At 44.9% G+C, this 106,795-nt stretch overlaps 1 protein-coding gene across 1 annotated transcript; it reads right to left on the reverse strand.

The window, feature by feature from the left end:
* Positions 1–11,816: 11,816 nt before the first annotated feature.
* Positions 11,817–77,022, reverse strand: LOC311197002 (nesprin-2-like; the record flags this gene model as incomplete). Its single annotated transcript, XM_084270690.1, has 49 exons — positions 11,817–12,219; positions 12,677–12,723; positions 12,934–13,023; positions 13,841–14,029; positions 14,538–14,666; positions 14,968–15,168; positions 17,228–17,439; positions 17,575–17,704; positions 18,579–18,706; positions 19,485–19,553; positions 19,853–20,135; positions 20,476–20,670; positions 21,536–21,673; positions 22,679–22,861; positions 23,353–23,503; positions 23,660–23,847; positions 28,386–28,548; positions 36,594–36,760; positions 37,726–37,884; positions 40,019–40,174; positions 42,377–42,502; positions 43,257–43,451; positions 44,830–45,064; positions 46,030–46,124; positions 46,972–47,119; positions 47,486–47,640; positions 51,098–51,107; positions 51,408–51,541; positions 53,186–53,356; positions 55,637–55,780; positions 57,986–58,141; positions 59,165–59,341; positions 60,652–60,798; positions 61,228–61,410; positions 62,286–62,418; positions 63,495–63,691; positions 65,686–65,817; positions 66,392–66,565; positions 68,089–68,289; positions 68,454–68,573; positions 69,492–69,593; positions 70,642–70,851; positions 71,083–71,235; positions 71,801–71,932; positions 72,867–73,008; positions 73,617–73,729; positions 74,633–74,755; positions 75,709–75,876; positions 76,939–77,022. 49 exons carry the CDS (start codon positions 77,020–77,022, stop codon positions 11,997–11,999), a joined length of 7,461 nt encoding a protein of 2,486 aa, XP_084126816.1. The 3' UTR covers positions 11,817–11,996.
* Between the last annotated feature and the right edge of the window lie 29,773 nt (positions 77,023–106,795).

Consider the following 106,795-nt stretch of genomic DNA (forward strand, 5'->3'; position numbering starts at 1 on the left):
TCTTGTACCTTAAAACCACTACCCCTATCCTATCACAACAGGCCCTGACAAAATGTTTTCCCCTTGTCTTTCTTTTAAGCCCCCTTCAGGTACTGGAAGGCCAGTATAAGGTCTCCCCAGAGCCTTTTCTTCTCCAGGCTGAACAAGCCCAACTCTCCCAGCCTGTCTTCATGGGAGAGGTGCTCCAGCCCTCTGATCATCTTCATGGAGCTCATTGCAGGGGAATGGATTAAAGCAAAAGGAGGAAAGGTTTAGATGAGATATCAAGGGGCAGAATTATACTGGTTTGTGGCAGCACCACTGTAAAATCTTATTGTGGTTATGCCATGTGTGCCGAGGTGCGCCAGGAGCGGGGAGGGGGGTGGGGAGAACTGGTGGTACAAGGGGAGTCCTTGTCCTCTGCACACTGTGCCCATTCCCAGTGTCTGCCTGCCACGCTGGGAGGGTTATTTCCCTGTTTTCTTAAACCAATTTGACATGGGTTTTTGAACCTCCCTGGACGGTGCTCAGGTTAAACTGTCAGAGTGGCTGAGCATGATTTACATGTGCCAATGCCTGAAGCTCTCTCACGGTGTGCAGTGACCGCCCAGGCACTTTTTATCCTGCCATATGCTGCATGTGAGCCATTGGCAAGCCAATACAGGTCTGCAGAAGATTACCTGAACGCTGCAACACCTGAACACCTTTGATTTCAGAACTCATTCTGTGCATTTTTGGTGGGATTATAGTAACTTCTTCACTTTTTTCCCTGATATTGCCGGGGTGGGGAGTGACTTTTTACCCAAGGTTCTCCAATTTCCGCTTTTTTTCCCCCACCCCATGATCTCTGGCAGTCAGAACACACAAATCATGGCAGCGTGTTTTTCCACTAACGAACGAGATCACAAGTGAAGATCAGGGGTTATTTTCCTCTCCAGTGTAACAGGCCGCTTGCACTGGAGGCCTTCTGCCTGCACTGGAAGGTTAAAGAGAGGACAGGTTAGTGTGTGGGAGATTTAATTCCTCCTTAAAGACCTGGGATGTAATGGTAAAGGCAAGAAAGAATTACCAGTGGCAGTAAGGATACATCTCTGGGTGCGATGCCTGCGCGCGGATATAGGTTGTCTCGGTTGGTTTGGGTTTGCTTCAAATTGCCTCTGCTGCAAATCATCCGGGTGCGAGGCTGTGATCTCTCTTCCGCACAAGAAACGAGCACCACATCTCCCTTTTTTGGTGCTGAACCCTCCAGCCTGCAGCCTTTCTGCTGCCAGCCGCAGGCAGCCGCTCGGCGTGCGCTTCTCGGCGTGCTAATGCTCTCGTCAGAATAAAGCTCCCGTGGTTTTGTTCTGAGGAGGGATGCGGCCGTTTGCCAGGTAAAATCCCCACCTAAAACGCAGGGTGGACTCATAATCTGTGGTCCAAAGTCTCGTTTTCAATACTACAGCTGTAAATCCAGTGTAATTTAATGAATTCAGAAGAGACTCTCCAGGTACCAGTAGTGGGTAGAGCCTGCTCTCAGGCACTGGTGATTCTTGCTTAGGAAGCATCTGAGTCCTTAATGAGCTGTCAAAAGTTATGTTGGTTCTGGCAGTCTCTCACCTGTGTAAAGATTGTGGCTTCTAAGCACCTTAAAGGTGTATGTTACCACAAATCCCACAAGGCAAATTTTGGCTGCTTTTGGCTCAGCCCTTTCAGATACCCACGTAACACCACTGAAGGCTGCCAGTGGGTGATACTCGGGTCCTTGCAGCAGCATGTTGACTACTGAGACCTTCCTTCAACTCTTTTGTATTTACTACAGGCTGCGTCTGTTTGGTTCTTGTTTCAGTTTTGTAAGTCTACAGCAAAACCAATTCTGCTTTATGAATTCACTGAAGCCAGTTCACGAGGCCAGCTTGTGTTCATATAGTCAGCAAAGCACATGAACTGTGCCACGAGTTCTCTGTCAAGTCTTAAGGAGTGATGAGCTGATAGGAGACACTGTCAAAATTAAGTATGTGTGTCCTGGTTTTGGCCAGGCCAGAGTTTCTCTCCCCAAGCAGTTAGCTGAGGTGAGCTGAGTTAACCCAGCTGAGCTGTTTCCACACCACCTGACATCACTCCCCCATAAAAGGGGCTTGTTGGAGGAGTGGTGCTCCTGGGTGCTGCTCAGGTATCTTGCTGATTTATTTGTCTCCAGGTTTTTTTTAATGTGGAGACTCTAGTGCTTTGAACTGACAGGATGCTGCAAGTAAGTTAAAGATTTGATTTTTATAGGCAGGAGACCTTTGTGGGTTGTATTTAGTGTTTCTTTTCTTTCCTTTTCCTAATGAGTTAAGTCTGAGCAGGCTATTTAAAATCTAAGTCCTTCTCCAGGCTTAATTTTGGAAGTTTAAGTGTAGTATGCAGTTTTTAAAGGGTGAGCATCTTGATGTATGCTATCATGCTTCCTCTTACTGGCAAGGGGACTAAGTTCCTGGGTGTGCCTTGCAGGCATTCCAGAGGCAAATTCATGAGCGGCTCACTCAGTTGGAGCTGATCAATAAGCAGTACAGGCGCCTCGCCCGCGAGAACCGCACGGACTCAGCCAGCAAGTTGAAGCAGATGGTACACGAAGGCAACCAGCGCTGGGATAACCTCCAGAAGCGAGTCGCTGCCATTCTGAGGAGACTCAAGGTGATTGCGTGGTGGGGGGAGAGCGTGAGGAACACTGGCAAGTTTCTGCCAACTTGTGGAACCCCAGGTCTGTTGAAGTTCAGTAAAACACTCCTTCAGCAGGCAGTTGGTTATGGTAAAGATAGCAATGAGTGTATCTTCCAGCATCTTAATATCGTATCTCTTCACCAGATAACTGAAATCTGTGCAAGTGTTCTCCAGAGCAAAGAGTTCCTGCATACTGTTTTCATGGTTGTCTTTTAATTTTATTTTAAGGTAAAAAAGGAACCCCGCTATCTGGTGTTTGAGTAACATGTGCATTTGGCTGTGGAGTGCCTCAGTCTTGTCCACCAAAGATCTTGGTGGCTCTGCAGCAGGCTCTGTATGAGGTAACTGTCCTAAAGCACCCAGGGAAGGGTGTAAAACAGAATATACATGGCCTGATGTTTCACCTGTTTTGCTGGTATTATTCAGGAGTAATACCACCAGATTATTTGGTATTGCACAGATTTGAGCCTCTTGCTTTTACCATCAATTATCAGCTTGAGTCCTGCTGCCTTTTACAGGCAAGAGTCCTTGGACAGAGACCGTTTTCACTCGTGTTTCTTTCAACCTTTTAGACTCTTTCTGTTGAGCTGCAAAAACTTCACGCTGATCTGAGTGATAGAAAAGATGATCTTCTAAAGTCTATTAGCTGTGCTGATGGGAGCACAGATGTGTTCTGCAAGTGCTTTCACAACTTGCAGGAGCATCTGGAACGAACTCAAGCTGCCACTGCTTCAAGGAGCAGCTCCATGAAAGCTGGACTGGATCATAATACCAATTATCAGGTACTCCACAGCCAAATGCACATCTTGTTTCGCAGCATCTGTTAGACTTGTCAGTGTTAATGCATTCGGGTTACAGATGAGCAATCTACAGTGGGCTTGGGGGTTTTTTTTGGTACTACACAAACTTGTCTTGGGCTCTCAAGAAACAAATTAATTTTGCTGTTTACAGTGCTGTTTGCAATGGTGACTGCCTTAGGTCTTGATCACAGTAGAGAAATTGCACCCAGAAAGGGTGGAAGTAACCTGGGATCCCAGGCATGCTGAGCTACAGGCTCAAGCAAGTTTCTGTGTGCAGGGATAAGGTCAAGGGGTGGATTCAGGAGAGGCAGGCTTCTTCCCTTTGGTGCTGTGCCTGGTTACTTTTAGCTATCTGTTGGAGGTTGATTTCACTCTATCCTTTAGATTTTGTGTGACAGTATTAGAAGCCCTAGTTTTGCAGATTTGCATTTTAATTGTGTTTTTGAAAGGCAGATAGAAACTTTTCTATGCTGGGGTAAATCTACTACCCATTGCTGGAAAAAATTCAGGTCAGGTGCTTAGGCTGAAGTAAGGGAAGAGAAGGCTGGTCTTTGAAATTCAGTTTCTACTGTCCAGCAAAACTCCAGCGTGCTCATGTGCAAGTCAGCCGAGCTCTTTACTGCTGAATAAAAACCCAGGTCCTTTGAAGAGCACTGGGAAGTTGTCTCCAAACAGTAGCAAGACTAATCTTGCAATGTTTACTTATGCGGAATCCACAGAGCTCCATCAGTTGCCAGTAATGGGCTCATTTTCTCATTTTCAGAAGAGAAGAATTTGTTTCTTTGTAAATTTCTCAGATTTTTATGTTGTGACAGAGTAATCTGCTTTCTTACACTACACAGACTACAGAATTTCCATCTCTAAATTACTGCTTAAAGCCCATAAGGCATGTGCTTTATTTTGCTTTTTTAAAGAGGAAAAAAGGGGCTTTTTTGGATATTTATGGGTTTTTTAACTTCCAGAATCGCACACTGGAGCTTGCTGCGCTTTCTCCAAGCATAGAGAGTTTGAATGAAGTGAGCTTGAAGCTGCCAATTGATGACTTCACCCTGAAGAAAGTGCAGAGCCTGACACGGCAGTGGAGTCAGAAAACAGCAACTGCTCTGGAATGCTGCAGGTCTGAAGTGCAACCAGAACCCCACTGCCAACCATTTCCTTTTCTGTGAGGAAGATGAAAACCAAATTAAACCAGAGGAAGTCTTACAATTTGTTTTCAGCTTTCTCTCAGCCCCTTTCTTAGGGGCTTTCCAAGATGGATTCCTGACCTTTTAACAAAACTACATCCAGATTATTCAGTGGTTATTTGTATTCCAAGTTACTCGAAGCAAAAATTTGGATGGTCGCAGGTGAAGGAGGTAGCGAAGTGCCAAGCAAAACCTGAGTATGTTAGTATTGCTAACCACGATGCTGTACTGTATGCAAACATTGCCAGGAAAACCATGACTACCACAACAGTTTCTAATGATTTTTTTGGTTTGTTTTACAGTGTGCTTGAGGGAACACAAAACAATGCAGAGAAATTCTTTCAGAAATGCGAGAAAAAATGGATGAGGCCTTGAAATCAAATATCCCAGGACGGTTTGAAGAGCTGCAGGAGCAACAGAAAGTATGAGGTAAAGCTGACTCTGAAAATAGAAGCATCTTCTTGAATGGTGAAGGTGGGGGGAAACCACTAGGAAATACTGTGCCTTTTGAAGTTACATCTGGGCATTTCAGTCTTAAAGTGTGGCCTTGTACTTATTCAGAGGAAAGCTTCTGAAATAAGAAAATCCTTTTCCAAAATGGATGGCTTCCTTTTTTGTAGGGACCAGACCTTTAGGAGTTGGTGCCTAAGTGTTGCTGGAACATGGAAGTCCTAGATTTCTCCAACCCCAGGCTACTTGCCTGTCTCCCTGTCTCGGGGCACTGAGGCTTGCGGCCTAGGACAACCAGCGAGGCAGTTGGCTGGCAATCTGGCAGGAACCTTCCTGGTTTCTGGAAGAGCTGCATTTAAAACAGTTTCTGCAGCATCTTTCTGTTTCGACTGGTTCTTAGATTTTGGTGGAAATCTGTTTCACGGGCATTTTCCCAAACACTTGCTGTTTGTCACAGAGACATGGTGCTTCACACATGTGTGCCGGTATCCGTTGGGGGGAGAAGGTGCACTGCATGCTACCAGTAGCATGTGGGTACAGTTCTAAGCAGTGTCTGTCTATTGGCTTTGCCCTAGTGGTGGGAGGATGGAAGGACAACTAAAATACTGGGAAAAAAACCCAAGTGGCAGACGCTAAACATCTCTTAGGGTGAGCTCCGTGCTGCCTCAGTGCACCAGAGCTTCACGCTGCCTGACTTACTGCTGCTTCACACCACCGGGTGGTGAGTCTCTGCACCTTTCGGTCCAAGACAAGTTATTTTCTCTCGTTTACTTAGAAGTCTTCTCTTCGTCCAGTGCAATGAAATTATTTATAGAATGAACTTTTGCTCTTTGTGATAAAGAATAAGTGCACCCTTATGTGTAGCCTTTTTATACCTTTTCCATGGGTTTCTTTCCACGTTGCATTTTTTGTGAACGAGTCCAGCAAAATTTAGGCTTCAGGTTACCTGTAACAGGGCTTTCAGTATTTAACAAGTGCTGTCACTCTAGAGGAGCAGAACCAGCTTTCATAGCAAAGGTTGTGCAGTAAATAGTAAAAAATGTGCTTCTCATGGGATTTTCAGATGCTGCAAGCTGAGGTTTCCAGAAATCAGCAGACATTTAATTCTATCATTTCAGAAGTTCTACTATCCTTTTGAATCTGGAGAAGCAGAGGAAAGGTAGTCTATGTGATATTTGTCCATCTGATTCGTGTTAATATGGAATAACGTTGGGACCGCATAATGAGACCTGGCACTGACCCCTTTGTATGGCCGGCGGCGACGTAAACGGTTTCTGGCGGGAAGGGGGGGTTGAGCTCCAGGGGAGCAGTCCGGCGCATGCGCAAGCCTCGTTGCCTAACGGAACAGCGTTACCCGCAGAACACCGACCAACCACCGAAAGACGTTTCTGCTCTTCAACGGCATCTGAGCATGAAACTGGAGCCGTGCAGCATGCGTCTCGGTGGAGCAAAGACTATCAGGGCACCTGGCGCTGTCTGTGCACCCCAGCGCCGTTTGCTTGCCTTTATTCTTTTACTAAATTGTCCATTTTGATGATAATCCTGCTTGGGACTGAGTGATTTATCACGATCTTTGTGTTTTTCTCCTTAAGTCTCTTCCATGACGTTGGTACTGAATCTTTGCTCTAAGAACATTCTTGACTGGGTTCACCTTTTAAATAACTCCCTGGCACATCTGCAGAAGTGTGAGGAGGTACAGTGACAAACACAGGCACCCCGGCCAGACTGCATTTTGGTTTGCAGCTGGATGTTCTGCCTAGCAAAAAAAATTGCTCCTGAACAGGAAGCTTCCATGTCTACTGCTACCCTGCAGTTGCTGCAAGTGGTGTAACTGGCTGAGAAGCCACCTTCTTCCAGAGAGCATGTGCAGAGGTGTGAGACTATCCATGTTGCCCCTGGAACACCTGATGAAACATTGAGTCACCAGCCATGCAACTCGAAACAGGTGGTAGCCAAACCTGTTTTTTATCAGTACCATTTTGCACTTTTCTCTTAATCGTGAGTGGGAAGCAGCCAGTAATATTTGTGAGCAGAGGTTCAGCTCCTTCAGGCATGCTGTTAATACGTTACCCCTTTGTGCCAGAGCTTGCTGCTTCCCCAGAGTTACCAGGACAGTGTGTGTGTGTGCTCCCCTCTGCTGCTTCAGGATAAAGTCCGTAGCTTGGCTTAAACCTGCAAGGGAAAGCAGGGCTACACTAAGCAAAGCTGTGCTGGATTTTTGAGCTGAAGCGAGCCCCTTGTCCCCAGAAAGGGCAGGAAAGAGGGTTGTTTAGAGATGTAAATTTGTGCGTCCTTTAGCGGGGTGGCCTCACGGTGTACTTTGTCATGGTAAGGAAGGTGCAGACGGGAAGACTCCCGCACAGCAGGAATCCCCACAAGGTGGGACAAGCTTTTGGAGAGAAATGTTGTGGTTCTTGTATTAACGGCAATTCCTGAAACGTGACTCGAGGCTGCTGCGTCAGCCACCCAGAGGGTATAGAAGTGTGCTCAGTTATTAAAGTTGTCTTCGATCCGCCGCAGTCGGAGGCCGTGCCTTGCAATACGCCACAAATGGCGCCTAACGTGGGGCATCGAAACGACTTGCTGTCGATCCGGTGGCATAGCTCAGCTGAACTCAGGGAAGAACGCTGAAAGGCAGCGTTAGCGGTGCGCTCCATTTCCTTTCGCGGGACGAAGGTAAGCAGCTGAGAACTACGAGGATGAATCTAATCAATAAGATACCGAAGGAACAAGGGAAGAAAGTGGATTGCGGAGAGTTACAACGACTTTTTCTGTGGACTTTTAAAAGTGCTCCTTCCACGAACAGTCGGAGTATTTATCATCCAGCGATCTGGGATGAAGGTGGGCTCAGACTTCGGGACTGCGCCGCTAAAATGGCGGCTGGTTTGTTAACCTTTTGGCGGGTCATTTTTGAGACCTTAAAGACGCATGTTGTTTCTCGGGTGGGTGAGGGGCAAAAGAAGTCCACTCTGCCGTCAGCCAAGACATAACATAATACAATCTTTAAACTCGAATTGTCAGGAGTAGACCTGACAATTGGGGCAGGGGGGCTTAGCCACTCCAGCTAAATCTGCTGGATCATCTAACGATGTTGTAGGAGAGCCCAAAAAAGCTACCTGGGTGGGTTTAATAGCAACAAGGAGCTTTTTCACTTTGCAGTTAGGTCCTGCTGCCATAGGATATGATGATGGTTGAATTCCCACTTCAGCCTGGTAAAAGCAAAGATCAGTTGTGCAGAGTATTCACAGATCTTGTCTCACTTGCATTGACCTTCCTCAGAGAAATGTTTAGCACGTACTGTTTCTGGGATTGCTGTACTACATGTTTTCTGTACTGTAGTATCTTGCGTTATCCATCCTTGTATCATGTAAATTTTTTTTGGATTTTTTGGGATTACTTAGAAGATGGAATAGCGAGAGCGGGGTTAACTAAGTGTTATTACAAGAGTCACCCTTCCCCTCTCCGTGATGTCGGAGCAGTGATGTTAGCTTTGTTTGTTCAGGCAGCATCAGACGTAATTTCTCTGTCTGGACAATTTGTCTGTCCATCCTGCTAGATGTAATTTTGAGGAAAAAATACCCATAGTCTTCAACAAAAAGTGTAGATACTAGATGCTGACTTTTTTCTTTTAGTTCTCCAAGAACTGATAAGGAAATGGAAAGAAAAGAGGGAGGCTTTTATAGAGAGAAAAGAATTGCATAATAGTTGCAGAGTTTCTCTTACAGTTGCAGAGAAACAAGCACTCACTTGGACTCATAGAATGGTCTGGGTTGGAAGGGACCCCAAGGATCATAGAGCTCCAACCCCCCTGCCACAGGCAGGGCCACCAACCTCAAGGCCTGGAGCTACACAAGGTTGCCCAGGGCCCCATCCAACCTGGCCTTGAACACCTCCCGGGATGGGGCACCCACCCCTTCTGTGGGCAGTGGATGTGTGTTATGTCTCTTGTGTTATATATGATACTTAGTAATGATATATTTTATAGTGCTGCTTTGTTTGCCATTTTCAGGTTTTAACTAAGTAATATTTTCTTAGTAAATATTACTTAGTTAAATAGAGATATTTGATAACTGCTCCTGCAAAATGGAATATGATCAAATGCAGCCTAGAAATTAGGTGGCTTGTAATTGCCAGTTTTCCTTCCTGAGAAAGATGTTGCCAGCAGTTAATCACAGAATCCCAAAATGTTGGGGGTTGGAAGGGGCCTCAAAAGATCATCTAGTCCAACCCCAATGTGTGTGCTTATCCATAGGTGTCTCTGCATAAGCAGGAGATCGAGGACAGACTCAATGCCTGGGTTGTGTTCAATGAAAAGAATAAGGAGTTGTGCTCCTGGCTGGTACAAATGGAAAGCAAAGTGTTGCAGACCGCAGATGTTAGCATTGAAGACATGATAGACAAATTGGAGAAGGTAAGCAGTAATGCCCCTGTTCTCCATTGCAGCCTGATAACTCGTTGTAAAGACACCCTTCCTCAGTTCTCCCTCGCCTCTGGGAAGTGATACGGGATATAAAACCAGCATGTGCAGGCTCTTGTGAGAAGATGAGCTCTCTTAGCCTCAGCTCTTTCCTCCTTCATGTGCAGACTTGGAGCATAATGCAGAACAGAAAAGCCACCTGGCTGTGTCTGCAGTTAGGCACGGGGTGTGCTATATGTGAGTTGGGGCGGGAGGGTCTGGATGGCTGGGCACGCACTGCAATGCCCAGAGCTGTCCCTGCTGGGGGTCACAGGTGTCCTGGGAGCACTTGCCACCTCCACCTCTCAGTGGTTATCAAGCTGGTAGCCTGAGGGCAAACAAAAGGTCCTCTTGTGCCAGACCAACAAGAAGTTACCATGACCAAAAGTAAAACCGAATTCTGCCCCCTCTCCTGGGCAGTCAGTGCAGTTAGTGCTGCTTTCTAATGCTGGTGTATTAGCTTGATTTTGAACAAGACCATTATTTTGCTGCTGTGGTCCTCCCCATGCCTTAAAGGTCTCGATATCTAATCCCAGGTCTCCTCTGGATAAGAACACCAGCAAAATGCAGCCACCTCAGAGTTGAATTGGTGTTCTTTTGAGGTAGCTTGATTGAAAAATTATGTTAAATCAGGAATGCAGAGGCAACATTAGAACATCACTCCTGTTTTTCAGGGTACTTACTCCTGGCACTTGCAAGTCTTCAAGCAGCTTATTTTTTCATTGTGGCTTTATTGTAAGAGTGCTTTTCCATTGAGGGTTATTTTTAAGTGAGAGAGCACTACATGCTGTTGTAGAAACCTCAGCCTTTGCTAGCCATACCTGACTTCACATGGCACAGGTGGGAAAAGAAACAGTTTTGTTGTGGTTTTGTTGTTTTGTTTTGAATTAAGCAATGTTTGCCTGTATTTATCAGGATTGCATGGAGGAAATAAACCTGTTCAGTGAAAATAAGCTTCAGTTGAAACAAATGAGCGATCAGCTAATCAAGGCTAGCAACAGGAGCTGAGTTTTTATATAGTTTTATATAATGTCAGCGTTCCTGTTGTACATTCAAAAGCATATAAACATTTCATTTTTAGCATTAGTGCCATTCCTTTGCTCAGGGTGATTGCTAAAAGCATCTGTATAGGACCAAACCACAGCAGTTCTACCTATTGCAGATGTGACGCAGGTTGGGCCTCCTCATGGGATAGTGGAGCTGAGCAGGGGACCTAAGGCTGGAGGAAGCCTGTGAGCATGGGTTGACATGCTCCATGATGTTAGACCGTCTCCTTTTCAGTTTGCTTTTGCAAAACTAAAAATACATCGTATTGAAGCTGTGCTGAAAGAGCACGTGACAGTAAGAGTGGTGGTAAAGTGTGTGTTGCCCTTACTGTAGTGTAGCCTCAGCTGGCAGCTGAGCCCTCCCTTCCAGTGGGATGGGGAGCAGAATTGGAAGAAAAAGGTAAAAGTCATGGGTTGGGATAAGGACCATTTACTGGGACAGCAAAGGGAGAGGAAAATAACAGCACCAGTCCTTGGGTTAGATGAAGCAGGAGCTACACAGTGCAGTTTGCTCACCTGCCCTGATGCCCGGCCAGCCCCCTTTATTATATACTGAGCATGAGTCCTATGGTATGGAATAGCCCCTGGGTCAGCTGTCCTGGCTGTGTCCCCTCCCAGCCTCTGGTGAACATTAACTCTATCCCAGCTGAAAAATGGGACAGCACTGTTGAGGGAAGCCATTGTCATCCAGCCATCTTCACAGGATCTCAAACATCCACCATCACCAGTTTCATTCAGTGGGTAGGATGGGTTTGCTCCAGGGAGGTTGGAGCCTACAGGTCAAGGTACAGGGTCTGTCCCCACTGCTGCCCCATGGAAGAGAGACCATAGGGCCGTGCTACCGCTGCCTTGGCTGCTGACCCAGCTGAAGCCAGTTTTATTGGGTACAGCTTCATTTCTTGGGGAAGATAAAAGGAAGGAAGTGTTTCAGGGCTGAACTGCCAGAGGGCCTTAGAAGCACGCAAAGAAGTTGACTTACACAGGGATGGAAGGGTCAGTGCTGTGGGAACATCTGAATGGTCACTCCCCACCAGACACACCCCAGTGTTTCTTCAAGGGCTTGTTCGCTGTGCTAACCTGAGACAGACTGCTGTGTTTAAGATTGCTGTCGTGTAGGATCCACATCCAATCACTCAGTATTCAATCCCCCTGCCAGCTCAAGAGATCTGCACCTATAAAAATGTATCTATTGCAGCATCAAAGTAGAAAGTGTGTCGCTTATGGTTTAAAAATCGATAGAAAAAGGTTGTTTTCTGTACAAAAATGCTGGAATTCCATCAAGATATACATTTTGTGCTGTGAAAGTCAACTCACACCCTGGGACAAGAAAAGAGGCTGTACACACGAGGCATTATTTAGATTAATATTTTGGTTTAACTGAAGAGAAACAGACTGCTTCCTAAAATGGCGGAGGCCCGTTGGTGTAGTGCAGCATGGGATGGAAAGAACGGGCAAAGTTGTTGGCCTTGGTGCCGCTGTAGGCTTCCTCACAGAAGGGAACCATGCACGCCAGAAGTAGGAGCAGTAGAATGAACTGGAAAGGTAAAGCTGCTCGTAGGACACGGCAGAAGAAGGAAGGCGGGCGGGAAACTGCTTGAACAGGTTGAAGATGGCTTTCATCTCTGAAAATTTAAAGAAAAAACAGAAAAGGCACTTTAGAATTTAAATTAAACAAGCTGTTTAACTCCCTCTCCCCCTTCCAAAGTTCTCCCTTTGTCCTTGGTCTGTCTGTAACACGTGGCTTCAAGTTGCAACTTTCTTTCTCCAGGTATGCCAGTGGAATGGAAGGAAGATTTAAAACTAAACTGTTCCCCTGCTCGGCACAAGAAAATATCTTCTCAAGAGTGAAGACAAGCCAGGGTTGCACAAGGTGAAGAGGTCTAGGAGCAGGACTGTGCAAGGAAACCATTCACCAAGGTGCAGCCCGGAGCTGGTAGGTGGAGGAGACACTACAGGTGGGCAGAAATCCCCTCCACTAGTATGCCAACCTAGGAGGAACAGCCACCCAGGTTTCTGCTGGCACTCTGCTCGTCTCTGCTGTTTTCACTATCCTTCAAGAGATCAAACATAAAGTAATACCTTGAGCTGCTGCTGGTCCTGCCAACTGAAGTTCTCTTCATGCGCCTCTGTTGAGAGAAACAGTTTTTAGTGTTTCAGAAACTACAAGGAATTTCTCTGTCAAAAAAAACAGCTGTAGACTTTAAACTCCTGTTGTAAATTCTGTAATAAGGCACATGCATCTAAAAGGAAAAATGACTACATTTGAGGAACTTGCAGGCTAAATGTGTCCAAATATGCGGTATACTGACAGTAAGAGGTGAGAAACAAATACTTGCCTTCTTCACAGCAGGGCTGGGTTGGGTTGTGGCAGGATTATAGACTTGGGAGCCCAAGTCACCTGGAACCAGGCGACATTCTCTGGTATCCTAAAAGAGAACCACACCTTCCTCTTAAAAATGCAGAAGGAAAACTCACAACACACGAGCCTTTGGCTGGGACAGAGGTAATTTTCTCACAGCAGCTCTTATGGGGCTGTGTTTGCATTTGTCTGGGAAGAGTGCTGGTATCCCAGGGAAGTTTTTGTTACTGCTTTACCTATTAAACTGTCTTGGTGTTAACCCACGAGTTTCTCACTTTTACTCTTCTGATTCTCTCCCCCATCCCACGGGGGGCAATGAGTGAGCGGCCACATGGGGCTTAGCTGCCGGCTGGAGTTAAACACCACTATGCACAGCCTGAAGGAAGGATGATGGAACTGGTGTGTACAGGTGTTCACTTGAAAATACCTGACAGCTCTCAGGATAGCCTCTGTACTGCTATGAACTGCAACTCCTCTGTGTTCCTTACACACTCCTACCCTTGCACGTGGTATGGGGCTCACAGGGCAATTCAGAGTGGGAGAGACTTCAGCGAGTTCATCTGGCCTAGCCTCCTGCTCAAAGCAAGGTCAGCTAGGAGACCAGACCAGAGGCCTTACTCAAAGTTTTATCCTGCCTGTTCTTCAAACCCCTCGAGGGTGGAGGCCACACAGCTTCTCTGGGAAATCCCTTTCAATACTTTACAAGCCTCACAGTGCTGAATTTTTTCCTATAGCAAATTAATTGTTTGGTTGGGGGTTTTTTTCAGCTTGTGAAGGCGGAAGTACTTCAGTGTTAAGTCAGTCTCTAATATATACCTTTACTCCTAGTATGTTACTACTTTTCAGTAAGAAAACCCCACAAACAAGTATTTAAACTGACTCACCAGATTCCCTTGTATTGCTTTTAAGTCATCTGAGACTTGTTCAATAAGGTGTCTCAGTTTTCTTCCAATTACATGGACCTTCTCATCGGCTTCAATGTATTCACCATCGGATTTAATCAGCAGATAAGCAGTGAGTTCCTCCAGTGAGTTTACTTTCAGCTGTTGTTCCATCAGCTCTTTCTCCAGTTGCTTGGAACAAACAAACAAAAAACAGTGCAACAGTCTGTTACTCTCAACTTCAGGGATGTCCTCACAAAAGGAGGAACACTGGAAGGTGTTAAAGAACAACTCAACCTGCCTGAGAATCTGCAATACATAGGAATGCCTACTACAGCTACACACAAAATGAAGTTCTCTTGAAAAGACTGGTTGTACCTGCTTACATGAGCTAACATTTAGAAATAGACCTAGCAGTAATTAATCCATCTAGAAAAGACATGAAATCTTGGAAATTGGAAGTCTCATTCCAGCATACAAGCTGCCATAAGGAACTCAATTATGATGCATAATTACAGGAAAAAATCGCCTCTTACAGGCAATCTTAGTCCAGTTCAGAAGCCAGCCAGGTGCCTGAATAGAGCCGGTTCAAGGACAGGCTGCAGCCATCTTGAGAAAGAAACTTACTGGTTTTAATTTTGTGGTGAGAGCTACTGACTCAGTGTTAGAGCTGAGGTGCTGAAGATAAGAGTACACTCACCATTAGTGCCCTTTGGCATTCCAGTACTGTACTGAGGTCAGCATTGGGATCTGTGATTTGTGCCTTATTACGCTGGCTCTCGGCACGCGCCAACCACAGGATTAGGTTTTGGGTCTGGGCATGGAAGGCCTGGAGAAACAAAAAGATTTGCACATAAGAGAGAAAACACTTTTGCAGTGCTTTCACCTGCCTTTGTCTACAGACAAAATGAACAGCTGAGAATACACAAAGCCAACAAAGATGTTACCTAGTTCAATGTTAGTTTTACTGAATTCTTTAAACCCAACAGAGTCAAGTTAATAAAGAAATTAAGTCTTGTATTCTGCTTACTGTTCCACTGATGTGCAGGAATTGCCCCTCTACCCTTATTTACCCCACAGTAGCACCCTAAAGAGGAGCTTTCCTGTATAAGCCAGCATGTGGCACGCACCTTGCAATGCAGTAGGGCTTCTTGTAAACCTTTCCTCAAGTTGTCCAATGCACGAGTTTCTTTCTCCCAATGCAAGTTCACCTTCCGCAGCTTGTTCTGAAGCTCTTTGAACTCTCTGCTATCTGCTTTCTGGAATTCTTTGCTGCTCAGGTTAATGGAAAGCAGCACTGTCTTGTAATTATCAAATGCTTTAAGCATGTCCTGGAAGAAACAGAGGATTAGGAGCCTCCATGGATGATGAAAATCTTGTTGGTTATTTACAAGAAAACAAGACCCTCAAAAGCATCACAGGTATTGGGGAAAGCTGTTGCAATCTGGTGGCTCTTTCGATCCTGATAAGGAATAATTAAAAAGAGGTGGCCTTTATGTTATTTCTTTCAAAGTAAAATACTTCATTTTGAAGAAGTCTTGTCTGTTCTGTATATATCCCTAAATCACAGGCATTATGGCTTAACCCACATCTGCCCTTCATTATTCTGAGCTGTCTCTCTTCCTGACATTTGGAGAAATATTCCCATAGGTTGTAACATTACACTTCCTCTTGATTTATAAAGGTTTTGCTGCCTCAGAATCCTACAGTTATGCTGAAAGGGACAGCCAGAGATCTTTACTCCCATCCTCCTCCAAGTAGGGCCAACTTCAAACTATGAGCTGGTTCCTTAGGGCCCCATCCCGTCAAATTTTGAGTATCTAGCTGGATGGAGATTCCCTATCACCTCTGGGCTCCTGGTCCCACATCAGGTCACCCTGTGATGACAAATTCTTCTGCTTCTCTCTAGTCAGAGTTTATCAGCCCCTATTTCTGACTCATGAAGTTCCCTCCAAATGCGCCCACCCCCCCGACCCCGTCCTCTCCCTTAACATTGCAGGGGGAAATAACATGCAATTTGTGAAGTCAGGTTGTATTCCCCAACCACCTGCATGTGAAGGTAGAGCCTTTTCTTTCTTTTCTTTTAAAGTTTTGGGTGTTTTTTTTAAATCATTGCCAAACAACGCCTCCTACCCTCAAGAAGTTTACAGTTTCAATCAAGGGTACTCAGTCTTTTTCAAGGGTACCTTTCTCTTGCAGTAGAAAGGGAACAGCTGCAGGATGAGTCCTGCAATCAACACAGCTCAGGTTGCTTTTCTTAGCAGCCTTTGTAACTAGGAGTGTCAGCCTGTATGTTCTCAAGAACCACGTCCCACTTGTCGAAAACTGCTGGTGTAAATTACATTTAACCCAACAAAGAACCCTCTCTCCCTCCTTCAAGCAACAAACTTTCTTTCAGTATCAGACAATACAAAGGGTCCAGTCCAGACTCCTCAACGCCAGTAAGCCAGTCTGCAGCCAGACTGGCCTTATCCTAATCCAAGGCAATTGTGATACCATGACATCTCTTGTAATTCATGTCTTAGAACGTGCTGGCTCTTTTAGACACCCACAGAAAGCCAGGCTGTCTGAAAAGGGGATTTACAGCCAGCTGGACTCCTCTTAAGAAATGCCTAGGACAGAAGTAGTAAAGCTCTGCTCCTTGAAGTCTGACAGCCAGCTCCAGGCTGAAGGGAAGCACCTCCCTCCAGTCACAAGGCATCACCAAACCTTCCCTAGGGTTTGGTGCCTAAGCCAGGTTGGCTACTTCAGGACGTGTAACTTTAAGCACTCTCTGAACTTGCCTCAGAAATCCCTCCTCTGTCCTACAGCACGTTCCTTATGAGCATCATCCCAAGTGTGATACCAAAGTGACCAATAGCCTCAGCATTTAAGTGGCTCCCTATAAGGTCACTGGCAGAAGGGAGAGCATGCAGGGATTTTCTATTCCCATGAGTGTTAGGAGGAACACTTGCTGTCTCAGAGTGCAACCCAAGTCCTAAGTCCTAGGGACCCAGCACTTGCCTGTAGCCTGGGAACCTACTGGTTCAAACTGTAGACCTGACTTCGTCCTAATTTATGGAAGCTGAGTCATGCAGGCAACATGGCCACACATGATGACAAACGTTGTAGGGGTTCTATTGTGTGGCAGTAGACTAGCAGACTGCATCATTAATGAATACATTCTATTCAATGAAAGCTTTTTTTGGGGGGGGGGTGTTGTTTTTTTTTTTTTTTAAATTTGGGTTTTTTTTTTCTTAAATGATTGCCAAGTTGAAATGAGCTCAGCTCCTCTGTGGCACACACACACTGTATTAGCACTCACGTTCCACACAGATCCCAGAAGCACAAAGACACTGATCAGGAGCATCAGCATCCTGAAATCCCACACCTCAGTATGCCATAACTTACTTTCAGGTTCTTGACTGTTTGTCCCAACGCCTTCATGCTGGTTGGAGGTTTTACTTCTTGCAGCTCTTTCAGCTCTTGCTCAGTTTTATCAAGCCAAGCAGAGATGTCGCTGAGATCTGAGTTCAGCTGCTGCCACTGCTGCAATTTCTGTTTCATCCTAAATTTGGTTCTGAGGTCCTGAGCTTGGATGAGTTCCCACCCCTCAATAATGCCTGCAAATGATAGAACAACAGACATCTTATGCCAGGTGAAGAATTTGTAAAACAGAGGGAATCTACCCATGGCCACATAATTGCTGCCATGTACTGCTGCTGTCCAAACACCTTCTGTCTTCAGATGCTCCATACCTGGCTGCTTGTCCGCAGCTCCTGCAGTCACAAGGTCTCGCTCATCTCGGGGTTCTTCATCGCTCATGTCAGCAGGCATGTCTTTCTCCTTGTTGATGCTGGTGTCGCTGGCAGAGCTGAGCTGCTTCACCTGCAATGGCATTTTGGTGGGTGAGCCCTGCAGGTTAAGTTGTCAGAGGTCAAATTTGTGTTACTGGGGTGGCTGGGCTGCCGCTGAGCCCTTGCAAGTCAGGTTTAGCCCTGGGCTTCTGAAGCTTTGCTGAGTGTACACTGGCTCTCTGCACCTTCTCATTAACACACAGAGACCACAGCAGTGCTAATTGTTGCAAGACTGGACGTGGCAGATCAACTGCTTTTGCACTACATGGACCAGACAGTGGACACTTGCTCTTTGCTGGATTCTGGGTCTTGGCAATATCGACTCGAAGGCTCTAAGCCTGGATTAATGATGACAAAACCAGCCAGAGAACAGGACCTGAGAGAGTGCTGACAACTGGTCCAGATCCAGCCAGCCTGGCAGCTGCTGGCAAAGCCACCAAGACTGAGGTACCAATGAACAATAGCCATTTTGGTACGGTTTTAGCACCCAGGAGCAGATTCAATATTGGGATGCATGCTAAAAAGCCCCCTTGAAGTCAGTCTGCTTAGGAAAGGTAGACATGTCAGTAACTATCAAGGGACAATATTGACACTGGGGGAAGGCTGTTAAATTCTCCTCAATTTGTCCTATGACAATAGAGGAAGTAAGTTCCTCCAGACACTGACTCTGATTAGGAGCCTAACACCATTGCTTGGAATGGCTTTAAAGAAGCTTTTCTAGTGAGTGGATAGAGACTCCCAGTGGTGACCTGAGCCACCAGAAATCACGTCTGAGATGATTGCATAAAGTGAACATTCTCCTGCCACTACTATTTTTTCTTGATACTGGAAGAGGATGGGAGTTACACAGGAACAACAAACAGACTCTGTAATACAGTTCAGTGCCCACAGAGCCTCCAACTCACATAGTCTTGCTTATAGGGAGTGCTTGTCTCTGGACCAGACAGCACATTTCCAACCATCTCTGCCTGATTGTATCGGTGTTTCCTGAAGACTGGGCTATCTGGAGAACACCAAGGATGAGCTTCTGAAACTGAAAACAGAAACCATAAACCATGAGTGCAAAATCCCACCTCCACAAGGAACATGTTGCTTTGTATTAAGTTAGAAAGCGCTATGAATAAAATGGCATCAAGTTATGGCATAAAAATGACAGTTTTGCAGCTTTCCTTGCAAATCATGCACATTTGCAAAACATCAATAGTGTTTCAAAGGGAATGAGATGAGAGCCATGCAGTTATTATGGGGCATTCTGTGTTCTTCTGGAAAATGCCTGAATGCAGGTAGGAGTATTCAAAAAATACAAAGGCTGCACTGTGTTTTTGGAGAGTTTGCATCCCAACAAAACTATGACACATCTACAGTGCGTTTCAGTGGGGTCAAGTAAAGACGTGTCCTGATTTACGTAACGTTTGTTCTGGAGTTAATAGACAGGACACAAGTGGTTCTATCATGCCCAAACCCCCAAAAATACTTGTGGAATTTCCTTCAGGAATTACACAACATCAGCACAACAGAAAAAGTGATACTACCCAGAGCAAATCACCAAGAAAGTACCAAAAGTATTTGGATCTAGACAATGAAATGCACCTTAACCACCTTGGCACTGACTAGGCAAAATCTAAATGGTATGTTCTCGACTGCTTTGTAATGTACATGTGAACACTGCAGCATAAGAACACCATGACAGGATGAGACATGGTGTCCACACAAGGCAGAAGTCAGACGTTACGTATGAGAGAGGTTGAGGAATATAGCGTGCAGCACAGGGAGATTGCCATGTTCAGACACATGCATTAGCAGGTGCCTACCAGAAGATGCTTTCAAAGTATTTGTGGTCATTTTAAGATAAGCCTCAGGATTTTCAGTGATTTCTACATCTGAAAAAAGAATAACGACATTTTCCTCACTAGTCAGTATTTTCCAACTATTAAAACCAACTGAAACAATGAGGGACAGCAAAGACAAACAACAAAAATTGTCGGTGCTCTTTTCCTCAAAAATTCTTAAGAAGTAGACAATACCATTCTGTTCATCAAGACATCTACGAGATAAGACTCTATTAAGATGACTTGGAAACCAACAACACGGAAGCAAGACCTCAATCCCCCTCCCTCCCCACACAGGAACAGCCTGCAGTTGTCCATGTCAAAACAAACAGGTGGCAATTGGTTCTCACCTGACAGAGCACTGTAGTATTTTCCTTCTTCTTCATCTTCATGAGAGGAAGAACCTCCCACATCACCTGTGTGATCCCACTCGAGTGGGATGGAGTCAACACTGACGGGGGTTTCACAGCCTGATCTTTCATGGCCTTGAGTAGGGGGCACAAGGTGGCTAAGAGACTGTGCTGAAGAAGGCCCGTCACAAATGGCATTCTTATGCCTGGGGTCAATCTGGATTTCTCTGGAGTCTTGCAGATCTGTCTCATTTCCAGAGGTCTCTTTTTCATCATCCAATCCCTAAAAAGAAATAATTTTGCATATCAGTAAGATCTACAATAGATCTACACCACTTCATGAGCTAATGATTGAGCCACACAGCCCTCCAGCCACTACTATCTCAGTATTAACCATGTGAATTACTTCCATGCTATTATCCAGACTGTGCAGATGGAAACCAAGTATGAGAGGCTTGAGGAGACAAGACTGGTGACAAAGACTTAGCAAAGCTGGCACAATTATGAAGGAGCTCCAGACCCTTTTGAGCTCAAACCACTCAGTCAAGCTTCTAGGGATAAGCAATGAATATTGCAGTTTAAATATCAAAATCTTGCCAAAGATCTAAACTGTTGCTTCTTACAGGATGCCTTGAAGTCAGTCTTTGATGGAACCGGGCAACTCGCCCAAACACTTCCTGACAGTATCTGTGAAGTTCTTCCAATTCGTCTTCAATCAGGGTAGCATCCAAAGGCTCACTCTTCTGAATCAACTGCTCCCCAAAAACAATTAGCTGATCAATCTTATTTGTGTTTAGTGTTATTTCCTGCTGGAACCCCTATTTGAAACATAAGAGAAAACAATTACTTCTGCCGCCTTTGTGTAGCCTGAGGTTTGTCCTTTTCCCGCCAACCGTAGTGAAAGAAAAGCAACAACTGACGTTGTCTCATTTCATTTGGCAAATATCTTTTTTCCCAAGCGGTCCAGAGGTTTGTTTTATGAGCAGTATTACAGTTCCAATGAAGTGGCATTTTCCACCTGTGTGCACATCAGTATCATTGCAGTGTCCTGAGCCCGCAGGGGATCACGATACCACAGTTCAGCTAATCAGTTCATTTTTCGCTTGGATACACTCAATCTTTGTCTCAGCAACAAAGACACCTGCCTGGTTGGGCCTCCAGCCTAAAACCAGTAAATCTACATCCCAAACCAATTGACAGTGCAGTGGGAAAGGAGAAACAAGTGTATGAGTAGGTAAGAAAAAACTAGTTTGGTATTCAGATTCATATGCATCCTGTCTTATTTCTGTTTGGAAGTCCCAGCTACAAAGAACGCACCTGGAGGAGAGATCCTACCCTAATGCCAATTCAAAAAGTTCTCATCAACAAACATCTGAAGTAAGGAATGCAGCTTCTACTGTTAACCTCCACGTGCTCCTTTCCAGGCCTGGTATCACTGTTGCTGACATTTGGTATAAGGAGCAAATGGTAGACTAGAACTGAGCTTGAACAGTGAATCTGAATTTAAATACTGTGCAGTTTAATTGTGATTCTGGCTTCAAGACTTAACAATTTACTGGTCCTTAAAACAAATCCAGCCCTACAGAGATCTGTTAGCTATTGTGAAGCTCCAAAAAAATAGACGATCCTGTCAAGAGAGAGGAGACCAATTGCATTAGACAACTGTTTCATAAGGATACGTACATTTAACTGGCGCATTTTGTCATCGAAGTTGCTTTTTGAGAAGTGCTCCACATTTGTCAGCTGGAGGTCCATTTCTGTGAGCCAAACCAGGATGCTTTCCCTCGTCCCCTCAAACTCATCCCTCCGATTGGTGAAGTGCTGAATAGGAAGAAGGGAGCCAGTGTTACAAGACTTCAGCTACTAAAAAAAGATGGTCACAGGAGCCCTCAGAAAACAGTGTCTTGTTTCAAAACTGCTGTTCACCTTCATGGCACAAATGCCAGCATGCCTTGTACAAAACCCATCCCCTTCCTGTAGTGATGCTGAAACAAAGCGTCCTACGATAGTTCACTAATCATATGGGACAGGGAATAAAACTTCAGCAAGGCAAGATGCTTCTCTAAAATTATATTCCTGCTTCCACACTGTATACCTTTTCCTACATCGTTATACCAGTGTAACAGTTGTTCAGACTCAGTTTTAACATCTAATTCGTTCTAAATTTAGAAGGCAGACAAAGGAAGTTAATTAAACTTCTAATCTCTAAAGTAACTATGACATTAAAACCAGTGAAATAATAGAGAAGCTGGATCATGGGTGACCACGCCAGTGTAATTAATGCACCATTTGGCTTGGAAGCCAGGGGGAGCTCCCTCTGCTGCCATCTCCCATCGCAGCTATCACACAGACAGCTGCAGTGCCCCCGTTCTCCTGGCTGGATTTACTGTTGGGGAAGGGGATTATACAACACAACACACCCCTTCCCAACTGCACAGATCAAACCCCACCAGCGCTCTCACAGCCTCCCCACTGACTTTTGGGATCTAATAGTTTTCCCTGTCAACTGCTTGCAGTACTGCTGCATTTAAAAACCAGGTAGTGACAAGCTTCCCCCATGGCACAGCACAGAGTATTGGCCCAGAGATCACCCCTTCCAGAATTTGTACCCGTGCTTTCCTTACGCTTCCTGAAGTACCAAGGACCCATCTCTAAGGGCGTATTTATGCCACATATTTGGTGGCCTCTCCAGCGCTGCTCTCCTGCACTGGTGACACAAGACACCAACCAACACAAGAGGGTTGCTCTGGTAGATGTTTTGCCCTTGAGTAATTCATACAGAAACTTGCCAGTGTTCCTCACGCTCTCCCCCCACCACGCAATCACCTTGAGTCTCCTCAGAATGGCAGCGACTCGCTTCTGGAGGTTATCCCAGCGCTGGTTGCCTTCGTGTACCATCTGCTTCAACTTGCTGGCTGAGTCCGTGCGGTTCTCGCGGGCGAGGCGCCTGTACTGCTTATTGATCAGCTCCAACTGAGTGAGCCGCTCATGAATTTGCCTCTGGAATGCCTGCAAGGCACACCCAGGAACTTAGTCCCCTTGCCAGTAAGAGGAAGCATGATAGCATACATCAAGATGCTCACCCTTTAAAAACTGCAAACTACACTTAAACTTCCAAAATTAAGCCTGGAGAAGGACTTCGATTTTAAATAGCCTGCTCAGACTTAGCTCATTAGGAAATGGAAAGAAAAAAAACACTAAATACAACCCACAAAGGTCTCCTGCCTATAAAAATCAAATCTTTTAACTTATTTCCAGCATCTTGTCAGTTCAGAGCATTGGAGTCTCCACATTAAAAATAACCTGGAGACAAATAAATCAGCAAGATACCTGAGCAGCCACACACAGGCCAAATAATTTATGTTCTCTGAAACTCTACTGGTAGGTTGGTGTCTTCCAGGTACCCGGGCATTTCACACACACAATAACATTTCACAGTCTGACCATTCAACCTACTGCTGAGCATAAAAAAAAAAAAAAAGCAAAGCTGAAAAATTCACCTCAAATTTCTTCAGCTCCTCCTTTGCATGTGTGTACAAAACCTCTGAAGAATTAGGCTTAGCTGCAGTCATTTCAGATTTACTCAGCCAGTCTTCAAAGCGAGAATAGTCTTCCAGAAACCTCTGCCATAGGCGCCAGGTTTCCTCAATTCTGAGAGGGAGATGCCAAAATGGAAAGGGTTCAGCACAAGGTAACTATTCATTTAGGATTATTTGTTTTCCTTTTCAAAATTCAGGTTGTGGCAAAAGCTCCACTGTTTCTTCTGAATGCTGCCAGAGGCTGCTTTAGGAAGGGCAAGGGACTTACTTCATTCGTCTTTCCATAGACATGGCGCAGATATTTCTCCAACGTCTGTCCAGACTCCTGCTCGTCTGCTGGATGGAATCACACTCCGTCTCATTAGCACACGCATCTGAATCGCGTAGCAGGACTTCACAGATATTAAAGACAGATTCCACTCCCGCAGTGTGTTGCTCTATGTCTCGTTGCAGATCCTGCCAATGGCAAGAGAATAGCTTGAGCACAAGGAAAGACGCGTGGCTAGACTTTGGACATACCCTTTCAAAATGCTGCAGAGGATGGGGAAAGAGCAATTTGTGTGTCAGGAAAAGCTTAACTTTAGAACACAGACTTGCAGGATGGGTTGTGCTGATGACAGGCTGACAGGTCAGGACAGAACTGCCATGCAAAAATGACTGTCCAGCTTTGTTTTTTTAGTGAAAGCTCAATCTTCTCATTAACAGTCTGGACAGTTTTGACGTGCTATCAAAACACAAACCTTACACATAACAAACACTTTGTGGTGGTTCAGCCCCAACCAGTGTCTGAGCACCACACCCTGCTCCCTCACTCCCAGAGGAGAAAGAAACAGTCTCCATGGGCTAGGACAAGGACAGCTTACTGACAAAAGCACCGTGAAAGTAGAACAGTAACAGCCAGTTACACTCACACCCGGTGATGACATTAGAGGGTGCTGCTTGACACAAGGACCAACACAATTCCTGGGCCACACTCACACTCGGGGTAGCTCTGGAGGCAAGGCACCCAGGAGCATCCCTCCCCAAACAAGCCCCTTTTATGGGGGAGTGATGTCAGGTGGTGTGGAAACAGCTCAGCTGGGTTAACTCAGCTCACCTCAGCTAACTGCTTGGGGAGATAACTCTGGCCTGGCCAGAACCAGGACACACATACTTAATTTTGACAGTGCCTCCTATCAGCTCATCACTCCTTAAGACTTCACAGAGAACTCGTGGCACAGTTCATGTGCTTTGCTGACTATATGAACACAAGCTGGCCTCATGAAACACAGGAACACAGCACACAGGTAGCTCTGTTACTTTCCTTGTTCCCTCTTGTAGAGCTCCTATTTTGACAGACTGTTTTAAAGACCTTTTGTCTATGACAATAATACAGGTTTCTTCTCCAAAGCCTGCATCTCCATCACAGTCTGGGTTCATTCTCTACCTGTAACTACTCCTAAAATCAACATTATGGAGTAACAGAAAAAGAAAATGTTTCTTACTGAAAAGGCAGCTCTGTACAACACTACCAATTGTAAATATTAATGAAATGACAATGTCCACTACATTTCCATTTTTTCAACCCATTTCTGGCTTCCCTACTGGGGGATATGGAGACTTTTCCTTGAATAACACTAGAACCACCAACGCAAATAAATGTTTAACTGACAGCAATAAACAGTAACTCCCTTTAGATGGTAGAACTGGCTTCAGTGAATTCATAAAGCAGAATTGGTTTTGCTGTAGACTTACAAAACTGAAACAAGAACCAAACAGATGCAGCCTGTAGTAAATACAAAAGAGTTGAAGGAAGATCTCAGTAGTCAACAAGCTGCTGCAAGGACCCGAGTATCACCCACTGGCAGCCTTCAGTGGTGTTACGTGGGTATCTGAAAGGGCTGAGCCAAAAGCAGCCAAAATTTGCCTTGTGGGATTTGTGGTAACATACACCTTTAAGGTGCTTAGAAGCCACAATCTTTACACAGGTGAGAGACTGCCAGAACCAACATAACTTTTGACAGCTCATTAAGGACTCCGATATTTTCTAAGCAAGAAGCACCAGTGCCTTTTTAGCACAGGCTCTGTGCCTGAGAGCAGGCTCTACCCCACTACAGGTACCTGGAGAGTCTCTCCTGAATTCATTAAATTACACTGGATTTACAGCTGTATTATTGAAAACGAGACTTTGGACCACAGATTACGAGTCCACTCATACTATGTAATGTTGCTGACAAGTTCTCATTACTTTTGGTCGTGCCTGGGTTTGCAGAATAACCCGAAGCAGAATCCTTGCTGTTTCCCAAGCTGTTATTCCAAATGACCTGAGTGTATTACAGTGAGACAAACACATCAAACGAAGTCACAGCACTAGGAACATACATCGAGCCCAACTAAGTGCTTTTCCTTCAACTCTGCACAGCATAGCACAGAGCTTAAACAGACTACAGGCTGCCAGACTTCTGCGTTAGCAAAGCAGCTCTGCAATCTTAAAATATTGTTCATGATTCAATCTTCATCCTTTAACTGAACAAGCATGCCATAAAACTTCTCTGTGGATGCACAAGGCTCTTAAAAGTCATTCAAGACTGAACAGGTAAAGTTTTTCCAGCCATGGGTGTCAAATAAAAGAAGCCTGTAGGGCATCTTTCTCACCATCACTCTACTCCTGAAAGAATTGTTCAGATAAACCCAGGAAAGATCTTTTTACTTGTCATTGCACATCAAAAGAGGCTTTTTTTTTTAAACTGTGGTCTTTTTAGTCAGCACAGTCTTCTCACACTCAGCCTGCTAAAAGGTTACAGTAGAAGGAGTCTAGATGCACCCAGAGGTCTGTGTTTGAAACAGAATCAAAACAACAGAAGCAGTAAGGAGCTCTGAGCAGCAAACGATGGCTCTTACAGCAAGCTGAAGATTGAATACTCATAAGAAAAATAAATTAGTTTGGACACAATTCCTTTATGCCCCACGTTCTTCTCTGCCTGGCAATTTAACATAGCCTTTGAGAATGCAAAGGCTTGGGGTGGGGAGAAAATATTTCTGTGCTGTTTACACGACCATTTATGTGACTCGCTGCTTAATGAGGTGGGTGCCTGGTGACTGAGGACACAAAGAAGTCAGAGCTGCTGAATGCTGCCTTTGCTTCAGTCTTTACTTCTAAGGCTGGGCATCAGGAATCCCAGACCCTGGAGGTAAGAGATGAAGTGTGGAGAAAGGAAGACCTTTCCTTGGTTGAGGAGGATTGGGTTAGAGAACATTTAGGAAAACTTGACACCCACAAGTCCATGGGCCCCGATGGGATACACCCATGAGTGCTGAAGGAGCTGGCAGAGGTTACTGCTAAGCCACTGTCCATTGTCTTTGAAAGGTCATGGATAACAGGAGAGATGCTGGAGGACTGGAGAAAAGCCAATGTCACCACAGTCTTCCAAGAGGTTAAGAAGGGGGGACCCAGGAAACTGCAGGCCAGTCAGCCACACATCCATTCCTAGAAAGGCGATGGAGCAGCTTATTCTAGGGGTCATCAGTAAACATGTGGAAGAGAAGACATTTATCAGGAGCAGTCAGCACAGATTCACCAGAGCGTGATCATGCTTGACCAATTCGATAGCCTTCTATGAGGCCATGACTGGATGAGGGGAGGGGACTGGATGAGGGGAGGGTACTGGATGTTGTCTACCTCAACTTCCGCAGGGCTCTTGACAGTGCCTCCCATAGCATCCTTGTAGGCAAGCTTAGGAAGTGTGAGTTAGAAGAGTTGAGAACTGGCTGAATGGCAAAGTTCCAAGGGTTGTGCTAAGTGGCACAGTTTAGCTGGAAGCCTGTAGCTTAGCACTGTGCCCCACGGGTCAGTACTGGGGCTGGTCTTGTTCAGCATATTCATAGTGACATGAATGAAGGGACAGAGTGCACCCTCAGCAAATCTGCTGAAGATACTAAACTTAGAGGAGTGGCTGAATATACCAGAAGGCTTTGCTGCCATTCAGCAAGACCTGGACAGGCTGGAGAACTGGGTGGAGAGGAACCAAATGAAGTTCAACAAAGACAAGTGTAGGCTCCTGCACCTAGGGAGGAAAAACCCCATGCACCAGAACAGGTCAGGGGTTGACGTGATGGGAAGCAGCTTGGCAGAGATGGACCTGGAAGTCCTGGTGGACAATGAGCTATCCATGAGTCAGCAATGTGCCCTTGTGGCCAAGGACAGTGACATCCTGGGGTACATTAATTGTGTGGCCAGCAGGTGGATGGACCTTGCTGTGATGTCTGCTACCTCAGTGGATGGAGAGCCATATCAAACAGCAGCAAACAGAGCCCTCAGGTCTGGGCCACTCAGCGATCTTTGCTTAGATGCAAAAGCAGCAGCTATAAAGAGAGAAGATGAGAAGGATGGGAAGAACACCCCATAAAGAGAGAAGATGAGAAGGATGGGAAGAACAGCCCACAAGGAGAGATGAGAAGGATGAGAAGAACAGCCATACATGAGTGCACATTGCTGGCTCACATTAAGCTTCGCATCAAATGCCTACGTGCACTCAGCCAACACCAAACACCACCAGGTTGTTCATGCTTGTGCCTCAGCAGGATTCACGCACCGTCTCACCCAACCCTGAGGGGATCTTCAGAACCTGCCTACTAGATCAGGCCTCAGTCAAAGGTGTGTTTGCTCAAGTCCACTCTCCAAAGCTAAAACATCCTTCTCTGCTAAGCTTGCTCTGCTGGCCCTTGTGAAGCCTGCTGTACTTAAACTGAGCAAACTATCAAATGTAAAATGGTTTTGTTTGCATTTTGTGTGTTTTCCTTGGATGGAGGGCAGGAGGGAGAAGTGGGGTAAGTCAACACAGTACTGAAATCACAGCAAACAAAATTTTTCCATGTAACATCTTGGCAGGAACATGCCACGAAAAGCAATCAGTTAGGAGGCCTCACTAAAGAAAAGAAACAGGTGATTTTAAAACAGGACCAATTGCAATCAGCAGCATTTTAGCTCATTGACTCTGGCTGCAGCTATTTCCCACCTGCTGTTCTGCCAGTCTCTTCTGAATTTCCTGGTCATCACAGATGTCATAAACAACAGGCTTGGAAAGCTCAGACTCAATCCGGGCCAGCCAGGTGCGAAGGTTACTCATGTTTTTGTCCAGTAGTTGTATAAATGCAAATGTCTCCTTCAGTTTCTTCACCCTAAGCAAACCAGGAAGAACATTTTGTTACAGAGATCCGCAGTCAGTGGAAATGATGTTAGCAGGTGGCAAGGACAGGCATGGCTTTAATGAAGCACTTGCTGGCACATCAAGCTGTTGCCTGTAAATCAGATCCATGTTTTAGTCAAAACCCACCTAACCTGGCTCAGCAGGTCTCTGCTCTACAGCTTCAGGAAGGTCTTGTGTGAATTCCTTAATTAAACTATATCAGATTGAATTTTTGTAGCTTCATTCATCTGCTAGTGGCAGTTGGTACTGTAACGTGCTATAGTTAAACTAAAACGGGATCTTGATTTTTCTGCTGTGAATTATGGCCAGTGTCTTCTCCAGGAACCAGCAGGGCCACCCTAATTAACACAGTATTGCTCCACCTACAGAGGCAGAATTTGCCCAAACCACAGGTCCAGCACCCTGGGCAAACGATTGCTGACAGGAGAGAAGGCCTGAACAATGGCTGCTGTAGAGCTTACAGCACCATGATGACATTAAAAGCTCTTCCAAACACTGACTTGTGCAGAGGTGTGCCACTGCCACTCTTCTGGTGGGTAAAGATGAAAAAAAGACAATCTTGAAGAGGGAGAATTGCCAGCGGTTAGAGAGATGTGCAGGAGACAAGCACCTGAACCACAGAGACCATTTACTTCTCCTACAGCTGTTTGCAGCCCAGTTCTCAAACTACTGACAACCTTTTCTCTATTTCCAGCCTTTACAGCATCTTCCCCTGTCAACCCCCCTGATCAGCCCCGCAAATTATCCAGTAGCATCTTTGTACATTTTGACAAATCTGTCCCCATGCAGCAGAGGAGGATCTGCTAAACTGCCCCACTGCTCTCAGATCTTTCCTTGAAGTTCCCATTTATTGCATAAATGTCTTTATGTCTGCCAGCACATTCAGTAAATCTAAGAAGGAACACTTTTGGAATCCAAGTGAGGTATTTTGCACCAAAACAGCTCCTCAAACTATTATTTTGGTTTAGCAATCTCTCTGAAATCCAAGTTACAGATATTACAACAAATACACAGGGTGTTTATTTGCTGGTGTTACTAGAACCAACAGTCTCAAAGACACCATCACTGTGGTACTGTGAGCTTGGATTTACTTTCTAGAAATTGCCATTACAGACACACCATTGTAATTAAGGAATTTGATTTGTTACATATGCCGGATAGAATATGGTATTTGTCAATCATTCAGCCACCCCTAGTGATCTAAGTCATTCATCTCAAACTCAAACTTAGCAGCCAGGGAAGAATATAAGCCTAACAGAAGTTCACATTAGTGCAGTGTAGAAACAGGAAGGCAGCCTTGTCCAGGCGTCCACATTGCCTGATCTGCTCTTGTTGAAGACACAGAGCCCAGGGTGAAGGGTTCTATACTGAAGCAACAGGTGAAATGATGGAAAATTTGAGCACCCTCATTGGGCACCCTCATCTTCCACCGAAGTCACAGGGAAATGCCATTTCTCTGGCTACAGCTCAAAGAAAAATGACTAATCACATACATGAAAGTCCTACGTTTGCAACAGTCATTCTCAGGTGCATTTCTGCATCTGGTGCATTTCTGCACAATGCAAGTATTCCCAGAAATTATCTGCTCTTTGCATGAAAGGGACCTCATCAACTCTTTTGAGATGCATCCTGAAGGGACTGTTTGTTCCAAAAAGAAAAACACAGAGCAGGGTGGGAGTGCACAGTGCAAGCCACCAAGCCTGGGGGCAAAAGCTCCCCCCACATCCAGGTGACCTATCATCCAATTAATTTGACCCAGTGAATTAACAGCAATAAAAGTTCAAGTGCAGTAGGGGAAATGAGGTCCTCTCAGTTACCCAGAGGGGGGAAGGAGCTGCCACCACCACTGATTGAATTCTTTCTCTGCAAAGTCTAATTCTCAAATTATTTGTTCAAACAGGCAAAACTTACTGTTTACTGAATAAAGGCCAACCTATCCATAGTTCACTTCCTGATGTGAACTCACCTGCCACCATTCAACATGCCCTCAGAAGCAGAAAAACCACTACTAATAAAAAGTAACTCCAACAAATCTCACCACTAATCTAAAAGACCCCAACAACCTCTGACATCTCTTGTACTTTGCAATGGGCCCAGCTTAAAAGATACCCTGATTCAAAACAGTGCTCACACACAGGTGTTGCAGCGTTCAGGTAATCTTCTGCAGACCTGTATTGGCTTGCCAATGGCTCACATGCAGCATATGGCAGGATAAAAAGTGCCTGGGCGGTCACTGCACACCGTGAGAGAGCTTCAGGCGTTGGCACATGTAAATCATGCTCAGCCACTTTGACAGTTTAACCTGAGCACTGTCCAGGGAGGTTCAAAAACCCATGTCAAATGGGTTTAAGAAAACAGGGAAATAACCCTCCCAGCGTGGCAGGCAGACACTGGGAATGGGCACAGTGTGCAGAGGACAAGGACTCCTCTTGTACAACCAGTTCCCCCCACCCCCCTCCTCGCTCCCGGTGCACCTCAGCACACATTGCATATCCAAAATAAGCCCAACCATCCTGCCTGATAGGATAATGAACTCTGTCACAGCTTTTGCACTGAAGAGAAGCGTAATCCCTAAAGGAGAGGGAGCCAGGAGAACAGGGGAGAAGGAATGTCACTTCATGAGTGACATTTCAACTGTCCAGATTGGGTTTTTTGCATCAAAATAATTACACAAATAAGATTTTACAGTGGTGCTGCTACAAACTAGTATAATTCTGCTCAACACGGCTGTATCATTTACCTGGAGGCCTCAAAGCAGTGTGTTTTGGTTCCCTTGCCATGCAATGCTGATCTGTGGAAATTTTTTGAAGAGACCTTTGAGCTCAGAGCACACCCCCACTGACTGCGGGCTGCCCGGCCTCAGCTGTGAGAGGGTAGGACAGGACACCGACACGTGTTTGATCATCTGCCCTGCCACAGGGTAAGCAATGTCATGGAAAATAAAGAGAGGGACCAGCTGAGAGGTGGTATGAACTTGCTCGCTCCCCAAACTTACTGCTGGAGTGGCAATGGGGGGAGCTCAGCCAGGGTGGAAGGGAGGAAAAGGGTGGTTCACTGGAGCTCTCCAGTAGAACCTCCATGCAGTCCCTGGCACAGCCTAAGGTGGTATCACTGGAGAGCTTTGACTCCTTCCCCTTTTGCTGCAACCTGAGCAGCTTCAGGCTGTTTGGGAATTTCAGTGGGGGTATGCAGGAAACCACCTGCAAACACCTTCAGTGTCCCAGGCTCTATGTGGGAAGGAAGGAGCCAACAGTTTAAGATTCCTGAACCTGCACAAAGTGGGCTGTCAGCTTGCAAACACAGGGAGAAGACCTTACTTGCCGAGGATTCACGTTTAACAGAATGAGAAGGCACATTTGGCCTTGTTAACCTTCCCTGTATTTTCACACTTGTGAAAACATGGACCAGACCCACCAAGTAAGACCGTGCCCATGATCAGAGCAGCTGAGAAACAGTGTCCCTTTTCTACAGCTTAACAACAGAGGCAAGAGCTGCAGGATGGCCACGAGGACAGAAATGCAATGTTCCTTACTGTAGGGACTAGTCAGCAGACCCAAAACTGCCACAGGCAGCCCCAATGAAGCTGGTGGCTTTAATGAAGGCTGAAGCACCATCCAAAAGCTTTGCACAGCCCCAGGCAGCACAGACACCCTCCCGTGACACATGGGTGCTCCTCCAGTCTGCCAGCAGGCATAATGCAAACAGCAGTGCAGAAGGCAAACTTGTGCCCACTGGGGCTGGGAAGCGAAGCCTGGTGTTAGGATGGGTGTCAGCAGGGAAACACTAAGGGACACAGCTGTGCACAGCATGGTTCCTTGCAATTCTTGCCAATTAAGCATGGCTGGGGAGAGGTGGTCCAGAGCATACCAGGGATGTAAATCCCACACCACAGGTTTTTGGCTGTCTACCAGTCTACCACCCCTGTGAAGCCTGTGCCCTCCCTCTCCTACTGTTTCAGGCCTTCACTTGGGGGTATGTGCAAGCATGCAGCAGTTTCTTCTGGCAGAGTGCTGCTTGGAGAACAAAAGCAAGAGATTCCATGCATCCATTTTTTACAGTCTGCACAATGCTCCCTTTCTGGCTGTCAGTATGTTTGCATTCCCCCCTCTATCAAGAGAGACTTCAGCGCAAGAACCTCCCCTGGTAAGAGTACCTTTTGAGCTGAACACAAAGTCACCTGTTGTCCTTTCCAGGCAGGCTAATGCCTTGAGCGTTACTTTATCCCGTGAGAATTAACTTTCTGAGACTTTTTGAATTTGCACCAAGCCACCCTCCCAGCTGCAACACATGCAGCAAAGCTTCTGTCACCACACAGGCCAGGCACAGGCATATAATGAAAGTGTTAAGTCCTGCAAGTGCAGCCATATGGCAAATCTGAGCTTGTCACCATAAACTAGGAGAATCACTTCAAGGACTAAATGGAGAGCTCACCTAATTTGCCCATCTGTCCCAGGACCTTTATTGGTTTAAAAAGGTGAAATAAGCTATCAGGAGGAATGCTCTGTATTGATACCATGGCTTGAGTCTTGTTTGGTTTCATGTTGCTATCACACAGACACACACTGTGCTACAAAGATAAAATGTTACTCAGATTGCAAGGTCAACCTCGGAGAGACTAGAAACCACAGAACTGAAACTGCCTACAAACCCTGATTAGACTCCCTTGTGGATATGGGTTATTTTATAGTCTTGATCATAAAGTGCTTGACTGCCAGATTCACCCCCAGGATGAAGGATTCCTATTCAATGTACATTTTCCCCTCCTACTCCACACATAACCTGTAGTTTACTTACTGCCCAAGTCACAGCTGGCCATGAAGACAGCATGAGGTTTGGTCCCTGCCCCTGTGATGGATGGCCAGTGAGCAAGGGAACCAGTGCAGTGGGCTGTGGTGTACCCACAAGCACAAATAAAGGGAGCAGCTCATTAGGTGTTTAACAGAAAGTCCTTATGTCATAATACTTATCAAAAAAGAGTTTCAAGTGGTCAGATTTGGCATCCAACAACTCAGAAAATTTTCACTTCAATTTACTTGCCACAGTTAGGGATCTGAGAAGCCAGGAGCAAAACCCACCTCCTCATTCTGCAGAGGTGCCATGAAAATAAGTTCCTTCAAGTACCTTTCTCAGGAGCAAGACAAGATAATCGCCTTCCTGCCTCAGCTGAAATTCATTTCCCTCCAGGCAGCATATTCCGAGCTCCATCACCAAACTTTCCAAGGCCCTCTGGCAGTTCAGCCCTGAAACACTTCCTTCCTTTTATCTTCCCCAAGAAATGAAGCTGTACCCAATAAAACTGGCTTCAGCTGGGTCAGCAGCCAAGGCAGCGGTAGCACGGCCCTATGGTCTCTCTTCCATGGGGCAGCAGTGGGGACAGACCCTGTACCATGACCTCTAGGCTCCAACCTCCCTGGAGCAAACCCATCCTACCCACTGAATGAAACTGGTGATGGTGGATGTTTGAGATCCTGTGAAGATGGCTGGATGACAATGGCTTCCCTCAACAGTGCTGTCCCAGTTTTCAGCTGGGATAGAGTTAATGTTCACCAGAGGCTGGGAGGGGAAACAGCCAGGACAGCTGACCCAGGGGCTATTCCATACCATAGGACTCATGCTCAGTATATAATAAAGGGGGCTGGCCGGGCATCAGGGCAGGTGAGCAAACTGCACTGTGTAGCTCCTGCTTCATCTAACCCAAGGACTGGTGCTGTTATTTTCCTCTCCCTTTGCTGTCCCAGTAAATGGTCCTTATCCCAACCCATGACTTTTACCTTTTTCTTCCAATTCTGCTCCCCATCCCACTGGAAGGGAGGGCTTAGCTGCCAGCTGAGGCTACACTACAGTAAGGGCAACACAAACTTTACCACCACTCTTACTGTCACGTGCTCTTTCAGCACAGCTTCAATATGATGTATTTTTAGTTTTGCAAAAGCAAACTGAAAAGGAAGGAGACGGTCTAACATCATGGAGCATGGCAACCCATGCTCACAGGCTTCCTCCAGCCTTAGGTCCCCTGCTCTGCTCCACTACCCCATGAGGAGGCCCAACCTGTGTCACATCTACGATTGGTAGAACTGCTGACTCCTCTCCATTGCCTGAGCTTCAAAGAAGATAACCAAAAGCACAGGAGGAGCCTCCTCTTCAGAGCCCAAGGTGTAGCTATGGGTGAGGTGGAAATTGCAGTCAACTGAAATCTGAATTCCTTCAGAATTCAAATCTCATCACCAAGCCACCACTGCAGCATCAATCTTGAAACAGAAAGTCACAAGATTGTAAACAGGGTAAAGTACTCTTAAGCCCATACTCAGAGTCTATTGTGTCCAGCCTGGTGTTATGTATTGCTGAGCAGCCAAGAACAGTCAAGTTCAGAGCCAAGCCCAGACCTGATGGATGAGATGGAAAAAAAGATGTGCTATATCCACGCTGCAACACACTGCAATACGCTGAACCTCAAGTCCAAGAGGACCAACAGAGACCACAGGGCTGCCTAATAATCTTGGGCAACTGAGAGAGCTGCTTAAAACCACATTTTGTTGGGTCCTTTCAAGTTCATTAGCCTCACCCTGAGCACAAAGTTAGTGGAAATCACAAGTAGAAGCTGGCATGTTCCAGACCTTTTGGGATTAAGAACACCGGAATAATCATAAAGCATCACACCAACTCACTAGTAGCTGCAATATCCACTTGGACATCCAATACTGGGAGCTACGCTGATGCTCCAGGCAAATCTGCTTCAATGTACCTCAAAGCACCACCATACACTCCTCTGAAAGTAAAGACTTAAGGCACCCCAGGTAGACAAGTACTCTGTTGCCACAGACTGCTTGAATAAGACTGCCAGATCTCTCTCTAAATATACCATCAATTATTTAACATCTTTTCCTAAATATTCTAGAAACATGCCATGCTTAACTCAGTTTGAATCTGCATTTTAAAATTGCTACAATTCAAAACTAAGAGCAGAACAGAAATGATCATGGAAGTATTTTTAAAGTGGGAGGTTACTGTAAAATGAGAACAGAAGGAGTGCTGTTATAAAAGCAAAGCTTTCTTTCCCCCACACCAGATAAAAAAAAGACACCATGAAACAAACCATTGCAAGACTATCTGCAGAGTGTTAGATCTTAAGAAGGCGGCTTCTGCTTAATCATTCATGGCTCATGTGTCACCATTAATTCAGATCTCATTCCTGATTAAGATCCAACACACTTAGCACAACATTGCCACTGCAGGACTGCCAGCCTTATCTGTCCTAAATGTTAAATGAGCAAGGGAGCAGTGACATGGGGTTGTCCCAGGAAGGCTAATGCTAAAATAATCATGATGTTCTTAACTCTGTCAAGTATCATAAAGATGTCGAATCCTTTAAGAAGAAGTTGTTGCTCAGAGTATACAGGGTTTTGTTTTCATTTCAGCCAACAGTATTTTCATTTCATCATCACACAAAAGATGCTGAATTTAAAAAAAGGAACTTGTTGTTTGGTCCTACAGGTGCTTTTAGCAATCAGCCTGAGCAAAGGAATGGCACTAATGCTAAAAATGAAATGTTTATATGCTTTTGAATGTGAAACAGGAACTCTGTCATTATATAAAACTATATAAAGACACAGGCCAGGAATCTGTTCCCAGACTTGTGCATTCAGACAGAGGGTGAAAGAGAGGCACATCCTAAACCAGGAGGCTCTCCTAAAGAGCTCCAATGAACTCCTACCATATTGCCCTAAAATTAAATTGCAATTCAACTCACACAACAGAGAAACCACTTTGACCCTTCCTTTTACATAGTTCCCATGATTAAAGTGATATTTTATATTAATTCTTACATTCTTATCATTAGATAAATTCAGACATTTGGTGTTATAATACTGCAACGAAAAAGCATGAGCTTCAGGTTCATTTAACTCGCAATAATACATTTCAACAGAACTGAAAAGTCCTGTCAGTATGTTCCTGATGGTCAAGGACAGTAGCCTCTGACTTTTATCTCACATAAAACACTGAAACTCATTTTCTTACCGTGCTCCAATGACATCAAAGAGGTGCTGCCAGCGATCATTGATTTTGCTGAGTTTATCATCTATTTCTGCAACTCGGCTCTTGTTGCTAGCCTTCATTAGCTGATCGCCCATTTGTTTCAATTGAAGCTTATTTTCACTGAAGAGGTTTATTTCCTCCATGCAATCCTGATAAATACAGGCAAACATTGCTTAATTCAAACAAAACAACAGAACTGCAACAAAACTGTTTCTTCTCCCACCTGTGTGATGTGAAGTCAGGTATGGCTAGCAAAGGCTGAGGTTACTACGACAGCATGTAGTGCTCTCTCACTTAAAAGAAAAATAACCCTCAATGGAAAAGCACTCTTACAATAAAGCCACAATGAAAAAACAAGCTGCTTAAAGACTTGCAAGTGCCAGGAGTAAGTACCCCGAAAAACAGGAGTGATGTTCTAATTTTGCCTCTGCTTTCCTGATTTAACATAATTTTTCAATCAAGCTACCTCAAAAGAACACCAATTCAACTCTGAGGTGGCTGCATTTTGTTGGATGTTCTTATCCAGAGGAGACCTGGGATTAGATATCGAGACCTTTAAGGCATGGGGAGGACCACAGCAGCAAAATAATGGTCTTGTTCAAAATCAAGCTAATACACCAGCATTAGAAAGCAGCACTAACTGCACTGACTGCCCAGGAGAGGGGGCAGAATTCGGTTTTACTTTTGGTCATGGTAACTTCTTGTTGGTCTGGCACAAGGGGACCTTTTGGTTGCCCTCAGGCTACCAGCTTGATAACCACTGAGAGGTGGAGGTGGCAAGTGCTCCCAGGACACCTGTGACCCCCAGCAGGGACAGCTCTGGGCATTGCAGTGCGTGCCCAGCCATCCAGACCCTCCCGCCCCAACTCACATATAGCACACCCCGTGCCTAACTGCAGACACAGCCAGGTGGCTTTTCTGTTCTGCATTATGCTCCAAGTCTGCACATGAAGGAGGAAAGAGCTGAGGCTAAGAGAGCTCATCTTCTCACAAGAGCCTGCACATGCTGGTTTTATATCCCGTATCACTTCCCAGAGGCGAGGGAGAACTGAGGAATGGTGTCTTTACAACGAGTTATCAGGCTGCAATGGAGAACAGGGGCATTACTGCTTACCTTCTCCAATTTGTCTATCATGTCTTCAATGCTAACATCTGCGGTCTGCAACACTTTGCTTTCCATGTGTACCAGCCAGGAGCACAACTCCTTATTCTTTTCATTGAACACAACCCAGGCATTGAGTCTGTCCTCGATCTCCTGCTTATGCAGAGACACCTATGGATAAGCACACACATTGGGGTTGGACTAGATGATCTTTTGAGGTCCCTTCCAACCCCCAACATTTTGGGATTCTGTGCTTAACTGCTGGCAACATCTTTCTCAGGAAGGAAAACTGGCAATTATGAGCCACCTAATTTCTAGGCTTTTAGAGACCTAAGCAATACACACTGGGGGTAAAACAGGAACGAGCCAAAAAATCCCAGACAAGCTTCTAGGAACACAAGCCTTCAAGTCAGGCCTTGCTTTGAGCACTTTCTCCTCAGACCAGCTGTGCTGGGATACCAGCTCCAGTTTGGCATCCACAGCATGATACAGGAGCAGTGTGGGTGTTCCCATGGGACACTAAAAGAATATCAAGGCCCAGGCAAGTCAGCCATACACGGGTGTCCATTAGGACAGGATACTCGCTGGTATGAACAGTTAAATGTTTGACCTACATGCACCTTGCAAAGGCTGCCACCTGAACACTAATCCCCAGAGTGCATCTGCTCCCTTGTGTGTCTGTGTCCCTTGCTCAGTCCCGCACAGGCATCTGGCTGCCCGGCTCCGGCGGCCGTGACAGCTGCAGCCGCCTCTCACTCCTAAAGGCTTTCACCTCCCCGCATTTATACTGCAGATTTAGTTGGTTTTTTTACTTCTTCCCCACACAATACATCTCATCCTCTAATCTGTTAGCCAAAACAAAGCGGCTGCGCTAACAGCAGAACGGATGAAATCTGCTTTGCTACCCTCTAGTCCTGCACTGGGCATCAGCACAGACTCTTGGGAGGCTCATTAGTGCTGTGCAAACATTTCCCTATGTCCCTCCTCTGGGCTGCTGAATGGATTCGTCTCACTACAGATTTCTGTGTGCCTAACAGTCACATTCGTGTCACCCCTTCCTTCTCTCCGCCAGACACTGAACTAAATGTTGTTCCCTCAGGAAATTAAAACAGAAATTCTGAATTAAATCTGAACTTAAATTACTACTTGGATAGACTGTAGTGGGGTACCTATCAAGACTGCTTAATTTTCAGGGTTGTTCCTCACAGCTGAAATCAGCAATTCACCAAAAAAGGAAAACCAACAATGGTTCAGGCATTTTGAGTTAAAATAATGCCCTATTTCTACAGGATTTTTTTTGGGGGGGAGGGAGGTTGTCTCTGGAATTATTGTCAGAATGCAGAAACAATAACAGAGACAGTTTGTAGGTCACGCAGTTTAAGGCAGAGATACTGAATTATTCTTATTGCAAGGCAAAAAAATGAACCCAAATAACTATTTCACCACACCAAAGTTTGTGAAGTAAGTACAGCTGTCCATCACCCCAGCAATACTCCCACCAACACTGCTTTACCTTTGCCTGAGTAAGGGTTGGACAGCAAATACTAACTCGCTTCAATAGTCCTTTACAAACTGCAACACGAAAGCGACTGATTCGTGAGTAAAGAGAGGCAAGAGTCGGGCTTGCTGGCATGTACAGCCATCCGGAGTCATTTAAGACCCCGAAGTATTTGACTTCTTCCAATCCGGTTAAGGGGTGAAGTAAACACACTTTCTGGCCTGCGTAACCGCCTCAGGAATCAGCGCGTGGGACTCTGCTGCTAAACGCTCCCCGCCAATTTTGCAGGCAGCACATGGGGTGTAACGCAGCAACCAGCCACAAATGCCTCACAGAAAAAGTCCGTTCTTCGTGTGTTTGAAACCAAGAAATCAGCATTTAAACGCACTCAAGTTAGTTTTATCACCCCCCCTGACGTTTTTTAACCATCGGATTGCAAAGACCTCCCCCTTCCTTTCCCAGCTTCATGCCTTCGGGCAGTTCCTGTCTTTATCCCCGCCCCGCCCGACCTTTGGCAGCCCCGAACAAAGCCACCTATTTCAGCAAACAGCCGCGTTTCAGCTCTGTGCAGTTCTCTAGTTACAAAGACTTTAAAAAAAAAAATTAAAAATTAAAAAATCTCAGCAGTCTGCCTCCAGCAAACGAAGGGCAAACTTCGGCTCAGCTGCACCAGAAGACCCATCCCCACCCGAAACTGCAAATATGAGGCAACCCCAGGAGAAATCCTCGCAGCTACCCCGCCCCCCCTTTTCGGCCAGGCTCTATCAGTACCCGCAATAAAACCCGCAGAGGAGGAGTAAGACTTACACGAAAGCAGAGCTCTTCCCACTGGCTGTGCAGATGTTCCACTTGCTCCTTGAGCACCATCATATCCTCGTCGAGGATGTAATGAGACAGCTCCACCTTCATGGCCCGCAGCTCCTTCATGTCGCGGGCCCAGTCTGCCAGCGACTGCTCCAGCTCCTGCATGGAAACGCACCCAGAACAAGCCTTGGCACTAAGCTCTTCTGGTTTCCAAACCTGCTCGTTAATCCCCTGCCTGCCCTGTGGGGGAGGAGAGGAAGGGAATATGCAGCCACTTGCGCAGCGCTCTCCTGCGGGACCGGATGGGCTCCGCGGGGTCCCGGCTATCTGGCTCCGGGCCCAGCTCGGAGCCCACAGGAGCCCAACTGGAACCCAGGGCTGAGCTGCTGCCGATTCACCGCTGCATCCCCAAGAGCCAAAACGCTGCCTGACCTCAGCAGCTCCCCGTGCTCCAGGGCAGCGGTTGGGGCTTCACACCCAGGCAGGATCGTGCCCAGTTCTCTGGGTTGCCTTTTTAATTATTTTTTTTTAATTATTATTTTCTACCTGCATTTGTTCCAGTTCCAGGGTGCTTATTGGAATGCTAAAAGGCTAAAATTTGTTCCTTTCTGTACTGGATGAGTTCACCAGCACTTGGTCAGATTTGTCAGAAATGGGAAGCTTTTAAACTGCCCATTCTTTGCCCTCCTGGCTCCCCCTTCCCTCTCCGACAAGGTTATGCATTTTCCTTATCAGTGTTAGAACTGTCACCTAAAAAGCCAGGACACCCCGCATGCAGCTGGGAGAGGGGATGCTCTGCACACCAGGTACTAGGTGCCTCTTTGCAAGGCAGCTGCTGGGAAGTGTCACTGGCCCCTCTAACAAAGAAATTTCCTGCAGAACATCCAATCTGTTTCATTTTAAATGGAAAAAAATGCATTTGTATCAGGAGAAGCAGTGGTTCCAGGCCACAGGAGAGCATTTTCACAGGTCTTTTGATCCTGTCATTTACTTAAATCATTTAAAAAAAATATCTGATCTGCTTCAGCACTGGGAGGAAAAAAAAAACAACCGAGCCTGAGACTAAAATTTACCTGAGCTCAGAAGAAAATACTCCCTACAGATGTGTAAATGCAGGTCAAACCCCTGCATTAATGGAGGTAACGATGGAATTTCACAGGACTTTGCAAGTCCCTATTAAGTCCAGGCCTGAGAAAAACAGCTTTATTCTACAGAAGAGTGAAATGCAGGGAGAGGAAAGGAGGTCCCTTCTCCCCCATGCCATTTTGGTCCTTTATTATATTGTACAGTGGCTCCCAAGAGCAGCAACTGTACTGACACTGTCTGACCCTGACACCTCCGCAAATGAATTTCTCTTACTGGAATGAGAAGCAGGAGCTGTGAGCTGCCACCTCACGAATTATTCAGGGCTACAGCAAGACTGCTGCCGTGGGAAAGGCAGCCAGCACTCACAAAGAAGATTTCAGACAGCTGATAATGAGTTCAAAGCCTTGGCTTGTTAATAAGCTTATTTGTTCCCACTACATAGGTCAACAATTCACTTCATAAACGGATGATGAAAGACTGACCAGTCCAGACAAAATGTCTCCTATCCCTTGGAAATGTTTTCCTTGCAATTTAATTTTCACGGTGCACTATGGGCTGCAAGGGCTTTTGCCACTCCCTTACTCTTAATTTTCTTTCTCTTTAATTATGCCTGAATCCCAGAGGTGTGCACGGTGCTTTGCAGACTTACACGGTCTCTGGCCTGAGGAGCTCCCTGTCCAAAATGGATTGGAAAACAAAGAGGGAGATTCAGCCACTAGGATAGCAGCCAAGTGAGGTGAGACCGTGGAGATTTTTCCCTTCTGTTTGAGGAACTGCATATTAAATTCAAGACTGTGAAAGGGGAGCAGAAGCAGGAAAAAAACCCCTCCAAACCCTGTTACTCTTCTTGTAATCTTGGTCAGCTGGACTTTTCTGGGCTGAAGAAGGTTAGGTTTAAATTACATACTATATACAGCATAACTTCTTCCCTGTGAGGGTGGTGACTCCCTTGCACAGGCTGCCCAGAGAAGCTGTGGCTGCCCCTGGATCCCTGGCAGTGTTCAAGGCCAGGTTGGATGGGGCTTTGGGCAGCCTGGGCTAGTGAAGGGTGTCCCTGAACATGGCAGGGAGGTGGAAAGAGATTGGGCTTTGAGGTGCCCTCCAACTCAAACTGTTTTGTGATTTGATGACTTAAGATTGGCAGCAATCAGGATGGCAGCATGGAGAGAAAGTCAGTGTCACTAAAGAGCAGGTAAGGGTGAAAAACTGATTTTACAGAGATCAGGTGTCACACAAAGACAACTTCCATATAAGTGCAACACGGCTATTAAATACCTTAATGTGTTCCTTGGTTTTGTAGAGCTCTTCATGTTCAACTGGAAGTGGATCTTCTACTTGTTTCTTCAGCTCTTCCAGCCTGCTTCTTAACTCCTTGATTTGGTTTTCACAGCAGCCCCAATTCTGCTCAAGGAGACAAGGACATTACAAAAGGTTGAGAGGCTTTATCATGATATACTGAACCATACAGAAATGCTAAAAAATAGCCTCTTCAACCCACTAAAGTAAATAATCATGTGCACTGGCTATTTGGATTTTCTTTTTGATACACAGTACCACCCACAAGAACGTGGTGCAGGGATGTACAGAACTTAAACCCTCTCCTGTACTTTGACTTACAGAGCACTGCTGCTCATTTTGTTTTGCCTTACCCCAGAGGCTTTAAGCACAGCTTTTGGGCTGCTGATCCCATCACTGACAGTATTCAATTTGAAGACTTAGACCTAGGTGCTGTCTAGCCATGAAAGCAAATTCATTACTCTAAGGAATTAAGTATCACCCACCCTTCTGTTTAGAGGGGCAACAACAGGACGAGCAGCGGGTCACGCTAACGCCCTCTAAGCTAAATTTTAGCTCAAGTCACAGCCTGAAGCAGGAGAGAGCTCCAGGCTGCAGGAAGCAGAACAACCAGAGCAGGAAACATCTGCTGTAGCAACAGACAGACACCAAGCCCATTTTCCTTTGGGGAATCAGTGGAGCACAAGGCCTGATGGTGCATGACATGCACTTCGCTCAGAACTCTCCACAGTGATCAGCAGCTCAGCGTCTGCACTGTTGGTACAGAGCTCAGCGCTGGAGATAGTGGAGCAGGGAAGCACCTGCAACCCCAATGCTGGAGAAGCTCGTGTAGCTGCTCCCTGGGGAGGGCATCATCTACCTGAATGGTGCTGTTGATCTGCATCATCTGCTTGTCCAGCTCCACTTGGGTGTCCCCCCAGTTCTGCTGTAACTGGCTGAGCTCCTCCTGGAGAACAGCGCTGGTCTCAGGATCAGACACAGTGCGTAACTTTTCCCCGGCATCAATGATTAAGGAGTAGATGGTTTCCCACCTCTGGAAAGTCATTGTCCTACTCTTTAATAGAAAAAAAACCCAAAAAAGTAAGTATCCCAGCTGTTCATAACAAGCTTTAGAAGCACATTCTTGGCATTTCACTTGGGAATAAGTGAAAACTCAAAGGGAATTACAAGGCACTTGTTTGTTCACTTTCATGAAAGAGTAAAGAATAAATCTTCTCCCATCTGCTTTTTAAATTTGAGAAAAACAAGATTCTTTCTGATCTTCTGATCTATAAAACTCCACAATAGCTTTTCATACAAAGTGCAGCAGTTAACTGAACTTCCATCTTTTTTTATCTGAATTATTCTGAATTTAAAAACCAGTTTAACTTCTGTTTGCACCTCAAGCATCAACAACTAGGATGAATTTTTCACAGATAAGAGCTCTGTAGATCTTGACATACTCCAAGTGAAGTAAGCCATCCATATTTATTTTCCTACAACACAAACTGGCCTGTAACACAAGCAGATCTGATGACTGTTTCTTTCTGTAAAACAGCAGCAGGAGGGAAGGGCAGTTTGGAGTAGGAGCAAGAAGATTTTCTGGCTTTTCCCAGGAAGGAAAAGCATGAGCATTAACTTGTAAAATCTACCAAACATCATCTTTACACAGCAGTTAAAAGTAAAGATGAAATAAATAGGGCAAGCACCAAATGGAATACTGATAATGTGTTAATCCATCAACATTAGGTGTGTGGGAACACAATAAATCTTGGACTGTGCAAATAGCATTCAATAATGTATTTTTGAAAGGTTTTAGATTGCCTTAGGCAACCATCAAGTTCACTGCTTGGTTTTACTTTCTTATAAAACAAAGAGGTGTATAATTAAATGGAAAACCAAGACACCCAGTGTTAACAAAGGAAAATATTTTTTCCACTGCATGTAAAACACAGAAGTTGCTGTCCTGAAGGGCTGCTGCCCAGGTCTGTGCATCCTGGAGCGGTGGCTCCAAGGACAGACCCCCTTGCAAGTGCTTTAACTTCTGCTCTTGGCACCTCCTCCTGCCCATGCCTGCACACACAGGACACACATGGACCATCTTGCCACCCATGTGCCTGCGTCCTTCAGCCACACCGCAAGGCCTGCATTCAGCAGCCGTGTCGACGCGGCACGTACAGACCCAGAGGGCACCGTGTATTACCCTGTCCATGTACTATTTTTACAGCATGCAAGGCTACTAAATGACAGTGCTGACCAGGAAGTTTTCTGGTATAATAAGCCTTACACAATGTCAATGTTTTCTTATCTGTGCTCAGCTTTAAGAAAAAGTGTCAGCAATTGTTTTTATCCAAAAAACATGTGATTTTAAAGCTTTTTTCCTTACTGGACAGAATTTGTTTCAGTCTAAGAAAATACACAGATTTTAGACTAATGAGAAGTAAATATAGTACCTTGAAGTCATGAGTCAGATTACAAAGCTGGTAGAGGTTATAGCAGTCCTGGCTCTTCACTGATAGGAGGAAGCTGTTTGTATCAGCAATAAATCTGCTGAGTCTCTGCAAGCAACACCTGAAGAACAGCCACTGGCTCATGAGTCCATCAATATCTTTCTTCCTCTGCTGAACCATCCGGATAACATTCTGCCACTGCTCTTTCAGCAATGTGAGTTTGGAAATAAACTCAGTTCTGGGGATAGCAAGTGTTTAATGTTAACATATTTTAACCTCAAGGCTGTATTTTACAGTAACTGTGATGGATTTCCATTTGCAATATTGTATTCCAATTACCGTACCCAGCTATGCAAAAAACTCTATGCAGCCCTAAACTCAGCCCTGCTCTCACTATTCCATCTTCTAAGTAATCCAGCAGATTTAGCTGGAGTGGCTAAGCCCCCCTGCCCCAATTGTCAGGTCTACTCCTCTGCAGGAGACCATGGCACCCAGAGCAGCTCTTACACACACCCTTTTTTTTTTTTTTTGTGGGGCTCGCTTCAGCACAAAAATCCAGCAGCTTTGCTTAGTGTAGCCCTGCTTTCCCTTGCAGGTTTAAGCCAAGCTATGGACTTTATCCTGAAGCAGCAGAGGGGAGCACACACACACACTGTCCTGGTAACTCTGGGGAAGCAGCAAGCTCTGGCACAAAGGGGTAATGTGTTAACAGCATGCCTGAAGGAGCTGAACCTCTGCTCACAAATATTACTGGCTGCTTCCCACTCACGATTACGAGAAAAGTGCAAAATGGTACTGATAAAAAACAGGTTTGGCTACCACCTGTTTCGAGTTGCATGGCTGGTGACTCAATGTTTCATCAGGTGTTCCAGGGGCAACATGGATAGTCTCACACCTCTGCACATGCTCTCTGGAAGAAGGTGGCTTCTCAGCCACAGTTACACCACTTGTAACAACTGCAGGGTAGCAGTAGACATGGAAGCTTCCTGTTCAGGAGCAATTTTTTTTGCTAGGCAGAACATCCAGCTGCAAACCAAAATGCAGTCTGGCCGGGGTGCCTGTGTTTGTCACTGTACCTCCTCACACTTCTGCAGATGTGCCAGGGAGTTATTTAAAAGGTGAACCCAGTCAAGAATGTCCTTAGAGCAAAGATTCAGTACCAACGTCATGGAAGAGACTTAAGGAGAAAAACACATAGATTACCTTTTCTCTGCTTCTCCAGATTCTAAGGACAGTAGAACTTTTGAAATGATAGAATTGAGTGTCTGCTGATTTATGGAAATCTCAGCTTGCAGCATCTGAAAATACAATGATAATTTCATTGCACTGGATGAAGAGAAGACTTCTAAGTAAACGAGAGAAAATAACTTGTCTTGGACCGTAAGGTGCAGAGACTCACCACCCGGTGGTGTGAAGCAGCAGTAAGTCAGGCAGCGTGAAGCTCTGGTGCACTGAGGCAGCACGGAGCTCACCCTAAGAGATGTTTAGCGTCTACCACTTGGGTTTTTTTCCCAGTATTTTAGTTGTCCTTCCATCCTCCCACCACTAGGGCAAAGCCAATAGACAGACACTGCTTAGAACTGTACCCACATGCTACTGGTAGCATGCAGTGCACCTTCTCCCCCCAACGGATACCGGCACACATGTGTGAAGCACCATGTCTCTGTGACAAACAGCAAGTGTTTGGGAAAATGCCCGTGAAACAGATTTCCACCAAAATCTAAGAACCAGTCGAAACAGAAAGATGCTGCAGAAACTTTCTGTTTTAAATGCAGCTCTTCCAGAAACCAGGAAGGTTCCTGCCAGATTGCCAGCCAACTGCCTCGCTGGTTGTCCTAGGCCGCAAGCCTCAGTGCCCTGAGACAGGGAGACAGGCAAGTAGCCTGGGGTTGGAGAAATCCAGGACTTCCATGTTCCAGCACCACTTAGGCACCAACTCCTAAAGGTCTGGTCCCTACAAAAAAGGGAGCCATCCATTTTGGAAAAGGATTTTCTTATTTCAGAAGCTTTCCTCTGAATAAGTACAAGGCCACACTTCAAGACTGAAATGCCCAGATGTAACTTCAAAAGGCACAGTATTTCCTAGTGGTTTCTCCCCACCTTCACCATTCAAGAAGATGCTTCTATTTTCAGAGTCAACTTTACCTCATATACTTTCTGTTGCTCCTGCAGTTCTTCAAACCGTCCTGGGATATTTGATTTCAAGGCCTCATCCATTTTTTCTAGGAATTTAATCCAGTTCTCGCATTTCTGAAAGAATTTCTCTGCATTTTTTTGTGTTCCCTCAAGCACACTGTAAAACAAACAAAAAATCATTAGAAACTGTTGTGGTAGTCATGGTTTTCCTGGCAATGTTTGCATACAGTACAGCATCGTGGTTAGCAATACTAACATACTCAGGTTTTGCTTGGCACTTTGCTACCTCTTTCACTTATGACCATCCAGATTTTTGCTTCAAGTAGCTTGGAATACAAATAACCACTGAATAATCTGGATGTAGTTTTGTTAAAAGGTCAGGAATCCATTTGGAAAGCCCCTAAGAAAGGGGCTGAGAGAAAGCTGAAAACAAATTGTAAGACTTCCTCTGGTTTGATTTGGTTTTCATCTTCCTCACAGAAAAGGAAATGGTTGGCAGTGGGGTTCTGGTTGCACTTCAGACCTGCAGCGTTCCAGAGCAGTTGCTGTTTTCTGACTCCACTGCCGTGTCAGGCTCTGCACTTTCTTCAGGGTGAAGTCATCAATTGGCAGCTTCAAGCTCACTTCGTTCAAACTCTCTATGCTTGGAGAAAGTGCAGCAAGCTCCAGTGTGCGATTCTGGAAGTTAAAAAACCCATGAATTGCCAAAAACACTGCCTTTCTTTGATTTTAAAGTATATAGAAGCTTCTTCTGTATGCATCCAAAATACTAACCCACCCCCCTAACATTTCTGTGTTAACTTCAAAGAACATAGGAAACAAAAAAAGTCACAATTCCCTCACACAGTGTCCTCCCTTTCCAACAGTACTGAACACATATTCAAGAGCTGATACTTTCAGATTCACTTTCTACCTTACACTGAGGGCAATGGGGTAGCTCCAGAGCAGAGCTGGGGGAAAAGATCTCCCATCAATCCCAAATCTATGTGATTTTTCTCTCCTCCATGCAGGCATCTGGCCTGCAATGTGTATATTGAGGTTTCATGAACTTAAATTATTGGTGGTTTTTCTGTTTTGGATGACATTACAGTTACTCTGACAGAAGCAGTAGAAGTACAACACTTAGGGCACAAAATGTTCCTTGAAGTATGCAAGAGCTGGTGTCTTACGGACACTAAAATCCTCAGTATGTGTCTTTTTGTACTTGGGAATCAAACATACCAGGAGCAATTCTGAGTTGTCTGTTTCGTCCTGTTGACAGAGTCTGTTGAAGGACTCTGTGCAATTTGTGAGCTGACCCTCCAGCGTTTCAAAGCATTTCTTGAAATCCTCCAGTTGTGAAAGATTGAACTAGGATAAATATTGTATATTCACATTAATTATGGTTTAATATACTTATTCAGTATACAAAGAGGAGCAAAGAGCAGTATTATCAGGAAAACAAAGAGATGTTCAATTCAAATTCCAACGTATTTATAACCCACCTAATGAACTTTCTTAGTTTTTCTCTGGTTTCTAGCTGTGGAACTATGCTGGTAGATGGAGTCATAAATAGACCTGGCTGAAAATTTCTTGGTGAATTTGGGTTTACTTTAGAACAGCACAATTCATTGAAACCAGACTTCTTCACAGGAACAGAATAGGTTTTCATCAATAGATGTACAGCAGGATATTTGCTTGGAAGTTTTCTCAGGAATACTTGTGCAGAGTGGTAGTCAATCCCACAGCACTCTTGTGATCACAGCATCATATGGAGAAACCTGGATCCAGGTCCCTCCCTATGCTACCTGAGCAGGGATGTGAATCTGGTTTTCCTAATGACCAGAGTTTTCTGCTTGTGTTAGATATATTGTGTGAACTCATATCAAAGCAAAAATAAGTTTTTTCCAAAGCACAGCTGAGAAAGTTTACAGCTTATTTCAAAGTTCATAGCATATAAATACATTTCTGAACCTGTAATCATCTGAGGGTCTCATACTGCTTGACTGTAATAGGCTCTTAAAAAGCTTTGTTAGAGCAACACAAACAGGTAAGCAGCATGAAACCCTTCATCTGCCCCTCTGGCTTCATGTATTATTTCTTTACATCATCCTGAAAATCTTTATTTTACTAAAATTTCATTTCATTTCAAGAACTACAGGGCTCTGGTGTAGAAGGTAGCCCACACAGGACTCTAGTGAAGACGTTACCTCACACTGACAGCTAATCTAATATTGAAAAAAGTACCTCAAATTCCTCTAACTTCCTCTGCAATATCTTCTCCAAATAGGATGCTCTCTGGAGCGGCTGCATCTTCTGCAACAGAGAGGCTTCTGCAGCTGTCCCAGTCTGCTGCTTTATCTGATCAGCCAGTGCAGAAATCTGGGCATGGCATGCTGCTACGTTTTGAAGGTCGTGCTGTAAATCCTGATGAGGGAAGGGGAAAGGAAAAAAAAAAGTCAGCAAATGAATCAGATCATCATTCATGTGCCACTTTCATTTAGTATCTTTTGTTGCTGTAACTAAGCTCTTTTTGTTTATCTCCTCTGGGAGCCAAATTCAGCTATGGTGAAAGCTTTGGTCTTTTAGTCAGAGGATAAAGGGAATTGCTTCCATTGACTCTAGTGCTGGGAAAGGCACAGTTCAGAGTTCAATGGAACACCAGTGACTTCAGGCAGTGGGATACTACTGCTACAGAGAAGATTAGGGAGAGAAATCAGAGTATGCCTCTCCACAGAATGGATTTACACTAGCAGACGGAGAAACTGGCCCATGCTGCAGATGAGAAATGCTATTATGTTACAAACAACAGTGCTTTGGATCCCTTAATGACCAAGGACCCTGGGTTTGGTTTTATTTGTTCCCCTTTACTACAGAAATGATGCTATAAAATTAAAGCTTTACATGCAACTCATGTGCCATATCAGTGATCCTGTTCTTCTAAGTCACCACTTTCCAAAACCAGTTAGCTTCATGTGTCCCACCACACACACCAGACAGGACCTGCAGTGCTGATGGCACTCCAGCAGTCATGCCTGCCTTCGTGGGTGCAAAACTCTTCCAAAAAAGTTTCCAGAAAATATGGTGCCTTTTTGCTGACAAACTGATGAATTTATGTCACAGTCATTAATGGATCAGAAGGGAGTGAAAATGTTTTGCTCTGAGTTTTGCTGCTGTCTATTTTTTCTGACACAGGAAGAAGTATACGACTTCTCTTTCCCACAATGTAAAGTTTCTTAACTGGCCATATGCAAAGTGGAGTACTTTGAACTTCTTCCAATATGTGGCTAGAGGATCATAAAGCATGATGAATCATTGCTCTGTCCTGAAACAAGGATTATCATTTTTCTTTATTGAAGTCTAAAGAAACCAAGAATGTCAGGACCTAACGACAGCTTTGCTGCATGAGAGAATCAAATGTACCCTGCGGTCTCAGCATGAGATCTCATTTGCCTAAAGTCAAAAGCATTTAGAATAATCTAATGAGCTCAGAATTCTGTGAACTTATCAGACCAGGTCAAAAAAAGTACCAAGCCCAAATAAAACCAATTTGAAGGCTGCAGAAGACCTCAAGATGGTTCTGTGTACTGGAGAACTGGTCTCTTTTCTGCAGTTATTGTTCTAGTAGATATTATCTCTCCTCCCAAGCAGTGTCCCATAATGTAAATAACTCTTTAATGATTCCTTCCAACACGGGCCTGATTCTTTGTATATGGCACAATGGAATATAATTGCTCTCTTTGATATCTTCTCATCCTATGCTAACTCCAGTTTGGTTTGGTCTCAGGATATGGTCAAAATATTTAAATAAAATAGTGTATGCTATTAGGGAAAACCCCCACAGATTTTGTCTATCCACTAGCTGGATTTGGGGGAGGAAAGTGGAACGAGGTATTCAATTAATTTGTTGCTCAGATATAAATCCTGCTTTGTATCAGGCAGCAGAAGCATATTCATGTACCTTTATATCCTGTATTTTCTGTATCAGGGTTTCTATCATATTATCCTTGGGCACTTGAGCATCCAACAGCTTAGTACACTGCTCTTCATGCTTCTGTAACTTGGCTGTTGTCTCAGTGCATAACGTATCAAAGGGCTTCCAAAGCTGCAGAGTCGCTTGCGCTGCCCGCAGTTGATTTGCAATGTCTTCATTTACTGAGTTCCACCTGTCAACACATTAAAGGATAAGAGAATTTTCCTAGAACATTCTCCTCCAGAATATGATTAGTATAGGATTCCTGTGGGAGTTTCTTTGCATTCATATCCATGTTACTGAACACTGACACAGGACCATTTTGTGCTCCGTCAAAAAAGATATCAGCTACCCCTCACACGTGTGCCCTTAGACAGAGTATGCTACAGTAATAGATTTAAAAATACGACAGACTTTCAAATCCTACTTCAGCAACTCATTTGTTTTGATTCTTTAAAATCCTAATAACTGTGTGTCTTTTTTGCAAGCTTACCTTGCGTGTGCATCTACACACTTCTTTGCAATAATCTTTGCAAAGGTGGGGGAAGAGTTGTTCTTCAGGTTACTGGCAGCAGCATGGAGCTTGGCCCAAATTTCCTCACTGTTCTCTGATTCATCCTGAAGAGACTGCAAAATGTATTATGGAAATGAGTTGTGGAGATGAACAGCCTAAGTGTAGTTTCCCCTACAGATTGGTAGGTGTAGGACAGCAATAACAGAGTCACAGAATAGAATCGTAGAATGGGTGAGGTTGGAAGGGACCTCTAAAGGCCATCTAGTCCAACCCCCATGCAGGAAGCAGGGACACCTTCACTAGATCAGGCTGCTCAGAGCTCCATCAAGCCTGACCTGGAGTATCTCTAGGGATGGGGCTTCCACTCTGTCTCTAGGCAACCTGTGCCAGTGATCCACCACCCTCATACTGAAGACTTTTTTCCTAATAACCAACCTAAATCTGCCCTTTTCTAGTTTAAAACCATTACCCCTCACCCTAGTGCTACTTGCCCCGGTGAACAGTTCTTCCACAGCTTTCTCATAGGCACCTTTCAGGTATTAAAAGGCCACTCTAAGGTCTATATATGGAAAAGCTATATAGAATGGACAGCTATAATGCAGCAACACATTTGCAGCACAGACTAAAATGTTTGTGAAAGATGTTACACTGGATCCTAAAAATTAGGAAGCTAAGAGAGAGGTGAAATGGTCCTTGTTAAAAAAAAAACATTCAAGAGGTGTATTCTAAACTGAGGTAATTGAATTGCTTTTAAAGAAACAGCTCATTTCACAAACACACAGCCTTGAACTGATTAAATTTGTTCACTAGAAACAAAAAAAATGTTTTTGTTTTAAGCCACTTTCAGGGAAATTTCTGTTTGCATGACAGCTCCTGTCTCTGGCCACATGCTGCCCTCCTGATACAGGCAATTGCAGACCCCTGCCATGGATCGTATCTGTGAACTTACTCTGATTAAAAATAAAGAGGGTGATGGAAGGAAGGGGTAAGAAAGTGCCCAGTTCCTTCCAGTTATTACCTGTCCCCAGATGAGGATGGAAATCACTTATGCAGGCTTTATTGTCGAGACACACATGCCCAGGATTCACAGCCTCAGTCTGGCCTGCACCACTTCTGATATAATTTTAAAATATACCAAAACAGGCCTTATTTTTACTGAAATGGAGAGTGTTTACACAGCCTTTCAACACTCATTTCAAGCCAGGTGAGGGGCTTTAGCCGTATCTGTAGAACATTTCGATGCAGGGCCAGCCTGCCTGCCTACACTAGATGCCCCAGTTAGACTCTGCCATAGCCAAGCAGAGCAGCAGGATGATTCAGGACATTTCCACTCGGCATTTATGCCCAGCCTCATTCAGAGGCTGTGCAGGTTATTCCAGGTCTGGAGAGAGACTTTGCACTGGATCAATCAGAAACACCAGGCTCAGGGTTCCTCTTGCTCTGACCCAGGGCTGCTGCACCCACCCCATGTCAGCCCACTGGCAGGCAGACATGGTGGCCGCTCACCCATACTTCTCTCTTGAACCTCAGTAACTAAATTGCACTAAAGCTGAACTTAGGTGCTAAATAAAGCAAGAAGTTTAACAACAGACCTTAGTGCCTCTGGAGGTTAACAAAAAAAATACTACTCACTTCAGTAGCACTATATTAAAGAGGAACTTGCTCAAATACATTTTTCTGTCTTTTTTGTCAGTGGAGTTTGTTTCTTCGAATGCACAGAAGGATGTACAGAAGTAAAACAACTTCAGGAGATTTACCTGGAGAGTTCTGACTTGGTTTTTCAGTGTTTCCAATGACACCACAAAAGGTTTGCACTGCTGTAGGCAGTACGAAGATCTTGTCGTCATCAGGTGGACTTTTTCATAAATTTCATGATAAGCTTTCCAATGCCCCAGTACTGACTGCATTGAGGTCTTTAACTGTGCAACCTGCAAGTGAACCAATGTTGTTATTATTTCTTGGGTAGAAGTCATGAAACATAAATCACATTTAAACTGACTTAAAAATCTAAGCTCAATACTCAGTCCATGACAATCCATAAGGTGGAGTATCTTCCTACTTGGGAAGGAACTCTGCAGACTTCAAACCAAGCAGTAGGCAGTATTTAGAGTGAAGTGTAAGAATTTGTTGCAAATAAAAATTTAACCAGACTTCAAGGTAGCACTATTCTGTCAGCCACAATTCCAGAACCTCCCAAAAAGTATTGAAATAATGAATTGCTTCCTGCCAAAAATCAACCTGAAATGGGAAGAAGTTGAAAGCCTTAATCTTCTTTGGTAGCAGATTGATTGATCCAGAGATCAAGTTTTCTTTTAATGAAAATTTGAATAGAAATTGTTTTGTACGGAAGAAGACGCTTCTACAATACTCTGGAGAGGTATCATTCCTCTTATGCCACTGTGCTCCTATAATACAGGCCCACCTGAATTGCTATTAAGAACTTTAGGGTTCTCCTAACATTAAATGATGGATATCCTCTTTGTTTGCTATGTCTCTTTCATGACTAAAGTCAATTAATCTATACTGGGGCAAGCATGCTTGCCATTTGCCACATACTCCTAGACATCGCAACCCCCAAACTACAGCACTCCTTCAGCATGATTTTTACCCTTCTGTATCAGGTAAATACATAAGGTGTGTCCTGGGTTAGACAAAACATTAATCTAAATGAATATCTATTTTCAGTCGTGCCAGTACCAGATGCTTTGAGAAGAGCATGAAAGCCAGGCAAGCAAACAGGCAGGTCTTCATGGGCCCAGATTTCAGTTCTGATTACACATCCACACAGTGGAAGATGAAGACTTTTCAGCACCACAGTGCATGCCAGATACACTGCATAGTTCATTGTATCCTAGTATCCTAGTTCCAGGCACGCAGGAGTAGATGGATTAATCGTGCCTTTTCTCATTTGAATCATGGTGTAGGTGGGAGGAGCCTGCAGCTAATTACTGCCCATACAAGCAGGATAGAAAGACATTGTATTCGTGAAATGTCTCTGGGCCACAGTCTTGAGATCAACCTACGGACAATACAATCAAGGTGCCACATCTCCTTACACCTATATTTGAAATCACAGCCTGGCTCTTCTGAGAGTGGTCACCCCCAGGAAGAAAGCTTTACTCGGTGCTTCACTGCACACACAGACAACTAGGCTGCAAGAACATTCTGCAGTTTGTAAGTTTAATACTTAAAGTCACAAAAATACTAAAATGATTGTGAGCCATGGTGACTGCAAGAAGAAAAAAGCACTAGGCTGTCAATCCTGCCAATTTCAATCACCAGCTCTATAGCAGAAGGAAGAACTTTCATCATGGATACAGACAAAACCACCTCTGCTTTCTTGGTAAGAAACAGCCACATTGTTCCTGCTGAAACTAAACTAAGAAGCAGCAGACCCATCCTGGACCAACCCCTCATATGGAAAAGTTCAAGTGAAAGGGTTCAGGTTTCCAAAGTTTTGAGGAACAAAACTAAGGCATTTAGAAACGGTAAGTGACCCACTATAAACACCATCACCACATCGTGTATAATCCTCGATGCTAGATGATTATTATCACAAATTTAAATCCATAAATGCAGTCTTAAGTGTGTCTTCTGTGCCTATCAATTGCATCTAAATTTAAAGAAAAGAACAGTTCTGAGCATAAAGATAACTATAAATGCAAACTGCTGGGTAGTCAGTTTGCATGGGAAATTAGCCTGTCTGACTCTCCTTGAAGCAGTTGGAAGCTACATAGGATTTGAAGACAGCAAAAGCCATCCAGGTGTGTGGAAGAAAGAGTAACTGGGAGGTGGAAAAGCTACAGTGAGAATGGGGCAGGGCCAGGCAGCTTCCACCAGCGTACTACAGGGCACAAAGAAGAGGGTATGAAAGAGAAGCAATCAAATAAGAAAGCTTAAGGTTTCAGTTTGCAACTCAACAGAAAAACAGCAGTGCTATTTCTTTGTTTTCTTAAACTGCAGATGGGGGTCTGTCACTTCTCCCCCTGTATTCAAATTACCTTGAGATCAGACTTGGTTTTGTCTCTCAAACTTGGAAATACATTAATTTACATTATGGTACAGATTTAGAAGGAAGTTCCTAGGAAGGTTAAGATTAAGAGTAAGGAATACTTTGCATCTTTTTTGTATCAGTTCCTGCCAGCCCATGAAGATTAATAACAGAGAATAGGTACCAGAGGAAATCAGAATGCAAACAAAGCTTTTACCTGGCTTCCATTTCTGTGCTCCATTTCAGAGAGCTCAGTTATCCTGGAAGATTCTGGGGTTTGTTCTGCATTTCTATTCAAAGCCAAACTCTGTTTGACCCGATCAAGAATTTTGGATTTAGTTGTGAGTTGATTTTCTAGATCCTAAATGACAAAAGAGGAAAAAAATAAAAGAGAGATAGGGTAAGGTCTTTTGATAAAACTGTAGGAAAAAAATCTGTGTGAGGAGCTTAGATAAACATTCCTTCTTTGAAAACAGTTCCATGTAATTCTTCAACCATGCAACACCATTTCGATTCTGATACAGCACAACTGCTTTACAGGAGTTCAAAATGACAGCAGCTGCATTAGACAGTCTCCTGCAGGTAGAGCTAGATCGAATCCATGAAGTATCAGTATGAGCACTGGACATCCATCAGGACCTAATTCCTCAGCCATCACAGAGGCCTCTCTGTCCCTCTCCAGATGCAGAAAAGTTTTTCTATTGGTGTAGCTGAGCTTTTCCTTGAGCAGGTTAGCACTTGGGTCCTCCTCTGCTCCAGCTCACTGATTTAGATTTTAGACTGAATAGGAACTTGATTTTGCACTGAAGAGTCCCTGATGTCCCAACACCACCTAGAAAGTCATTTTCATTTTGTCCTCTGTCCTGGTTTTGGCTAGGATGGAGTTAATTTCTTTTCTAGCAGCGGGTGGAATGCTGTGTCTGGGAGTCAGGATGGGAGCAGTGCTGATAGCACCCTGATGTTTCTAGTTGTTGCCAAGCAGGCAAGGACTTTTTCAGCTGTTCATATTTCCCTACTAAGGAGAAGAGAGGGGCTGCAGACAGGATAGGTGACCTGAACTGGCCAAAGGGGGTATTCCATGCCAATTACATCATGCTCAGCATAAAGGGGGGCTGGTGGGAGGAGGAGCTGGTGGCTCCAGGATGAGCAGTGTTGGGGACGGTCCAGTTTCTCGGGACGGCCTTTGGCTGCACAGCCTGGGCTGTGTGGTTCAGTGAGAAACTGCATTGTCTGTCACCAGTCTCATACATTTTTTGCTCTGAAGTCCTCTTATCATTGTTAAATCTATCTTTCTGCTATTCTAGTAAACTATCCTTATCCCAACCCGTGAGGTTTTGGTTTGGGCTTTTTTCCCCCTTCCCTTTCCTCCCCATACTGCCTTTTAAAGAACAAGTGACTGCGTGGTACCTGGCTCTCAGCTGGGGCAAAACCACGACATCCTCTTAGGCAGAGGCTTTCCTGCATGGGGCAAACCCCACTGAAATCAGTCTGGGAGATTAACTTCCCGCCAGCACAATCAGCAAGATTATCAGCTAGTCTTGACATGCTGGGGAAGGCTCACAACATGAGTAAATATCCACACACTCAGTTTTCCCACAGCATTTTCCTACAACACTACACTTGAGCCATGACCTACTGCCCCTGCCCTTACTGTCCCCAAAATGTTTTTCAAATTTGGACATGGATTTTATGGAGGAAATTCATTTTAACAAAATTTAAATTTAATTTTAACAAAACATTTTAGCCACCTACATCCTAGCACTGTGCCTTGCTGTGGGCAGGATAATGTTTTAGTCAAAGATAACCTGTGTCTTTCTTCAATTCTGGCCCCTCGAATCATTTCTGAGTGCTTCAGAGAGACAAGTTACTTGCTGTGTAACAGCACTCTAGGCAATAAAAGCAGCCTACTATGAGAGAGACATGTAACCATAGCAATGAATGAAAAAATATTCCATGTTAAAAAATGGAGAGGGAACACTGTACTGAATGAAACCAGTAGACTGCAGAGTAATAGGAGCCAACTATGACCTGGCTGCAGCCGTACTAATTTTAAGGAAGCTGATGCCCAGAAAAGCACAGCAAAACCAAAGGACACCCAGATTCCTGAGCCTGGTGCAGACACTACATTCTAGGGCAGGAGCAGAGAGAGTTGCTGTTTTCTAAATGGGACCATGTAGTTTCCACGACACTTCCACCTCAGAGCTCTTAGATTAATGGAACTGACAGCTTTTGCCATGCCTGTGCTGAACTGAGAACTACTTCTTTTAAAGGCATCTCAGAGTAAGATCTACAATAGTGCTGCACACCACTCCAAATACTGTGGAACTACAACAAATGCATCTTCAACTGGAGGGAAAAACCATAAAACAGCAATTCATGTTTAAAGTGGATCTGGCTCTTCATCACTCCAACCTACTGTGCTTTAATTAACATTACACAGTAGTATTCCTCTAGGAAATGGTAACTTTATATTGTTTCCTGTTAAAATCTTTGTAGTTCTTTATTCTGGATTCAGCAAAATGCTAAATATGTTTTTTGCAATAATATCACACATATAATGCCTTACCTTGCAATCATCTAGTGTGTTCTGGGCAGAGACCAGACTTGCTGGGGTCTGTAAAGATTTCAGTCGACCACTCTGAGCCTCCATCCAACTGCGCAAGGTCTGTACTTGGTTCTCATTTTCTGAAATAGCCTCTAAAGTTTGTTCCATGTCTTGTATCTGAAAGTTAGAGAAGTCTTTTAACTTGCTTAAAGCTAGGGATGGACAGAAATAGGGCTCCCCCCTTCCATAACAAAAATGAGATTACAATAGTCACATTGAAAATGCTATTTAAAGAAAATGTTTTGAAAGGAAAAGATTAAAAGTTTTACTGGCTCCTTAGGATCTGACTTTTTTCTTCCCTCGTGTCCATTGTCCCAGGGGTGGAAACACTGCCCCACCATCTGCCATGGACTGATCCAGACTGCATTAGGAAAGGGTGAAGCCCCAGGGAAGGAGAAAGGGAATAATCCATATTCTGCTAAAAGCTGGTTTTACTCTCAGACTACATCAAGTCAAAGGACCTGCACAAGAAATCCAGTTTTTAGGAATCAAATGGCAGGATGGATGTCATCAGATTCCCATCAACACTATCAATTAAACAGCAGCTATGTCTTCACTGACCAACAAAAAGGGGACACAAGCTTTCCTAGGCACTGTGGGTTTCTGGCAAATGTATATCCCCAAACTACAGTCTAATTGTGAACCGTCTCTACCATGTTATCCAGAAGAATGAAGAGGACTTCCAACGGGGCCACCGTCAGCAAGAATCCTTGCGACAGATCAAACCGTTGAGAGTCCATCTTAGTAGATCTTAGAGTCGTCCAGATAGGGCCTGATATTAAAAATGTCCTCTACACCACAGCTGGGAGGAACGGCCCTACGGAGTCTCTATCAGAAAAGCACCCGAAGATACTCTAAGCCAAACTCTGGAGTTCTGGATCGTCAGACCCTTACACTCCAAATGCCATGAGACAGCACAACGCTGTTCTTATGGGACATCAGAACGCTGTTGTCATGGGACATCACAATGCTGTTGCCATGGGACATCACAACGCTGTTGCCATGGGACAGCACAACACTGTTGCCATGGGACAGCACAACACTGTTGCCATGGGACAGCACAACACTATTGCCATGGGACAACAGAAAGCACAGGCAGGGTGCGAGTGGTGAGCCAAAGCACTAAGAACTCAATCAAACCTTTCTCTTCAGAGATGCCTGCAGCCGGTGCCACTGCAGGTTCAGCTCCCCAAGACACTCAGCAAATTCTGTCCTTTCATGCCGCTTGCTTTCCACATCACAAGTGCTCATGTGCAAGAGCGACTGGTTAACAAAATCTACCATCCACTGTTTGAAGTTCATTTCCATCATATGTTCCTGGAGGGGAAAGACAAAACAGAAAGTAAAAAAATTAGTTGGCCAGTTTTGATCTCAGCAGTTCAAACGATGCTTCAAGACAGTTACGGGACATTCATGGCTTATTCTGAACCACAGCTTTTCTGAAAGCAACCTGGCTGTAGTAAGCATTCCCAATTTTTACCATTCTTGATTTGTGTAGCTCTTTCCATCCATTGTAACTTTTGTGGAAAATCATTTTTATTATGTGGGTAGCTCAAGGTAATAACAGGCTAGTGCTGGAGCAGGGAATAAAACCTAGAGGTATGTGGTGGTTCAGCCACTCACTCACTTGGGAAGCAGAAACAGACAGAGCCTTGGGGGTGGAACGATGTTATTTTTAAGGTCCCTTCCAACCCCAACTGTTCTATGATTCTACAAATACCCTTTTATTTCAGAAAGTCTTAGGAGGAGAGGGGAGGAAAGGGCTCTTCATTACATTTAGTAGTATCCAGTAAAAGGCCACCAGGGAATACCGCAACAGAGGCACTGAAGTCACAGCTTCTTCCCTGTAGGAAATTATGACCTTGATCCCAGCTTTTTTCTCAGCATATGCATCCTGACATTGCTGACAAGTGGAGAAGGCACATATACAAAAAACACCTTCCAACTTCCAAACCCAACTGATATAGACCACAGTGTTATGTATCTCCTATACTAAGACACAAAGGGCAAAATATGACTTTGCAGGGATTCATGTTCTGAGGTTGGGGTCCATGGCATCTATGGAGGTACACGCATGGCTTGAATTCCTCCTGTGGCCAGGGCAATCAGCCTCCATCACTGATGCTTTGGCATCTGAACAGAGCAAAGAGTTTGCTGAAGCCTCTCCCTCAGCAGGGATGTTCATCTTGTTTCTCTTTCCTAGCAGGTTCTCTCTTCTGATGGAACATAATACTGAAAACCCCGATTCTAGTTAAATGGATCCTGGCTATGGAGCTACATTACGAGCTATTCCTTGTTGAAAGGGCAGGCTAAAACAGCACAAACACAATCTTCCTAAGGAAGCAAAGCTTTCCTCCTCAGTGCATTTTATAATCTAAATGTAAGAGAGAGAACAAGCAGAACAGATGGGACAGCATGAGGAAAAGGAGATTAAAGCACAGCAGGCAGTAGCTGTGTAGCAGGGCAGGCAGTGTGTTGTGTGGCATGGAAGCAAAAGGTTTTTATAAAGGAAGATGTAAGACTGCTTTAGGAACTCTCCTGAGAGTAAGGGAAAGAGATGACAGTGCCTGTAGGCTGATTCCATCAAACACCTTGCAGAAGGCCTGGACATACAGCTTCCCATTTACCTTGTACTTCTGAAGGAGGCTTCTCACTTGGGCAGCGCTACATTGTGAATTTATTGGCTCCTCATGTCCCTGCTGTTGTTCCACATGGTCCAGCCAGGTCATCAGCTCAGCAATAGCTTCCCGTGATGGAAGTTTTTCCATCTGAAGCTGGGAGTAAAGCACATAATGAATCCTCTCCAGTCTGCTCATAGAAATATCAAGGATGATGACATCTGTATTTTTAGAAGGGCTCAGGCACTGTAATTGCAGTTACCAGGGTATGAACTTGAAAGAGAGCCCTGTGCTCCAGAGGGGCATATGACTTAAACTAAGAAAAGTTGGTGAATTCAGTAATTTGAAATCAAGTTCTTTCTCACTGTAACAGACTGTCACGTAAAACTGTAAAGATGATAGTTATGTGCAACACAGCCCAGGAAGAACACTGCAGGAATTAAACTGCAGGACAATACTGAGGATATTCTGAAAGCAAGACAGACAGCTAATTAGGCAAGAGGTGCTTCAGGGGCCTTATGGAGTAGCCAACTGAATCCCACTGTATAGTACTTATTTAGCTCAAACTGAGCAGTTTCTCCTCACCTGGTGAAGCTTTTCTTGGATGGCTGGGAGCTCTATAATCAGTTCTCCCCACTTCTGCTCAAACTTTGCCAAAGATGACCTAAGCGCTGCAGTATCAGCTTGTTTCACGTGAAAGAGCTGGTTGGCAGTGCTCACCACAGATGACTTCAGGGAAGATTTTTCATCAACTTCCTTAGAGAATGTCTGAGGAGCATGAGAGAAATTGAAGAGAGGGTAAATATATATCTATTTAAATAAAGAACATATACCAGGTTTTCAGTCACTGGATGAACTGCCTCAACAAACAGATTTTAGCAAGTTTGTAAATTTCAGAAAACCTAAACTCAACATGTTCTGTCAGCAAAGGCAGCCTTCTGCCCATCTTAGCCAAAATGCTGAATGCCACCTTTTCCTGCACAAGGATTGGGAATATCCTATCCCCACTTCACACTGTGGTCCAGGAAGCAATGCCAGTCGGTGAGTGTCTGGCCAACTAACACCTATCAGTGCAACACTCATGGTGCTTTGTTTTCCCACTGTGCAGGACTCTCTCTGTCATTGGGGCTGAACTGCCCAGCTAGTCATACAAGAGGAGCACAGCATTGAGGGGCAGGCAAAGACAGGAAATGCAATTCAGCATGTTTCTTTTCCCTGACTTGGGCTTGCCATCTTCACAACCCCTGTCTTTGCCCCTGCTCCCAGAGCCCACGCTCCAGGTTCAGTTGGTAAGTGGTCCATCAGCTTGGCTCAACTGCTGTATCTGGTATTCAGCATGAGGAGCAAGAGAGAAACCATACTATTACACTGCAGGTGCACAAGAAATTCTGGCTGGGCTGTGATGTGTGGCAGCTTGGAGTTTATCATTAGATGATTCCATTCCGATTTATGCATTTGGGCTGGCATCACAATCTGAAGGAAGGTCTGTGGTGGCCTCCCATCGTCATGGCTCCTCACACAGATAATGAGGTGGCTTTGGGGTACAAAGTAATTCAGTACTATATTATGTGGGCAGCTTCTGCATCATGACAAATATAAAACCCACTCAAAAGTGTCTAAACCTGGCAGGAGAACTGACTTACCAACAAGCTGTTGATGTTATCCCTGATGGTGGGAAGATCCTGTGACACATTCAGAGACTGCTCCTTCCAAAAATTCATTCTCTGCTGAGCAGAATCCAGCCATTTGTTTAATTCCTCTGAGTCTCTCTTGTAGCTACAAGGAGAGAACAAAACACACAAACATACATCTCTTAGCTGAGTCTAGGATACATTTCTCACCCTCCAAGTTGTCTTCCTCTTTGTGAGGAGGCACGTGCTATTCTGGCACTTATCCTGCTATGTAATGCTGCAGAACCATGAATACAGCATGGATTGATGAGCAACACAGCTGGAGGTGCACAGGAGACTGTTCCTATCAGCTCTTTTCATCTGGTCTGCTCTCCCTGAAAATGGCCTATTTCTGTATCCAACCAGCATCACCAAGCCAAGTTCACACAGATTAACACAGCTTTGTTGGAGGTCAAAACCACCAAGGGAGATTGTGCAGGCTCCAAGACACAGTGCATAATACACAGCAGGAGTGGAAACCAACAAAAACTGACAAGATCTGTCCATACTCTGGGTCTAGCCAGACTGGGATCAGAACATGAAGACGAAGGGGAGGGAGAGCTGAGCTTGTTATATCAGCTGTTGGACTGGGCTGTAGACCCCCAAACTGCCTCCACCTGAGTGCCAGGACTGCACCAGTAGTTGACTTGGGCCATGTGAAAGCATTCAGCATGCTTGAGTGTTCCCCTCTTGGATAACTTCAAAACACAAGTGGAAGCAGTATGCCAGCCAGGTCTTGAATGTTTGTAAAGTGGACAGTGTAGATGCACAGACAGGTGTGTTATGCCTTTGCGTGGGAATCAAGGCCAACTTGCATTTGTAGCAGGTCAAAATGCTTAGGGCAGCATGATCAGGGCGTCTGTTAACACCTCTGGTGCACAAACTGGAGCCCAGTACAGCTAACTCTCACCTAGATGCACTGACTTGGCAATAGCAGCAATTAACCTATTGTTCCTATAAAAATAAGCAGGAAGTGAAGCACTTGTCTACACTGAGGACAGCTGTGTAATAAAGGGCCACTTTTTCTAACTACCACTGTGGGTTTTTTTCTTTTTCTCATTTTTTAAGTTAAAGCAGCAATGAAATGTATTAATCCCTATTGTATTTCACCAAATACATCTATAGAAGGTCAGTAACGAACTTATAGCTGGTATCTCTAATTGCTTCCTGAATTATACCCACCTGACCGAGAGTTTGAGTAATGTCTGAAGCCGTTGTAGTTCCTGCCCAACTTTTTTGGTTAAAGACAACCACTGCTCTTCCAGCTTCCCAATCTGGCTTCCTATTTCTGGACAGTTGACAGCAGTCAGCAATTTCTTTCCTTCTTTCACCGTCTGGTCCACCCTGGCATGCTTTTCATCAACACTGCTTTTGATTTGCTATCAGAACATGGAAAGTTTGAAAAAAAAAATAAAAAATGTATCTTTTCTTCTAAATTCTTATTCTCATATCTCCTCTGTCATTTATTTTATTTTCCAAACAGAAGGTATCTGCACTTCATTACATGTAAAAAGGACACAGTTGTTTGGGTTTTTTTCATCTTCTCTGGATAGATCAAGACTGATCTCAATATCATTTTATATATTATCAGAATCTGGCTGTATTGTCCACATGTATGACTGTCCCCAGCAGAAAGTTATTGCCCTCCTGTTCTGAGAGGGCTTTCTGGCTCTAGCCTATATAAAAAATTCACAGAATGGCACAGGTTGGAAGGGACCTCTAAAGGTCATCTAGTCCAACAGCCCTGCAGTAAGCAGGGACACCTTTACCTAGATCAGAGCTTCATCAAGCCTGACCCTGACTCCAGGGATGAGGGTTCCACCACCAGAAGGTGCTGGAATAATTGTTGAATAAAGGTGGCAAGGAGGAATGAATAATAATCAGTGAGGACATTAAGTGAAAGACATAGGAGCAGTTTGGTTTGCTTTGTCAGCTGAATGAAAACAAAGCATCATTTTTATCATTGCTACACTGTACTGGAAGATGACAAAAGGGAAAAAAAGAAAAAAACCTCAGGACATAGATCAGTCCTAGGGAGAAGGAAGGATGGAACAATTTTGTGATGCATGATCTCCAAGCAGAAGGGATTTGTCCAATATTTATTATTAATAGGGCTATTTCTCTGTCAGAAATTAAGCCCCAGGGAATTTTATCATTTTCTGTCCTTGAAAATGTGAAGCTTCAGTGCAAGGATGCACCCCAGAAGCATCCTCTAAAGCCCTACTGCTTTGCTTTTCATGTCTTTAAAGACAAATAAAGACTTGAAAGCAAAGAACCAGTTCAGAACTTAAAAGCACAAAGGAAATAAGGCAACATCACAATCAATGGTTATGCAAAATTTGAGTGTCTCCCATCTCAGTGTGACAGGCATCAAACAGGCCAAAGGGCCACTGTGTATGCAATGATCTACTGTTCATTTGTTTCAAAAGCTTTACTGTGGCTCAGAATTTTCTGGGCATGTCCAGTGATCTCTTTCATACAGTCACCTAGACAAAATCACAGCAGTCCTTTTTGCCTGTACAGGCAGTGAATCTGAATATCACACTGGACTCAATGCAGACCCAAAGACACATTAGTTCAAAAATTTCTAATAGAGTGGGTCCTCAAAATCAAGGAAGGTCAGACCTGTGAGGAACGCTGAGCACTCTGAGGATACATCATGAAGTTTATTGAATGCTAGTTCTTAATTTATATTAAACAACCATAAAGGCTGCTTTCATATCCTTATACTTAAATGTATTTAAATGGGAGATAAAATGTTTTCAACTGGACTTGATGCTCTAAATAAAGGTGTAGCTCTGCCATCAGAGATGCAGTTGGTATCAAACCAGGAACCTACTTGCCATTCTACACAAAAGAAATTTTATTCTCTTTGGTCAGACAGAAAGCAGGGCATCTCATTTTGAATTCTCAGGATTTTAAAAGGAGCTGGGAAACCTGGCAGTCTTCTATTGCAAATAGGGGTTCAGGTTGATTCTTCTCTTCCATTTGGTTTACACCACGGCACGAAAATTGTTCCTGAATTACAGAGAAGTGGCTCTCTGTTCACCCCAAAGCTCTGTACTGTCCTTGGGTTCCATATAGCCTGCACATGATCTTCTCCCAAATATTTGCATTTGAAGACCATATTCTATAGTCATAAATGAACCTCTCCTGAGGGTTTTTTTTTTCCTTTTTTTTTTTTTTCAGCCTCTGGCTGAAATCAGCAGCCCAATCTGCCACTTTTAAGAGTAAGTTCCTGGTTTGCAGCCACACACAGACAGGGACACAAAGGAAACAGTGCCTTGCAAACCATCTTCTCATATTCTAATTATTTTTTTCCCAACTCTACAGATTCACAAAGAAAACCAGGCAGAGAGACAGACACAAATACCTGTAGAAGTGCAATCCTTTCCACTAATCTTTCTTCTGTTTCTTCAACCAAATTCACAGAAGGCAATGTAGAGGCAAGTGTCTCTAACTCCTTATTGATAACTAGGTATTCATCATCAAATTCCACCCATTCCTAAAAAATACAGCACATCATTAATATAGCACACATCAGTCTGAGGCCTTAACACTTATTCTAGCATCAGCAGCTCTTCAATGAAACAGAACACAAAACCAGGTGAATATGGAAATGTTACAGATATTAAAGTAAGATGTTATTTCACCACAGGTGAATTAATTAATTGTCTAATATCTTCCAAGGTTTCTTAATTTGAAGTGGTATACTTAATCTTTTTATTCTCTAGGGGTGTTTTAAGAAAAATGTTTAGGTTTTATTTTAAAGTGGTACTGGTATTTTTGTGCCTTGAAGGGCTCTCCTGTCAGTCCATGAACTCAAAACCTCCTGCAAGAAGTCTAAAAGTCCCACCCATGTCAGAGGAATGGGTTGAAATGTACATTTCTACAGGCTTTCAAGGAAAAAAAAGCCAGCTTATTGACACACACAGAACAAGTAATAGACTGTTGCTGTCCAGTGGAGACAGGAAAGGACAACTGCTAGCCAAAGAATCTCTCTTGTGGAAACGGTTCCTCTAGATGAAACTCTTCTTCTTCCCTTCAGCTTTTACTCTGGGTTCCTTTAGACTCATTACCTGTAACAGGCTCTGTAAGTGTACAGCATGCTCGCAGGCCTTCTGCTCCAGCAACCTGACTTCATTCATCAACTCTCTCCAGAATTCCTCTTGCTTTTGTAGGATGGAGGGAGCCACTTTCTCCGAAAATGTTTGTATGGAATTCATGTGAGTCATGAGGTTGTGGAAAAAGTCCTGAAAAAAATCAAGTTAAAGCTGGCTCTTTAAGAGAGAACATACACACATGCCCAGAGCAAGAGTAAGAAGTCAGAGAAGATTCATTCAGAACAGCAGACAATTTCAGGGTCTCTTGTAGCTGGAGACAGGAACCTTTCACCAAAATTCTGCATCACTCCATGATTGGCAGTTACTGATCATTTTATGGTTTGTCAGGAATGAGTCAGGAGTTGCATATGCTATTTTCATTTATAGATCTCTAAAGAAAAAGATCTGTATTTATACCTTCAGTTCATACAAAATATGTTGTTGGAAGATGATGGAAGAAGTGTTTAACTATAAATAAATATTTAGTTTAGTGTGAGGTAGTTATCACAGGAAGCCATTATCCATTCACCTGGATGGGAAGTGACTCCAAGCACCAAGGGTACCAGCAGTTCTAAGGCCTGGCACAATAATACTTTGGGATAACTGTAACGTAACACTTCAATTTAGTTATCACTAGCTGAGCTTTTGGGAAATGTATGAATACCAGAAGAACACGTTCCCCCACAGAAAAGCTTTGATTTAAGATCACAATCTTCAGTCAGGATCTTCACTTAAGAACTAATAACTAGTACAAGAATTCCACTGAAGGCCCATATCACAGGCATAGGCTGTGTGACCATCCTGGTAAGTCTTGATAACCAGGGCAGGGAAAATGGCTTTTGCAGTTTTCTTTTGCTTCTGTAAATCAATGTATGTATATTTAGACTGCAGATACATTGATTTCCTTTATAAATAAATTCATAACATTTTGCTTTGCTAAGGGCAATCTGTGAATGACAAAACCCATTCCTATGACTCTGGAGTAGCAGTAGTGGTTTGCAGCCCTTGGCTTCCTGAAGCAGTTCTTAAGGGAGTTTGAGCTATATGGAGCAGTTAAATGAAGGCATTGCCATGACAGACATCCCTGAGTGACTAGCATTAGCCAGGGCTTCTTGCCAAGAACCAGGACAGTGAGGATGCAGATGCATTCGCAGCCATAGCCCACCAAACATGTAGCATCTGGGTACAGGAGAAACTGTCCTGCCAAAGAGAGGATCTAAACTATCCTTACTCCAGAAATGGAGCTGCTGTGGACAAGATTCCTCCATCAGACCATGAAGCCACATAATACTGAAAGCAAAGGCTGAACTCCCAATTGCTAGATAGTAACTTCAGGAACCTTGTTACCGATTTTTTACCAGCAATTAGAAGGACACGTGTCTCCCTCGCGTATCAGTATGTCCTGAGATAATCCAAAGTAGTATTAGACTGACAATACTGAAACCCTGATTTTAATTTATCACCAAAACTGTAGTTGCAATAACAACCTCTCTGTTATATCTTGGTGGGTTCTCTTTTGGTCTAGTGAAAAAAATATGTTTCATTTTTTGCACGTACTACAGTCCCTCCCCTAAGCTATGAGGAAGCTGTTCTTTTCCATAAACACTGGAGGGACACCAGTCACTGAAAACAGTGCTGCTGATCTGAGCAGTTACATGATAAGCACTTTATACCTTGTGATTTTCCAGGTAAGACTGTAGAGCTTCTCTGCTTCTTGCTAGTTGCTTTGGATCTTGTGCAATCTTCTGTTGTCCAATAGCTACCAGCTCTGCAAAGCCATGAAGTAAGTCTTCATACTGGCTCTCACTGATGGCAGGAGAGTTCAGCTCAAGATACTTTACTCTCAGAATCTCCCACATGTCATCCAAGACATCCTACAATGTAAACACAGTTTACTGACTCGTGAAAGACAGAAATGAATCCTACAAACCTGCACACACATTCCCAGAATACAAAATAACCACCAGCCTTTTGATGCTAAAAATACCTTGCTTAGAAGAATCAAACCTTGCTGAGTAAATGGATACTGTTCTCTTACCTCTAATTTATAAACTTCCTGGATTAAAGTGGTAGGCAACTGAAATCTTTCCCCATGGCCTCTCAATTTTGCTACTTGGTTTTCCAGGTTTTCCAGCTCCAAAGCACAGGCATCAGTTTTCTGAATGAAGGACAAAATAAGTTATTAGGAAGAGTTATGTTCCATTAAAAATTCTATTATCACTAGTAGTCCTGGGGCTGGACCTCTGCTGTACTAGTACTGCATAAATTCACAATGAGACCCCAAGATCCAACAAGCTTGTAAACTAAATAGACAAGCCTGTCCATGACACAGCTTACAGGGTTCATGTGGCACAGCCCGGAAGGAAATTCAGGTCTCATGTCTCACTACAACACGCAATATGCATTTCAGTTCACTAATTCACAGCAGCCAAAGGAACCATACACTCAGAAAATACTGTTTTTTCTTATGAATTAGAAAGACTCAGTCAGGGATGGACCAAGACAGGTTTTCTCTGAAGGAAAGGAAGTTACATACTTTTGCCATTCCTTTTCCAAGAGTGGTTATCTGACAGAATGCATCTAAGGCAGCAGTACCTGCTAGGGGATTCAGCAGTTCTGAGCATAGCTTTCAGCCTGGCAGAAAGTTATGGCTGTAACCAAGGTTATGAGCTCTGGGACAGCCCTCTTTACTTCACCAACAAAAAACCCCAGATGGCCCACAACCATCCTGGGGAGGATATGCATTCTATTTGATTTAAATTCTCTGCTAATCCTTATGAAGGTCAATGCCATAGTGTGGGGTGTATTTGCTCTGAGAGGTTGTGGAGAGACTGGTTCCGCCACTCTCAACTACTGTAAGGACTGGAATTAGGTCTGACTAGAGATTGTGACATATTAAAACCCAACAAACCCCACCAAGAACCTAGGGTGGCAAATACTGAACTCTCTCCTTCCCCATTCTTAAAAACAAAGTGAGAATCAAACTTTATAAAATATGAAACTTAACAGATTGCACAAAACTGGAAAGAATAGAGAATGCTGAGTCTCTCCTCTCCTTTCCTGCAAATGAAATTACCTGAAGCTGTTCAGAAACATCATGTCCACATAGTGCATTCAAGCTTTGCTGTAAACTAGCTTTCTTCTCAATCAACTGATCATAGAGCAGCCTGATTTCATTCTGCAAAAGAAACAAACCTCAGAAGTAGATCACATGTCAGGAATATAATAATGACCAGGCAAAATTACACAGCAAACAAAATGGTTACCTCTTATGGCAAAAGCCCCTTTTTTCCTCTTTAAAAAAGCAAAATAAATCACGTGCCTTATGGGCTTTAAGCAGTAATTTAGAGATGGAAATTCTGTAGTCTGTGTAGTGTAAGAAAGCAGATTACTCTGTCACAACGTAAAAACCTGAGAAACTTACAAAGAAACAAATTCTTCTCTTCTGAAAATGTGAAAATGAGCCCATTACTGGCAACTGATGGAGCTCTGTGGATTCTGCATAAGTAAACATTGCAAGACTAGTCTTGCTACTGTTTGGAGACAACTTCCCAGTGCTCTTCAAAGGACCTGGGTTTTTATTCAGCAGTAAAGAGCTCGGCTGACTTGCACATGAGCACGCTGGAGTTTTGCTGGACAGTAGAAACTGAATTTCAAAGACCAGCCTTCTCTTCCCTTACTTCAGCCTAAGCATCTGACCTGAATTTTTTCCAGCAATGGGTAGTAGGTTTATCCCAGCATAGAAAAGTTTCTATCTGCCTTTCAAAAACACAATTAAAATGCAAATCTGCAAAACTAGGGCTTCTACTACTGTCACACAAAATCTAAAGGATAGAGTGAAATCAACCTCCAACAGATAGCTAACAGTAACCAGGCACAGAACCAAAGGGAAGAAGCCTGCCTCTCCTGAATCCACCCCTTGACCTCATCCCTGCACACAGAAACTTGCTTGAGCCTGTAGCTCAGCATGCCTGGGATCCCAGGTTACTTCCACCCTTTCTGGGTGCAATTTCTCTACTGTGATCAAGACCTAAGGCAGTCACCATTGCAAACAGCACTGTAAACAGCAAAATTAATTTGTTTCTTGAGAGCCCAAGACAAGTTTGTGTAGTACCAAAAAAACCCCCCAAGCCCACTATAGATTGCTCATCTGTAACCCGAATGCATTAACACTGACAAGTCTAACAGATGCTGCGAAACAAGATGTGCATTTGGCTGTGGAGTACCTGATAATTGGTATTATGATCCAGTCCAGCTTTCATGGAGCTGCTCCTTGAAGCAGTGGCAGCTTGAGTTCGTTCCAGATGCTCCTGCAAGTTGTGAAAGCACTCGCAGAACACATCTGTGCTCCCATCAGCACAGCTAATAGACTTTAGAAGATCATCCTTTCTATCACTCAGATCAGCGTGAAGTTTTTGCAGCTCAACAGAAAGAGTCTAAAGGGTTGAAAGAAACACGAGTGAAAACGGTCTCTGTCCAAGGACTCTTGCCTGTAAAAGGCAGCAGGACTCAAGCTGATAATTGATGGTAAAAGCAAGAGGCCCAAATCTGTGCAATACCAAATAATCTGGTGGTATTACTCCTGAATAATACCAGCAAAACAGGTGAAACATCAGGCCATGTATATTCTGTTTTACACCCTTCCCTGGGTGCTTTAGGACAGTTACCTCATACAGAGCCTGCTGCAGAGCCGCCTCTTCGGTGGACAAGACCGAGGTGTTTAACATCTCCTCCATGTTACTCAAACATCGGCTGATTGCCAGAAACAGCTCAAACAATTTCTTCTCCAAATTGTAAGAGACTTCCTCTGCCACATTGTCCTGGGTAAAGGCAAATCAGAAGCTTTCAGTACTCTCACCCAAGGCATAGCTAAGATTTACTCACTTGTACAAGTTCAGAGGTTCAGTCAGATACGAATAAAACGGAATTAATAAAATCCTGAGACAGCAACTTGGATGAGACAGATAAATACACATAATATACTGAGATGCCAAGGCTGTAGCTGAGACAGTGACCCTTTAGGTCCTGGGAGTGGCCGTGGTTTTGCGGGTCTCTAATCTCAGGAATGGGTACAACACCATTTGTTTGTCAGCTCCAGTACTGCAGAGTTACTGAAGTCACTCACAGGCTCCTTGCGATATACAGTCTGAGGAGTTTTACCCAATCTTTGGACTCAGGTAGCAGAAGTATCATAGCTGAAACCAGAAATTTTTCCTCTTGAAATCCTGAGCCCATTTCTCCATTCCAGCCCATACGTGATGCAAAAGCTACACTCAGGGGATGACATCTGCAACATGATCATCAGCTGTGATTCACAGTGACCTAACAGTGCCTTATGTCTGGAATCCCTGGTATTTTTGCAGTGCTAGGACATGCCATTTTTACCTGTGCATGCACCACATTTGCTTCTTGGGTTAGGTCTCCCAGCTGGATTGTGTAATTTTTCAGTTCTTCCACAGTTGGGGTGCTTGCAGTAGCAAATGTGCTGCGGGGCAGCATATTCATCTTTGTTGTAATCTAAAGTTTGGAAAAAAAGAAGGTTGCAAATAGGTGAACAGCTCCAGTGCAGACAGGGCTATGGGCAGCTAGATAACACTCCTCTTAAAAGCATGAAAATAAAAGCTTTGAGGCAGTAATATAAAGCACCTGGATGGCAGGGTTCATTTTTTACTGGCAAAAATTAGTTGGGTAGGCTAAGCCTTGATAGGAGATTGAAAAAGGAGCCTCTGATTCCCAGCTTTAAAGGGCTACAAGTTGCAATTAGTGTCAAGGCAGCCCTGCTGCCCACTGCAGTGAGAGTCTTGCCTGAGAAAGAGCTGTCAGTCATCCTTTTACATGACTGATATTCCTCCATGTAATGCAGTAATTTCAGAGAACAAGGAATTCAGTTGTTCTAATTTAACGTGAACAAAACTGTTAATAACAGCATTTATAGTTTTGTCCAAGCAGTAACATTCTGCAGTCTGTTCAGAATGGATACCTAGCATGCTCTTGTTGCAGTCCAAACTCTGCTTTTGATATGTGAGAGAGAAAACAGTGGTGAAAGCAGAACAAAGTTTAAGCCAGAGATTTGTTTTGACCAAAACATTCTCACTTGCAAGAACTGAGACTTAACCCACATCCACATCAGCTGGGAGGCTTGCTGGCTAATTCTCTTAGTTCTCTTGAAAGAATTAAGCAGATAATATCTGGTCTGAATGTTAACTACAAGGATTTGCCTGTGTGCTTCCACACTATTCTTAGTAGATGTTCTTTACCTCAAAACAAAATTAAAAGACAAAGACAACCATGAAAACAGTATGCAGGAACTATTTGCTCTGGAGAACACTTGCACAGATTTCAGTTATCTGATGAAGAAATATGATATTATGATGCTGGAAGATACACTCATTGCTATCTTTACCATAACCAATTGCCTGCTGAAAGAGTGTTTTACTGAACTTCAACAGACCTGGGGTTCCACAAGTTGGCAGAAGGTCGATTTCATCTTTGCTGACAGCTCTTGTTGCAAATATTGCCATTTATTACCCGGTTGGTCCTTTGTAACTAAGGTGGGATCAGCCTGCTTGCTCTTTGCACCAGATTCTCCATTGCTGTATTGAGAAAACATTGTTAGAATGGCAAATACTGAAGCAGAATAAGCAAAATTATATTTGCAAGACTTGTTGTATAAGATTGGCTTCTATTCCACCGCCCCCAAAACCAAACTGAAATCAAGTGCATGGATGGTGCTTAATCCAAGGGTTGATACATTTCTTTGGGCTTTTCCCTTCCTATGAAACACCCTAAAGGCCTGCTGGCAGCCTCTGCCTCTGAAATGACAATATGGGGACCACAGTCCTGTAGCAGGCCTTGGTTCTGTGCTGGAACATGCACAATCCCAGTGCTCCCTTTTCAGATGCTGCCTTTGAACCTGGCTGGCTACCTGCATGCGTTTGTACAGCAAAGGCTGTGGACAGACAGACCAAACTTGACTCTGGATGGGTCTCCTCTAGTTTACAGCAGATGTCAGTCCTGCCTGATACCAAGGCTGATCTAAACACTGGAATCAGCGGCTGTCACATAGATGAGACTCCATTTCTCTAGACTGTTGATGGCAGAAATCTCCCAGCTTCTGCAATTTTTCTTCTAAAGGCACAGATACCTGCACAGAACAAAGTTCTGCTCCAGTGCAGTCTCAGTAGTTTTATTTATTTGGTACCTTGATTCTGATTTCTGAGTCACACTGTCCTCAAACTGCAGCTGCATTTTTTCCACACACGACTCAATGAAATCAATGAGGTATTTCTGCTCAGCTGCTGTTACATTCTGATCCTGTGTAGAGAGAATGGTGTGAACAGGAAAATCAGCTATGTGCACTGTATTAATCTGAAATTAGGATTGTGCTTTTCCATCACAATTCATGGAGCAAATAAAATAAGAAAATAGAATACATCTATCAGAACAAAATGCAGTTTATGTGTAAACATGAGTTTATCAAACAGTCTGCTGAAAACATGTATTTTCATGGAATCCAATTCCACCTGAGCTGAAGCTTTAAAAGCAAAAACCAGCACTCAGAAACAAATTATGCACATATGGAAATTCAAAAGCCATCAACTGCCACCCATATACAGAGAAAAAGGCAAGAGGAAACAGAGATTTGCTCAAACACGAGGTGAGGTCGAGTTCCACTAGTTAAAAGGAGTGTTGAGTGAAAAGTGAGCAATTTGAGTAGCTCAGGCTGGATCATTTGCTCCACCTCTTTTCTAATAGCATTGAAGGGGTGAAAGCTAGTTTTCAGTGAGGAGAACTGAAAATAGTTTACAGAGCACAGAACATCACAGGATTTTTTAATTCTGATAACAAAAACCTTTAAGTAATGGTGAATTAACCCATGGGAAATTGTTCACATAGCTTTAGCTTCAAATTCATCTTCAACAGCAGTGTCAATATACAGATGCAGGTTTCAGAATACAATACTTCAGTGGTAGGAGGTCAGAGGGATGGGTGATATCACCTGAATCATTACCATACAAAGCATGTGTACCATCCAGCTCTGAAGTATTTCTGAACCTTTTTGAGACGGGATTTTAGGGGTGAGGCCTCTCTCCATCCCAACAAAGGGGATGACTGAAACCTACCCCAACAGCCTTGATCCCACAGTGGAAATCACAGCAGGTTATAAATGCAGCTGTCCCCACCACCTACAGGGGATGTGGAGCAGTAGAGAATTACCTGTGGGTGCTGGAAATCCTGCTGACTGAGCGGCTGTTCATTAAGAGCAAGCTGGGATGTGCTGAAGCCATTTGAGTGTAGGATCTCAAGAGGCTCTTGGTCAATACACTCATTGTCGTCGATCTGTAAAGAGAGACCTGTTGTGGAAAGGCTTCCAGACTTGACAATAGGGCAGAACCCACAGGTGCAGTTTGGGGAAATGGCAAAAGTGGAGCTGTGTCAGACCTAGCAATGCATGAAACACAGTTGATACTTGTGCAAAGATTTCTGTCCAGTTTCATTTACTGAAAGTTTGACTGATTCTTACTTGCTGCTAAAGTCCTCACGTTTTTCTCCCTGACAGCTACAAGGCTTGTTTTGCCTCTCCTGTTAGCAATTTGATACTGAAAGTTTGACCAAATTAGAGAAATGTGCAATTAATGCTTATAAATTTCCTTGTGCACCTGGATTTTCTTCCTGTGTTCACAGATACTTCAACAGAAGCCTTCACCAATGCTAATTCTCTCCTGAGCCATGCAAGCTCTCTTTTACACTGTGCTCCTCCAGCACCAGAGACACTGCAGCTGCTTTTACAGGAACACATCAGGTGGGCTTCTCTGACCCCTTGCACAACACACTGGGAGTTAAGTCTGAAGCTGGGAGTCAGTCTCCCTTGCTGGGAAACTCAGCAAGGAGCATGCAGCTGTGGTGCAGGAGAGCTGGTGGTCACTGCCCTTGCCATTTAGGCACTCTTCACAGAGAAAGTTACTGCTTAAAGGCCTCTCTGCTGTGCCACTCACAGACATGGCATTTGAAACCTCCAAGCCAAGCCTGGACTCACAAAATTTGCCCTCTGTCACTGAGCACTTAAAGCAGAAAAGATGTAGATAGAGAGTCATTCAAAAGTCACTTCTTGCTGCAATCTACCAATAATTATACATCTCTGTAAAGCAGAATAATAGTAAGCCTGGCATTGCCCAGGGACTTTTCTTCCTTCTTTGCCTCAAGTGCTGAGCTCTATCTGTTCTTCTGGAACTACAGCACATTACAGCACCGTGACACTCGCTCTTGCCCCGCATAACATTCCCATGATTTACCTCCTCTTCAAAGGATGTGTCTTCAAGCATCATCTGAACACCTTCCAAATCGAGCTTCACTTCCTCCAGCTTTGAGGAAAGTGCGTCTATCTGTTCTTGGTAGTCTTCAGTATCTTCACAGCTTTCCAGTAAATAGTGAACCTTTTGTTCAATCTCTGATATCATCACCTAGAAGGGACAGCAGTCAGTTATTCATTCTTAGAAGTACAATACTCCTCAGTGTTCTGAAGGCAATACTCACACTTTCCCCTCTGAAAAGAATAGAAAAACACAGTCAAAAAGAGAAATAGCTGCAACACCCTGAGATGTTCTCCTATCTAGTCTCTATTCTGAACTATTCAATAAATTGTATACAGTTAGCCTTAAAAGCAACGGTCTCTGCAGGCAGTGACTTAAGATATTACTCAGAGATGGAATAATAAAAAAGGAGAGCAGAAACGATAAACTCCGTGTGAATGTAACCAAGAGGAAACCTCTCCAGTGGGAGAGGAGGAGGCCGTGCACAGACTGGTCACATCCCCTTTTGGGAGGACTGATGCTGAATTGCCAAAATATGGGAATGTGCCCTCTGTCAGGCAGGCTACTGTTGGGACCTGGCTTTTGATTTATACTGCTTGAAATCAAACTGTGTCTCTGCATTACTTCAAACTCACATTTTTAAGGTGAGTGTGCAGACTGAAGCCTGCTTGGGGTTCCTGGTTGGAACTTCCCTCTTGAAGCCTATACTGACCAAAACCCTGCATGGGATACAGACACACACAGATACTTGGGTGTATTCAGGATCTTAATTCCCACAGGGTTCATCACCCAAGCACTTGGGTGAATCACAGCCTAAATCCAAACGGCCAAGAAAAACCATTCCTTCCTTTCTAGGGGATTTATCATGACTGAGACCAATCAAAAATTGCCTTTTAATAGAGGAGTCAAACTATACTGAGTCCTGTTTCTGAAAATAATCCAAAGAGAAACAAAGCTTTAAAAAGACTCAAGAGTTCTATCTAAATTCCCCAGAGGCACAAAGTTCCCAACTCTAAACATAGGTACTTTAACTAAGCCCTTGGAAAGCTGCACCTGAAGCTGAAACCAAGTGGCTACCTGTCTTCTGCACACTGTAACAAAGCTGATGAAGAGGGGAGAGGAGAAGCAGTAAACACAGCCTAGCTGCAGCTGCACACCCTGGGGAAGGACAATTGTTTGGATGGCAGCAGCAAACTGATCGCTCTGTCTTACCTGGTAATTAGAAAGCTGCAGCTCCAGCATCCGCTGCATTTTGGGGCTCTGGGAGTCTCTCTGGGAGTCTGACTCCAGAGACATTTTTGCTTCTCACTCTGAAGCAAAGAAAATGAAAGAAATACAGTTAACTGCTTTGTTCCTTCCTTCTTTCCTTCTTACTTTCCTTCCTTCCTTCCTTCTTTCCTTCCCTGTCCCCTTACCAGTGGGAAATGTTTAACTTTCACGTGCACAGAGTTCTGAAAACACTCTGCCACCATTCTCCCAGATTAGAAAAGGAGGAAAAAGACAAGGAGAAGGAAGGAATAACTGCTTGAATCAGTACAGGCTGGGGGATGACCTGCTGGAGAGGAGCTCTGCGGAGAAGGACCTGGGGGTCCTGGTGGACGACGGGTTGGCCATGAGCCAGCAGTGTGCCCTGGTAGCTAAGAGAGCCATCAGGAGGAGTGTGGCCAGCAGGTCGAAGGAGGTGATCCTCCCCCTCTACTCTGCCCTGGTCAGGCCCCAGCTGGACTATTGTGTCCAGTTCTAGGCTCCCTGGTATAAAAACTACAGGGATGTCCTGGAAGTAGTCCAGCTGAGGGCTATGGAGATGGTTAAGGGCGCTTCTCTTCAGTGCAAAAGCTGTGACAGAGTTCATTATCCTATCAGGCAGGATGGTTGGGCTTATTGTGGTTATGCCATGTGTGCCACGGTGCGCCAGGAGCGGGGAGGGGGGTGGGGGGAACTGGTGGTACAAGAGGAGTCCTTGTCCTCTGCACACTGTGCCCATTCCCAGTGTCTGCCTGCCACGCTGAGAGGGTTATTTCCCTGTTTTCTTAAACCCATTTGACATGGGTTTTTGAACCTCCCTGGACAGTGCTCAGGTTAAACTGTCAAAGTGGCTGAGCATGATTTACATGTGCCAATGCCTGAAGCTCTCTCACGGTGTGCAGTGACCGCCCAGGCACTTTTTATCCTGCCATATGCTGCATGTGAGCCATTGGCAAGCCAATATAGGTCTGCAGAAGATTACCTGAACGCTGCAACACCTGAACACCTTCGATTTCAGAGCTCATTCCGTGCATTTTTGGTGGGATTATAGTAACTTCTTCACTTTTTTCCCTGATATTGCCGGGGTGGGGAGTGACTTTTTACCCAAGGTTCTCCAATTTCCGCTTTTTTTTCCCCCACCCCATGATCTCTGGCAGTCAGAACACACAAATCATGGCAGCGTGTTTTTCCACTAACGAACGAGATCACAAGTGAAGATCAGGGGTTATTTTCCTCTCCAGCGTAACAGGCTGCTTGCACTGGAGGCCTTCTGCCTGCACTGGAAGGTTAAAGAGAGGACAGGTTAGTGTGTGGGAGATTTAATTCCTCCTTAAAGACCTGGGATGTAATGGTAAAGGCAAGAAAGAATTACCAGTGGCAGTAAGGATACATCTCTGGGTGCGATGCCTGTGCGCGGATATAGGTTGTCTCGGTTGGTTTGGGTTTGCTTCAAATTGCCTCTGCTGCAAATCATCCGGGTGTGAGGCTGTGATCTCTCTTCCGCACAAGAAACGAGCACCACATCTCCCTTTTTTGGTGCCGAAGCCTCCAGCCTGCAGCCTTTCTGCTGCCAGCCGCAGGCAGCCGCTCGGTGTGCGCTTCTCGGCGTGCTAATGCTCTCGTCAGAATAAAGCTCCCGTGGTTTTGTTCTGAGGAGGGATGCGGCCGTTTGCCAGGTAAAATCCCCACCCAAAACGCAGGGTTAGACCTGGGGAGAGCTGCAGTTGCTCCCCAGCTCGGGGGTCGGGAAGGAGGCCGGGCGAGCCTCCCCCCGCGCGGGATGCTAAAGCGGAGAATAAATAGGGCATCTGTGGAGGAGGGGTTTCCTCTTTCATGCCTGCCGTGGTTGCACAGACGATCCCCCGTGCAGTTTGGGCTTTGCACGCTGAGGAATGGTTTTTTCTAGCAAACCGTAAGTGCCGTGTTGGTAACGGGCTGCGGGTTGGTCGGGGTGGGTTTTGTTTGAGCAGCCCTCAGCGGAGCAGCGGGACGGGCCGGCCTTGGGCGGCGGGGGGCGGGGGAAAGGGCACCGCAGTGCCGACGCGCCGGTGGCTCCCTGCAGTTCGCCTTGGTCCAGGCGATGAGTGGGAGACGCGGAGCAGGATAAACAGTGCCCAGGAACCTCTCGCTTAAAATCGGCTGCGTTTGGGGGTTTTGCACCCAGGACAGTGAACATCGGCATCAACAACCTCCGGGACTGGCCGGCAGGGTACCGCACGAAAAGCCGCCTCTGGCGCATCCGCTCTGCTCGCTGTGCTAACGCAGCCCACGGGCACGGGGCCTTCCTGTCCCTGTACCAGGGCCGGGTGCTGTACAGAGAACCGGCCTTGCCTTTCATACATCACCTCTCCAGATCGGGTCCTTTGTCCCTCACATGGCTAAGCTCGCCCTGCAGCTGACTGAACAAAGGTTCCCTGGGTTGTGCATCTCATTTGCCTTGCCGGGCTGTAAACTCTAAGTGCTTCATTAAAGCCATGCCTGTCCTTGCCACCTGCTAACATCATTTCCACTGACTGCAGATCTCTGTAACAAAATGTTCTTCCTGGTTTGCTTAGGGTGAAGAAACTGAAGGAGACATTTGCATTTATACAACTACTGGACAAAAACATGAGTAACCTTCGCACCTGGCTGGCCCGGATTGAGTCTGAGCTTTCCAAGCCTGTTGTTTATGACATCTGTGATGACCAGGAAATTCAGAAGAGACTGGCAGAACAGCAGGTGGGAAATAGCTGCAGCCAGAGTCAATGAGCTAAAATGCTGCTGATTGCAATTGGTCCTGTTTTAAAGTCACCTGTTTCTTTTCTTTAGTGAGGCCTAATTTGTTTGCTGTGATTTCAGTACTGTGTTGACTTACAGTAGGTCCTTTTATGCCAGACAAACAAGAAGTTACCATGACCAAAAGTAAAACCTAATTCTGCCCCTTCTCCTGGGCCGTCAGTGCAGTTAGTGCTGCTTTCTAATGCTGGTGTATTAGCTTGATTTTGAACAAGACCATTATTTTGCTGCTGTGGTCCTCCCCATGGCTTAAAGGTATCTAATCCCAGGTCTCCTCTGGATAAGAACACCAACAAAATGCAGCCACCTCAGAGTTGAATTGGAGTTCTTCTGAGGTAGCTTGACTGAAAAATTATGTTAAATCAGGAAAGCAGAGGCAAAATTAGAACATCAAACTCCTGTTTTTCAGGGTACTTACTCCTGGCACTTGCAAGTCTTCAAGCAGCTTATTTATTCATTGTGACTTTATTGTAAGAGTGCTTTTCCATTGAGGATTATTTTTAAGTGAGAGAGCACTACATGCTGTTGTAGAAACCTCAGCCTTTGCTAGCCATACCTGACTTCACATGGCACAGGTGGGAAAAGAAACAGTTTTGTTGTGGTTTTGTTGTTTTGTTTTGAATTAAGCAATGTTTGCCTGTATTTATCAGGATTGCATGGAGGAAATAAACCTCTTCAGTGAAAATAAGCTTCAGTTGAAACAAATGAGCGATCAGCTAATCAAGGCTAGCAACAGGAGCCGAGTTGCAGAAATAGATGATAAACTCAACAAAATCAATGATCGCTGGCAGCACCTCTTTGATGTCATGGGATCACGGTAAGAAAATGAGTTTCAGTGTTTTATGAGAGATAAGAGTCAGAGGCTACTGTCCTTGACCATTAGGAACATACTGACAGGACTTTTCAGTTCTGTTGAAATGTATAATTGTGGTATAAAATGACAGCACAGCAGTTCTAACCCCTAGAACACGCTATGTAAAACAAATGTGCAGACTGCTATTGAATGTGTTAGGTGATTAAAATACAACCACAAAGATAAAAAAAAAAGAGGCTGTACACGTGAGGCATTATGTAGTTTAATATTTTGGTTTAACTAAAGAGAAACAGACTGCTTCCTAAAATGGCAGAGGCCAGTTGGTGTAGTGCTTGAACAGGTTGAAGATGGCTTTCATCTCTGAAAATTTAAAGAAAAAACAGAAGAGAAAAGGCACTTTAGAATTTTGTTTCACTCCCTCTTCAGGGTTCACTCTTCCAAGAGGCAGGGCTGTGTATCTGCAGGCAAATGCACTCTGCACATTGAACACTGACTACAACTTAAAGCGTGCAAGGCTGCTCGGTGGGGAGCCAGCTGCTGGTTTGGGTTCACCATCCTCACTAGTGAAGAAACAACTATTTGTTTTGTATGTGTATTTACCCTACTCTCAGGTGCAAACTTAACTTTCCCCAGGAGACAAACCAACCACTCCAAATACAGGTTGATGTATACAGGGCAGCCAGCATTCAGAGTCAGGAGGATCTTCTTGGTCTGGGCATTACTGAGCTCTGTCCTCTGAACAGGCCCTAACGTGCTGGGGGGTGAAGTTCTCCCTTTGTCCTTGGTCTGTTTGTAACACGTGGCTTCAAGTTGCAACTTTCTTTCTCCAGGTATGCCAGTGGAATGGAAGGAAGATTTAAAACTAAACTGTTCCCCTGCTCGGCACGAGAAAACATCTTCTCAAGAGTGAAGACAAGCCAGGGTTGCACAAGGTGAAGAGGTCTAGGAGCAGGACTGTGCAAGGAAACCATTCACCAAGGTGCAGCCCGGAGCTGGTAGGTGGAGGAGACACTACAGGTGGGCAGAAATCCCCTCCACTAGTATGCCAACCTAGGAGGAACAGCCACCCAGGTTTCTGCTGGCACTCTGCTCGTCTCTGCTGTTTTCACTATCCTTCAAGAGATCAAACATAAAGTAATACCTTGTGCTGCTGCTGGTCCTGCCAACTGAAGTTCTCTTCATGCGCATCTGTTGAGAGAAACAGTTTTTAGTGTTTCAGAAACATAATTGCTGCCATGTACTGCTGCTGTCCAAACACCTTCTTTCTTGAGATGCCGCAGTCTGTAAGTTTCGTATTACTGGTCAGGTTATCCAGGCAGTAATGCTAGGCAGAATTTTAACCACATTAATTGAAGAGTAATTTCCTATTCATCCCAAGTATGGACTCAACCCTAGTCTAACTGTGAGACCAGAAACTGTAAGTAAGCTGGTGCATCTAGCTGCAGCCTTCTTTTTACCACTTGATTCACTTCTGTGATTGCAGTACAGACATGTTATTACAATCTCAAGCACCTGAAATCAGGAGTGAGGTCCTAAAAGGTTAAGAGAACCAGCTTGATGGCCTCTTTGGAAGAAAGGACCACAGTGAAGACAGTGAAGAACACAATACGTTCCCAGCTTTGACAAAACATCTGTACATGGGAGCTGTCACATCTTGCTCTATGGAGTACAAATAGCTGAGAAAACCAATTACAGCAATCTTATTTTAGACAGAGACACACTTCTGGGGCATTCTGTGTTCTTCTGGAAAATGCCTGAATGCAGGTAGGAGTATTCAAAAAATACAAAGGCTGCATGCACTGTGTTTTTGGAGAGTTTGCATCCCAACAATACTATGACACATCTACAGTGCGTTTCAGTGGGGTCAAGTAAAGACGTGTCCTGACTTACGTAACGTTTGTTCTGGAGTTAATAGACAGGACACAAGTGGTTCTATCATGCCCAAACCCCCAAAAATACTTGTGGAATTTCCTTCAGGAATTACACAATCAACATCAGCACAACAGAAAAAGTGGTACTACCTACCCAGAGCAAATCACCAAGAAAGTACCAAAAGAATTTGGATCTAGACAATGAAATGCACCTTAACCACCTTGGCACTGACTAGGCAAAATCTAAATGGTATGTTCTCGACTGCTTTGTAATGTACATGTGAACACTGCAGCATAAGAACACCATGACAGGATGAGACATGGTGTCCACACAAGGCAGAAGTCAGACGTTACGTATGAGAGAGGTTGAGGAATATAGCGTGCAGCACAGGGAGATTGCCATGTTCAGACACATGCATTAGCAGGTGCCTACCAGAAGATGCTTTCAAAGTATTTGTGGTCATTTTAAGATAAGCCTCAGGATTTTCAGTGATTTCTACATCTGAAAAAAGAATAACGACATTTTCCTCACTAGTCAGTATTTTCCAACTATTAAAACCAACTGAAACAATGAGGGACAGCAAAGACAAACAACAAAAATTGTCGGTGCTCTTTTCCTCAAAAATTCTTAAGAAGTAGACAATACCATTCCGTTCATCAAGACATCTACGAGATAAGACTCTATTAAGATGACTTGGAAACCAACAACACGGAAGCAAGACCTCAGTCCCCCTCCCTCCCCACACAGGAACAGCCTGCAGTTGTCCATGTCAAAACAACAGGTGGCAATTGGTTCTCACCTAAGAGAGCATTGTAGTATTTTCTTTCATCTTCATCTTCGTAATACAAAGCAGCTCCCACATCACCTGAGTGATCCCACTCGAGTGGGATGGAGTCAACACTGACGGGGCTTTCACTGCCTGATCTTTCATGGTCTTCAATAGGGGGCACAAGGTGGTAAAAGGACTGTGCTGAAGAGGGCCCGTCACAAATGGCATTCTTATGCCTGGGGTCAATCTGGATTTCTCTGGAGTCTTGCAGATCTGTCTCATTTCCAGAGGTCTCTTTTTCATCATCCAATCCCTAAAAAGAAATAATTTTGCATATCAGTAAGATCTACAATAGATCTACACCACTTCATGAGCTAATGATTGAGCCACACAGCCCTCCAGCCACTACTATCTCAGTATTAACCATGTGAATTACTTCCATGCTATTATCCAGACTGTGCAGATGGAAACCAAGTATGAGAGGCTTGAGGAGACAAGACTGGTGACAAAGACTTAGCAAAGCTGCCACAATTATGAAGGAGCCCTGGGCTTCTGAATCTTTGCTAAGTGTACACTGGCTCTCTGCACCTTCTCATTAACACACAGAGACCACAGCAGTGCTAATTGTTCCAAGACTGGACGTGGCAGATCAACTGCTTTTGCACTACATGGACCAGACAGCGGACACTTGCTCTTTGCTGGATTCTGGGTCTTGGCAATATTGACTTGAAGGCTTTAAGCCTGGATTAATGATGACAAAACCAGCCAGAGAACAGGACCTGAGAGAGTGCTGACAACTGGTCCAGATCCAGCCAGCCTGGCAGCTGCTGGCAAAGCCACCAAGACTGAGGTACCAATGAACAATAGCCATTTTGGTACGGTTTTAGCACCCAGGAGCAGATTCAATATTGGGATGCATGCCCCCTTGAAGTCAGTCTGCTTAGGAAAGGTAGACATGTCAGTAACCATCAAGGGACAATATTGACACTGGGGGAAGGCTGTTAAATTCTCCTCAATTTGTCCTATGACAATAGAGGAAGTAAGTTCTTCCAGACACTGACTCTGATTAGGAGCCTAACACCATTGCTTGGAATGGCTTTAAAGAAGCTTTTCTAGTGAGTGGATAGAGACTCCCAGTGGTGACCTGAGCCACCAGAAATCACGTCTGAGATGATTGCATAAAGTGAACATTCTCCTGCCACTACTATTTTTTCTTGATACTGGAAGAGGATGGGAGTTACACAGGAACAACAAACAGACTCTGTAATACAGTTCAGTGCCCACAGAGCCTCCAACTCACATAGTCTGGCTTATAGGGAGTGCTTGTCTCTGGACCAGACAGCACATTTCCAGCCATCTCTGCCTGATTGTATCGGTGTTTCCTGAAGACTGGGCTATCTGGAGAACACCAAGGATGAGCTTCTGAAACTGAAAACAGAAACCATAAACCGTGAGTGCAAAATCCCACCTCCACAAGGAACGTGTTCCTTTGTATTAAGTTAGAAAGCGCTATGAATAAAATGGCATCAAGTTATGGCATAAAAATGACAGTTTTGCAGCTTTCCTTGCAAATCATGCACATTTGCAAAACATCAACAGTGTTTCAAAGGGAATGAGATGAGAGCCATGCAGTTATTATGGGGCATTCTGTGTTCTTCTGGAAAATGCCTGAATGCAGGTAGGAGTATTCAAAAAATACAAAGGCTGCACTGTGTTTTTGGAGAGTTTGCATCCCAACAATACTATGACACATCTACAGTGCGTTTCAGTGGGGTCAAGTAAAGACGTGTCCTGATTTATGTAACGTTTGTTCTGGAGTTAATAGACAGGACACAAGTGGTTCTATCATGCCCAAACCCCCAAAAATACTTGTGGAATTTCCTTCAGGAATTACACAATCAACATCAGCACAACAGAAAAAGTCATACTACCTACCCAGAGCAAATCACCAAGAAAGTACCAAAAGAATTTGGATCTAGACAATGAAATGCACCTTAACCACCTTGGCACTGACTAGGCAAAATCTAAATGGTATGTTCTCGACTGCTTTGTAATGTACATGTGAACACTGCAGCATAAGAACACCATGACAGGATGAGACATGGTGTCCACACAAGGCAGAAGTCAGACGTTACGTATGAGAGAGGTTGAGGAATATAGCGTGCAGCACAGGGAGATTGCCATGTTCAGACACATGCATTAGCAGGTGCCTACCAGAAGATGCTTTCAAAGTTTTTGTGGTCATTTTTAAGATAAGCCTCAGGATTTTCAGTGATTTCTACATCTGAAAAAAGAATAACGACATTTTCCTCACTAGTCAGTATTTTCCAACTATTAAAACCAACTGAAACAATGAGGGACAGCAAAGACAAACAACAAAAATTGTCGGTGCTCTTTTCCTCAAAAATTCTTAAGAAGTAGACAATACCATTCCGTTCATCAAGACATCTACGAGATAAGACTCTATTAAGATGACTTGGAAACCAACAACACGGAAGCAAGACCTCAATCCCCCTCCCTCCCCACACAGGAACAGCCTGCAGTTGTCCATGTCAAAACAACAGGTGGCAATTGGTTCTCACCTGACAGAGCACTGTAGTATTTTCTTTCTTCATCATCTTCGTAATACAAAGCAGCTCCCACATCACCTGAGTGATCCCACTCGAGTGGGATGGAGTCAACACTGACGGGGCTTTCACTGCCTGATCTTTCATGGTCTTCAATAGGGGGCACAAGGTGGTAAAAGGACTGTGCTGAAGAGGGCCCGTCACAAATGGCATTCTTATGCCTGGGGTCAATCTGGATTTCTCTGGAGTCTTGCAGATCTGTCTCATTTCCAGAGGTCTCTTTTTCATCATCCAATCCCTAAAAAGAAATAATTTTGCATATCAGTAAGATCTACAATAGATCTACACCACTTCATGAGCTAATGATTGAGCCACACAGCCCTCCAGCCACTACTATCTCAGTATTAACCATGTGAATTACTTCCATGCTATTATCCAGACTGTGCAGATGGAAACCAAGTATGAGAGGCTTGAGGAGACAAGACTGGTGACAAAGACTTAGCAAAGCTGCCACAATTATGAAGGAGCCCTGGGCTTCTGAATCTTTGCTAAGTGTACACTGGCTCTCTGCACCTTCTCATTAACACACAGAGACCACAGCAGTGCTAATTGTTGCAAGACTGGTCGTGGCAGATCAACTGCTTTTGCACTACATGGACCAGACAGTGGACACTTGCTCTTTGCTGGATTCTGGGTCTTGGCAATATTGACTTGAAGGCTTTAAGCCTGGATTAATGATGACAAAACCAGCCAGAGAACAGGACCTGAGAGAGTGCTGACAACTGGTCCAGATCCAGCCAGCCTGGCAGCTGCTGGCAAAGCCACCAAGACTGAGGTACCAATGAACAATAGCCATTTTGGTACGGTTTTAGCACCCAGGAGCAGATTCAATATTGGGATGCATGCTAAAAAGCCCCCAGTTTGACCAAATTAGAGAGATGTGCAATTAATGCTTATAAATTTCCCTGTGCATCTGGATTTTCTTCCTGTGTTCACAGATACTTCAACAGAAGCCTTCACCAATGCTAATTCTCTCCTGAGCCATGCAAGCTCTCTTTTACACTGTGCTCCTCCAGCACCAGAGACACTGCAGCTGCTTTTACAGAAACACATCAGGTGGGCTTCTCTGACCCCTTGCACAACACACTGGGACTTAACTCTGAAGCTGGGAGTCAGTCTCCTTTGCTGGGATACTCAGCAAGCAGCATGCAGCTGTTGTGCAGGAGAGCTGGTGGTCACTGCCCTTGCCATTTAGGCACTCTTCACAGAGAAAGTTACTGCTTAAAGGCCTCTCTGCTGTGCCACTGTCACAGACATGGCATTTGAAACCTCCAAGCCAAGCCTGGACTCACAAAATTTGCCCTCTGTCACTGAGCACTTAAAGCAGAAAAGATGTAGATAGAGAGTCATTCAAAAGTCACTTCTTGCTGCAATCTACCAATAATTATACATCTCTGTAAAGCAGAATAATAGTAAGCCTGGCATTGCCCAGGGACTTTTCTTCCTTCTTTGCTTCACGTGCTGAGCTCTATCTGTTCTTCTGGAACTACAGCACATTACAGCACCGTAACACTCGCTCTTGCCCCGCATAAAATTCCCATGATTTACCTCCTCTTCAAGGGATCTGTCTTCAAGCATCATCTAACATCTTCCAAATCGAGCTTCACTTCCTCCAGCTTTGAGGAAAGTGCGTCTATCTGTTCATGGTAGACTGGTCACATCCCCTTTTGGGAGGACTGATGCTGAATTGCCAAAATATGGGAATGTGCCCTCTGTCAGGCAGGCTACTGTTGGGACCTGGCTTTTGATTTATGCTGCTTGAAATCAAACTGTGTCTCTGCATTACTTCAAACTCACATTTTTAAGGTGAGTGTGCAGACTGAAGCCTGCTTGGGGTTCCTGGTTGGAATTTCCCTCTTGAAGCCTATACTGACCAAAACCCTGCATGGGATCCAGACACACACAGATACTTGGGTGTATTCAGGATCTTAATTCCCACAGGGTTCATCACCCAAGCACTTGGGTGAATCACAGCCTAAATCCAAACGGCCAAGAAAAACCATTCCTTCCTTTCTAGGGGATTTATCATGACTGAGACCAATCAAAAATTGCCTTTTAATAGAGGAGTCAAACTATACCGAGTCCTGTTTCTGAAAATAATCCAAAGAGAAACAAAGCTTTAAAAAGACTCAAGAGTTCTATCTAAATTCCCCAGAGGCACAAAGTTCCCAACTCTAAACATAGGTACTTTAACTAAGCCCTTGGAAAGCTGCACCTGAAGCTGAAGCCAAGTGGCTACCTGTCTTCTGCACACTGTAACGAAGCTGATGAAGAGGGGAGAGGAGAAGCAGTAAACACAGCCTAGCTGCAGCTGCACACCCTGGGGAAGGACAATTGTTTGGATGGCAGCAGCAAACTGATCGCTCTGTCTTACCTGGTAATTAGAAAGCTGCAGCTCCAGCATCTGCTGCATTCTGGGGCTCTGGGAGTCTCTCTGGGAGTCTGACTCCAGAGACATTTTTGCTTCTCACTCTGAAGCAAAGAAAATGAAAGAAATACAGTTAACTGCTTTGCTCCTTCCTTCTTTCCTTCTTCCCTTCCTTCCTTCCTTCCTTCTTTCCTTCCCTGTCCCCTTACCAGTGGGAAATGTTTAACTTTCACGTGCACAGAGTTCTGAAAACACTCTGCCACCATTCTCCCAGATTAGAAAAGGAGGAAAAAGACAAGGAGAAGGAAGGAATAACTGCTTGAATGAGTACAGGCTGGGGGATGACCTGCTGGAGAGGAGCTCTGCGGAGAAGGACCTGGGGGTCCTGGTGGATGATGGGTTGGCCATGAGCCAGCAGTGTGCCCTGGTAGCTAAGAGAGCCATCAGGAGGAGTGTGGCCAGCAGGTCGAAGGAGGTGATCCTCCCCCTCTACTCTGCCCTGGTCAGACCCCACCTGGACTATTGTGTCCAGTTCTGGGCTCCCTGGTATAAAAACTACAGGGATGTCCTGGAAGTAGTCCAGCTGAGGGCTATGGAGATGGTTAAGGGCCTGGAGCACCTCCCCTGTGAGGAAAGGCTGAGTGAGCTGGGACTGTTCAGCCTGGAGAAGACTAAGGGGGGGGACATGTTAATGTTTATAAATATCTTAGGTATGGGATGCAGGGGGAAATGGCCAGCCCCTTTTCAGTGGTGTGTGGAGACAGGACAAGGGGCAATGGCTGCAAGTTGGAGCACAGGAAGTTCCGCACCAACCTAGTCAAGTGTCTCCACAAACACCCAACGCGTACTGTCTGCACGGAAGTCATGCAGGTACTGAGCACTGGGGGCTGAGACTGGTGCCACTGTAGAGTGGACAGTTACCATGGAGCGCTCCGTAAACAGCGTCACAGCTGCTGACTTCATAAAGCTGTTACCATGGAGCACTTCAGAAACTGTGTCACAGAAGACTCTGGCTTCAGAACCTTTAAGGTGTCCCTGCCATGGGGGGGCGACATCTTCAATTACATCAGGTTGTTCAGAACCCTGTCCAGCCTGACCTTGAATGGTGGGGGTTGGACTCGATCTCTTGAGGTCCCTTCCAACCCCTACAATTCTGTGATTCTGTTTCCAGGGATGGGGCATCTACCACCTCTCTGGGACCTCCTCCAGTGCTTCACCACCCTCACAATAAAAATCTCTTCTTTGGATCTGTCTAAATCTACCCTCTTGTACCTTAAAACCACTACCCCTATCCTATCACAACAGGCCCTGACAAAATGTTTTCCCCTTGTCTTTCTTTTAAGCCCCCTTCAGGTACTGGAAGGCCAGTATAAGGTCTCCCCAGAGCCTTTTCTTCTCCAGGCTGAACAAGCCCAACTCTCCCAGCCTGTCTTCATAGGAGAGGTGCTCCAGCCCTCTGATCATCTTCATGGAGCTCATTGCAGGGGAATGGATTAAAGCAAAAGGAGGAAAGGTTTAGATGAGATATCAGGGGGCAGAATTATACTGGTTTGTGGCAGCACCACTGTAAAATCTTACTCGTGTAATTATTTTGGTGCAAGAAACCCAATCTGGCCAGTTGAAATGTCACTCATGAAGTGTCTGCTTCCTTCTCCCCTGTTCTCCTGGCTCCCTCTCCTTTAGGGATTACGCTTCTCTTCAGTGCAAAAGCTGTGACAGAGTTCATTATCCTATCAGGCAGGATGGTTGGGCTTATTTTGGATATGCAATGTGTGCTGAGGTGCACCGGGAGCGAGGAGGGGGGTGGGGGGAACTGGTGGTACAAGAGGAGTCCTTGTCCTCTGCACACTGTGCCCATTCCCAGTGTCTGCCTGCCACGCTGGGAGGGTTATTTCCCTGTTTTCTTAAACCCATTTGACATGGGTTTTTGAACCTCCCTGGACGGTGCTCAGGTTAAACTGTCAAAGTGGCTGAGCATGATTTACATGTGCCAACGCCTGAAGCTCTCTCACGGTGTGCAGTGACCGCCCAGGCACTTTTTATCCTGCCATATGCTGCATGTGAGCCATTGGCAAGCCAATACAGGTCTGCAGAAGATTACCTGAACGCTGCAACACCTGAACACCTTCGATTTCAGAGCTCATTCCGTGCTTTTTTGGTGGGATTATAGTAACTTCTTCACTTTTTTCCCTGATATTGCCGGGGTGGGGAGTGACTTTTTACCCAAGGTTCTCCAATTTCTGCTTTTTTTTTCCCCCACCCCATGATCTCTGGCAGTCAGAACACACAAATCATGGCAGCGTGTTTTTCCACTAACGAACGAGATCACAAGTGAAGATCAGGGGTTATTTTCCTCTCCAGCGTAACAGGCTGCTTGCACTGGAGGCCTTCTGCCTGCACTGGAAGGTTAAAGAGAGGACAGGTTAGTGTGTGGGAGATTTAATTCCTCCTTAAAGACCTGGGATGTAATGGTAAAGGCAAGAAAGAATAACCAGTGGCAGTAAGGATACATCTCTGGGTGCGATGCCTGCGCGCGGATATAGGTTGTCTCGGTTGGTTTGGGTTTGCTTCAAATTGCCTCTGCTGCAAATCATCCGGGTGTGAGGCTGTGATCTCTCTTCCGCACAAGAAACGAGCACCACATCTCCCTTTTTTGGTGCCGAAGCCTCCAGCCTGCAGCCTTTCTGCTGCCAGCCGCAGGCAGCCGCTCGGTGTGCGCTTCTCGGCGTGCTAATGCTCTCGTCAGAATAAAGCTCCCGTGGTTTTGTTCTGAGGAGGGATGCGGCCGTTTGCCAGGTAAAATCCCCACCCAAAACGCAGGGTTAGACCTGGGGAGAGCTGCAGTTGCTCCCCAGCTCGGGGGTCGGGAAGGAGGCCGGGCGAGCCTCCCCCCGCGCGGGATGCTAAAGCGGAGAATAAATAGGGCATCTGTGGAGGAGGGGTTTCCTCTTTCATGCCTGCCGTGGTTGCACAGACGATCCCCCGTGCAGTTTGGGCTTTGCACGCTGAGGAATGGTTTTTTCTAGCAAACCGTAAGTGCCGTGTTGGTAACGGGCTGCGGGTTGGTCGGGGTGGGTTTTGTTTGAGCAGCCCTCAGCGGAGCAGCGGGACGGGCCGGCCTTGGGCGGCGGGGGGCGGGGGAAAGGGCACCGCAGTGCCGACGCGCCGGTGGCTCCCTGCAGTTCGCCTTGGTCCAGGCGATGAGTGGGAGACGCGGAGCAGGATAAACAGTGCCCAGGAACCTCTCGCTTAAAATCGGCTGCGTTTGGGGGTTTTGCACCCAGGACAGTGAACATCGGCATCAACAACCTCCGGGACTGGCCGGCAGGGTACCGCACGAAAAGCCGCCTCTGGCGCATCCGCTCTGCTCGCTGTGCTAACGCAGCCCACGGGCACGGGGCCTTCCTGTCCCTGTACCAGGGCCGGGTGCTGTACAGAGAACCGGCCTTGCCTTTCATACATCACCTCTCCAGATCGGGTCCTTTGTCCCTCACATGGCTAAGCTCGCCCTGCAGCTGACTGAACAAAGGTTCCCTGGGTTGTGCATCTCATTTGCCTTGCCGGGCTGTAAACTCCAAGTGCTTCATTAAAGCCATGCCTGTCCTTGCCACCTGCTAACATCATTTCCACTGACTGCAGATCTCTGTAACAAAATGTTCTTCCTGGTTTGCTTAGGGTGAAGAAACTGAAGGAGACATTTGCATTTATACAACTACTGGACAAAAACATGAGTAACCTTCGCACCTGGCTGGCCCGGATTGAGTCTGAGCTTTCCAAGCCTGTTGTTTATGACATCTGTGATGACCAGGAAATTCAGAAGAGACTGGCAGAACAGCAGGTGGGAAATAGCTGCAGCCAGAGTCAATGAGCTAAAATGCTGCTGATTGCAATTGGTCCTGTTTTAAAGTCACCTGTTTCTTTTCTTTAGTGAGGCCTAATTTGTTTGCTGTGATTTCAGTACTGTGTTGACTTACAGTAGGTCCTTTTATGCCAGACAAACAAGAAGTTACCATGACCAAAAGTAAAACCTAATTCTGCCCCTTCTCCTGGGCAGTCAGTGCAGTTAGTGCTGCTTTCTAATGCTGGTGTATTAGCTTGATTTTGAACAAGACCATTATTTTGCTGCTGTGGTCCTCCCCATGGCTTAAAGGTATCTAATCCCAGGTCTCCTCTGGATAAGAACACCAACAAAATGCAGCCACCTCAGAGTTGAATTGGTGTTCTTTTGAGGTAGCTTGACTGAAAAATTATGTTAAATCAGGAAAGCAGAGGCAAAATTAGAACATCAAACTCCTGTTTTTCAGGGTACTTACTCCTGGCACTTGCAAGTCTTCAAGCAGCTTATTTATTCATTGTGACTTTATTGTAAGAGTGCTTTTCCATTGAGGATTATTTTTAAGTGAGAGAGCACTACATGCTGTCGTAGAAACCTCAGCCTTTGCTAGCCATACCTGACTTCACATGGCACAGGTGGGAAAAGAAACAGTTTTGTTGTGGTTTTGTTGTTTTGTTTTGAATTAAGCAATGTTTGCCTGTATTTATCAGGATTGCATGGAGGAAATAAACCTCTTCAGTGAAAATAAGCTTCAATTGAAACAAATGAGCGATCAGCTAATCAAGGCTAGCAACAAGAGCCGAGTTGCAGAAATAGATGATAAACTCAGCAAAATCAATGATCGCTGGCAGCACCTCTTTGATGTCATGGGATCACGGTAAGAAAATGAGTTTCAGTGTTTTATGAGAGATAAGAGTCAGAGGCTACTGTCCTTGACCATCAGGAACATACTGACAGGACTTTTCAGTTCTGTTGAAATGTATAATTGTGGTATAAAATGACAGCACAGCAGTTCTAACCCCTAGAACACACTATGTAAAACAAATGTGCAGACTGCTATTGAATGTGTTAGGTGATTAAAATACAACCACAAAGATAAAAAAAAAAGAGGCTGTACACGTGAGGCATTATGTAGTTTAATATTTTGGTTTAACTGAAGAGAAACAGACTGCTTCCTAAAATGGCAGAGGCCAGTTGGTGTAGTGCAGCATGGGATGGAAAGAACAGGCGAAGTTGTTGGCCTTGGTGCAGCTGTAGGCTACCACATAGAGAACCATGCAAGCCAGAAGTAGGAGCAGTAGAATGAACATCAGGAAAGGGAAAGCTGCTCGTAGGACACGGCAGAAGAAGGAAGGCGGGCGGGAAACTGCTTGAACAGGTTGAAGATGGCTTTCATCTCTGAAAATTTAAAGAAAAAACAGAAAAGAAAAGGCACTTTAGAATTTAAATTAAACAAGCTGTTTAACTCCCTCTCCCCCTTCCAAAGTTCTCCCTTTGTCCTTGGTCTGTTTGTAACACGTGGCTTCAAGTTGCAACTTTCTTTCTCCAGGTATGCCAGTGGAATGGAAGGAAGATTTAAAACTAAACTGTTCCCCTGCTCGGCACAAGAAAACATCTTCTCAAGAGTGAAGACAAGCCAGGGTTGCACAAGGTGAAGAGGTCTAGGAGCAGGACTGTGCAAGGAAACCATTCACCAAGGTGCAGCCCGGAGCTGGTAGGTGGAGGAGACACTACAGGTGGGCAGAAATCCCCTCCACTAGTATGCCAACCTAGGAGGAACAGCCACCCAGGTTTCTGCTGGCACTCTGCTCGTCTCTGCTTTCACTATCCTTCAAGAGATCAAACATAAAGTAATACCTTGTGCTGCTGCTGGTCCTGCCAACTGAAGTTCTCTTCATGCGCATCTGTTGAGAGAAACAGTTTTTAGTGTTTCAGAAACTACAAGGAATTTCTCTGTCAAAAAAACCAGCTGTAGACTTTAAACTCCTGTTGTAAATTCTGTAATAAGGCACATGCATCTAAAAGGAAAAATGACTACATTTGAGGAACTTGCAGGCTAAATGTGTCCAAATATGCTGTATACTGACAGTAAGAGGTGAGAAACAAATACTTGCCTTCTTCACAGCAGGGCTGGATTGGGTTGTGGCAGGATTACAGACTCGGGAGCCCAAGTCACCTGGAACCAGGTGACATTCTCTGGTATCCTAAAAGAGAACCACACCTTCCTCTTAAAAATGCACAAGGAAAACTCACAACACACGAGTGCAGAGAGCCACCTTGCATTGTCTCTCTGTAGGTGCACAACCCTTTTCCCCTTCAGATGTGCAGGACCAGTGGTAACCAGATGTTACAATTCCCCAGCATAAAGAAATGCTTTGCTGTGGGGCTGCCTTTGGCTGGGACAGAGGTAATTTTCTCACAGCAGCTCTTATGGGGCTGTGTTTGCATTTGTCTGGGAAGAGTGCTGGTATCCCAGGGAAGTTTTTGTTACTGCTTTACCTATTAAACTGTCTTGGTGTTAACCCACGAGTTTCTCACTTTTACTCTTCTGATTCAATCCCCCATCCCACAGGGGGCAATGAGTGAGCGGCCACATGGGGCTTAGCTGCCGGCTGGAGTTAAACACCACTATGCACAGCCTGAAGGAAGGATGATGGAACTGGTGTGTACAGGTGTTCACTTGAAAATACCTGACAGCTCTCAGGATAGCCTCTGTACTGCTATGAACTGCAACTCCTCTGTGTTCCTTACACACTCCTACCCTTGCACGTGGTATGGGGCTCACAGGGCAATTCAGAGTGGGAGGGACTTCAGGGAGTTCATCTGGCCTAGCCTCCTGCTCAAAGCAAGGTCAGCTAGGAGACCAGACCAGAGGCCTTACTCAAAGTTTTATCCTGCCTGTTCTTCAAACCCCTCGAGGGTGGAGGCCACACAGCTTCTCTGGGAAATCCCTTTCAATACTTTACAAGCCTCACGGTGCTGAATTTTTTCCTATAGCAAATTAATTGTTTGGTTGGGGGTTTTTTTCAGCTTGTGAAGGCGGAAGTACTTCAGTGTTAAGTCAGTCTCTAATATATACCTTTACTCCTAGTATGTTATTACTTTTCAGTAAGAAAACCCCACAAACAAGTATTTAAACTGACTCACCAGATTCCCTTGTATTGCTTTTAAGGGCAGGGTTTGGTGCCTAAGCCAGGTTGGCTACTTCAGGACGTGTAACTTTAAGCACTCTCTGAACTTGCCTCAGAAATCCCTCCTCTGTCCTACAGCACGTTCCTTATGAGCATCATCCCAAGTGTGATACCAAAGTGACCAATAGCCTCAGCATTTAAGTGGCTCCCTGTAAGGTTACTGGCAGAAGGGAGAGCATGCAGGGATTTTCTATTCCCATGAGTGTTAGGAGGAACACTTGCTGTCTGAGAGTGAGACAATTCAATGAGAAATCTTCATTTGCCAAGTGAAAAAATGCAACTCCACATTTTGAAAGGATGTATCCTGCAACTATTGGGCAAAAGCGCTGCTTAGGTCGAAGATTGATGGCAAACACCACACTGGTAAAATACACAGCTTTAGAGCAGATCTTACCCAGTCTCCCTTTTGGAGCTACAACTCCACCCCCCTTAATTCAATTTAAAAAAACCTCCTCCTAGACTTTGCAGCCTGTAGTCCTGGTGGATTTCCAATCTGTGTTTGGTTTGCACAGAGGGGAATGGCACAGAACAAGGGAAGAAAATGCCTCTCTCACTGCTCAGAATAGCCAAGCTGCCAAGGCAAGGCCAGACCCTAAGCATCTGGGCAGTCTAAGCTTTCAGTCTTTAGCTTTACTCCAGGCTTGTTGTCTAAAAGAAGAGGCCTAAAAAGAGGAGTTTGGGCTGAAAGTTTTTGTTTGAGAGAGAATGAAGAAGATAAAAAAAGGAGAGGTTTTTATCTCAGCCTGGCTTCTTGTTGCACCCAGGCATATTGCCTGCACATCTCTGCAGAAGGCAGCAGCAGCACCTTGCTTAACAACTCTTTAGTCCAATTAGTCGAAAAGAGCTCAGCTCCTCCATGGCAAACACCCACTGTACTGGCATCCAGCTGCCCACAGATCCCAGAAGCACAAAGACACTGATCAGGAGCATCAGCATCCTGAAATCCCACACCTCAGTATGCCATAACTTACTTTCAGTTTCTTGACTGTTTGTCCCAACGCCTTCATGCTGGTTGGAGGTTTTACTTCTTGCAGCTCTTTCAGCTCTTGCTCAGTTTTATCAAGCCAAGCAGAGATGTCGCTGAGATCTGAGTTCAGCTGCTGCCACTGCTGCAATTTCTGTTTCATCCTAAATTTGGTTCTGAGGTCCTGAGCTTGGATGAGTTCCCACCCCTCAATAATGCCTGCAAATGATAGAACAACAGACACTTAAATCTTATGCAACGGGAAGAGTTTGTAAAACAAAGGGAAGGGGTTTCATGAGGAAATTCTTCTCCAGTCTACCCATGGCCACATAATTGCTGCCATGTACTGCTGCTGTCCAAACACCTTCTTTCTTGAGATGCTCCATACCTGGCTGCTTGTCCGCAGCTCCAGTAGTCACAAGGTCTCGCTCATCTCGGGGTTCTTCATCGCTCATGTCAGCAGGCATGTTTTTCTCCTTGTTGATGCTGGTGTCGCTGGCAGAGCTGAGCTGCTTCACCTGCAATGGCATTTTGGTGGGTGAGCCCTGCAGGTTAAGTTGTCAGAGGTCAAATTTGTGTTACTGGGGTGGCTGGGCTGCCGCTGAGCCCTTGCAAGTCAGGTTTAGCCCTGGGCTTCTGAAGCTTTGCTGAGTGTACACTGGCTCTCTGCACCTTCTCATTAACACACAGAGACCACAGCAGTGCTAATTGTTGCAAGACTGGACGTGGCAGATCAACTGCTTTTGCACTACATGGACCAGACAGTGGACACTTGCTCTTTGCTGGATTCTGGGTCTTGGCAATATTGACTCGAAGGCTCTAAGCCTGGATTAATGATGACAAAACCAGCCAGAGAACAGGACCTGAGAGAGTGCTGACAACTGGTCCAGATCCAGCCAGCCTGGCAGCTGCTGGCAAAGCCACCAAGACTGAGGTACCAATGAACAATAGCCATTTTGGTATGGTTTTAGCACCCAGGAGCAGATTCAATATTGGGATGCATGCTAAAAAGCCCCCAGTTTGACCAAATTAGAGAGATGTGCAATTAATGCTTACAAATTTCCCTGTGCATCTGGATTTTCTTCCTGTGTTCACAGATACTTCAACAGAAGCCTTCACCAGTGCTAATTCTCTCCTGAGCCATGCAAGCTCTCTTTTACACTGTGCTCCTCCAACACCAGAGACACTGCAGCTGCTTTTACAGGAACACATCAGGTGGGCTTCTCTGACCCCTTGCACAACACACTGGGAGTTAAGTCTGAAGCTGGGAGTCAGTCTCCCTTGCTGGGATACTCAGCAAGGAGCATGCAGCTGTGGTGCAGGAGAGCTGGTGGTCACTGCCCTTGCCATTTAGGCACTCTTCACAGAGAAAGTTACTGCTTAAAGGCCTCTCTGCTGTGCCACTGTCACAGACATGGCATTTGAAACCTCCAAGCCAAGCCTGGACTCACAAAATTTGCCCTCTGTCACTGAGCACTTAAAGCAGAAAAGATGTAGATAGTCATTCAAAAGTCACTTCTTGCTGCAATCTACCAATAATTATACATCTCTGTAAAGCAGAATAATAGTAAGCCTGGCATTGCCCAAGGACTTTTCTTCCTTCTTTGCTTCACGTGCTGAGCTCTATCTGTTCTTCTGGAACTACAGCACATTACAGCACCGTGACACTCGCTCTTGCCCCGCATAACATTCCCATGATTTACCTCCTCTTCAAGGGATGTGTCTTCAAGCATCATCTGAACACCTTCCAAATCGAGCTTCACTTCCTCCAGCTTTGAGGAAAGTGCGTCTATCTGTTCTTGGTAGTCTTCAGTATCTTCACAGCTTTCCAGTAAATAGTGAACCTTTTGTTCAATCTCTGATATCATCACCTAGAAGGGACAGCAGTCAGTTATTCATTCTTAGAAGTACAATACTCCTCAGTGTTCTGAAGGCAATACTCACACTTTCCCCTCTGAAAAGAATAGAAAAACACAGTCAAAAAGAGAAATAGCTGCAACACCCTGAGATGTTCTCCTATCTAGTCTCTATTCTGAGCTATTCAATAAATTGTATACAGTTAGCCTTAAAAGCAACGGTCTCTGCAGGCAGTGACTTAAGATATTACTCAGAGATGGAATAATAAAAAAGGAGAGCAGAAACGATAAACTCCGTGTGAATGTAACCAAGAGGAAACCTCTCCAGTGGGAGAGGAGGAGGCCGTGCACAGACTGGTCACATCCCCTTTTGGGAGGACTGATGCCGAATTGCCAAAATATGGGAATGTGCCCTCTGTCAGGCAGGCTACTGTTGGGACCTGGCTTTTGATTTATACTGCTTGAAATCAAACTGTGTCTCTGCATTACTTCAAACTCACATTTTTAAGGTGAGTGTGCAGACAGGTACCGTTTCTCAACTGCTAAGTAATCAACTGCTACAAACTACCTGCTTTACCTCACACATCCATACCCAGAGACTGCTCCTGCTCTGTGCTGTGTGTATCCTGCCTCATAGATCGTCACAAGGTTAGAGCCCCCCCACCAGTTCATGTCTTCACATTGAGCCAGACTGTTCAAAGCCAGCAGGAAGGCAGCGGCGCTCACAGCTGCCTGAAGCCTGCTTGGGGTTCCTGGTTGGAACTTCCCTCTTGAAGCCTATACTGACCAAAACCCTGCATGGGATCCAGACACACACAGATACTGGGGTGTATTCAGGATCTTAATTCCCACAGGGTTCATCACCCAAACACTTGGGTGAATCACAGCCTAAACCCAAACGGCCAAGAAAAACCATTCCTTTCTTTCTAGGGGATTTATCATGACTGAGACCAATCAAAAATTGCCTTTTAATAGAGGAGTCAAACTATACTGAGTCCTGTTTCTGAAAATAATCCAAAGAGAAACAAAGCTTTAAAAAGACTCAAGAGTTCTATCTATATTCCCCAGAGGCACAAAGGTCCCAACTCTAAACATAGGTACTTTAACTAAGCCCTTGGAAAGCTGCACCTGAAGCTGAAACCAAGTGGCTACCTGTCTTCTGCACACTGTAACGAAGCTGATGAAGAGGGGAGAGGAGAAGCAGTAAACACAGCCTAGCTGCAGCTGCACACCCTGGGGAAGGACAATTGTTTGGATGGCAGCAGCAAACTGATCGCTCTGTCTTACCTGGTAATTAGAAAGCTGCAGCTCCAGCATCCGCTGCATTCTGGGGCTCTGGGAGTCTGACTCCAGAGACATTTTTGCTTCTCACTCTGAAGCAAAGAAAATGAAAGAAATACAGTTAACTGCTTTGCTCCTTCCTTCTTTCCTTCTTCCCTTCCTTCCTTCCTTCCTTCCTTCCTTCCTTCCTTCCTTCCTTCCTTCCTTCCTTCCTTCCTTCCTTCCTTCCTTCCTTCCTTCTCACAGTAGAGAAATTGCACCCAGAAAGGGTGGAAGTAACCTGGGATCCCAGGCATGCTGAGCTACAGGCTCAAGCAAGTTTCTGTGTGCAGGGATGAGGTCAAGGGGTGGATTCAGGAGAGGCAGGCTTCTTCCCTTTGGTTCTGTGCCTGGTTACTTTTAGCTATCTGTTGGAGGTTGATTTCACTCTATCCTTTAGATTTTGTGTGACAGTATTAGAAGCCCTAGTTTTGCAGATTTGCATTTTAATTGTGTTTTTGAAAGGCAGATAGAAACTTTTCTATGCTGGGGTAAATCTACTACCCATTGCTGGAAAAAATTCAGGTCAGGTGCTTAGGCTGAAGTAAGGGAAGAGAAGGCTGGTCTTTGAAATTCAGTTTCTACTGTCCAGCAAAACTCCAGCGTGCTCATGTGCAAGTCAGCCGAGCTCTTTACTGCTGAATAAAAACCCAGGTCCTTTGAAGAGCACTGGGAAGTTGTCTCCAAACAGTAGCAAGACTAATCTTGCAATGTTTACTTATGCGGAATCCACAGAGCTCCATCAGTTGCCAGTAATGGGCTCATTTTCTCATTTTCAGAAGAGAAGAATTTGTTTCTTTGTAAATTTCTCAGATTTTTATGTTGTGACAGAGTAATCTGCTTTCTTACACTACACAGACTACAGAATTTCTATCTCTAAATTACTGCTTAAAGCCCATAAGGCATGTGCTTTATTTTGCTTTTTTAAAGAGGAAAAAAGGGGCTTTTTTGGATATTTATGGGTTTTTTAACTTCCAGAATCGCACACTGGAGCTTGCTGCGCTTTCTCCAAGCATAGAGAGTTTGAATGAAGTGAGCTTGAAGCTGCCAATCGATGACTTCACCCTGAAGAAAGTGCAGAGCCTGATACGGCAGTGGAGTCAGAAAACAGCAACTGCTCTGGAATGCTGCAGGTCTGAAGTGCAACCAGAACCCCACTGCCAACCATTTCCTTTTCTGTGAGGAAGATGAAAACCAAATTAAACCAGAGGAAGTCTTACAATTTGTTTTCAGCTTTCTCTCAGCCCCTTTCTTAGGGGCTTTCCAAGATGGATTCCTGACCTTTTAACAAAACTACATCCAGATTATTCAGTGGTTATTTGTATTCCAAGTTACTCGAAGCAAAAATTTGGATGGTTGCAGGTGAAGGAGGTAGCGAAGTGCCAAGCAAAACCTGAGTATGTTAGTATTGCTAACCACGATGCTGTACTGTATGCAAACATTGCCAGGAAAACCATGACTACCACAACAGTTTCTAATGATTTTTTTGGTTTGTTTTACAGTGTGCTTGAGGGAACACAAAACAATGCAGAGAAATTCTTTCAGAAATGCGAGAAAAAATGGATGAGGCCTTGAAATCAAATATCCCAGGACGGTTTGAAGAGCTGCAGGAGCAACAGAAAGTATGAGGTAAAGCTGACTCTGAAAATAGAAGCATCTTCTTGAATGGTGAAGGTGGGGGGAAACCACTAGGAAATACTGTGCCTTTTGAAGTTACATGTGGGCATTTCAGTCTTGAAGTGTGGCCTTGTACTTATTCAGAGGAAAGCTTCTGAAATGAGAAAATCCTTTCCCAAAATGGATGGCTTCCTTTTTTGTAGGGACCAGACATTTAGGAGTTGGTGCCTAAGTGGTGCTGGAACATGGAAGTCCTAGATTTCTCCAACCCCAGGCTACTTGCCTGTCTCCCTGTCTCGGGGCACTGAGGCTTGCGGCCTAGGACAACCAGCGAGGCAGTTGGCTGGCAATCTGGCAGGAACCTTCCTGGTTTCTGGAAGAGCTGCATTTAAAACAGTTTCTGCAGCATCTTTCTGTTTCGACTGGTTCTTAGATTTTGGTGGAAATCTGTTTCACGGGCATTTTCCCAAACACTTGCTGTTTGTCACAGAGACATGGTGCTTCACACATGTATGCCGGTATCCGTTGGGGGGAGAAGGTGCACTGCATGCTACCAGTAGCATGTGGGTACAGTTCTAAGCAGTGTCTGTGTATTGGCTTTGCCCTAGTGGTGGGAGGATGGAAGGACAACTAAAATACTGGGAAAAAAACCCAAGTGGCAGACGCTAAACATCTCTTAGGGTGAGCTCCGTGCTGCCTCAGTGCACCAGAGCTTCACGCTGCCTGACTTACTGCTGCTTCACACCACCGGGTGGTGAGTCTCTGCACCTTACGGTCCAAGACAAGTTATTTTCTCTCGTTTACTTAGAAGTCTTCTCTTCGTCCAGTGCAATGAAATTATTTATAGAATGAACTTTTGCTCTTTGTGATAAAGAATAAGTGCACCCTTATGTGTAGCCTTTTTATACCTTTTCCATGGGTTTCTTTCCACGTTGCATTTTTTGTGAACGAGTCCAGCAAAATTTAGGCTTCAGGTTACCTGTAACAGGGCTTTCAGTATTTAACAAGTGCTGTCACTCTAGAGGAGCAGAACCAGCTTTCATAGCAAAGGTTGTGCAGTAAATAGTAAAAAATGTGCTTCTCATGGGATTTTCAGATGCTGCAAGCTGAGGTTTCCAGAAATCAGCAGACATTTAATTCTATCATTTCAGAAGTTCTACTATCCTTTTGAATCTGGAGAAGCAGAGGAAAGGTAGTCTATGTGATATTTGTCCATCTGATTCGTGTTAATATGGAATAACGTTGGGACCGCATAATGAGACCTGGCACTGACCCCCTTGTATGGCCGGCGGCGACGTAAACGGTTTCTGGCGGGAAGGGGGGGTTGAGCTCCAGGGGAGCAGTCCGGCGCATGCGCAAGCCTCGTTGCCTAACGGAACAGCGTTACCCGCAGAACACCGACCAACCACCGAAAGACGTTTCTGCTCTTCAACGGCATCTGAGCATGAAACTGGAGCCGTGCAGCATGCGTCTCGGTGGAGCAAAGACTATCAGGGCACCTGGCGCTGTCTGTGCACCCCAGCGCCGTTTGCTTGCCTTTATTCTTTTACTAAATTGTCCATTTTGATGATAATCCTGTTTGGGACTGAGTGATTTATCACGATCTTTGTGTTTTTCTCCTTAAGTCTCTTCCATGACGTTGGGACTGAATCTTTGCTCTAAGAACATTCTTGACTGGGTTCACCTTTTAAATAACTCCCTGGCACATCTGCAGAAGTGTGAGGAGGTACAGTGACAAACACAGGCACCCCAGCCAGACTGCATTTTGGTTTGCAGCTGGATGTTCTGCCTAGCAAAAAAAATTGCTCCTGAACAGGAAGCTTCCATGTCTACTGCTACCCTGCAGTTGCTGCAAGTGGTGTAACTGTGGCTGAGAAGCCACCTTCTTCCAGAGAGCATGTGCAGAGGTGTGAGACTATCCATGTTGCCCCTGGAACACCTGATGAAACATTGAGTCACCAGCCATGCAACTCGAAACAGGTGGTAGCCAAACCTGTTTTTTATCAGTACCATTTTGCACTTTTCTCTTAATCGTGAGTGGGAAGCAGCCAGTAATATTTGTGAGCAGAGGTTCAGCTCCTTCAGGCATGCTGTTAACACATTACCCCTTTGTGCCAGAGCTTGCTGCTTCCCCAGAGTTACCAGGACAGTGTGTGTGTGTGCTCCCCTCTGCTGCTTCAGGATAAAGTCCGTAGCTTGGCTTAAACCTGCAAGGGAAAGCAGGGCTACACTAAGCAAAGCTGTGCTGGATTTTTGAGCTGAAGCGAGCCCCTTGTCCCCAGAAAGGGCAGGAAAGAGGGTTGTTTAGAGATGTAAATTTGTGCGTCCTTTAGCGGGGTGGCCTCACGGTGTACTTTGTCATGGTAAGGAAGGTGCAGACGGGAAGACTCCCGCACAGCAGGAATCCCCACAAGGTGGGACAAGCTTTTGGAGAGAAATGTTGTGGTTCTTGTATTAACGGCAATTCCTGAAACGTGACTCGAGGCTGCTGCGTCAGCCACCCAGAGGGTATAGAAGTGTGCTCAGTTATTAAAGTTGTCTTCGATCCGCCGCAGTCGGAGGCCGTGCCTTGCAATACGCCACAAATGGCGCCTAACGTGGGGCATCGAAACGACTTGCTGTCGATCCGGTGGCATAGCTCAGCTGAACTCAGGGAAGAACGCTGAAAGGCAGCGTTAGCGGCGCGCTCCATTTCCTTTCGCGGGACGAAGGTAAGCAGCTGAGAACTACGAGGATGAATCTAATCAATAAGATACCGAAGGAACAAGGGAAGAAAGTGGATTGCGGAGAGTTACAACGACTTTTTCTGTGGACTTTTAAAAGTGCTCCTTCCACGAACAGTCGGAGTATTTATCATCCAGCGATCTGGGATGAAGGTGGGCTCAGACTTCGGGACTGCGCCGCTAAAATGGCGGCTGGTTTGTTAACCTTTTGGCGGGTCATTTTTGAGACCTTAAAGACGCATGTTGTTTCTCGGGTGGGTGAGGGGCAAAAGAAGTCCACACTGCCGTCAGCCAAGACGTAATATAATACAATCTTTAAACTCGAATTGTCAGGAGTAGACCTGACAATTGGGGCAGGGGGGCTTAGCCACTCCAGCTAAATCTGCTGGATCATCTAACGATGTTGTAGGAGAGCCCAAAAAAACTACCTGGGAAGGTTTAATAGCAACAAGGAGCTTTTTCACTTTGCAGTTAGGTCCTACTGCCGTAGGATACGATGATGGTTGAATTCCCACTTCAGCCTGGTAAAAGCAAAGATCAGTTGTGCAGAGTATTCACAGATCTTGTCTCACTTGCATTGACCTTCCTCAGAGAAATGTTTAGCACGTACTGTTTCTGGGATTGCTGTACTACATGTTTTCTGTACTGTAGTATCTTGCGTTATCCATCCTTGTATCATGTAAATTTTTTTTGGATTTTTTGGGATTACTTAGAAGATGGAATAGCGAGAGCGGGGTTAACTAAGTGTTATTACAAGAGTCACCCTTCCCCTCTCCGTGATGTCGGAGCAGTGATGTTAGCTTTGTTTGTTCAGGCAGCATCAGACGTAATTTCTCTGTCTGGACAATTTGTCTGTCCATCCTGCTAGATGTAATTTTGAGGAAAAAATACCCATAGTCTTCAACAAAAAGTGTAGATACTTCATGCTGATTTTTTTCTTTTAGTTCTCCAAGAACTGGTAAGGAAATGGAAAGAGGGAGGCTTTTATAGAGAGAAAAGAATTGCATAATAATAGTTGCAGAGTTTCTCTTACAGTTGCAGAGAAACAAGCACTCACTTGGACTCATAGAATGGTCTGGGTTGGAAGGGACCCCAAGGATCATAGAGCTCCAACCCCCCTGCCACAGGCAGGGCCACCAACCTACAGGCCTGGAGCTACACAAGGTTGCCCAGGGCCCCATCCAACCTGGCCTTGAACACCTCCCGGGATGGGGCACCCACCCCTTCTGTGGGCAGTGGATGTGTGTTATGTCTCTTGTGTTATATATGATACTTAGTAATGATATATTTTATAGTGCTGCTTTGTTTGCCATTTTCAGGTTTTAACTAAGTAATATTTACTTAGTAATATTACTTAGTAATATTACTTAGTTAAATAGAGATATTTGATAACTGCTCCTGCAAAATGGAATATGATCAAATGCAGCCTAGAAATTAGGTGGCTTGTAATTGCCAGTTTTCCTTCCTGAGAAAGATGTTGCCAGCAGTTAATCACAGAATCCCAAAATGTTGGGGGTTGGAAGGGGCCTCAAAAGATCATCTAGTCCAACCCCAATGTGTGTGCTTATCCATAGGTGTCTCTGCATAAGCAGGAGATCGAGGACAGACTCAATGCCTGGGTTGTGTTCAATGAAAAGAATAAGGAGTTGTGCTCCTGGCTGGTACAAATGGAAAGCAAAGTGTTGCAGACTGCAGATGTTAGCATTGAAGACATGATAGACAAATTGGAGAAGGTAAGCAGTAATGCCCCTGTTCTCCATTGCAGCCTGATAACTCGTTGTAAAGACACCATTCCTCAGTTCTCCCTCGCCTCTGGGAAGTGATATGGGATATAAAACCAGCATGTGCAGGCTCTTGTGAGAAGATGAGCTCTCTTAGCCTCAGCTCTTTCCTCCTTCATGTGCAGACTTGGAGCATAATGCAGAACAGAAAAGCCACCTGGCTGTGTCTGCAGTTAGGCACGGGGTGTGCTATATGTGAGTTGGGGCGGGAGGGTCTGGATGGCTGGGCACGCACTGCAATGCCCAGAGCTGTCCCTGCTGGGGGTCACAGGTGTCCTGGGAGCACTTGCCACCTCCACCTCTCAGTGGTTATCAAGCTGGTAGCCTGAGGGCAAACAAAAGGTCCCCTTGTGCCAGACCAACAAGAAGTTACCATGACCAAAAGTAAAACCGAATTCTGCCCCCTCTCCTGGGCAGTCAGTGCAGTTAGTGCTGCTTTCTAATGCTGGTGTATTAGCTTGATTTTGAACAAGACCATTATTTTGCTGCTGTGGTCCTCCCCATGCCTTAAAGGTCTCGATATCTAATCCCAGGTCTCCTCTGGATAAGAACACCAGCAAAATGCAGCCACCTCAGAGTTGAATTGGTGTTCTTTTGAGGTAGCTTGATTGAAAAATTATGTTAAATCAGGAATGCAGAGGCAGCATTAGAACATCACTCCTGTTTTTCAGGCTACTTACTCCTGGCACTTGCAAGTCTTCAAGCAGCTTATTTTTTCATTGTGGCTTTATTGTAAGAGTGCTTTTCCATTGAGGGTTATTTTTAAGTGAGAGAGCACTACATGCTGTTGTAGAAACCTCAGCCTTTGCTAGCCATACCTGACTTCACATGGCACAGGTGGGAAAAGAAACAGTTTTGTTGTGGTTTTGTTGTTTTGTTTGAATTAAGCAATGTTTGCCTGTATTTATCAGGATTGCATGGAGGAAATAAACCTGTTCAGTGAAAATAAGCTTCAGTTGAAACAAATGAGCGATCAGCTAATCAAGGCTAGCAACAAGAGCTGAGTTTTTATATAGTTTTATATAATGTCAGCGTTCCTCTTGTACATTCAAAAGCATATAAACATTTCATTTTTAGCATTAGTGCCATTCCTTTGCTCAGGGTGATTGCTAAAAGCATCTGTATAGGACCAAACCACAGCAGTTCTACCTATTGCAGATGTGACGCAGGTTGGGCCTCCTCATGGGATAGTGGAGCTGAGCAGGGGACCTAAGGCTGGAGGAAGCCTGTGAGCATGGGTTGACATGCTCCATGATGTTAGACCGTCTCCTTTTCAGTTTGCTTTTGCAAAACTAAAAATACATCGTATTGA

This window comes from Gallinula chloropus (genome assembly GCF_964237585.1).
Source record: "Gallinula chloropus genome assembly, chromosome: 14".
In the NCBI taxonomy this organism is placed as follows: Eukaryota; Metazoa; Chordata; class Aves; order Gruiformes; family Rallidae; genus Gallinula; species Gallinula chloropus.